We start from the raw sequence: 103,420 nt of genomic DNA, 5'->3' as shown, positions 1-103,420 counted from the left end.
TCGTAGTGGTCCAGCGTGGTGGGAAATAGTCCAAGCTTAGGAAGGTAGTTTACTCCACAGACAATGACTGTGGTTTACACCTTGTGAGATATGCACAAAGCTTCCATTCGAGCCAGCTGGGGTCACTCTTTATGACAAAAACGAAGGAGCGCTGTTGCGCGAGCCACGACTCTATCTCGCTGTATTAAACGTACCGATTTTACGACAGCTCTCGTTCTTTCGTTTATCGTCAGTATAGACTAACCCTACTGGTACTCACGACCCCGCAGAGGATAGACTACAATGAGTTCGTGCTGCAACGCACCCTTACTTCGTTTTTGCTAAGCTGGAGTGGCCCCTGTGCTTCTATTCACGTAACAAAACGCCAACGACATTACAGCAATAGCCACTTTTGAAACGTATTTCACCCGATTGCGGCGGCGATGCGGAAAGGCCCCTACAGAGAGCGAAGTAAAGGTAAGCGTTTAACCTATCGGTATCGTACGTATTTTCATAAATGTATTGAGAAACGGCGCGGGCGGCGCCGGCAATGCCGATGAAGTGGACGCACTTGTGGGAACTTCTATGCAAAGAATACTGATTGTGATACACCCGTTGCGTACGATGGCGAAGGGGAACGCTTAGCCTTAAAAGGAAAGGTTTTGTGTGAGCTAAAGGTTGCATTTTTTTGTACAAGTTAATTACCGGCTTATTGAATTTTTTTAATTCGTATTAAATATTTAAAAAAAAGAATTGCTACATACATTACAGTAATAGTGAGATATATTGTGATCGCAAGATTGCTGATATAAAAAAACGTACTTTTACCACGGAACCCTAAAATATAAGTAGGCAATCTGTAAATAATGGTCAAGCAGCGAGGCGCAAGATGTAATTTGCTATACAATAGTATAAGTGTGACGCGGTGACTAAGATTAATGGCAAACTAATACTTAAATAGTGCTAGTTCTAAATTAAGAAATAATTATTTTGAATGGGAAAGTTCGCTTGTTGCACATACATGCTTGCTGGCAGGTAGTTACGTTTTAAAAGTTTGATTAATTATAAAATACATTAATCATCATAGCACGGAATGGTCTCATAGCATGTACAATTTAGATAGAGGTGTTACTGTTTCATATGGAGTCTGGTAGAGGGGTCAGGTTTCTCTATCCGAATAATTTTGCACGCTTGCAGCGAATTTAATTAAAATGGTATGAGAATAAGTTGCAGTTCTATCCGTGAATAATTTTAATCCTTTGAACTATTAAGATAATAATCAAGTATGTACATAATAGCAGTCGAATAGCATTATCCTAATCCTAATCCTAACTAATATTATAAATGCGAAAGTAACTGTGTCTGTCTGTCTGTCTGTTACTCTTTCACGCCAAAACTATTGAACGGATTTGAATGAAATTTGGTATACATACGGTCTAGACCCTGGGAAAGAACATAGGCTACTTTTTATCCCGGAATTCCCACGGAAAAACTTTTTAAGGCGAAGCGAAGCGCGCGGGAACAGCTAGTTGTACATAAAACACTCAAATATACCTAAAAGTAGTCTTTTCAGAGAATACCATTACTAATTCTTGATTTCACATTCACAACTCAAGCGGGATTAATTTGGTCAGTTGTATTAACCTAATTTCTTTGTAGTAGACAAAATTAAAAAAGCCAGTAACTAACAAAAAATGTAGGTAAGTACTAAGTTTACCAAAATAAAAGCCTTTATTCTTTACAGATGAGTTGAAGTTCAGAGGTGCTAAAGGCGTTCTATATTTTCTGCTAAGCTTTGTTCGTCTTTATTTATTAGCGTCAAGAAAATGTTTCACACCAAAGCCTTATAAATTGATTACATTTGGGTGAGTGCCTGCTAGAGCTGAAGAATTTTATGTACTTTCAATGTAGGTTCTTGCCGTTGAACGCAAACGGTATGCGATGGACATAGCAGCTGGACTGAAAAAGAGGGGTTTTATACGTTTGAAGTTTAGAGTAGAGAGGTAGTGGCCTTTCTATTAAATATATATTTGCTCTTAACAAGTAAATGCATAGAGAAAAAATAAATAATTGTGAAAAGAGTGCCATCTCGAGGAGTTTTTTGTCATACTCGTACTCTATACGTCATACTGATCGTGCGCCATCTCTTTTTATTTCTCAGCCTCATTGTACATACATATAGATATAGCTGTTATCGCGAGCTTCGCATCGCCCTAAATAGTTTTCCCGTGGGAATTCCGGGATAAAAAGTAGCCTATGTTTTTTCCCAGGGTCTAGACCGTATGTATACCAAATTTCTTCATAATAGCCATAGATCATGACAATGTTGACATTCAAATACTACTTATCTGTGTGTCTTGTTATTGTTCTATGGTCTTGTTCATAACGCCATCTTACATCTTTTTTGGTAATAAGAGTAATATAAAGAGATGGCACTACCTTCTACTAAAAGTTCAGCCATTAAGGCACTGACCCCCCCCCTGAGTAAATGCATCTTTTTACATTGGTAACCAGTTGTAAATAAATATGAACAAATAAAACTATCATAACATAAAAACTTTATTAACTACAGGATTAGTTATTATTATCATACAAATACGAATAAATAAATTATCCGAACTAATATTATAAATGCGAAAGTAACTGTGTCTGTCTGTCTGTCTGTCTGTCTGTCTGTCTGTCTGTTACTCTTTCACGCCAAAACTACTGAACGGATTTGAATGAAATTTGGTATACATACGGTCTAGACCCTGGGAAAGAACATAGGCTACTTTTTATCCCGGAATTCCCACGGGAAAACTTTTTAAGGCGAAGCGAAGCGCGCGGGAACAGCTAGTAACCTATATGCTCGTTACTTTCTTAAACCATCTTTGTTAACAGCCAGTCAATAGTTAGACAAGAAGGTAGGCCTGTAACGGAACTCTTTTTAGCTTTCACTTGTAGTTTTAAAACGAAACTTGTCTCTCACTTCGATTGTTAGTGTCCAGTACGAGGTGAGTATACGACAGTACTGCATTGATGTACTGGTGAAATCATAGAGTAACAAAATTTATACTATTAGGGTGACTTGCACCAAACATTTAAACGCAATTAAATATATTGCTGTCTAACTTTGACAGTATAATGTCAAAGCAAGAGAGCAAATGATTTAATTTTGATTAACTTTTTGGTTCAAGTCGCCCTAATAACATAAAGGATGTTGGATATATTTTTTTAACATATGGATACTGTAATTTCAGTTAATTTCTAAGATCAATTTCATTAGTTAGGTATCAATTTATCATTATTACTGATCGAGAAAATTACAAAAGACACTTGTGTCAAATAACAATAAAATAAGGACGTTACTGACAAGGGATAAGGGCCTGTTTTCTCGGAAGGAGCGTAATTCTTCTTGTTCCTATTACGCGATGGCACTTACAAGAAAAACAGTCAACCAGCAAATGTAAAAAAGTTTAGGTCAACCTTTTGTAGTCCGCGTTGCGGGCACGCGTCTACAAAACGTCTGTCTTATACCAAGTGACACATTTGGGTGGATTTCAACAAGTCCTAAAAAATCTTCATTTCCGTGGACTTTTTTATCTTTAGGTTTTTTATATTGTAAAAGCGCTTTTATTAAAGTTTTTGTTAATGTTAGTGTTCTTACTTAATGGTTAGCAGATAAGTTAAAAACTTAACGAGATACAGATGATCAAAAATTTTGTGCCACGGCGATGACACATGCGTTCACGGCAATGAAATAAGCGTCCACGGCAATGAAAAAAACATCCACGGCAATGAAACTAACGTCCACGGCAATGAAAAAACTGTGCTATGGATATGAAAGAATCAATCCACTGCAATAAAAAGAAACTGTGAGGGAAACGCAAACTTATACTTATACAAGATTATGTATGGTAGAAATATTTGGATAGATATTGGAACGACAGTATGTATAAAAAAAAAAAACATGCACTCACGCCTTGTACACACGGCAACGTCAAATGGTTGGCAGACTAGCGCACACTAACGTAGTGTACACAACACATACTACAACAAACCGCACACACAGAAAACCGCACAAACGAGTTTGCGCGTATGCAAACGCCCGCCCGTACACCAGCTGTGACATTAAAATATCAACCGGTCGTGTTAGTTAATAATAAATAGTTATAAAATTGACGTGAAGCAAAATTTCACTACTTGTGTCTATATACTTTGTAGCTCATTGGTAGAATGTTAGACTTATGAAATATAGGTCGTGAGTTCGAGTCCACTGTGGGTATTTTTATTTTACTTAATTCAAATTTTGCGTTAAGTAATTTAAACGCTGTTATGATTTAAAACTGGAAATTGAAAATTTTCCTTATTAATATAAACTAGAACTATGTTTTTTTAAACAAAAATGTAATTATTATATTACGGCAAGAATAAATTTGGTAATTTTAACATTTACTTTCTGTGTTGCTTTTATTCGTATATACTACAATACAATTTTTAACCATCGTAAAAAATAAATAAAATCTATTAAAAAATAAAAAAGGAATAAACGAGGTCCAATGGGATTTGAACTACCGTCACGGATTAAGTCAGACTTGTATCATACCAACTGAGCCATCCAATCTATTACAATGCCTTGCGAAATTTTGCTTCATATCATAAAAAACAATGAATCATTGTCACTGGCACAACTACATGTTTACAATATCCGTGTGTTGGTTGCCGAGAACTAAATAATTACGTCGACGTCTACGTCGCCGACACACACACATACACACTACGTTAGTGTGCCCTGCCAACCATTTGACGTTGCCGTGTGTACTAATGTACTCCCTTGCGGGGTAGGCAGAGGTGCATTGCTGCACCCACTTTTCGCCAGAGTGTTATGTTAGTCCCAATGTAATAGGGGGCGGGCCTATTGCCATTTTACGGGCACATCCAAGACCCGAGAACAAATATCTGTGTTTAAACAAATATCTGCCCCAGCCGGGAATCGAACCCGGGACCATCGGCTCAGTAGTCAGGGTCACTAACCACTACGCCATTCGGTAGTATGTATAAAATAATAAAGAATGTAGTATGGAATTCTTTAAGTAGTATTATGGGGTTCGTATTGCGACTTATAAAAACGAAATGTTTAATTTCACATTAATATCGTTCACAACATATAACCTATACCTTACCTACAACCCCAACATATACCTTACCTATTGAAACATCTATATTTTCATAATGTGTAATAATACATGTTGCCAGTGATGACCTACGGTGCCGAGACGTGGTCTTTAGGCCTCTTAAATAGGCTCGGAGTCACCCAGCGAGCTTTGGAAAGGGCTACGCTCGGCGTATCTCTACGTGATCGAATCAGAAATGAAGAGATCCGTAGAAGAACCAAAGTAACCGACATGGCCTATCGAGTCAGTAAGCTGAAATGGCAGTGGGCCGGACACATTGCTCGAAGGACTGATAGTCGGTGGAGCAGAAGAGTCCTCGAGTGGAGACCAAGTACCGGCAAGCGCAGCGTTGGGCGGCCCCCCGCGAGATGGACGGACGATATAGTCAAGTCCGCGGGGAAGCACTGGATGCGGGCTGCCTCCGATTGGACAAGGTGGAAATCATTGGGGGAGGCCTATGTTCAGCAGTGGACGTCCTATGGCTGAGATGATGATGATGATGATGATGATAATATTATACAGTATACGAACTGTTAATTTTATGTAAAGTTCATAAAATATATTATGATATGACATGATCTGTGCTGAATTACAAATCACCGAACAAACCACCAAAAGCACCAAAACCTAAAGATAGGTGCAGTTAGGTGCACATATTCGTCAACAGCGAAGTGGGGCGCAGCATGTGCACTTAACCGCTTTTCCTCGCTTTCCTCGTCATCGCACCTATCTTAAGGTTTTGGTGCTAGGTGTTTTAATGGTGTTGTGTAATTTTCCACAGATTACGTGATATGATAGAATATTTTATGAGCTCTATGCTAAATGAAAGTATATTTCAATTGATATAATAATATGAAATGTATTTTATCATCATCAGTCTATAATCATCGACTGCTGGACATAGGTCTCTCCCAAGGAGCGCCACAACACTCGGTCCTCGGCCTTCCTAATTCCAGCTTCCAGCTACTACTGGCTATCTGCCTAAGCTTGCACATTTTGACAGCTATGTCGGTAACCTTAGTCCTGTGACGGATAACCTCTTTTCTGATACGATCCATTAGAAAAACCCCAAGCGTAGCTCTCTCCATAGCACGCTGAGTGACTTTAAATCGGTGGACCAGTCCCACTGTCAGTGTCTACGTCTCTGCACTATACGTCATCACTGGCAGAGTGCACTGGTTGAAGACCTTTGTCTTCAGGCTTTGAGGAATGGCCGAGGAGAGTCATATATATGTGACGATGATTCCCAAATGCAGCCCAACCCAGTTAGATGCGCTTTTCAGCCTCCTTGTCGAAATTGCTTCTGCCTAGCCGAATAGTCTGCTTGAGGTAGACATATAGTTGTCTCACCAACAATCACCGGCTCCCGTTTGATGTGAACATTCTACATGACTTTCATCTTGCCCAAGTTCATAGCGAGGCCTACACGTTGACAAGCAGCATTTAGGCCACTTAGCATCCAGCTGAGTTCCTGCGGAGATGTGTTTTCTATGCTATTCTATTATATGCTGGGGGTGTAAGTACCTGCACCTGGCTCTCTCGAATGGAACCTTTGTGCATATACCCAAGGTCTAAACTGCCTTTTTAATCTTGGACCATTTCCGACCACGCTGGTCCACTGCGGGTCGGTGGGTTCGCATATCTAGATGTGCTAAATCTAGATATGCAAATATCCTCACGATGTTTTCCTTCACCGTAAGAGCGATGGTATACACTGTACTTAAATTCAAAGAACTCATTGGTACATGTCAGCGCCGGGATTTGCAACCGCATCTCCGGCGTGAGAAGCGGGCGCTTGAGCTAAAACAGATCTTATTCATACATAACGTTAATTATAATACTTATTTTGTGATTGTTTTTAATGATAAATTATACATTTAGTTTTTATACATCGCTATACGCGCCCGTTTTATCGAACTGCAAAAAGAGGTAATTTGACAAGTCCTGTAGGTAATTTCAGTGATCGGTATTACCTGTATTACAAAAGATGGTAGGTAAATATTTTTATTCGCCTAATCATACATACCATGGCGATGAAAACATATGTCACGGAAATGAATAACCTGGCCACGGAAATTAATAACCAGGCCACGGCAATGAATACATCTTATTTTACAAGACATGGCGATGAAATTTTTTTCATTGCCGTGACTTTTTTTTCATTTCCATAGCAAATTTTGGCCACGGAAACCACGGAAATGAAAGCATGGCGATGAAAATCAAGCCTTTAAATATAAATAACAAAAAAAGTATTAACTATTCGAAGAAACAAACACTTTATAAGATGAATATTTTCAAAATGCTTTCTTTTGAATGCTTACTCAAGAAGACAAACTTAATTTTATAGAAGTTATATCTATCCACGGCGATGAAAGAAAAAATGACCAGTGACCAAAAACAAATATAACTTTCACTATAGCGCGAAAACGTGGGCACCTGTGTACCTCTTTCCACGTCGAGTAGTTAGGCGACACTTGTAAAAAACGATTAGCGCACCGAGGGGGGGACCATAGTTCATAGATAAAACAATATCCTTGATCATGTTTAGGTCACGGCGATGAAATGTAGTTCTGGGACACATAAATTTTCACTTACCGTTCGTTATATTCTTTATTTATTTGAATAAATGTATTTCGTAACAATACTTTAACTATTAATGTATCAAATGAAGCTAAGTTTAAATCTTAACACTCAATATTTTTTCATCAATGAAGAATAATACAAAACGAGATGACCTGGGGACAAACACGGCAATGAAAGATTTGGAGGTTTAATATTTTTTTGTAAAGTATCCATTATTCCTATTGATAAAATATTTAGTGCTTCATATAGATTACTATTCCACATAACCGGAAAAAAATATTAGAAAATTAGAACTTTGTTTTTTAGTAGCGATTTCATTGATGCCACGCAAATTTTGGCCGCGGGAAATTCACCCATTTAAAACAAGACACTTTCGCCCTTTATAGAAACAAAAATCATTGTTTGCTGAAACGACGCGACGACAACACAGTGTGTTGTTTAGAAAATGGAAATTATACCTGGATCTTTAATTCTACGGAATTCTGACATTTCAAAAGTGATGCTTCTTAAAAAGCTCTTAACCGAAAAAAGGAAAAATTTGGATCCATTTCTGGGCAATAAAAAAATAAAATGACAGATAATGTATCGAATTCATATTAATTACTTTATTTTATTCTTTAGCTGGCATCACTTCCTACTAAATTCAGGGATAGTAAACCTTTTTAATCGATTTCACAAAAAGATTCTCTATTCGGTAAATACTCGTATTTTATTTTTTTTTATTAAGATTATTGGAACTGCACAACAAACAAAATAATATACTTGCAAAATTTTATAGATGTACATGTTTATAATGTTTGTCCACGCATATCTCCGAAACGATTGAACCGATTGCCACTATTAATTTTTTTAATGGCTTACATTGAGCAGTCTAAGTTTCATCATGATTAGATATTCTATTCTATTCTCTTTGGGGATGTAAGTACCTGCATCTGGCTCTCTCGAGTGGAACCTTTGTGCATATCCCCAAGGTCTAAACTGCCTTCCTAAGCTATGGTATACATTGTGCTTAAGTTAAAAGAACTCATTGGTACATGTCAGCGCCGGGATTCGAACCCGCATCTCTTGCGTGAGAAGCGGGCTCTTACCCGACTCAGCTACCACCTCTCTTATTATTATTTAATAATCGATTAGATATTTTAATAATCAATTATATTTTTTCTTTATTTATTAATTTATACTTTAATTAAGTATATATTATTTTTGTGATGTAAAGGGACGTAATTATTACTCACCTTAGGTAAATCCCCTTTTAATTTGGAGCGCCGCACTTAATAAAATGGATACATTCACTAACAAATAAAATGTATAGAGTAGTTTAGACTTAGATGTTCAGGGGGTCACTCTCTAAATCGACGAACGAACGAACAAGAATTGTCACGCAATCGGCACGCTTAATACAACGAGATAGAGCCGAGCTCTTGTTCATTCGTTCGTTCGATTTTGGTAGTGGCCCTCCAGACTCGTATTGAAAAAAGGGCTCAGCCAAAAAAGGTTTGTGATCTCTGACATGTCAAAAGTAGATAACTGTCAGAATTCCGCCGAATTAAAGATCAAGGTATAGTTATTTTGAAAAATCGGACCGTGTTTTTTGCGATCGGGTAAAGATTTTGTATTCCGACAACATTCGTTATTATTGTTGTTGTTGTTGTATTACTCTACCTAGCATCGAAATTTATCATGATTGTATTGACGTTTATATACATAGGTATATGATGTAATAAATGTTACTCCTAGTGTTCTTAGCCTTAATATATTTTATCAAAATCGACTCAACCGTTCAAATGTTATGCTATTACTAGTGTTGAATGTCGGAGATTTTGTCGTTGGTTAAATTATCATGTTGTTCGGCTACCATAAGTATAACCGAACACTGAAAACCAATACATAAGTGTGTGTAATATTGTATAAGTAAGTATATGTATATGCCTCCGATTACGCTTGTTTCACAATGTAGTACACAAATACTAAGCGTATTAAGGTAATTGATTTGTGTTAATAATATAATCCATCTGGTTTAATGTCAAGCAAATAATTAACTTGCTGGAGTCGGTAAGATTGATCTGATCGAGCATTGCCATTGGTCTACTCAAGTCACGCAATTCTATCATTATTTGGTCTCCGAGACTCTTCGAGCTACTATAAGCGACTACTGTTACATAGAACAACGCGAACGAACTAACAAACAACTTATAAAACAAATGTTTCTATGAAAGCTCTGGTCTATAATCGGTTCTAAACCAGTACTATCTTTGGTCTACGTTTTATAATGGGAGACTGGCTCCAATGCTCAAGATTAGAGAATAATATTCATACATTATCATAGACTGTATTACGCCGACTTTTCACCATTCCCTTTTAAATAAAAATATGGATAAATGATTGAGGATTGAGTATGTGATTTAAGTTCATTCTTGCGATTTTACAGAATAAAAGAACTTGTTATTTGACTATGTTGTAGGTTCTTTAAGGGAGTGGCCTTCCTTTAAGCGTAGAAACACTTAAAATCGCGTGTTTGTTTTAAAATCTCTACGCACATAATGCTATCGTTCTGAGCTTTCATTTTCCACAGCAAATTGCATAGGATTTTACTCCCCATGGCTGGCGCTGAAACAAAATACAATATTTCCAGCTAATGGCACATAAAAGCTTCCGAAAATAATATGACATCGTAATTTTTGCAGGAATGGAACGGAAGGGTGCGCTGGGGGCCACTCTATATCACCGAAAACGAAGTTTCGGAGCGGTGCTACGGGAGTCCCGACTCTGTCTCGTTGTATTAAAAGTGCCGATTGCATGACAGCTCTAGTTCGTATGTTTTTCGTCAGTATAGAGTAACCCTCTTGGTTATAATACATAAATACGCACCGTGACTTCCATTCTGTTTGCATTAGATTGTTATTTACACCTATTCGTTGGTTTAAGATTATATACGGTATTGTATTTATACAAACCTCTAATAACTGTTTTTTTTTGTTCGCGTAACATAGACAAATGTTCTTTATTTCTATTTCTTTATGTTAAAGGTTGCCTGTAAGAGTCCTCTAGTTTATAAGTATTGTCTGTATGTTTTTGTGGTGACCAATAAAGTGTATTGTATTGTATATAGATTAGGTTTTGTCACCCTTCTCAGCTTCGTGAAATAGAAGTGATTAAAAAGCGCCGTTTATGAATTGATTTTTCATTCCCTACATGAAATGGCCCCATATAATTTCCATGGCTTATGAAATTTATAAAATTGAAATGAGTGATAAGATTATAAAGTAGGTATATAAACAGTGGCTGTCGAGCTTTATGTTAGGTAGAAGTTATAACAGATAGTTTGCGCTTGGTGTAGCTGAAAAAAACTGTACGCGTACAATGGACAACATTTCATTTTCTTTACCCTATATTTTTATTAGCTATTCGGAAAGTTTATAAAAAATTAGAGGACCCGTATTTTTTTATTTTGTATATACATTCATTTTTGCATGTTATTTTATCTTTAAAGTTAATTATTTAAAAACCGGAAGTGACGTCACATATTAGGCTCAATTTTTATTTTTGTCTTTTGCCTTAGTCTCGAAAAAAACATTAATGACACTGACAAGTGACATTTAAACTTTGTTTACATGCCAACCAACAAATGGGTCATTTTCAAAAGACATTGATACTTCTGATGATACAAAGTACTTATCATGTAAAAAAATAAGCAGAAGCATTTTTCAGAAGCATTTTTTCAGCTGTGTTGGCGGTGGCATGCTCTGGGACATATTATATAGAGGTCATCTCTTAATACGTACTAACCATTTTATATGATAAATTAAAAAAATAGTCAGAACGTGTCATAATAGAATTTATGAAAATGACACAAATAAACAACAACGTCACGATAAAACGTCAACGTCAATCAAAAATGAAAGTGACAGTTACTTTGTTTTTAAATCTATAGGCTTTGATCATCAAAATGCATCGCACCTGAAGCATGACGTCATCAGCACTTTTTTACTATTTTATGAATTTCTCGAAAATGATACATTAAAAAAAATACAAAAACATTTTTTTGGGGCTAGAGCTAAATCTTGAAATGGTTCTCGATTTATAGCAGCTTTAGTTTTTTGAAATGTTGTCCATTCTGCTACGTACAATCTAAACTACAGAACTTTATCTCAATTGGAAATTTCTCTTACATGTGCAGTTGCAGTTATAAAGGAGAGACCACACAGAATGTTCACACGTCGAAGTGCCTGAAGCGGGAACAGCAGTTTGTAGAAAAGCATAAAAGTTTATATTTCACTGGGCAGGCGAAGGTTTGTAACAACGCGAAGGTTTAGAAAAAATATGTTACACGTTTTCCCGTAAAAGTGTTAAGTTTTATGATGTTATTTTACACCATTCATATTTAGGGTCTCAGCACATATAAGCGTAACGTAAAGGGATCGCCTTTTTTTCTTCTGTCAACCAGGCATTCGGAGGTTGACAGAAGGAAAAGAGGCGATCCCTTTACGTTAGGTTTATATGTGCGGTGACCTTTAGGGTTAAGAGGCAACCGCAGGTCAATATAATGAATAGTGTTTCTAATAGGCAGACAAGGCATGCATCACTACATCCACAGTTAAGGTACTTAATTTGTTCTAATGCAATAGAGTTCCTTGCAACCCGAAAACAAGTAAGTACTTATTTATCGGGAATCGAACCCGGAGCCTTTAGATCCAGCTACCGTGCCACCACCGACAAATTCACAACTAATCCATAAGGTGGATTGCAAAAAAATATTCGCGCGGTGAAATATTCGCGATGCGGAAATATGGCCTAAGCAGCGTCGCTCGCCTATCAAACATATCAGTCAGATCCATATGATTCTTTATTGGTATTATTCGGGTAACCCAGCAGCAGACCCTATCTTCTTCAGCCTACTGCAAGGTAATGTCTCTGCATGATGCCTACACATTAACCTCGACCCACTCACATAAGGCTATATGAGCCAAAGGGGTTACTCTCTACATCAACAAGCGAATGACATAAACAAACGAATGAACAAAAACTGCTGCGCAATCCGTAAACTTAATACAACGCAATAAAGCCGTGGCTCGTGCAGCGCTTTGAAGCTTAGGAAAAACAAAAGAGTAGCGGTAACCACGACTCTATCTCGTTGTATTAAGCTTGCCGATTGCGTGGAAAATCTCTTTCGTTCGTCAATTGAGAGAGTGACCCCCAGGTTATGTATAGCCCGCTGCTTTTATAGCAGACACGATAGCCTTTCTTAGAAGTGATATATTTGTGTCTCTTACACCCAGTTGCCAATAATAAAATGCATTTACTATTACGTGGTTGAAAGTTGAAACTGAAGAATAAGATCAAGCAAATTAAAAAGATATGTTATTGTAAAACTTTGTGTATGTAGCAATGTGATCTTGCAGTTATAATTTAAAGATATAGAGAACAAATTTATTATTTATACAGTATACAAACTTCATCATAATGCTATACATGTATTATAGTATTAAAAAAAAAAATAATTAAAAACCCTTGCGCCGCCGTGGTATCATAAAACCATGCACTCATTGACTTATATATTACTACCTTTTGAAATCATTGCATGCACTTGTTTATAAGAATCCAATGTACGTGTAAACAGGAACTAAGCTTCCATTAGAATGGGTAAAGCGCCCCCGTGCCGTTCGTGGTGCTTATAAACTGCGCTCCAATTCCTAAATATCCAAAGTCCTAATCATGTGGAGGTATTAAATTAAATTTAGATCAAATTGTCAAAAAAACACGGATTAGCGCTTAATAATTTAACTCCAACGTTACTTTTTATCTCAATATTCCCCCGGATATTATTTAAGGTGACGTGTTTACGGTTTCTGAAAAGTTGTTGTTCTACAGATATTTCCAGCCAGTATTATCTGCCGCATTAAAAATAGAGTTTTATTAACACTGACGGTTGTGTGGGTGGCTTTGTAATTTCCGATAATACAATTATGATCGTGTACGCTTTGTCACAAATGGAATTTACATTAATTAACAACACGAATTTAAAATGTATTTGTGGTAAAACCTTCATTATTTCACACCATTATAAAATAAATAATGCCATTCAATACTGTAGGATATCAACGAAATGACTAAACAATTTGATAAAAAAAATGTTAGCGCCTGTTTTAAGCCAGAGGCAACTTCTCGGTTTAGTAAATCGAGGTAGGTATAAAAACGAATAATTTTTTTTTTGACAACTACGATACGCTCATTACTTACGGATTATAAGTAAGCCAAAATTGATTTCTCAGATTGATTAGTTGTGTAATCCCTTTTTAAAACTGGGCTAAATGATCAAATATCTACATTCTACATAGATTCATATATTCCAGATACCTATTAGCTATTGTTGACTTTATAAATTAAGTATATTCATTTATACTCAAACTTTTGGGATATTGTTTTAAACTTAAAATATACCTGCCCCGATGTAATAATAAATTTAATTAGGGCTCTCAGTGAGAAATCTTTTGTCTGTAATTTCATTATCTCTGAAAATTATTGTTATGTTAACATTTAATTTGCCTTTGCGATTCCAAGGATTGAAATGTTAGTCAAATATTTGCATATTATTAATGAAATAAGACAATAAGTTGTTTGGAGTTCAAGAATGGTGCCTTTAGGGCGCGTTTTTTTCCATATTTAGGTAAATCTATATTTCCCACCAGGAAAATATTATAGATTGTACCTACCTATATAACGATGAAGAAAGTTTTAGCTTACGAATGTTCCGATACCCTAAACGTATCTTTACATCTTTTATATTACACCTAATAATAATAATTTAACAGAATCATGTAGAGATCGGCTTGCTAGATAGTGGCTGCTATTATTTTTTATTGGTATATATTTATATTTTATGATATAAAAAAAAAACACGCACTCACGCCTTGTACTAATGTACTCCCTTGCGGGGTAGGCAGAGGTGCATTGCTGCAACCACTTTTCGCCAGGGTGTTATGTTAGTCCCAATGTAATAGGGGGCGGACCTATTGCCATTTTACGGGCACATCCAAGACCTGAGAACAAATATCTGTGTTTAAACAAATATCTGCCCCAGCCGGGAATCGAACCCGGGACCATCGGCTCAGTAGTCAGGGTCACTAACCACTACGCCATTCGGTATTTTATGATATGTTGTTGCAGTCCTATGGCACCCCAGAGGTGCAGAGGGTCTCCACTAACGTCCGCCACTTCCGCCTATCTTCGGCTGTCCTTTTGGCCTCACTCCAGCTTAGTCCAGCGGCTCGCAACTCGTTTTCGACGCTTCGGCGCCGAATTTTATGATATAGTTGTACTTAATAGTACAGTTATGGAAGCAAATAACAACCTCCGAAAAAGACATGAAATTTTCAGCCTTTTCTTGTAGTCGTATAAAACTCCATAAAAAAGAGCACTGCAATTTAAACTTACCGGGACTTTTACATTTATAATGGCCTTCTTGACCCATACTGTGAAATGGGAAAATGAACACTTTACCATTCGGAATAGGGTCTACGAGGATTTTATTCGGATAAGTGCTAAATATATAACGACTGACATGTGGACAGAATTTATAGCAGGGCTTTTTGTGACAAGAGAAGAGTACCCGACACATACAGCCTATACGTACATTTTACAACCCCCGATTGAAAACAGAGGTGTTATAATATAAGTTTAGGGAACTGTTAATACGTATATCTATCTAATATATATTTGTTTTTCAGGAGGTAACTTGTTATTAACACTGGAGTGTGCTTGCTTATACAGGGTGTTGCAAAATTGGTATACTAAGCCGAAACCTACATGTGCAGCATGGTATATCTAAGCCCAAAACTGAAATCAGAATTTGGAAATTCGCGAAAAAAATAAAAAAAAAACCATAGTAAAAAGTCACGTGACTAACAAAGTTTCTAAGGAAAATGATATTTTTTTTTCAGTTTCAGGCTTAGATATACCATGCTGCACATGTAGGTTTCGGCTTAGTATACCCTTTTTGCAACACCCTGTATAGGTGGCAGGTTTCGTAAAAATCGGATCTGCAGTCTGCGGGGACAAAATTTATCATTTCTAAATCATAATTTCATAAGCAAATTTTACTCCAATCATAATACTTTAAAGCTGTTAAATTTAGTCAAACGTGCACCGCCCGAAATCAAGTTTCAACACAAATATCCGTTGAAATTTCCCAAGGGGAACAAAGCATTATTTCCCTTAAAATGCCTTAAATCATTCAACCCACTGGAGACTGCATCGGCCAGACCAATGAGGGCCGGGTTGAGTCTCCGTTCCCTGTCACCTACGACCTACGGATACATACTCTTGGCGACTTTAAAAAGCGTAGTCAGGGTAAAGCGGAGCTTAGAAAAAAAAACCGACCGCTTGCTGCTTGCCACAGTATTCATAGCCAATAAAATAATAACAATAGATAGGTTGTTTCCTGCACATGATTTTAGTTAAGTACTGTAAACGATATTATTTGTTGGTACAGAAATAATCTCGAATGATGATGACAGAATTAAAATGTGTATACGTGCCTACCATCCCTATAGACCATTATTGCCCGACCAGTAACAATTTCCGTAATGATTTCTTATTCTGTAGGGATATTGGATACTCCATACAGCCCTTCATTTGTTATTCCGCTTTGGGAAAAACTCCCTAATGACTGGTCCAATCAGATGTTTTCAAGAAATGCGGTGCGATTCGTTTCATTTCCGTTAGAAGATATAAAACGTGTTTGAATCATTGTTTTAGTTAACCTTTCAAAAAGACAGTGTCAACTGAACAAAATACCAGGTTTTTGAAAAGGAGTTGTCGTAGGACTCATTAGCTGCTTTCTAGACAACGTCTAACGCAGGTTTAGGTAGTCTGCCTAGTGATACCTGGGAATTTTGTGCTGTTTTTTATATTATTCCGGACTTTACTATAATTTAATCAATTTCCAGGATATTTTCTTACTTAGTAATCTCAGAAGGCAACTAATTTAGTATCAAATTACGAGGAGTATCTAACATAAATTTTTCCACCTCTCCAGCGCACGTCTAATTGAATTGAGCCATCATCGAGTCCACGGCTGCTACCTTATTTCTATCACCTCCTGCGAGTACAATTCAATTCGTTTGTGAACGACGGTTTCAGACAAGAGCAAGGACACGAATACTAAACGAGTGGAGGCTTTCAGGTTTCAGGGGGTGAGTGTAGGGGAGCGCGGGGAGGCGCGGGCCGCAGACTCGAGCGAGAGACCGCGGCGGCCGCACGCCGTCCCCGCCGCCCCCGCGCCGGCTATACCCCCACAACTACTGAAAACAACTGAAAACAGTGCAAAGTCTTGTGTGAAAAAATGATCAATGGTTAGTTCAGTGTGGTGAGTGCACCGCTTCCCCGCCTGTTGCTCGCCTCTCGTCCCGCGACTCGCAAGGCCGCGCCTTTTCGTAGCTTCGTCGATAAATTAGGGTGAGTAACGTTTCCTTTCCATTATAAGATTATTTGCTGGAGGTCCATTGTTTTGTTGAGCGCTGGGCCTTTATTATGTAAGCGCCGCGCACCTCGACGCCCGCTCTGAATGTAACAGAACACAGAACAGACAAACAAGATGAGTTCTTTGTCTGCGCGTAACTGTATTTGGGCGCGAAGCTTGTGGCGGCCGTTTCATTTGAATTTACTTGCCGTAACCACGAACACGGCGGTGGCGTGTCACGGCATGTTGTGATAATTGAACTAAATAATTAATCTAGCTACAAGTAGATTAATGTTGAAGGTGGTGTCACGCAGGTGGCATGCGAGTCGTGAGTGTCGTGAGCGTCGTGACCCATGGCCGGACAGCTATATCGATGGGTCGGGGGGTGGCTCCTGGTCCGCTTCTCCCATTATGCCGCGGCCCCCGAAGCGTCTCTTGAATTATTATTTCCGCGCGACGTGTGCCCCCGAGTGACAAAACTACGTGACATATTTGCGAATAACTAGCGGGTCCGGCCTCGTGTGACGCTTTTAGCTCGTTAAAACTTTTAATGCTCACCAGTTACCGGCCAAATGAAATTTTAACAAACAAAGAAGCATCAAGGGATAATTTATTCGGGGAACGTCTCTGGGCGCCATCGGAGATTTGCTTAATAGAGTTAACTTTCTTTTATTGTGTTGCTCGGAGCCATCGCCGGGCGTAACGGGTGGTTTAATTACACACCAGGATTAGTTTGAATGCCTACTTAATTAATTATTAATTACAATTAGCTGGTCGGCTAAGCGACTGATTGTAATTGAGGCGGAGGTGATACTCGGACGTACACAGACAGATCTGATGCCATTTGGTCCGGTAATAGAAGAGGAAACTATTTTTTGTTAGAAAAACGGCAACTGGATTGAAATCGACGTTCGTCGGAAAACTATTACTGCGTGATGGTTCCATCAGTGATCGGAACAGACGGTGAGAAAACATGAAAAAATCGAATGATACTTTTTATTGCACAAGATTTGACAAAATGTTACACGAAAATCCCATTTTCAGGAGCGAGGTCAACTAACGTATTTTTGTGAAAGCTATTTCATTCCTTCAAATTCGAATTCGATAGAAATATGGATTTGTTTGATCGATATAGAGGAAATATTGGGAAATATACTCAAAAAATATTAAGAGGGAAGAGGAAAACGAGCTCTTTGGTATTGAAAATAATTGGATGAAAAAAGAATAGGTACCTACATGATTTTTAGGAATAATCGGTTACAGACAGTCAAATAGTTAAGTACTACAATCAGACTCGGGGACTTGAGGCGGAGATTTGGGTTTGACACAATTGACATTATTAATAAATCCCATAAAATTTATTGGTACCGGTAAATAAGACACGACTAAGATAAGATAAGATAAGATATTCTTTATTTGCACACAAAAATATTGATAACAATACAAAACTTAATGTAACACATATGTACAAATGGCGGTCTTATCGCTTAAAGCGATTTCTTCCAGACAACCTTTGGGTGGAAGGATATTTAGATGTAAAGGGTAAAGTGTAGCAGGAAGACTATATAATTAATACAATTTAAACGGAATTCATTTATTCTATGTTAACGATATAAACAAAGTATTTGTCCAACATTGGAAAAATAATAAGACTACTAAATACGATATTATTACAGTCACACTTTCTTAAATGAATTGTCGCTTAAATTAAGACACAAAACAAGGAAAATCGTTTACTTACTTACTCAGATTTTCAGAGTTTCTATTATCAAAGCTTCCTTGTTTAGAAAGAAGTTAAAATTCAAATAGCAGATGATTATTATTAACACCTTTTAATAAAAAAATGTAAGAGTAGTAATTTTCTTCTAGCTTTGTTAAACTAACTAACTGTCAATCTTTGAAATAATGAAGTTGTTTGAACTAAACTATGCCACCGGCCACCAATTTACACAATCTATAATAGAGTAATATCAGCAGTATGCTCAAGCTGCTATTGTAGTCATAAATTCTTGGCTATGTCACGTTGAGAAAATTTACAATCTTCCGTATTCTCATTTTCAGAGCAATTTCCTGAAACAAACTGTGCAAGTTCTACCGTTTGTGCTGCAATTTATTTAGATTTTCCTTAAAGAGTCTTTTTAGATCATTTTTTATAGCTAGGTACTTGTTGACTTTTTTACGCTAAGCCATCATTACCTTTTTCTACACTTGATATTCTGGCTGAATTCGTGTGTATCCACAAATAAACATTGTTAAAGTTCCCAAGTGGAAACCACTAACATGCAAGCTCGACTCCGGTTGGCTGGTACGACACCCTTAGATAGGTAGCCGGCAGTAGAGGGATGAGGAAGGCCGAGGACAGACTGTCGTGGCTCTCCTTGGGAGAAACCTGTGAGGTGTGTGAGATTATTATCTGGCGTTAGTTGTATGAATCTGACAGATGTTTGACAGACGTACGACGCTGTTTATGGATCTGTCTAGCAGTGGACGCTCACAGGGTGATGATAAGTATAGTTATTTCACAGAAAGTTTATAACTTATTCAGAAAAGACATAACCTTTTAGTACCAGATACTGAATAAAATATCAGCAATAGTCTGAGTTGAGGCATGCAGTTTGTACCTACCTGTTACAGACCAGCAAGATTCAACCGAAACATCAATGGAAAGTATACATTAAAATTTCAGCTCATTTTGTAATGCTAGAACATGATAATAATTATGATAATTGGCAAAAACCAAATGCTATTAAGTTGCAATCCTGATAGTATTACAACCTATCAAACTAGCGCACGTAGCATTATAGCTAAGTACCTATTTAGGTTAAATTATATAACATAGCTGGTTGCACTGATGATGATGTGGTGAGTTAAAAAAATACATACAGACGACCTGAGAACCTAAACTTTTTTGAAGTCGGTTAAAAAAAGAGTGAGGCACGTGTCGAATCTATGTTATGTTGACATTTATTTTGAAATGGAAAGAAAACAGTTCCATAATCGGCTTCCCATTGAGAGGGAAACAGTCTTTACTTTTAAATTGGCTTCTAGCTACAAAGTGGGATGCGGGGGTGGCTCACGTCACGGGTAAATACTAGTGAAATTATACAGTCTATTCAGAGCATTCAGCTACTGTCTTGCCAAGACGAAACAAATTTCATTCTACAAACACTAGTTGGGAATATTGAAAAACCTCATTAGGTATAATTAAAATTATGAAAAGTTTTTTATCGTCCCTCGTTCTTCGTGGTATTGAGGGCATATCTCAGATTATCTCAGTAAAGTGTACCTAGCTGTTGAACTTTATGGCCACTGGACACCTCTTTCAACCATAAAGCAGGTTTAACTGCAATTTATAAAGTGCTAATTAAACTTGAGCTCATCTTGTGGTACTTATCATTTGCTTCTGACTTTAGGAGAGGGATAAAAATGGGTGGGACGGTGTTCAACTGTTCATCCTAAATGCAATAAGACTTGTATTTTCGCAGCGCAAAAATGTTAGGTCTAAACAACTTGATAGTTCTGAATCATCATCATCATCATCAGCAAATAATCATCCACTGCTGGACATAGGCCTCTCCCAAGGAGCGCCACAACACTCGGTCCTCGGCCTTCCTCATCCAACCACTACCCGCCACCCGCCTAAGGTCGTCAGTCCAGGGGGCAGGAGGGCGTCCCACGCTGCGTTTGCCTGTTCGTGGTCTCCACTCGAGAACTCGTCTACCCCAACGGTTATCGGTTCTTCGGCAGATATGACCAGCCCTCTGCCATTTCAGCTTGCATATTTTGACAGCTATGTCGGTAACCTTAGTCCTCTGACGGATAACCTCATAGTTCTGAAGTTGGCAGCGAATACACTTTTGTACCATATCAAACTAACAAACCAAGTAAAGTGGGTCTATAATAGGGCATGCAATACCGCAATACCGGTATTGAAGTAATACCGGAATTGGACTTTTTTAGGCTATAAAAAAGCGATTAAGATATAGTATTCCTATGTACTGTGAAAGCGCACTTGTTTCCAACCGTTTAATGCAGTTTTCGGCCGTTTGATACTACTGTTGCCCATGCGTAAACGGACACTGGATGTAAAAATATTTTTTTTTTGTAAAATTTAAATTCTAATACTCAATTTTCGTAAAAATCTATTACAAAAAACTGAATTTCATTGCTTTTTCTCGTTTTATTTTGACCTATACGACCTTTAATCACAATATATGCCATTTATTACAAGGAAATCTAATACCGGTATTAATACCGGGATCCCGGTATTGAGTTGCAATACCGGAACTCAATACCGGTATTGAAAATAGTTCCGGTATTGCATGCCCTAGTCTATAATCCACGAAATATAGGTAGATAAAAAAACTACTATTTATAGGAATACTTACTCGTACTTTTTAACCCTTTCTAAATAATATTTAATAATGGATGGTGATAATTCAACGTGAATGAATGATGGGGTGGCGATGTGACTTGCATTACGTGGCATGCCATTGTACCATTCTCCTGGAGTTAATCCATTACAATAACAATGAAAAGTTCCGCCATAATTAATTAATTAAGTATGATGGCGAAAGGACATGAAGGATTGTTATAATACTACAGTTGCCTACAAAATAAGTTAAACATTTAATTAACTTTATTTACATAGGTAATTAGGATAAGTGGCAAGTTTCTTACACAAATTCTCGTCACAAACTTTATTGCCGCCTTTTTAAGTACTCTAATAATTGTATAAAGTGCTTGGGAAATATCACCTAGCACTGTATTGTATACTTGAAAGAAAGAAAGAAAGAAGATTTATTTATTTCTAACACACACAGAAACAACACATACATTTACAAGAAAAGGTTAAAAAGTAATAAAAAATAAGTAAAAAATGAGTATGAATGTTGCTTCTCGGTGCCGAAATGGGTTCTAGCTCAGATTGATGCTATGGCAGGTACACTAAACCACACCATAGAGCTGGTTTACAGCTAGAACCCTTGGGTTGGGTACTTAGGTACTTAAGTAATATTTTTACCTAATATTATGCTTATTAGGGTTCCGTAGCCAAAATGGCAAAAACGGAACCCTTATAGTTTCGTCATGTCCGTCTGTCCGTCTGTCCGTCTGTCCGTCTGTCACAGCCGATTTACTCGGAAACTATAAGTACTACAGTGATGAAATTTGATGGGAATATGTGTTGTATGAACCGCTACAAAAATATGACACTAAATAGTAAAAAAAAGAATTGGGGGTGGGGCCCCCCATACATGTAACTGAGGGATGAATTTTTTTTTTTCGATGTACATACCCGTGTGGAGTATCAATGGAAAGGTCTTTTAAAATGATATAAAGTTTTCTAAAAAACATTTTTCTTAAAGTGAACGGTTTTTGAGATATCAGCTCTCAAAGTCGTAAAAAGTATGTCCCCCCCCCTCTATTTTTATAACTACGGGGTATAAAATTCTAAAAAAAATAGAGGTGATGCATGCTAATTAACTCTTTCAACGATTTTTGGTTTGATCAAAGTATCTCTTATAGTTTTTGAGATAGGTTGATTTAAAGTTTATTATATTTGCTGCTACGGAACCCTTTGTGCGCGAGCCCGACTCGCACTTGGCCGGTTTTTCAAAGTAGGTTTTATGCAAAGTTTGGTAAATAAATTTTGTTTTAGAGTTCTTGTTTATGATCTCCCAAATGTTCGCGTGTATATGAAATTGGAATAGTTACGATCAAAGCCGGGGCGGGAGAGAGCACAAAATATCGATGTTTGATGTTGTTTCAAACTTTACAGCCATTTTTAATTTTAAACCTACTTTATCAATACGCTGGAAGGTATTCGGTTGATGTAGTGTTGGGAAAACTTTTAATATTTTGAGAAGAGGTGAAGGTTTTCATTACAGCCTTACAACTTTTCAAAGAATAATGCTGTCCACAATAATTACCTAGGTATATAGGTACATATTTGTTTTTAGGATTACCGAAATTTAGTCTACAGGGCAAAGAATAAAAATCGGTTAAGTACTGTCAACTCTGATCAATTATTCATTATATTGCCGAGTAAACTTAACTACGGAACTTAAAAACTAAAAACGGATAGCATTTACGTAAGTACCTTTATATGGCTCCCTACATAAATTTTCACTGCATAAAATATCTGTCCATAACTGGCGAAAACATCGGTGGACATAGTTAAAAAAACCATACCGTCGAATTGAGAAACTCCTCCTTTTTTCGAAGTCGGTTAAAAATAGGTTTAATCAAACACACTTCACATTCAACTCTCTGTTTGCGCGTAGTCGGGTAAAAACAAAATACACTGCGCTTTTCGAATCGCTCGAGCATCAATTACCTACTAGCGAACTTGTATGTAGGACCCTTTAAATACCTGTTATTTTAGCTTTTGTTGTTGCAGAATATCTAGGGCAATGCTGAATATACGATGAGTTGCAAACTTGTGTACCCTTTTTGTGGTACCGAGCGTGAGAAGGTACCTATTTATAACCAGGTTTAGCATATTATATGCATTGGAGAGCTGATTTCATTACAGTGGCTAGTTGCCATGCTAGTCCGGATGTGTGGTTCTCGACCGTGAAAACTACACTGCTTGTAATTTCAGTGGTTTGAATCTGGAACATTTTGATAGAACACTTGCATAATATATTATACTTAGTGCCAATTCTCGGTCATCTAACCGACAGGGATTGATTTATAATTTAAACGTCATCTCCATATAAAATTCAAGACAGATGTGTCAAAAATTAACCAATACTCCCTGGTTATGCTCTAACCGAGAATGGTGAAATTGGCACTTACTATTGTATTGTTTATTTCATAAACGGTCACAAATACGAATAAACTGTACCGACACATGACCCACCTATTTTTTCAAATTTAAAGTACATCTCGACATATTATAATTTGTGCACCGTTGAGACAGAAAGACAGACGGATGGTCAACAACGAGATACTATAAAGGGCCAGATAGATGTGCGAGTAAGTACGCATACTTATGGCTCGCCGACCTTTTTGCCCGTTTGTCATTTTAAGTTCGCGTACTTCACAAACAAAAAAGTTCATTGAGGTTTAAGTACACGTACTTACTCGTGCGTCTATCTGGCCCTTAAGAGTTCTGTTTTTACCTTTAGATATATACATATAATTACATACCCACAACAATTACCAAGCTTTTAACAAATTTTAACCAAACTTTGTCGCTAGCTCAACAGTTATATGAAATTAGTTCCATGTCCGCCCAACAATGGTTGTGTCAACGCAGCAACTCACCGGATGTGGCAGACAACCGGAAGCGGATGCGATGGAACGAGTTTTTAAATTTTAATATTGGAAGTGTGGCTGGCGTGCCTAAATTTTCCTGTAAAAAGTTTGTGCATAAAAAAGTTTCTATGTGATTTCTGTAAATGAGATTTATGTTTTGATGGATGCTGGTGGGTAAAGCGGGTCAGATTTAGCCATTATCTTTTAATATGCACTTTTTTTACATTTATAAACGAGTATGGTACGAGAAAACCATAACTTATATCCAAGTTGATTTCAAGATTGAAAATTGTAATGTAAATGTTTATTTTAATGTTGCCATAGATACATTCACTATATACGTCGTGTAATAATAGGGTAAAACAAAATTATAGTTTACGTTACCTACCAGCTTTGTAAATATTATTAATTGTTTAAGCTGCTGGATAACGAATATGGATAAGAGAGTTGTTGTGGTGGTGTAATGGATAATCTGCTGGTACTCTCATTCGAGAGGTCGTGGGTTCAAATCCTGCCCCACACCGTTTTTGGGGGGTTACTCCATATGACGAAAAGTTTCAGAGCGGTGTTGCGCGAGCCACGACTCTATCTCGATGTAGGTATGTCGTGCAATCGGCAATCGGCGTTTAACACAACGAGTCAACTTTTTCGTCATATACAGTAGTGACCCCCCAGGACCGTGGCTTGGAGGCCTATGTCCAGCGACTGCGACAAGGTTACGTAAGAAGTACTTACTTTATTTATTTTACAAATAAATAGCAGCTCTACGATTTATTAATAGTCTTATCAGATTGTTGTTTGTCTCAGAAGGATAATAGTCTCATCAATCCTGATTCCGTTGAGGGTAGCGTGATGAATGTGTTACTGCGATGCTGCCTGTGGCTTCTACTTATTTTTAACTACTATCTCGGAAAAAGGAGGGTGTTATAAGTTTAACTTGTCTGTCTATTAATGTGCCTGTGTATCTCTCTGCACATATGTCAGCGTAGCTCCCGAACGGCTGAACCGATTTATGGTTTTTTTATTACACTCACGGGCAATGAAAAAGTTCCACTCACAAAATGCCGACACCAAACGACCCCAATTTTTTCCAACACTTAATCTAATTTTAATATTTGAAAAAAATATTATCATTTTTAGTTTGTAATATCCTGATGATCTGTTACATGTACTTCAATGTTGCAGAAGGCGTCATTAAGCTAGCCTTTTCCGTTGAGGAGTAATTTGGTAATTTTTCTTAGTGGAACCTTTACATTGCCCGTGAATGTATAATGTTATGTTAGCTGAGTATTCTTAGCTATACATATTTTATCAAAGCCGTTCAAAAGTTATGCGACTTTTGGTGTTGGATGTCAGGGGTTTTTAACGTTGGTTAAGTTATACTGCGATGCTGCTTGTCGCTTCTTCTTTTTCCGAGAGAGTACACAGTTTATTCTCGTTGGGCTTCAAACCACAGACAAATACCTACTTCAACTTAGCTTTTCCCGTGAGCTATCCTTGCAGATTCTCTATAACACAACTCTATTTTCTGGCTACACGACCACATACTGACCGACACAAAAATACCACGTTATATATAACACAACTTTTTCACTCCCATGGTTAAAAAGTTAATAAAAATGAAGCGAGCTGTCAAACTATCCGACAGGTTGGTTTTTATTTGGTTAATTTAGTTACGCGCCGTCCGAGGCTAATTGTCGTTTGTCATTTGATTCGATATTGGATCCGACCGGCCGTGGAACTGGGTCACAATCATTACTCTATCGTAAAATCCAGTGAAATAAACTTCACAAACCCAAAATGAAAGAGCTGATATCAGCACATGCTGAGCTTGTGCCTTTTTGACGCTCTGGATTGTATTATTTTCAGTATTTAGTGGTTGTTGATGTGTCAATCTTTTACCACATAACATGTCTAAGGACACTTGGGGTAACATTACCAACCTAAACTAAAATAACAAAACACACTTTAATCTTAAAACACCCCTTTTCCGTCAGGTAAAAAATTAGACCCAACCGGCAGACGAAACTAATTCCGCTCTCACATAATAAAGGAGAGTCCACACCAAACAGAAATGTGTGCGAAACGAGACGTCTCGCACAAAAGCACCCCGGCAGTCAATTGTGTGGAGCCGCACTAATTACGAACGGAAACCGGAAGTAATGGACCACGGAGCCGGTTCCGGACCCGTACGTTCCGACTGAGACGATCCCGGGGTGTATTGTGCACCTGCCCTAATAGATAGTGAATACGTAATGCATTGCTGCGCGCGAAACCGGATGTTTCTACTCGTAGCTTAAGACTTAAGCGTCGATGTATTGTGTCCTTTAATTTGGAAACGCTGAGTGTTCCTGAAAGGGAATTGGGGGTTATTTTATACTGATGGAAAACGAACGAACGAGACTTGTCGTGCAACCGGCACGTTTAATACAACGAGATAGAGTCCTGGCTCGCGCAGCATCGCTCCGAAACTTAGTTTTTCGTCATAAAGAGCGACCTCTCTTGTACATTTCTAACACACACGTGTAGTCGGGTCGTATATGTATAAACCATGATACCCTCATTTCCAAATGTCTGTTGGCGTAATTGCAATTAGGGAAAACTGTGTAAGTATTCTACCTTCTACATAATTATACTTTACTTGTACACTTTAGTCGATGAGGACTCCTTTCAGGATACCCTAAGGGTCCTCCAAAATCACGAAGATACTATCGTATCGTCGTGCCACGCATTTGTATTAACTCTCATTAATGAAAGACTAATATTTGAACTATACAAATTAGTACAACAAAAGCAAAAATGAAATCAGTTTTTTTGGTCGCGACATAGTTAGCTTCAGCGGCGAGACGTGGCGTAGCGTGGCGTGCTCGCGTGTAGTCACAGATTACATGCGCAGTGTCGCCCTGACACTGACTAATACGTGCTAAATATACGTACAGGGTGTTTAAAAAGTGAATAGAATTATGCTAAAATATAGAGTGTTGCAAAATTTATAAAGCAAGTTGAAACGTGGTGTCTCAGCTCAGTAGGTGATTCATCGAAGGCTGAATCTATTCAATTTCAATGTCAATTATGTATACGAAAAGCTCTTTCAAAGCTCTATAAGATAGAGGATTTTGAGTAAACTACCTACATTTAATATATTTTTCATGTAACCTATCACAATCAGAGCTGCAAATTAAAGTCTTTGTGCTGCAGGGGTGGATGGTTCTATAATAAAAGCTCTTTCGCTGTTAGCACATAAGAAAATTCAAATAATTCTCTTATTTACGCAAACAACGTCAGATGCAAGTAGAATTCTAAATTGTGTGCTCCAGCTGGCCAGATGAAAATTACACAACGTACACTAACGTTCTCTGCTGAGTGCAATATGCTAATGCCAGTAATGTCAACCGAAAAGGAGAAATTCCACCAATCAGAGACGAGCTTTGCCAGCTGCTTCTAGCTAATTGGTTAAAATATATTATGGTAATATTTATTATGTACGTGTGTATGTTTTAGGAACCGTTTGCGAAAGGGACACACACCTACATCGCACCTTAATACTTTACACTTTTGAATTAGTTCGGTTAAAAGATTTAATAATTAAAATTATTGTGACTTTATTCATTCATTGGAGTGCACAATGGCTGTCTTAAACAAAAAATAAGGCTGAACTTAACTAGACTTAACTTTTATAAATGTCGGCGAGATAGTAATCAAAATGCGGATAGTATTTAGCTTTGATTTTGTATGTACATCTAGTTGTATATGTTTTTATATCAGTGGGCCGATTCGACAAATGTACCGGGGCTCTTCAGTTAGCAAATTTGAAGGTCTAACAATTACCTTACCCTACTTTACAACGTTACCCTTACTTTACCCTCCCCTAATTTAAGTTGTTGGCAACTTTAAAATGCGTAGCGCTGTCTATTCATACAAGACTCCGCCTTGTATGAATAGACAGCGCTACGCATTTTAAAGTTGCCAACAACTTAAATTAGGGGAGGGTAAATCGTTTACGTATGCATAAGGGTAGTTTATGAAAGTTGGAACTACACTACTCTAGAGTGAAAATATTAAGACGGGGCTTTATCCGCATGTTCTATGTTAGCTTTAGATAATAATAATAATATGTGGGGACATGTCAAACACGGCCACCTGACCCCATACTAGGCAGAGCCTGTAATATGGGTATCGGACAGCTGATATGTATATCTACATAAGCGTCATTAAGCTAGTCTTTTCCGTTTAGTAGTAATTTGGTGCTATTATCACTAGAACTGTTTCATTGCTCGTGAGTGTGCTAAATGTACTACTTAGTTTGTGGGGCACAAGTATACCTACAACTGAATATCGCAATTTACATGAATAGAATACTTACGCCCGGTTCATTGAAGTAAAGTTGATGTATGAACGAAGTTTTCCGGAAGGAAAGCAGTTTCTTATATAAAGTAAAATAAAATTCTACATACCTGCCTACCTACTTATTGTATCTACCTACATAGGTGAAAAGAAAAAAGCAAAAGGTACAACGTAATTTGTATTATTTTATAACATAATCTACATACTAAATAACAAAGTAACAGATAATAACCTGACACTAATAACTATTTAATCAGTACAATACTTTTGGCGGCGTAAAATATGTTACACTTACGACTGAAACCGTACACCATTTTTTATAACATTCTCTGAACACTAAGGACCAGCGGTTTCACAATTTCGGGATAATTGGCTACCTGTAGGATACAATACATCCTGTCCCTGCCAAAAACATAATTACAGAGAGTGGCAGCATGTCTTTTATCCCACAGGTAGCCATTATCCCGACATTGCGAAACAGGGTCTAAGTTTGTCCAGGATTTTTGTGGAACAGCCTTTTACACACCACGTCTCATAATCATTATGAAGTCTAGAAGGTTCTAGAAGTTGTACTCATCCCCTTCTCCGTAGGTGTACTGTGTCGGCAGCACGTAGTCAGCCTTCTCGTGTCCATACGACTCTTTGCCTCCGTTGCCGTCACTCTCGCCCTCCCTGAAAATGTGAAGTTTGTGTTTAGAAATACTAAAGTACTAACCTACTTGCTAAATTGAAATTTTAGACATTTATAACGAAGTCGCTTGTAAAATAAATACAGTTTATTTAAATTTTAATGAAGGTCAGGATCATAACAGCCAGTCATTTGAAAGTATTAATTATAAGTTTATTACTCATTAACGGCTTGCACTAATTTTTAATTGTTAGTGTAAGTGTTTAATTTAAAATACAATCACGATCATTGTAAAAGGTCCGCAGTGACATATATATAGAACGTCAATGGCTAGTGGAACCTTTTCATTGCCTGTGAGTGCATTTTCTGAATAGAGGCCATACCAAGGGTGAGAGGAATCAAATTTGGAACAAAAATACAGTGTGGATCGATCGGTGCGGTTATATAAAAGTGCCTCACTGGAGTGTTTCAGCGCAATGTCATGTAACATTTAAAACTTGATAAGGTTCAAGGTTCAAAAAGGGTGCAAATTAGTATTTTAAATACAAGAAGGTTAATTTTTACAATACGGGTGTGTATGGCTTGATTTTCCATCTTGATATTATTATGTTACATATAATACCTACCTACTTAATTCAGTAAATATATCAAAATTAAACAGAATCTCGTAAACCCGTAAGAGCATGAATATAAATAAAAGACCAAAATTTTTATGGCCCCAGAAGCCAGATTGAGTTATTATTGTTGAAGAAGGGGAGATGAAAAAGTGTAGGGTCGCTTTCGAAACACCGTTATACTAGTCTTTTTTGCAGTGTAAATTTCATGGTTGCAGCTCTCAAGAAAATATGTAACATGCCGAAAAAATATATCTACACAAAATACCCTAATATTAAGTCAAAACCATTAATCGTTTGTGTCAAAGATACCGACATTGACAACAATACCTTTATAGATTGGCAAGTTGCTTGGCGACCCTCCTTGCGGGGTGAAAGACGCGGAGGGGACGAGGTACCCAAGACGACAGCGGGTAGCGGGAGGGTAGCGGGGAAGGGCAACGCGTGCACTGCATGTCATTGTTACGGCAGTCCACGGCAGTCTCGGCCGCGCAGCCGTGGCGGCCACATGTCTTATATAGTCTGTCATAATTTGAGTGCGACCCACATGAGATCATTGATCCTGAGACCATTAGTCTTAGGATGAGTGTTGAGGCCTGTTTAATATTATCATTATATTATTATTAGGTATCTATAATTCGTCAACAAAATAACGTTAAAAACAACAAATCGTATAATGTCTCAATATAGGGGCTTCTTGTAGAACAGCGTACCGGATCAGTCATGCTACGCGGCTAAAGGTTGGTACTGCGCAGTCAGATACGAAAAAGTAAACAACAAAGACGAAGAGTAAATATGACAGTGCGTCAGTTGTCAGTTCTTGTAACTAGGAAAGCAACCAAAATTTATGTGATTTAATGAAAGTAATTAATGAGCAAAACACAGAGAAAAAATACAAAATTGATGAAATTTTGAAAGAAAATGGTCATATCGTGCTTCGCCTACCCCCATACCACCCGGAATTAAATCCTATTGAACTTGTGTGGCGGTACGTGAAAGGCGAGCTCGCAAGAACGTCGATTGACCCTAACTTAGATAAAGAGATAAAAGACTTAGAGTTGCTTTTCTCTAATTATTCGCCTAAAAAGTGGAGAAATTGTGACGACCATGTCATAAAAAATTAAGACGAATATTATAAATCTGATAGAGTATTTGACGATGTATTGGACAGGTATGTTATTGTTTATTTATAATTTATTGTAAATTAAACATAAATTGGTTTTTGTCTTAGATTTATAATTGAAGTTAATGAAAACGATGATGAAGATGAGGATGACGACGACGATTAACAAGTTCAAACAGAGAGTGAACATGAAAGTGACATGGAAATTGATTTATAAAATAAAACACTTTTACATAAATAAATTCAAATTGGTAGATATTCTGAAGGTAAACATCCAAATTTTAATGCTGTCAAACTATAAATTTTAAGCTAAATACGACATTTACGGGAACAGTCATAGAATAAAATTTTACTTACGTCAGAAATAGTTACAAGCTATCGCGAGATTAATCCGGGCACACTTTTCTACGTGTGTAGCATGTCGTGCTACCTCGCCCCCGCCACTTCTTTCACCCCGCAAGGAGGGTCGCCAAGTAACTTGCCGCATTATAGCCGCGGCCGAAAATAATCTACTAATTCGTAACTAGTTGCGAATGAAGTTTATTTCTACATACACAAATACTCTATTTTCCACAACTATCTACTGCTTACCTCAATTCTGAGTGGTCGTGTTCAGAGCTGGCCCCTTCACCTTCAGCAGAAGAAGCTTCTTCCTCCTCCACCGAGCCTGATGATTCAGCCGTGTACTTCTCAGGGACCGGCTTCTTCTTGTTCTTCTCTGCAACCAGAACATACCACCTTCAAATATCTTCCACACTCACTTCTATTATGATTCTACTTATTATATGGTGGTCTGCGTTAAATGAAACGTCTGTTATTTATGTTAAGTATTTATTGTTAATCAGGCATGCTTAATTTAAGGTTAATTAAAAGAACCATTTGACCAACTTCCTAACAAACTTGAGGCGTCTCCTCCTGGCCCCTCTTTTAGTGCGTTCACCTTTATTCTCGTGTACGTTGCTGTAAGCCCCTTCTTCATCATCCCCGTCTTTCCCGAAGGAGTCTTGTTTCTCGAACTCGTAGTTGTCTCCAGCCTTCTTGTGGTAAGAGTCGAAGTGCTGGTACCCTTTCTTTCCTCCTCCGTTCTTCTTTCTGGAGTATCCTATTTCGCCGTCGCCGTCGTTCTCGTAAGTGTGATGGTAGTCCGGCTGTAACAGTTTGGTTACTTTGATTTTGAACGTAATTACTAGATATCTTGGAATCCCTATGAACGTTGTAAGTATTTGTATACTAAATAAGATCTACAAAAGAATTGGCTTGGTTTATAATGTACCATAAGACACTAAAATGTATTTATAATGCTTATCTCTTCTTCTTAGTATGCCGGTGAATGAAATGAAAAGCTGACTAGAGCTGCTGTTTCAATATTTATCACCCTGGTGAAAGGATTAGGGCTTGTACACAAAACTGCGTTGCGACGTCGCATCGCAAAAACCTGCGACGGTAATCAAGCATTTGCCCTGAAAAACTGTCAAAATAGTCGCAGATTTATGCGATGCGATGTCGCAACGCAGTTTTGTGTACGAGCCCTTAGACAGAAAAGCGTTAGTATCTGACTAAATAGTATGAGCTAAACGTATTGTATACATTTAACTCACTTGTTATACTACAGTTGATACGTCACGTATACGAGTCTCTTACAGATTACTTTTGAGTGAGATAGTTCATAAAACATAACAATACAATTATCTTACCGGTGCCGCTCGAACTTCTCGTATGTAGGACCCTACGGACTGTGCATCATCAGTGAACTCCAGGTCTTCCAGCGTGGTGACCGGGTGGCTGTACGTAAGGTGGGCGAGTCCCAGCAACGCCAGGGAAACCAACCTGAACGCCATGTTGGTGATAATTTCTGAAAAAAGGCATTTTTAGAGATGATGATGGACTTTTTTTTACGGATGTAGAAGATAAAATAACACAGTAGGTATATGACTTTATGTGTGATGAAAATAATAGTTAATGCACTATTTTACTCTGATTTTATCTCATTTTGAGTATGGATTGGTGTTCAAACAAATGCAGGCACAAATTAACAGTCTCTACATCAACTCTATATGCCATCACATGTCTAAAGTTATGGATGGGCATCAGCTTTTTTACTACATCTTATGAATACTCGTTAACACTTACAATACAGCTTTACCACTATTTTATTTAAACTTTTCTACAAAAACAACAACAATAGCACAGTCCGTGGTAGATTTATAACTCGCAGTAAAATATAAACATTCGGTTTTATATCGTTACTATTGCAGTGTAAAGGTTAATCTTTCACAACGCGGTGGTTTGAAACTGTCCCGCGGTCGTTGCATATTCGGTAAAGAAAAAGCAAATTGCGTGGTTAGTTTTTTATTGTCGTTGGCAAAATTAAGTGAGTTAAATAAACTTTCAAGGCCACCGGTCAGTTTTCATTCTTAGCCAATGGGTGTAATGACCGACAGCGACTGTTTTAATGGTTTTTCCGAGATTTGCAAGGAGGAAATTAAATCATAATCTTTCACAGTTTTCTAAAGGATTAAGGCAATGAACCAATGATGAAAACCAATGAGCTAATTATTAAATTTGGAAAAGTAGTAATTGATTACCCTAATAATAAAAAGAACGTAAATGGAACCTGTTTGTAATACTTTATGTATTTCGAATGGATATTCATATTAAGATACACTGTATGATTCAACTAAAGACTTACGTGAAATTTTCGTGCATCTATTCTAAGTACTCTAACCCTGGCCGTATTCATAAAACCAGCTGAATGTTAGTTTTCAAAAGCCTTGCAAAGCGTCAAACATTTCATCTCATGTGTTTTTAGTGATTTTTTTGCTCTTTCATTTCATAATTTTTTGCCTATTTTTTGAAATTATCCTAGTCCTTTCCACCCTTTAACAAATTCTATAAATACGGAGGTAAACCTAAAACAATAACAGAGTATTAATTTATATTTTGATTGATTGTTTCCAAATCATGTAAATTCTGCAGATGTCTAATGGTATTGTAGTGATACAGAGGTCACAGGTGCCACATAGTGGAGTATATTGGCACTTGTACAAAGTGCCGGCAGCCGACATCTGACCACAATTTACGTGCAGGTGAATTTGCGTCGGAATGCCCGTCATGGTCGGTTAATTTTGTTACGTCACTACGTAACATTAAAGTTTGATTTTGCTTGCAGTGTCATCGTCAGCTAAGTTGTAAAATTTTGTAAATACTACTATTTATGCTACCCAAGCTCCAATTTCGCCATAGTCGGTTAGATCGTAACCAGGTATTAGTTGATCAATTATACGTCATCTCAATATTAAATGAAGACAGATGTGTCAAAAGTCAACCAATAATCACTGGTTATGCTCTAATCCACTATGGCGATATTGGGACTTAAGTTGCTAGTAAATATATTTTTATAATTTTTTTGAGTGGCGTTTTCATAACATTAAAATCTTAGTTTATTTTATAGTTAGTTATAAATGTATTTTTTTACTAGCAGACATTACTTTTCTCGTCTTTTTTATTAATTAAAAAAACACATTTGAATACCTATTTAAATACTGGGGTGCATAAGGAAACCTCATCGAGTGAAGTGTCTCTTTTTCCTTATGCTTCAAGCGCACCCTGGGAAAACAGCAACTGAATCTAATCTAACTGGACCATTCTTGCACTAGTAGACATCTAAGAGAACATAAATTTGTGTACAAAGACGTAATTAATGCTTCTAGAATAATCTACAAGTTAAGCTTTGATGTCTTGGAGTGATAGTGGTTAGGGTTGGAGAGATAAATCATTTTGTCTCATAAAATACTCTATGGATACCATTTTATGCATTCTCTTTCACATTAATCTTGTAGTAATTTCTCTCTCCGGTGAATATGTCGCTTACATCGCACGTTGAAGCTGACATTCTGAATAAAGTTAGAAACTTGAGAAAAATGCAGCTGCGGTCCTGCACTCTAGTCTCACTAAGGTAATAGTTTACTAAATAACTAACAGAAAAATATATTATCATCTGAATACTAATCCCTTAGAGATAGTATTTTAGAAGCTGGGAATATTCACGACGGAAATAAGGAAGGAATTCGCTAAGCGTGAATTTTGCTAGAAAAGACTACACTAGAGTAGACTATGTAGGTAAATTTCAAGTCTCACTTTTTGCTCTACAAATACTTGTTCACTATGCACATCGTTTTCAGTTTCCTTAGCATTATGAAGTCAATTAGACAACGTAGCTATAAAATCAACATAGAGATGAATAAAGTGACTAGATCGTCTTAACGATTTCTTCCTGGAAATCTTTAGGTGCATATACGATCATTCCACTGTTGACACAATAAGTGGCAGCCCCGCCAGGCTCGCATGCGACCGCAAAATGCAATTTCCCCAGAATTCCTCACACGGATCCAAAGCTCTGGTGTGAATTTTATAAAAGCTCGTTAAATTCTGTAGTTGGGAGATGGCGGCTCGTACCGGAATATTCCGGTTTATACCGAAAACTAGTTACGTATATGTGGGTGGAAGTACAGTCCGATGAAGAAATATTTCATATCACAAGATTTTAGTGGAAAAATGGGAGTATTGACATTGATTAGATTTTTTTGGCACTAAAACTTTTGTGCCCTGGCAAGTCTTAAATTTGCCTTCTGTAAAAAAAGGTTTCCACAGCCACTCTAAAAGTAGATTTTATGTGTGATAAATTATAATTCCTTTACAATCTTTAAGATTACGTTTTATTTCGTAGTACCTACTGAAGCTTATGAGCCCCTGTATGCATGATCATTCAAATTTCTAAACTGCCGCCTAGGCAACCAAATGCCAAACCTAGCCTGGATACCTGTGTAGAATAACATCCAGACAATCACGTATGTATTAATTGAGCCACCTGTACCTAGAAGGGTAATGTGCATCGGAGCGTACAGGGGTGGCGTCTCGTTTGTCATTTATGCTTAATTTGCCTGTACCTACAGACAGATCTATGACTGGTTTCTCATATATCAACAAAGGAACCCTAGTAATTGTATCAATTACCCTTTCGGTTATGTGAGTCTGGCTTTTGTGCGCTTGCTTCTGCTGTTCCGATTCAGATTGCTTTGTTTGATTTGATTTCTAATTTATGTATCTGGGAATGAGTAAGTTGAAATCATACTCTATTATCATAAAGGAAAGAAAGCAAGAAAGAAAATAGTTTTTTCGAACACACAGAAGTAATAAGAAGTAAAGAAATATTAAAATATCAAATACATAAAAAATTAACAATACAAAAATACATTACTGCCCGGTGTTTAAGAGCTAATATGTATCATCATCATCATCAGCCTTCTATCGCCCACTGTTGGGTATAGGCCTCCTTATTTGTACGCCAATTCTTCCGGTCCTGTGCCGCTCTGATCCACTGCTTCCCTGCAACCTTGCAGATGTCATCGGACCATCTAGCAGGTGGTCTGCCAACCGCTCTTCGTCCATCTCTAGGCCACCATTCTGTGACCGCCTTTGTCCACCTTCCGTCCTCCCGACGAGCCAAGTGTCCCGCTCACTCCCATTTCAGTTCGGCGACCCGCATACCGAAGTCGAACACTTTGGTCCTTTTGCGGATCACCACGTTGCCACGTTGGGAATACGGTCTCTAAGCGAAATGCCTAACATGGCTCGCTCCATAGCTCTCTGTGCAACTCTGATTCGGTGCACAGTTTCCTTGGTCAGCGTCCATGTTTCGGCACCGTATGTTAGTGTGGGCAAGACACATTGGTTAAACACCTTGGTCTTCAGGCATTGTGGGATCTTAGACTTCAGGACATCATCTAGTTTTGAAAATAATAATAAAGATAATATGTATCATCTTCAAGGAATAACTAACAACCAATTCTTATTTTTAATTGGGAACAACCGGCCGGCCTTAAAACTCGGTGATCTCATCAAAATCTCTGGCAAAGTCTACGTATAGGTGATGAGCCTAAAATGATACTTTCACGTAGCAGCTAATCGCTGAAATCGTATTCCATAGAGTTCCCATCGACACTCAGGCCGTAGTGTGGCTCCTCGCCTCCTCGCTACAATCAGAGTGTGGTAATGGAGGGGGGCACGGGGCGGGGAGGGGAGGGAGGGGTAGTTTAGCAAATAACCTGTTCGTTTTACACAGTATATTCACATTTGCATGTAGCGCGATAAATCACCTCGGGGAACCTCAGCTTTCTGAGGTGCTGTAATGTACACAGTGGGAGAAACTTAAGGTAATAGCTTGGCAGATTTACATGGAAAAGGCTGTAGTTGGATTAATTCGTAGTTGCTGTGTTCGGATATCGTCAGAGCAACGATAACGGTATCGTAAGTTGATATTTTAATACGTTACTATTCTGACTTCAGACTGACAACAATCGTATGAATTACTTAAAAAGAGCATGAAGCTTTTCCATCTTCTAAAAGAGAATGGAATTCAAGTCGAATACGTAAAGTTTCAAATGATTCGCCTGTCAGTTCATATTATCTGCACATTTTCCATGCTCTATGCGGGATAGGGTAGAGCGCACTGGAGCGGGCCCGAGGGGTTATTCTAGATTGACAAAAAAATTACGTTACGAGCGTTGTCATGGTATTGGTACGTTTAAATGATTGATTTTTTTTTAATTAACTTAAATTGGTTACTTTATATTGAAAATTTCAATTTGAAATGAACAAGAAATCATAAATACTTAATTATTGTTTCCACATTCTGAAAAATACCAAACAACTTACAAACGTGGTGTACCGTATAAGGCAGAGAAATCTGACCCCTCTCAGAAGCATATTGTTGCTATGAGACGGGGGTCAGGTTTCTCTGCACATGACCGTACAATTACAATAACCTAACAAAAGTTAAAAACTTCCGTCATTCAATACTAGTCGCATAACTTTTAATGGCTGAGACGATTTGATAAAATATACCTAAGAACACTCGGGGTAATATTACCTATGGCTTAAAAAAACGAACACAGGCAGTGATCCGAAACTTTTTCCGTAAGCTAGATCGACCCCGGGGTGCGGTGATGGCGACGACGTTCAATTTAGCTAACCTCCAGCCGGTGACGTGTTTTCATGATACACGTAAGAGTTAACTGCCCCTTCAGTGCTCTGGTTTCTCTGCGGTTATGATGCATTTAGATGTACAGGGTGTCGCAAAAGGGGAATGTTCAAAAACTGTAGAACAAAAGTTGTACAGAATGATCACCAGAGTCACACATCGCACATTTAGCACATCTAGATATATTATGTCAACCCACCAACCCGCAGTGTGGGAAATGGTCCAAGCTTAGGAAGGCAGTTTAGACCTTGGGGATATGCACAAAGAGCCAGGTGCAGCAGGGCGATCACGAAAAACACAGCTAACGTATAGAATCGAATGCGAGTGCGACAACTGTCAATTCGATAGGTAAAAAGTGTTCGAAAGTGCTGTCAAGTTGACACTAGTCACCAGAGTCATGAGAGTTGCTATATGTATGTAGGTATAGTGCCACAAACTTATCTGTTCCGGTGAGAGCGAACTAAATTGGTCCATATAATCTATGTCAATATGAAATTCATTTAGTAAGTAATGAGGTATGGACCAATTTAGTTCGCTCTCACCGGAACAGATAAGTTTGTGGCACTATATACCACTTTTTCAATACCCTGCTAATATTCGCTCACGAGCTTCGTGTTATAGGTGAAATGTTTTCGCATGGATATTAATGAATAAAATGCAGTGTTTTTTTAACACTTTTCTACATATACATGCCGAGATTATCTGTGCTACCACAAATACTTTAAACACTGTTTAAATAGTGTTTAAAACGAAATTTGACAGATTTTGTAGGCGTTTGACAGCGCTAAACACCTGTTAAATAGTGTCTAAGTTTTTGTGGTAAGGCCCTATAAATTTAATATCAGTTTGATTTGATGAGTAATGCTGTTTTGAATTTCTGCATGTTTCTTATGTCTCGTGAGAGCGTTCAAGTTACATTAAAACTCTAAAGTCAAGCCTAAAGTACCTCACTTTTTATACTTAGATAACCCCTACACTGGAAGAAACCGGTCTCAACAATAAGACCGACAGTTGTACTGTATCGCATTCATACTGTAAAAAATGTAAGTATTTTCCTGTCGTTCAAGCAATATTGAACACTTTTAATGAATACTAACCACTCTCAGCTTAATGTATTTTCCCGTGCAATTTCCGCGCGCAATAACGTACAGTCAGACTCGGGATTTTTTATACCATAATGAGATTATAAAGAAGGATAATACAGAGAGAACTGGGATGGCAATATTCGGAGCACGTAGGGAGAACATTTTCTCGCCTCGACTCGTGTGGAAATACTTGGGGTCACAGCGGGGTTGGAAAAAATAAAATGGTACTTAGTAGTTATATACTTGTGTTGGAGAACGTTGAAAAAACTAAAAGTACTTAAGTATAAATACCTACATAAAATAGTTTTTGGTAAGATGATATTTGTAGGCCATTATTATTCATCAATTAAAACTGAAAAGTAGGTAATAGTTTGTTTTTTCAATTTAATGTATGACTTTATAAAATCTCATAGTGTTTAGTTGGTAGTTTTTAATTAAAAATGAATATTTTTGTTATATAAGTACATATAGTACTTAGGTACCTAAAACTGATAATCAGTAACTTCTAAGTCCAAGGAAAAACGTAAAACTTATAACTCCCCTCTTTTGTTTGAGGTTAAAAAGTTCTAGCATGTGAAGGCTCATGTAAATTCAGGCAAGAAAGCTTTCAGTGCTTTAGCGAGCACTTTCAAAAGCGTTCGCGTGACCCTTAAAGCTGTTATGGAAATGAAGATTGTTATGCAATTTTTTTAAATGGTATTGCTGGCTTGATTTTTCCTTTACAATTTGCTCATAATAATATTGAATTGAACTCATTAGTGATGGGTTTGTATTTACTTTACCTTAACCTATTTAATCAGCAGCTCATTTTTCACAACACAATTATTATTACCTACTAGTTTTCCTGTACCTCACGTAGGTTCACTGTTAGAAAATGCTTTTAGTAGAATCTATTTTCAGGCTAATTCGAATTTACACCAGTCTCAAAGACAAGATCGATATTCCTCTAGCTTGCTGCTGGTCTGGTTCGGCGACTAATTCTGACATCATTCGCGATGACTTTATTTGCACTTGAACGATTTTTTACTTGTCATTCACGTGAACAATAAATATTAAACACATTCATTATTTTACAAGTTCTTCCTCTATCTGCGACCGGCATCAATGAGCGTTGTGTGTGCGTTACGTTCTTTACCATTCACACACATGACTCTGAAAAATATATGAAAAACAATGCGGCGTTGCGGTGACTCACCGCAGCAATGTATCCTCAATGTTTTAACCCTGTCAACGAAATCCATACACAACACCCGTGTAAAGAGAGAAAGAAGAAAGAAATAAAACATTTATTTGACACAATGAACAACAAAAACAGAAAAAAAGAAAATAAAAAGAATACAACAAAAAAAATACAATACAGGAATACATAATAACAATACAACATACTTAGTACAAACAAACAAACTAGGTTACTGTCCAGAGAGTCAAATCGGCACCAGCTCTGCATGTGCTGTGGCTAAAGAGGTCACAGCGCTGGTTTTCAGCTGGCCCTTAGTATTGGTGACCTCAGTCACGAACGCGTGTAACATCGCTCTTACAGACGCCAAAGACCAGCCAATAATCTTCCCTTTTATGAGAAACTTATAACACTCTCCTTTATCGCTCAAAAGTTAAAATACTAGAATACGTCCCGGAATCGCAGTGTATTCTCGTAGGCGGCTAAACCTCATGACGTGTGACATGACTGCGTATAATGTACTTAGGCCTCGTTTGTTCCCGCTAATGTATTAGGTTTCGCTGTAGTGTCGGCGTGTGCTGATGAGCCGACAATCGGACTGTGTTTGACACTGTCGGAAACTCTTCACTAAAGCATCGTATCTGTACCTAACTAAAGCCCTTATTCTTCTTGTATTTGTTAGCGTGTGACTAAAACTAGTGATGGATTAAGGTTTAATAGATTAGCCGGGCGTATTTACCATCAGTCGCTGACTGCCTAGAGTGTGGACGTAGTTATTGTAAAGATTATATGCCTGGATAAGGCTGCTGCACTTGCTTAATTAAGTACCTCATCAAAGTACAAAGAAACTTCAACAAGAAAAAGAAATAAGCTCGTTACTTTGATAAATAAACCTCTAAATGGTCTTTGAAAACCATCCGTAAAAAATAATAAGATATGAATGGGGTTTCAATATTTCTGATACATAAAGTCACAATCTGTTTGAACTACACATAAAAATTGGGCATCTAAAACGGGATTGATTTTGAGGTTATATTTGTACACAATAATATATCACCCGGGCTAGGTCAGTTTGTGGCACCATAAACCACTGAAGCCGCACGCTAAGAAACATAAATAAATCCGCATAGACGGGTCGATACCAGGTCTCCGGTGGACTAATCTGGCCAATTACCGGCCAGAACTGGGCTGACATAACTGGGGCCAACTGTCAAGGGTTGTGAGGTAAATTGCTCAATTAATACATTACACGTACGTTGTTGTACACCTTTGTCCATGTGGATTGATTAGCTAGATATACCTATGTAGCTTTTTAGCCGATGTCTCTAGCACAGTAAGGGTACTTTTATCATTATTGTTTGAGTTCATTATTTTATATATTTTATTATGTATCAATAGCTACATTTAAAAGTATATGGGTGACTGGCAACATTATTAAAGAATACCATAGAAAATAACTAAAAACAGAACCAAATGGGTTGCACTTTTTATAGGAACCTTGTCTAACTAGCAATACTAGCCACCGTGAATGTTTTCAATGAATCAACGGCGATTCGTCAGTCAACTGTACCTCTGTTTCAGCATGAAATACCTAAGTAATTCAGCAATTGTAGCCACACAACCCAGTTCCGGAGTACAACGAAGTTATAATGCGAAACTTGCTGGAGCGATTCTAACTTCTGTAACATTACTTTCAGGTTTCAGCGCTAGCTTGTAAATTTTACAGTTGCAGTTTCCACCCTTAGCAGCTTGTTCTTTTTGCATCGTTGTGTAAATAGGAAAAATGCTATTAAGAAAGCAAAGAACTTTATTCAATTGAATGAGAGGAAGAGCAATTAAATCTGTTGAAGCGTATTAATATTATAAGCGAAGAATCTTTTTGATTCTTCCTTCTTTATAAAATGTAAAATATATGGTTATACAACTTTCGCAACATCATGTATACATAAGGAAGCAAACTAAGAACTTGGTGCAGTAACTACCTTTATTTAAGAATACAACACACCTCGCTCTAGCGCGTTGAGGGTTCACTCTAACTTACGGAAAACAAAGTTTCAGAGCGCTGCTGCGGCAACTACCATTCTATCTCGTTGTACACGTACCGCTTGCATAGCACCTCTATTCTATTCTCTGGAGCGGTGTCAGTACCTGCACCTGGCTCTCTCGAATGGACCCTTTGTGCATATATCTAAGGTTCTACGCTGGTCTACTGCGGCTTGGTGGGTTCTCATTATATGGATGTGCTATACCTAGATGTGCAGGTTTCCTCACGATTTATTCCTTCGCCGTAAGAGCGATGGTATACTAGTGTACTGAAATACCAAAGAACTCATTGGTGCATGTCAGCACCGTCGCATTTCTTGCGTGAGAAGTAGGCACTTACCTGACTGAGCTACCGCCGCTTTACATAGCAGTAGCACCTATCTTTCGCCAGTTTTTTGTGAATCTAAAGTAACCCGTGTTCCAGTAATGAGCCGTCAGCCGACCCGACAGAAGAATAAAACGCCACCCTAAGACTTTCGCAACACATTGTCTTTCGAACGTGCGAGCATCTTCCGCAAACTTTGTATAGTTTGCTCGACACCGACTCGAAAGCGTAAATAAATATTAGACGAGCCGTGTGTGGCTTTCTTGTGTTTACTGTGTTGTGTGCTGGGAAATATCCGTTTACGTTGCGTTGTTGCGTAGGGGAAGCAAAATTGCTGATGGGCTGATCTTGGAATATTTGTGGATACATAAGAAAAAGCTTTTACCTATGTATATTTTTCTTATTTATAAAGTGAAATAAGCTCAGTGAAGATAAGTAAATGTTCAGTTACAAAAGAGCATCTTAAAACCCGCCTGTAAAATGCAGAAATACGGAAACAAATGCAAAAAATTAGAACGAAAATACTCGTAATATTCCACAGTAGCAGCATTCTGCTTTCGCCAACAGAGCTACTTCAATTTCCATTCAAATATTGATCCCTTGTGGGTGAGATTAATCCAGCCCAAGGTAAACGTAGCCATTTTGTAAGAAAACTGCCTGGCTTTATTAGATTACAGGCCATTTCTAGCGAAAGCTGTGCCTTATCACGGGTTTTATCTATACGGTACCCGGCTTCTTCGACTGTTGTTTTGAAATGTATTCAGTTAATCTTCATATTTGGTTTCGCAGCTACTGTTTTGGGTATACTTACAGATTATAAAAAAATATATTCTTAATGCAAGTAACTGAATCATATTTTAAAGTAATAAAATAAATACCTATTTGGAGTTAAACTAAACATAAGGTTAGGTTAGTAGATAAATTTTAACAATCAATTACTGAAAAGGCATAAATAATTATGTTAATTATGAAAAAATCTGATAAATAGAGAAATAAAGATTTCAGGATGACTATGCTTTTAAAAAACCTAATAGCTATTCTCATAACATAAGATTTTAATGCTAAAACTCATTTATTTGTATTACCTTGTCGGTACCCTCTGAATATAACAGGGGTGCGGAGGCCAAACTATTAAAATTTATGGCGTTCATCGCTGACCCTCGAACCTGCCCTGACTAAAATATATAAAAGCCGGTACCTAGTTAATCTCTTTTATATTTTTCATCCATACAAATTGAGGTTTTTAATAAAAAAAAACAGATTTCTTTCGCAACGATAACGAAGACGTGGGTAAGGTACGTAGATTTATTTGAAATTCTGCTAGCCACTGATTTACTGAGCACAATGCATTGAATTTCAACAATACCTCATGATTTATTGAAATTCCCTGAATTTATTGCATAGTTATTTAAACCAGACGAGAACCGTATAGGTCATTACTATAGGTCTGTTCTCCGTAGTGACCATTGCTTTTCATTTACAAAGCTTTTTGGTACACTATGGAGTTTATTGCGAGAACATTTTGGACCGTCCCAGCTCGAGACGACTTCTAATTTGTATGGTGAAGTGTGTAGTGCATGATAAAACTGTACAAACTTACACGTGCGGTCAGCAAAAGATATATCTTTTGCTCTCTGAATGTGTAAATACAGTCGCCATTTAGAATTATTTTGCATGCGACTTATTATAATTTATTCAAGTATAATTACGGAAAATGAGCATACCTATACATTACCGAGTAATACCTAACACAGAGGAAAGATCTGGAAGGAATGTTAATACCCTTTTGTGGTTTTGCTAAGAGAAGCAATACGAGGTTAACGTGGAAAGTTCTGGATTCTTCCAGGAACTCGCTGCGCAAACCGAGTTTCTAACTTAAACCTGTAATTTCAGAGGAAATTGAAATCTTATACACACGTAGGTACTAGATTTATTTAAGTGAAATTTATTTAAATTGAACTGGAAATACTGCTATAAAAAATACCTACTAAGATAAATGTATAACTCCAGAAAGGAAAAACCGATTTTGATGATGACTTCGAACAATTTCTATTATGTCTTAACAATATTGGCTTTTTCATTTCTGAGTTACGTCTAGTTTATACGCACGCATGTCACTGTATAGAAAATCATCTTTCTCCTTTGAGAAGTATGTTTCATTTGTTATTCCCAGTGCAAATAGCTTTATATCTGTTTCATATTACGCAAGTCTCGGTGTCACAAACAAACGTTCAACCGACTAGATCAAACAATCCTCGTTGAGAGACTTCGTGCAGCCATGCAGCCTCCCAGAGGTAATATACTTGCAAGGAGAATTGCATTATCTATCATCTTCAGGCAACATTGCCAGCAAGTTTTTACTGGGGAACTTTTATGATTTCGTGCCAGCAAACTATGTTGACTTTGCTGGTTTTAATTAATTGGGTAACAAATTATCAAGCTTAGTTCGTGTATCATGAATTAGTTAGGTCGCGATTCTTTTCCTAGTAGTCAAACTACATATTACACTTCCTACAAGGCGAGCGTACGTTGCAAATTAACTTATCATTGACACTAGGAATACTAAACCGATACGTTGCTAACACACTGACCACACAGCATTATTGTGAAAAAAAAAACTGTACACAGTATGCATCAGACATTGTGAGAGGTGCACGAAATAAGGTCAAAAACAGAATTCTTGTAAGTACAGTTTCTATACCCTTTCTTATTGTACAGATACCGTGAAAATTCCGTTTCACTGTAAGACTCAAAGTGCAATATTAGCCGTTGCTCGGCTCTATATTAGCTGGCAGTGAATGGGCCCGGTCCGTCACGAAACGGCCCGACGGGTGCACTCTTTATCCTGAATCCTGAATGCTTCAGCGCACTCGGCGATATCCAGTGCCTGACCTCTAGGGATTCTTCGGCAGGGCGGTCACTCCGATGAACATGTGGAACTGATGGCTCTAAACTTTCCAAACTATAGAAGTGCCGTTAGATGAAAAATGCTTTATATTCTTGCGGTTGAACTTTTATATGGCTATTTTATTTTTATATATCAGTTACTAAATAGTATTTTAATGGGAATTTGGCTGGTTAATTAAATAGTGAGCCTCTACTGCACAGCAATAGTAGTCAAGTGCAGTCAAAACACAGCTCTATCTCATCGTATTAAACCATAGAACAACGCGGACTTGGGTGCACAACATACCTCTGGTTCGATATTTTTTTGTTAATCTAAAGTATCTCCAGATACAGTCACCTGCATAAGTAGATATAAACTTTTGTAATTTGTCAATCTAAACTCTGATTCGTCAGTTTGACAAGGTACAGAAGTGTATAGCTACTTATGCAGCTGACCGTAGGTACATTGTAGTCGTAGAACCGTAGTAAACCTCCCGAAGTGTGCATGGCTTAGTCCGGGGCAGGCCGGGGCAGCCCGGCGCAGTCCAGCCCCGGACCCCGAGGTGTGTGCTCGCCCGGTACGTATTGTGGCCTGCGCTTTGTCGGATTAGCCTACGCTGGCGCTGAGCGGATCGCTTTTGTAATGCCGACGGTGAAGGATTGTTTTCGAACCTCTTAGGGATTGTTTTGATTGGACTTTGGGATTTAAATAATCGTTGCGTGGGCAAGATGGATTGGGGATTAGGGCGCCAAATGACGGTGTTTGTGTAGTGATTGTTTAGATTTATTTTTTTCTTTCAAATCTTTTAAATCATTAACTAATGTCATGAATTTACACAGTACACAGTCTCAAGGAAAATAAGCATTCATTCTAAAAAATAATTATTATGTAGGTAGTTGGCAGAGTTTTCAAAGAAACAATAACCGATTTCATTACTATAATCAGGAGCAAACTTTCAGGCTAGTTCAGCGTAGGATGAGACTGAAATCAACTGTAATTATAGACTAAGTACTTATCCAAATTATCTAATTCATAAAACAACGTCGGCAATAGAATAAATATAGTTGCATAGTCTGACAGCAGTTATTTTCCTCGATGTCCATGATAACAAATTCCGTCCCGGGACGTGACTGTGGCGATTTAATTTCCCGCGCTCCGATCACCGCTCGGTGAATCAATAAATAGTGCTGTGCTACTTCGCTATTCAATCACATAACGAAGTTTATCCAACAAAGACAAGTTGAGTTCAAAAGCGAGTTCAGAGTAAATGAATAATCTATTTAGCGATCGTCGGCCGCCGAGTGGCGAGGCACTAGCTGTAGCTGTGACGTCATCGCGTCGAAACTATTAAAGCTACAGAATTGCAGATCTAGGTGTTCAGAGAATGGCCAGATAATAACTTGGAGGAGCAACTTTGTGGCGTTGTGTTGTGCCATCTGATAGCACGTTTACGAGGTCGATCGAAAAAGTTTTCATCTCTGTCTGCTTTTGTAAAGAATATGCTGTTTCATTTCCGGTGGGCGGTCCGGGGTATTTCGGGGAAATTTTACTGTTGTACTCCTATTCAATTTAGTAAAGCTAAATTTACCTGTAATTTTATTACGCCATCTTTAGAGGCTTATCGTACTTTAATGATGTACCTAAATTTAATTAGTTTACTAAACCAATCACAATCATTCATAGGCCAAATGACTTATACAATGATTTATACACGTGCGGCAAGCGAAATCGGACCCCTATATTAGAACAACAAACATTTTGGATACAATTAAAAGTTTTATAATCAAGACAAGAAGTTTAATAAAGAAATGTAATACGCCTACGCAACGATTAATGGCGCTAATGAAAGAAGGTATTCGGAAACATTCCTAATAACTTTCTGCAAAAGGTACAAATTACAATAACGTTCTTTGTTCACGTTCCAAAGAAATCTTAGAAAAAGAAAGTCCTAGGTAGTTAGTGAAGTTTGTGAATCCAAGTTCTAGATTAGATACGTGCGGTACAGATGGTGCTAACTAGCGGTATTGGGACGTTTTACTGTCGTGTAAACACGTGTTTTAATAATAGTCTAGCTTTGCAACAATTTTGTTTTATAATACACTCACGGGCAATGAAAAAGTTCCACTCACAATATGCCGACACCAAACGAATCCAATTTTTTACACTTAATTTAAAATTTGTACAAAATATTGCCCGTGAGTGTATTACAAGACCCTTCTACCTATTAAGTTCGGTGATTATGTAATTTAATCTGTACGTACCTAACTATATAATGATTATGTATAAGGATTCTGAATGTAGGATATGCCCCGAATATAGCATCTGTTCTTGGGGTCACAATTTAAATACCTTGCCAGCTCAGACTTCCGAAATACTTAAATACAATTTTATCTTTCTTCTTTCTCTCTACGTGTTAAATATATTTATTTTGGTTGTAGCTGGTGAAATATTGACTTATTATTATTATTTCAGGTAAGAATACGTCTGGCGTTATGGCGTCTACGTTATAATTTGAAAGTATGTAAGTTTCTTGAGTTTCTTCTAAGTACTGTGACAGTGAGAGCATGATGACCACGCAACATAAAAAAATGCAATATGGAATTTCGTACCGGTTTCAATATTTCGAAAACTATCGACTTTTTACTAAGGTCATATTGCAATATTCTTGTCACACTTAAGCTGGCCTATCAGACCTCTAAGGTGTATGACGTGAACTTTTGGGACCGCCTGTATAATAACATGATGTTTTAGTCCAAAAATCCACTGCACATAAAACTGAAATTCACACCGTATTTTTCCAGATTACCCTAACGAAATATTTCCTTTGCTGAAACTGAAATTATTTGAAATAGAGTGCTCTATCTCGATCAGAGAATAAGCTGCAGATTTCCATCGCGATACCAACACCCTGCAGCGCCCGGCTCGGGGCTACTCTATCTTGAAAAAACGGACCAATAAGACCTGCTATAATGCAATTGGTAGTTTAATGAAACGAGATAAGGTCGTGGTTCTTTCGTACTTCGTAACGTTTAATAAGAGTGACCCCAGCAAGGCAACATCCATTTTCGTTCAGACGTTTTTTAGGTATGTTGTAGCTAAAAACTTTCTCCCGATTACTTTTAATAGAGAACAACAATGGACCGCTAACAATGTCACAAGCAAACTACGTTCCCATAAAGAGTATTTTGGTACATTTTGTAATATCTTTTCAAGACACTCTCCGGTTTTAATCATTCAAAAAATAATCTACAAGTTCTTAACTACGTACTCAAATTTGGCTTAAACTTTAGTCTTAGACCTGTAGGAATCGTCCCGTCTCAAGTGGGAGCTATCGGATATTGATCGTGTCGAAATTGGTTTCTCAAGACTCGCGCCTCAGGGGGCCACTCTATCTTGCAAAGAACGAAGTTTCTTTCGTCGTTGAGCTAACCACGACTCTATTTCGCAAAATGTACCGATTGTATGACAGCTCTCGACTGTTCGTATTTTGTGAAGATAGATTAACCCCACAGAGCGGATTACCGTGGCGCGAGAAATTACAGGAAAGCGCCCACGATGCAAAACGTGAACCATTTAATGTACACCCTGAGCGAACTGGTAACGTGAGTTCTTTATATGACAGGTTACTGTTTGCTATTGGGATTCAACTTACCTTTACCATTTATAGTATATACTCTGAACAAAAATATTCTTATGTATCAATTACCCTGGGCGAAAACGGGAGACGTTATCATTTTAACAGGTTCATGGTGACATACGAGTAGGTCCCATATCATATTGATGTATAAAGCATTTATATAATATTTAAGTGGGCACATAAAATAGGTGGAGTGAGCGGTTTGAAAATGGTAGCTCTGTTCAACCATCGTCGAATATTTTCCACCTAGTGAATAATTGACTGAAGAGATATTCATCTAAGATATACTCATTGTAGTCATTATTAATTAATTATAAGCTATTTAGTTATTACTGAACACCGAGACTGTAAATGTAATGTTAGCATTTCAATGGAGCGCTTCACAAACGATTTTAGTTAATTACAATGCACTTGATTAATCTAAACCAATTTGTGCTGTAGTCGTCGGATTATCCGTCATTTACAAATTAGCAGGCAAGCTTCTAAAATTATAGGTTAGATTCTGTATAAGCCCCGTAAAATGATATTGCGCCTGAAGCTCTGTTATGTAACTTATGGCTGTATAATGTTCTGTTAAGATAAGACATTATACATAGCGATCCTTGTTTATACGTAACGATATTATATAATTTGCCAAGGAGAATAGCCAGATGTTACCCGCTTTGTGTTAATTATCGGCCACTGAAGAAACCTTTTTTTTAATTCATTTAAAATCTTACTACTTTTTAGGGGAAAAAAATAATTTAGACCCTCTAAATGTGTTATTTCAAAAAAAGTTTACTTACTGAAATAATATTTTGATGTTTTTTACCAAATCTCTTTTTTATATAATGATACGAGTATCGCGAATATGAGCTCAAGTGAAAATAAAGAAATTGCGGGATAGTTCTTCGCTTCTCTCCCAGGCTGCAGCCTGTCTTGTCCCCTTGTCTCAGGTTGTTTGTTCCGTACCATCGGAGACATATTGACTCAGGCTCAGCAAACAGCCTCCACTATTAGTTTACTAGGCTCACCTGTGCTCTTGTAGTGTACACTGTTACAGAGATTATTTGTTTAAGACTTGGAGCGCATCAGCAAGCGTCTTAAAGTAGGTACTAATGTATGTCTTTTGAGAAGATTAGCTTTTATTTGAGTAGATATAACTTTTATAAGCTATTATCATATTTTTATAAGCCGAAGCAAAGCACAGATACCTACAATACTTATAATTTTAATTATGTTTGATTTCTCGGCACACAAGCGTAAGCGTATACGCCTACAAAATAATTATTACGAAAATTAATTGTTACGTATTACTCATTTCGATATTATTTGTATTTTTTATATCTCGCTTACTTATCAATTGGCATCACTATTTACGAGTTATAAAGATGCGACTTAAGTTAGTGTGGTCGAGATTGTAACTGAATAATGTTCGTTCTTTGTAAACTATTGAAAAGTTCTTACAAGTTCTCCTTATCGGTGAAGCAAGCAAGAAAAAGAGGTTTGAAATTGTGGAACATACCTTCGCAGGTATTATGCAGCAGGGTATTATGTCATAACTCCTGCTGCATTTTTTTGGTGAAACTGATTTTTATTTAATGTTTCTGTGGTTCTATTAAATGAATATATTGCATTATCCAAACATTGCGTTGTGACATAGAAAAAAACTTTAGCTTTCAACGATCATTTTAGCTTGTTTAACCATAATGTATATAGGTACCATTCTATTCTATTCTATTCTATTCTATTCTATTCTATTCTATTCTATTCTCTGTGGGGCTGTAAGTACCTGCACCTGGCTCTCTCGAATGGAACCTTTGTGCATATCCCCAAGGTCTAAACTGCCTTCCTAAGCTTGGACCATTTCCCCACCACGCTGGTCCACTGCGGGTTGGTGGGTTCACATATCTAGATGTGCTAGATCTAGATATGCAGGTTTCCTCACGATGTTTTCCTTTACCGTAAGAGCGATGGTATACATTGTACTTAAGTTAAAAGAACTCATTGGTACATGTCAGCGCCGGGATCGAACCCGCATCTCTGGCGTGAGAAGCGGGCGCTTACCCGACTGAGCTACTACCGCTCTTACAATTACATATGTTACTTCCCTAACATCACATTTTACATACTTACTCCTCATAAAATAAATACTAGACACCGCAAGCACTTTACACAAAACCGACAAAACGAAACAATAAAATCACAATCGGATCAAGACATACGCTTGTCCCCGCGTATAGGAAAATGGAGGTCGGTAAATTATTCAACGTAATCGGGCCTGCGTAAACGTGCGTCAGTCAAACGCCAGCGCCTGTCCGCCATAATGGATGGCGTGTGAGGGGATTGCAACTCGGCTCCCGGATTGATAAATCTAATATCCTCATTATTGTGGACATCATCATCGGCCCCTAATCGTTCTCGACTGGACATAGGCCATGAGCGAGCGCCACAACATTTTGACCTGGGCCTTTCTTATGCAGCCCCGTCTAGTGTGATCGGTAGCTACTACCGACCAGCTGTCTATGTTTTATTATGTCTAAATTCGGTCTGGCACTTCAGTTTGCAGATAATAAGAGCTAGAGCAAGAGAACACAAGTAACCGACATCGGTTGCTTGTGTTCTCTTACGAATTACCTGCGTTATTTCTGAATGTACATATACATATACATTTACATAATATGCATTCACTATTTCTGAATGTTATCCTCGGCAAGAGGTTACAATCATCCAAGGCGTGTTTTGAATCCTCTACCTAGGGGTTGGCGACACCGCACCCTGTAGAATTCTATGCTATTCACAATAATAAAAAAGTAGTTGTGCGATGAATAAAACTTTTGAATTTGAAATTCAATCTTATGTTTACATTTTTATCTTTAAAATTTACTAATTCGTCTTTTACTTTTATTTGTCAGGCTGCATGTATTACGTATAAATTGAACCTATAAATCAGATTGTATTTCGTAATTCCGAACTACCCATCAAAAGCTCACGTATCGTCACCACTGTGATGTGGTTATTATCATTAAATAGAGTTGTTAAACTCCAGCCGAAAAATTTCAATGAAAGGAAGAAATAAATTTCAGTGAGTAAACCTGTAATTAAAGTTAATATAAAAGGTAATTATGTTATGGAAGGAAATTACAGTATTTTTATAATTGCAGTCTTGAGTAGAAAATTAGGGTAGTTAGAAGTTTCAACCATTATGAAATAAGACCATGTAATTATACTGTGTAGGCTTTAATTTGCGTTTTTTAACCCCAACGATAAAATGAACTTGTTAAATTTTACATCTGCGGCTTTGTATGCCTGTGCTATGATTATTGTAGTAGTTACAGTGACAGTCAGGTGACCAACAAAATTTTAATAGACTTCAATAATTTTACTTGAAAATTTTCAAAAGTTGCGGTACAAATTTTCAAAAGTTATTTATAGAATGACCCTTAGTGTCGGTTTTTTTCGGCTTACTCTAGTTTTTGCAACACACCCTAGATATTTACTAGCACATCGCAAGATACCCAGGCTGCGCTGAAACTGTAAAACTACTAACGATATTTGCTCCCATTACGCGACGGAAACCAAACTTGTGCGTAAAGTGCTCAAGTTACTTGCTTGTAGCCATACATCTTTGCCCATGCTGATTAGTTACTAATTCTTCTCTCTACAACACCACAGATACTTAAGTTTAGAAATATTATATATTTAATAATTATTTATGAAAAGTCATCTCCCACCAATGTTCCTTGAAAACGTAGGGCCTTACCACAAAAACTAAGACACTATTTAACAGATGTTTAGCGCTGTCAAACGCCTACCAAATCTGTCAAATTTCGTTTTAAACGCTTGTTAAACAGTGTCTAAAGTTTTTTTTTGGTAGTACAGGTATTGTTTAATTATTGTAGTGTGCCCAGCAATAACAGTATAATGTTCAGTAATGGTCTCGCTACATTTTAATAAGCTCGCCTCCTATAACAGGGTGTTGCAAAAATAGACTTTTGACACAAAAGCCACTTAAATGCACGAATGTTTATTTAAATAAATACAACCCGTCCCGAAGCCTGGTGCTTAAATAAATGATCGACAGTGGATGCCAACTAGCAATAAAATCCCCGGAATCCCAGCTATTTGTGATACCATGTACTGTACACGCACAGTACAGTACAAGTTGTACAACATGATATTTATTTTAATTGGATTCGTGGGAAACCCCGGATGTGCCCGGATATTCCCGGCTGTAGAATTAACGATGTTTATTGGAATTTAAATCAAACAAATTGCCACGACTATTTCAATGTCATTATTTTCGTTTCACGGCTTTATTCATTCATCCATGTTTGTATTATTTAATACCGACTATACAAAATTTAAAAAAGACCGACTATACAAAAAGACACACTTGTCCAAGGGAAACTAGTGAACTACGTCCAAAACTATGTCTACCTGGGTCAAAATATTGCTATGGAAAACTGGGGCATCAAAGAAGTGGAGAGAAGAGTAGCGAAAGCGTGGAACAAATACTGGTCGTTGAAAGATGTCTTCAAATCCAAATTGCCATTAGGACTAAAAAAGAAAGCCTTCGACTCTGTAGTACTGCCGACGCTGCTCTACGGCTGCAGACCTGGCCTCTTACAAAAACAATAACCAACAAATTACAAGTTTTCCAAAGATCGGCAGAAAGAAGTATGTTAGGCTTAAAACTAACAGACAGAGTGAAGGCGTTGGACATCAGACATAAAACAAAACTCATAGACGCAGTAGAGATGGCATGTAGCTTAAAATGGAGATGGGCTGGCCATATATCACGAGTGACAGATGGACGATGGAGCGAAAGGGTGCTGCACTGGCAGGTACGGGACACTCGGCGCGGGCGAGGCAGGCCGCGGCGGCGCTGGGTGGACGACATCGTGCAGCTGGCCGGCAGGACCTGGACGCGGCTCGCGGCAGACAGGGACCACTGGAGACGGATGGAGGAGGCCTACGTCCAACAATGGACATCCCAAACCACAGAATTGTAAATATCTAACTATATAACTATATATTTAATAGATAGAAAAATACATAGTCATAATATTTAAGGAATGAAATATATATAAATTATTAATTATTAATTGAAGTTATTATTGTTAGGTATATGAATGAAATGTAATTATGAATAAGTAGATATAATTAAGAACTAAGGTATTTATAATGAATACTGATATAATGTTGAAATTTATAATGATTAATTTATTATTTATTAATGAAATGTTATTTAAATATTTAAATGATTTGAAATTATTATTAAGATGCATGAAATGTCTATATATAATTATGTCATGTTTATGTAAACGTTTATTTCAATTTGGGAAATAAAGGCTATAATAATAATAAATAATAATACAAAATTTATGGAAGTAAAAAAATCTGTAAATGATTAAAACTGCACTGGAACGGCTAAAGCAATTTTGATAAAGCAATACAGGGAATCTCACAATATAAAACGCATTCAAAACGATTCACCCATTTCACAGTATTCTTACGTGGCCACTGCATACACAAATAACAAAGTTGCATTGCACCTATCCACATTATTCAGTTGTTGTATTAATAAAATTATTGTAGGTAGTATTTAATCGTAAAGTTTATACTTATTCAAAAAGTACCTATAAACTCTACCATTACTAGAAGCCTTACCTGAAGAAAAACATCAAACGAATTAGTTTAGTTTAGTTAGAATTATGCTTTAATCTTTTCCAGAACTTTTACAACAATTCATTACAAGGTTTCCTTTAGGCATTAAAATAGCAGAATACTCAGTAAAGCAGCCGCCGGGTCCTAATACTAAATGGGTGGAATATTATCAGTGTTATTCCAGTCGCGTCGGCTTATTATACCACTTTGGCAACAACATGTATAATTGTATATCTTCCTATTTTCAAATCTTCTTCACTCGTTATAACCCACCACAAAGTTTAACTTTTTTATACCTACTTAAAATTTTCCCGTTGCGTTAATACACACAACGAAAAATGCTCGTACATTTCAATAAAAACCAGTCCGTTTATTTATGCTGGCGGTACCTCGGTACGGACAAAGCCGAAAAATAAAAGCAAAAAAGGTTGTATGAATGTGCCTTTCTCAATCTTAATAACAGAACGGCTGAGCCCGGCTTTATGCTAAATATCTGGAGCGGATACTAATATTCATCTTAATCTGCACGAACTTTTGAGAAAATATTAACTTAAGTGTATCTCCGGCTGGGTAAGGGCGTATCTTGGTTTCGAAATCCGTGTAGTTTTTGTAGCTTGTTCGCATGGTTCGTGAGTTTAGTCAAGCGCTCTGATAGGCTCTCAATTTCAACTTTGGTTTACTTCTGAGGTTCTAGGTGCTAGAAAAATGGTAGTAATTCTGAAAAGACTCTAATTTTAGCTTTGTTTTTATGGGGATGGAATCCCATAATTTTAAGTTTTGGCGGGACTAAAATTAATATCAGTTACAATGCTACGATAAGCTTGATTGCGTTTACTATAACCTACCTATTTAAACAGTATGTTTCTTCTGTATAATTCGATTTTCTTTTTATACGCTTGAAAATTAATTAGTTTCGTAATCCAGTAAATTGAAAAAAAATATGTTTTTAAACTAAAACTTAAAAGGAACCCTAAGCTGTTGGCTCCATTATGTAAAAGTTGGCAAGCTCCTCCTCCTCTTTCAAATGTGAAATGTCACTTGTTGCTCATAACCCTAATGCTGAACTTTCAGGCAAAGTAGGTCCTACTTAGACGTACTAAGGGGAACGTGAAAGTATATTTGGTATTAAGAGTGGCCATACTTTAGGTGGAGAAATGTGCTTCAGGGATTTTCTATTAATAAGGATTTTGTGACTAACAAGGCACCAACTTAAAATAAAGAAAAACTTAATAAGACGTAGAAGGCAAAATAAAGAGCTATATACATTCTGGGAGCTCTCCCAGAAAAAAAAACTAGAAATGTATAATGTTGATGGGTTTTTTTTTTAAAAGATCACTTCTGTATAATACTTCTGCCCACAACTGAATTCAGAGTATTTTATACCGCGAGAAAAGGGTTCCATAGCTTTCACGGGGGCTGTCGGCTGTCAGACAAGAATGGTTGAAAAATTATCACCTGTTGCAAACATGTTGCAAATGATACCCCCTGAGTGAGTTCAAGCGGTACGTTTGAATATGTACGGGAAAAGAGTGTTCTTAAACTGAAAACCCCTTGTTTATCTAGTCAAGATAGTTATGAACCCTCAACCCCTTAGAGAAATCCAGGTACGTGCCTAGGCTTGCATGCCTTGCACTTTCGTGGTGGTCTGTTAGCAGTAAGTTAGAGTAAGAAAATTATTATCTTGTTTAGTCCGTAAGTTATTTTGGTCATTGAATATATAAGATCAATTCATCATGCGCTTCTGCTAAGACGTGTCTCGTTTTAATTAATAATTAGTTTTTAAAAACCTTCCGATCGCTCCCGCAATCTTGACTAGATTGAAAAGTAGATACACTCTCGAGCAAAGAAACAGTTTCAGTGACATAGCAGCCTACTCAGCTTTTATAATAAAACATTCTATAAAGGTAAAAGTATGTGAGTGTATGAGCATTCAAAAACCATTAAATCAATTTAGATGAAACTTGTAAGCAGTACCTATCTATTTATAGCTATCACAACAACACATCGGCTCTATTTTTTGTCTCAGAGTTCCCACGGGAAATATAATTCCTATAAATAGCAAAGGCACAGGACCATCAAATTTTCATACCGTTTTAGCAACATGTTAGATTGAAGGTTTAAAAAAAAATTGAATTGATCTCTCGGAGGAGTGAGCGCCACAACACTACTACTCTAACTGAAAAATATATTTTTTTAAAGAAATTACATCTGAGTTTTTTTTTATAAAAAAACTCCGACTGTCTGGCGTGAGTATTAGAATTTACGACCTAACCTGAAGATTTACGATCCTCTCTAAGCTATGTAAAAGGGTAAATACGTTTTTCAGGACCAAAGTTAGGTACAGAAACCTTTTATAAATCCTCGTTTTGGCCTTGGTTTGGAGGTGTTATATATTACGACACGTGCTCAAGCATTGAAATATTTCCACTTTCAAAATGACAATAACGAAAGGCCACATTTTTTTACTTTTAATTTAAAACTTGAACAGAAAATTTATGTTTTAGTTGAATGTACGTAAATATTGCAGATAATATATTATAATATTCATTAAGCTAGTATTTTGCATTTAGGAGTAATTTGGTGCTATGTCACTGGAACCTTTTCATTGGCCGCGAGTGTAGTATTGTAATACGTACTTAAAATTGTATACAAAAATGTCTTCTAACTTCCTATTTGAGAAAGCTCAAATTGTATTAAGTTAGTGCCCGTCACAATCAATTAAAAAGTCAAGCCGAAAGTTTAAAATAAAACTTTTTAATACCTAAACTTTTACTTTTTAGTAGTTAGTTTAGGGCCAACGTTCTTCAGGCCTTTGGGAAATTTGAAATTTACTCGTTAACCATTTGATTATTTTATTAAGAATTTACGATTTGTTTGTAAGAATTGGGGATACAAAATAGTAATAACAATATGGTTTATAGATTCATTTATTTTTACTTTAACGATAAGTATCGGATATAAATGAAATATAGCTTAAGACCCATTGCAATAAAGCTGCATATTTTAATAATTCAGCAATAAAAAAAATGTGAATATGTTTCTTAAAGTAGGCACTAGAGCGTAAGTACATGTTATTTGTATATCTGGGGTCAGTGGTATGGTATCCTAAATAGTTTTTTTTTTAAAACCTGTAGTAAGGACTGCCGGTAAAGTACAAAAAACTATTACATTGCCTATGGAATCAGCTTTCAGTTGAGGACCTTAAAAACATATTTTGATACACCGTCTGGGGTGCACGAAAAAAACGTCCACGCGTGATAAACATATTACAGCAATACTCCTTATAATTATATTATTATAAAGGGTGAGTCTTTCGTAGCTGCATATCCGGAAGTATGTTACAGAGCTCTTCATTCTGACCAACTTTTGTTATACTGACCTTAGGATATTCTCGAAAAAAATATCTACTGTGTATGGGGAACACAGTGTCACGTAAACAACCAATTTTTGTATGGGGAATATATTTTTTTCCGTTATATCCCAAGTTCATTATAACAAAAGTTGTGAAGAATGAAGAGCTCTGTAACATACTTCCGGATATGCACCTACGAAAGAATCACTCTGTATATACGTTCAGTCTTCGTCCGGCACACCCTGGGTAGTCAGCGACAGGCATTAATCTTCGCCAATCCTTTCACTACCCTGCAAAATCATAAGCTAGTGTTTGCCACCGACTAGCTAAGAGGAAGAATAAATCGTCAGCAACAATATATTATGTGACAAAGGTATACACATTGTCTGCACATAATGGCGGACGCTGGCGTTGTCTCTACAGTGCAGGATCACAGAAGTGTTTTAACGAGTACCAGTAACTTGTTGCTTTAGAAACACTCCGCGCTGTTATAGAGTATGCACGTTTCGAAGAAAACAATGTTGGGTATGTTTTATACGATATATTTTATATGTCACTGGAAAAGCTCAAACTTCGGTAAATCCTAAGATTTACCAGTAAGTTTTAGGATTTACCAACATGAGTTGGTAAATGTAAGGATTTATGCAAATGGGTCATTTTTTTCGGCTTTTACCATTAGAATTTAGTAGATACACATGCTAGATTTTACCACTGACAGCTAGTAAGAGTTGGTTTTGGGAATAAAACAAAGATTGATTATTATTCATTTAGTATTACAATCAAAAACTTAAATTATTTTCTTTTGGAATTTATATTTTTTTATGAACTAGTCATTTTATAACCTTTAAATCAATATATTTTAACAATGTGTAATACTATTCTTTAAATCGGTGGACCAGTTCTACCTGTTCCTACCTACCTACCTATTCTATTCTCTGTGGGGGTGTAAGTACCTGCACCTGGCTCTCTCGAGTCTCGAGTGGAACCTTTGTGCATATCCCCAAGGTCTAAACTGCCTTCCTAGGCTTGGACCATTTCCCACCACGCTGGTCCACTGCGGGTTGGTGGGTTCACATACCTAGATGTGCTAAATCTAGATATGCAGGTTTCCTCACGATGTTTTCCTTCACCGTAAGAGCAATGGTATATATTGTACTTAAGTTAAAAGAACTCATTGGTACATGTCAGCGCCGGGATTCGAACCCGCATCTCTGGCGTGAGAAGCGGGCGCTTACCCGACTGAGCTACCCCCGCTCCAATGAGTAATACTGAGTCATACATTTTTTTAATGTAAATATTAAGATTAACCAAGTGAATGTTGGTAAAAGTGCGAATCGCTAAATCTTTCGGGCTTTTAACATTAAAAGTTGGTAAATCTTAGGTTTTACCTTTAAATCTTTGGATTTACCGTAGTTCGAGCTTTTACAGTAACATATACATGACTCATGCTAAATTAACTTTTAAAATGCGACTTCGAAGGGCGGATTTAGGAACAAATATCTATAAAAAACTATATGTTATTATAACATGTCGCTAACAAAACTAAGAGCCGAACTAAGGATTGCTATGTGGTGAAAGGAGGGGCCAGTCAGATCATTTTGTATCTTCAGTAAAGTCACAGGGAAGGCTCATTTCTGGAACTACAATCATCGTTTCTTTAATAATATCATATCAAAACCTGTTCATTATTCGTAACTCCGGCTTTAGTAATTTTATCAAGATTCTGAGTTCGCAACATGTTACTTCGAATAGTTACAAAGTAAATTAAGCATTTCGAGTACTTAGCTATCTTGAGCAAAGTTAGTTGTTTAACTGATACGAGGTATGGAATTACGTGCAAGTTACCTGTGGGGACTTAAACTTGTAAGTTTATGGTTAAGTTGTATGTAAAGTTTCAATGTTCTGGTTTTCTTCGTTTGCATATCAAAGGTATCGAGAATAGATATCTATGATAAGTGATACTTTTCAAAGTCGAGTAGTAAAGTCTAGATTTGCGCACAAGATGTTACTAAAATGGTTCTTTTCCTAAGTAATTTAATGTAATTATACTTAATTTCTTAACAACCATTTTCCTGCAGTTTTGTAAATATGTATGTACGTACACATTGCTGTTAATGTATTAAATTAAATAATATATTCTATTCTATTGGCGTCATTACCACATAATTAGTACCTAACTTAAAAGCATAACCAACTAGAGATAAATAATACAGTAAACAGAAGCAAAAACTATAACCATGTCTCATATTTCACACTTTTCGTTTTCTCTTTCATAACTTAGTCTCATTAAGATAACAAGTTACTTTGAGAAGGTTCTTCCGAGTAGGAAACTCCCACGTAAATCGTACCTTTTCCAAGTGACATTATTTATTGCCGACGTCACAAAACCAGGCTAATGCTAGCAGGTAGGTACTTGGAATATCAAACGCAAATTTTCATGATATTGGTACTTTGCTTAACGTTTGAGAAATTACACATTATAAAAATATCTTTTGAAAGTAGAAAATTGATGTTCGGCTTATGAATTTCACATTGAAGAGAAATATTATAGCTCTATATGTTTTTTTTGTGGAATAGAAGACATTCTCTTTTTGTCATTCTCTACGGCAACAAAATGTTCTGATAACAAATGCGTACAATACCTGTTCGTATCAACTCGGGTTCACTATAAATGCAATTATGTATCAATAATATTTACATTCATATGATCATGCCGTTATATATAAGTAGGTAAACAAAAGTGCTGCTGTATTGATCCCGATAGCTTTTTAAATTTGCCTGTATTTATTGCTGTACGCAGGCGGTGGCGGAGTCGAGTCGTGATAGAAAATCGCGCGCAGAAAAATAATACTGGCCGTTTTTCAATAGGAACTTTTTGTTATTAGAGAAGTTTCAATAAAAAAGAAAACAACCGGTGGGGCTTCAGCTTCAGCGGGTAAACTGAAAGTGCTCTGTTAGCTCGTACTCGTTAGGTGTAGCTGCGTTGGGAGGGTTTATATTTTGATCTGTGTTTTGTATTTGTTTAGCCTGCAGTTTGCAGGATGCAGTTTTATGTAAGTATGTAATTAAGTTCGGTCTTGGACTTATTCCACGGAGCAATAGCTGTCCTTTAAAAATAGCTGAGTCAGGACCTGGAATAAATAACTCTATGTCTGTAGATGTGGAGCAGAGGCGTACGTGGTACATTAGGCCGGCGGGTATGTAAAGATTGTAATTTACACACCCAGACATAAACTTACGCATGGCATTTTATTATAATTTGTTTCGTAGTCAGTTTTGAATAGCACCGTGCGTCATTATGCAGCAGTTTAAAAAAAAAAAAAAAATATCTAAATTGGCTTACAACCACAAAAATCGCAAGCTAAAGTACTTATTTAAAAAACCATAGCCATTTGATGCCCTCATATCAGGCAAAAGTTAAACAAAACAGAACACAATATGGGCTCTCGCTCAGTACATAATTAGTCGCCGCTACAATAGGTAAACAGCGGAGCCACTTCGGGCGGACACCAATGTGTATTGTGCTCAGTTCTCTATGCCCCGCTCTATAATGAAGACACAGTCAACTACACCCCTTCATAATGCGTGAGAGAATGGCTAGTCAGTAGTCATTGTTCCGAGAATGAAACGGAAATAACCATTTTTTGCGCCGTGAATTTTGAGCGCGAATTTTTGTGTTACGTCGTGTGTTGTTTTTACATTTAGGCTGTGCTTGTTGCGAATTTGGAACACGGGATTATGCAAATTCATAAAAAAATAAAATGTACTAAATTCACATTCATGCGGAATTCAATTTGTGAATTAGATGAAAAATTGACTTCGTACTTCTATCTAATTTTTTTTTAATAGAGATTGGGGTCGAACTTCTACCAAACTTATTTATTTTATTGTTCTGTATTTTACTTTAATCTACTTAAGATACAAACTGAGCTTTACACAAACAAACTTGCAACATCCCTATTTTTGTCCACGGAAACCTTTAAGGTACCTGTTAGGTACAAATGATACAGAGCTTCTCTGTACAAAGAGGGTAAAGCGTCCCGGGCCGGTACACAGCATTGTTGACACGAAAACCGCCTTCAAAGCGACACTTGACACACCGACCACGCCCTTAGCACCCTTTAATAGCGATCAATTTCACTTGAGCCAAGCTTGAGCCTACCGCACAGTTTACTTTGCTGCTCTCTCAAAGCTGCGGGATCGGAAAGTGCTACATTGGTTCTTATCACTTTGTAATAACGTTTATTTATGCATACAGCTCTGAACTTATCTGTCATGTAGTTACAAATTTTCCGGTATTATGGGTCCCTTTTGATATTTCACTGGCTGTTTCTCGATCTAAATGACTTTGATAATTTTATGTGTTTAATTTAAGGGCTTATTTTTCCATAGTGAATTAAACCGTGGTGGTTAAATATTATTTGGGGAACCGATTTTTTGATGTCACTCTCTAATAAATACTTTCGTCAAAAACACCAATAAAATTATTCACTAAAGACAGTATATTGCTACATACCGTTTATTTGTTTGAATAGGCCAAATTCTAGCCTTTATTTTTGCACCTTCTGATACTACCATACTATATTAATGTCTTTGTCCGTGTGTTTTTTTCGTAATCTATGATTAACCCGATTAATAATTTATATTTTAATTTCCTACTCCTATAGGTTAAGTGGATCAACCACGGTTAATGGATTTTATCCAGAAATCTCATTAATTATTACGCTAAGAAATGGAATATTAACTTAAACCAAGTAAAAATTCTCGCCAGTAAACTTTTAACCACCAGAACATTTAGTACCTGAATCCACCTCACATCACATAATAAATATACAGCAGGCTTTATTAAAATATAAAAAAGAGCTTTTTTATAAAAATCACCAACTACACCAGTAATGAGATACTCACACGGCTAGCTCGCACCTACAACAAGCTTTTTACGGATATAGATATATTCTGTGTCCTTATAAGTCTTCTTTTAAAAACGTCATTCGTAACGCTGTTGGTTATCTATAAATAAAACGTATGCTAATTTAAAAGGTTCATAAATAAGTACACAAACATATGCCCCGCAGTATGTGCTCCCACCTGCTGACCCAATTCGTTCGGCGGGAAACTTCCCAAACTTGGTTAAGGAATCCAGCACTTTTATACACAGTTCCATGAATAAAATATCATTCTCCATCGCAGAGATGGGAAATACGGAAGGAAATGAAAATAAAATGGTGTAAGCACAGTGAAACAGTGAAATGAATTCGCAAATAGAGTTGCAATTCTGGATGGCACACATTTGTGCGACTAATTGTAGTTAATAGTTGGGTTAGCATATAAAGTTAGATAACCTGAGATGAAATTAAATGATTCTTCTTATTAGCGTGTCGGCGACAAACACTACAGTTGATCTAGGATTTTATGAAAAGACTTCATTAAAACTGTCCGATTCTGAAAAACGGCAATTTGATACTTCCCTAATATGTCATTCGTAGCTGCCACGATTTGCTACGCGCTACGAAACTGCTACGAATACACTAAAGGCAATATTAGGAATATTTTCTGCCTGTCAGTACACTGCCCTGAGAGTGACTTTACCGCTCCTGGCTGAATTTAGTGTAATTAATTTTAAGGAATCTTTATTCTGATTTTTTTGCAGTAAGTGTACACATAATGTACTGTAATACAAAATAATGAGTATACGAATATTAATAAACAAGATTTATTTTCAAATAGGTATCAACAGTGATAGGTCAACTCCATTAGCAAAGCTTTTCAAAATACACAGGAAGCAACCCGATCGCAGCGTATAACAAAAATTCTATGAACTTTGACTCTAACAAAGTAATTTATAGTGAAGCTGTTAGCTTTTCACTATTAAAAGGTTCCGTTCCAACAAAGTAACTTCGCAAAGTCACTAAAATGTACAGTGATACGTAAAATTAGTTTATTGTAGCTATAGAAACCGGAATTCCTTTTATATGAGACTAACATTTATTTTTGTACCCATCCGATACCCATGATGATGATGATGTCTTGCTTTGATGCGCATGGAAATAGCTTATAATATAGCCAATCTTTTTGGAAAATGGTCGACCATATAACATGTAAGTTCACGTAGTAGTATGCTGGTAACAATATGTACGAGATTTTAAGCGGTCCGTATTTTTTGCTACAAAGTCCTAAGATCGATCGACACTATCAGATAACTACTTCTATGCAATTCTTTTGGCATTTCGCCCATTCTTGCTTGTCAGGCCATTTATTTACCTACGGTATCATAATAAAAGCCTAGCTTTAACCCTTCGGCTTAAAAGATTTCAAAAGATCCACCGCGGCTATTTCATGAAACTTTAACTAAACCCAAAAGGGTTCACTAACATCTGAGGGTAACTTAAAGTTGTAATTTTCCGCTTATATGTTTCTACCGCTTTCATCAAATAATTTAAAGTAATTATTAAACAAAATTCAGATGTTAAAAACATACATTATAATATGCCCACGACTGTAATCCCTTAAGGGGTAGTCAAAGGTGTCCCGCTTTTCGCTGTACATAAAATTTGTATTCACGTGAGTACAATGCACGTGAGGTACAAATCTAGAATGTAGATGTGCAGGTTTCTTAACGATGTTTTCCTTCACCGTAAGAGCGATGGTATAAATTGTACTTACCTACTTAAATTCCAAATTCATTGGTACATTTAGGCGCCGGGATTCGAACCCGCGTCTCTGGCGTGAGATGCGGGCGCTTACCCGACTGAGCTACCAGCACCGCACATGCCTGTTTGTAGTCTCAGTCCCTTCGAAGTAAACAGAGGTGGATTGCTGTACTTAATTTTTCCAGCTTGCGCGCTAGTCACAATGCTCAAAGGCACAGGTCTCATTGCTATGCGTTATCATCTACACAATTAAATAATTATATTGCTGAATTGATTTCGTTTATGAAGGCACAAATTCTAATTCTAGAGCTGTCGAAACCTATTTTTTTATCGCAACTCTTTTTTTTCTTTTTTTTTGGTTTCGGCTTAGTATATCTTTTCTGCAACATCCTGTATTTTGACATCGCTATTTAATTTTGTGTCTTCATTATCGTCATCATTAATCGATGAAATAACGCAAATGTTTAAAATTTTATGGTCTCCTTAAATAACAAAACTTACACAAACTTCTGTGAATAATGATGATCGAATAGCATACATCCATCTGGCAAGTAACATACCAACTTTGGCATTAATAATTATTAGTAAAGTGACTGATGTGATGAGAAAACAATAACCTAGAGATTTTCCTTTGTTGGTGTACATTGTACCTACTAGACGACCGAATGGCGTAGTGGTTAGTGACCCTGACTACTGAGCCGAAGGTCCCGGGTTCGATTCTCGGCTGGGACAGATATTTGTTTAAACACAGATATTTGTCCTCGGGTCTTGGGTGTTGATATTTATATTTAGTATCTATCTATCTATGTATTTGTGTAGATATATCAGCTGTCCGACACCCATAACACAGGTTCTGCCTAGCTTGGGGTCGGATGGCGGTGTGTGAGATGTCCCCACATATTTATTTATTTTTATTTTATTTTATTTATTTTACCTACAGTTAACAAAAGAGATAAAATATACACAAGATGCGCAATCAGTAGGATCTTGAAAGTCATATGTAAAAGATTGAAACAGTACATATTAATTTAAAAAAAATTACGCTTTCTTAATAAAATATTCCAAACAAACTAAATAGCTTTCGTCATAATAATTATATTATACTAGCTGTTCCCGCGAGCTTCGCTTCGCCTTAAAAAGTTTTCCCGTGGGAATTCCGGGATAAAAAGTAGCCTATGTTCTTTCCCAGGGTCTAGACCGTATGTATATCAAATTTCATTCAAATCCGTTTTGTAGTTTTGGCGTGAAAGAGTAACAGACAGACAGACACAGTTACTTTCGCATTTATAATATTAGTTAGGATTAGTTAGGATTCAGACAGTCATAAAAATACACGTTACTCGTGAATTCAACTAATCCATTTTGCATCCGCCAGAAGTTAAAAACTAAAGATAAAGTAAATCTTCTAAACGTATGTATCTCCGTTTTGTATAAATAGACTTTCAGTAAGTAGGTATTATGATCGCTACCCATATAATGTTATTGATGTTATTCCATAAAACCAAGGTTCTGGATTGACGTCAAACTACAAATTACTTGAACGAGTATTCTCGACAGCAATTCTAAAGCAAACTCGATTTATAACAGATGTAGCTCCCTTCATCATCAGGGATCGCTATTTTAAAAATTCCGCCTGTATACTTTTAGGCGCAGGCCACCTCCTCCGTAACTGTTCACTTATTGAACCTATTGGATCAAAAACATTTTATTAGGCAGCATTTTTAACAAATAAACAAATACATATTTGCATATTTGAAATGACATTTCAATATATAGCTTGATTCTGGACCCCATACATGTTTTAAAATTCGACTAGGTATTGTTTGGACGAATAGTCTTCTTTAAGTAGTCCCTGGGAACCGTGTCTGTAGTTCGTGCCTCACCCCTATTACGGTTCAATAAGGTCGATACATCTTTGATTTGAGCAAAAAAACCTCGCTCCACCCGCTAGCGTCGTGAAACCCTACTACTGTACAAAGTTACATGACGTCAAAATTTGCAAAAATAATTTCATGAAAATAATCTATTCAAAAAACGAAAAGGTTCTTCCGAGTGAAATGATACTTAAAAAAGTTGAATACGAGGATTGAATAATATTGATATTGAGGTTCAGACGTTTCAGTCCTTTGAGTAACTTTAATTTAAACTTCGACTGCAATGAGTTTCAATTAAAGCAAATACGCTTTGAAGTTCTAAAATATTTTAAAGCATGTCTGTGCAGCTCTCTAGCTTGTAGTTTTTTTTAGTATATGCTAAGATTAAGTACTAATGTAACAAGGTTTTACCGAGAAAAAAATAAATCAAATATCCTAGCCGAATACCTAACCAAACAATATAGCGTAATCTCTACAGTTATCAAGTAAAAACACCGAAAAAAATAACAAGAAAATCCCTAAATTATTTGTTTCGTTTTATTTTCAACTGTATCAATTTACTTTTATATGCAAAGATTTGGTGGAAGGTAAAGCGATGAGATTGAAAGCAGCTATCATGTAGCGAGGATTTTCTCAGAAATCCTGACAATCCCGTATAGAGAGGTCGATCGGTTGTCAATTCCTCAATATTTTTCCGGCGAAATACACATTTTTGTACAAAAAGGGTGTTGAAAACTGAAAAGGTGGGTGGATTAATCATTCAAATTATAAAGGTTATGGAACTGGCTGACATGAAGATCAAAAAGGGATCATCATTTATTTAAAGGACGCTCTTCAATGGACACATTTGGATATTTTACACGTGGAAAATATCCAAAGCCATTGAAGATTATTTACGTATTTACATTTTAAAAGTTAACCTAAATAAAGGTGATAGGGTTGTCTTTATCACTGTATTTAATTGTAGTAATTTATTAGGCCCATTAATTAGCGTTTATTATATAAGGGCGTTACCAGGGCTAAATTGGCTAATAGACTAGAAATTATAACTTCTGTTAAAACAGTTGTCCAGAACAGCTAGATTTTGTCGCAATACATTTTTTTATAGGAGCTATATACTCTATTATAAGTTAATGTTAAAAATGCTAAAACTGGCCGCTTCTAGCGAAATGGATATTAACTTTTTTTGCTTTAGGGTATATTTGAGTTTTCGCTATAACAAGTCGTAAATATTTCAAAAATAAACTAGGTTAGTAAATGACAATCGTTACACTCCTTCACATTATACCAGCAGTAGGTAGGTATAATTATGTACGACCTTGTGCCTCCAAGGGCACGTGTAAAGTGTGACGTCACTCACCCCTGCCTCGGTGGCTAATGATTTGCTACACCTCATTATGTTGTTTTTACAGCTTTTGTATTTTTTTATATTTTATGTATGTTTTGTCTTTTCGACTTCTTCAATAGTTATAGTTATGTCAGGGGTAAAAAAAGAAGTGTGGGCTAGTTTAAAAGGAATTACTGTAAAAATAAGCGAGAATTAGTTTCCCGTTTTAAGCCTGCTATGTTTCTATCTGTAAGATATATATTTCATTGTATGTCGTTCAGAAATCAAAATGAAACACATTTTGAGTTGGCAAAACTTTATAAGGCGACGGAGATTTGAAGTTTGCAGGTTACAGCTAGTTATGAAACAAGTTGGTTTTTGTTTGTTTCAGGTGTTTCATTTACTGAAATAGTATCAGCATTTTTTAGCGAACCCACCAGAATAAAAGAAAGAATCGGGTTCTCTGTATCTACCCGTACCGGTAACATGATTAGGTATGCGATACTGAGAGATTTAAAACCGGGAAACGCTCTAGCGAACTCGAAGAAAGATAACCACCAGGTTACCGTTAAGGGTGGATACAGGGAACCTAGTCTCTCTATGTAAGTACCCTTACATTGTATATATGTCGCAGGCATCTGGTTTAATCTCCTGTTTGATTGAACCACTAGCCCGTTCATTGGATGGCGCTATTCAGTTGTATGACTAAAGGACAACTCGTCAAGTCGTTGATTGTAACGTTCGACGTCTTGACTGAAGGTCATTCAGCGGAGTCGTTGAATGGGATATAGTATAGCAACTTTGTAATGTCTGGTTAGGGTGAACATGACCAGACAGAGTCAACAAAAAGACTATGTTACAAAGCTCTTATCTCACAAATTAATCAAACAATAACAATAAACGTACCCTCATATTGTTGTTTATACGTAAGTATTCAGTTACGTCACAATTTTTTCTTTGAAACTACCCGCCGGCGGCGTAATAATAGGTAAATCCATGTTGTCACACTATTTTAACACAAATAACGCACTTTAAAGCTAATTTATTTGCAAAAAACTAACAATATAGGTGCTTTTTGTGTCAGCTGTTAGCTGTTAGACGCCATATTTGTTTTGTTCACCACCTGACTGATTTTAAGTCAGCTAACTAGTTGGACGTTTTGTGACGCTTGTGCAATCAACGTTCGGCCTAGTCATACAACTAAGCAGCGTCATCCAATGAACGGGCTAGCGGTTCAATCAAACAGGAGATTAAACCAGATGCCTGCGACATATATATGACGTGGTCTTTCACTCGAGTATTCGTTTACCCCTACGTTATGGATCGTGTTCAAGCACCACTCACGATCAAGATTAAAGTGAAACTTTTTAATTCACAAAACGACCCTCCTTTCGGACAGTAGACTTGAATGGTATCCCTTATCGATTCTTTAAAGGTTTTAAGGCAGATATGACCGCCCCACTGGCACTTAAGATTTTAAGAGATATGCCGGTCGGTAACCTGCTTAGTTCATTGCTGACTTACTTACCTCCTAGCAATGAACTAAGCAGGTTACCGACCGGCATATATCTTAAAATCTTAAGTGCCAGTGGGGCGGTAATATCAGCCTTAAAACCTTTAAAGAACCGATAAGGGACTGCTTGTTACCTTATGTGTTACAAGATTACACAGAAAAATCCTGAAAAAAGCATAGATAGCATTAAAATAATCTATCATTTTGAAAATGTTATCAAAGGTTATTCCTCGAAAGCCATTCAGCGCTGGTATATTACTGCAGTTTTTAAAGTACTCTCAACAATTATATCATCACCGTGGTGATACCCTTTATACAAAGATCTCACCAAAAGCTACTTAAAAACATCGGATGCAATGCGCCCAGAATAATTACCCACATTTCCTCTTCGACTCAACTTTACCTCACACCGCTTGCTACTATCTTGTTAGAGCTTGCCTCCCTGTTATCAAACAGGGCTGTCACTAGCGAAGGCATTAAAAATCAATTTCCTTTGGCTTCCGCATTCAGGAGGGTTACTCTAGGTTTACAAAATACGTACAAGAGAACTAAAATTGACATGCAATCGGTTAATTTGTTAAAGTGCCAATTTCTCCATAGTCGGTTAGAGCATAACCAGGTATTAGTGGTTGATTTTTGACACATCTGTCAACAATTTCATATGGAGATGTATGTTGATGAACCAATCCTTGGTCGGTTAGGTAACCGACAATGGAGAAATTGGCACTCAATAAGATAGAGTCGGGGTTAACGCAGCGCTTTGAAATAAAAATTTTCGTAAGCTAAAGTGACCCCCTCGGCAGCGGGGCGTGCCTCGACGGAACCCTCCAGTAAACTCGACCCGGCTGAGGCTGACTCGACCTGACAATTTGACGACCTTTTATTAAATTACCGAACCCTAAAAATAGAGGGAGATTGGGGATAGTGAAAAGGTTTTACTACAAAGTATTATAAAGGAGTTTTGTAATAAAATTAACCGATATTACAAATGAATAAAACATTTGGCGCGGTGAGTGATTAAGCTCTTGCCATCGACCTGAATTGAAAAGGGCTCGTGGGGTATCTGAGCTACGTATCCTTGTTAACCTATTTACCTTCATAAGTATGTATCATTTTATTGCGAACTCTACCAAAGTAACAATTCACAATATCAGTTAATCAGACATTATTTTTTCATCACGTTAAACTTTCCCGCCAACACATTTAAAAATACCTACAAATAAAATGGTTATTTTACCTCTATCGCTAGTCAAGTGGAGCTCAAAGACCTGTTTTTGTAGTGCACTTTAATTTCCATTGCAAACAAACTAAATCGAACAGAGCACTGGTTTAAAAATTCCAGGTTCTTTTTACAAAGAGGATTAAGTGAAGCCTGGAATTCTGAAGTTTGAGTGAAAATTTTATTAGTTCGTGCCTTGTCGCTGTCTACCGTCTGCTTGTATGGAATAAAAGGAGATAATCTTTAAAGATTCTTTTATTCTTCTTGTCCCCACATATTTATTTATATTTATAGTCGGAATCCAAAACCAAGACCTGCGCTACTGAATTACGAAGTACGAAATTTCGCTGTTTGTTATTTATAAAGTTTATGATTCCGATGTACGTTAGTTCCAAAGTATAGAATTCCTCTGTTTGTGAGGCATATTGTATCCAATTATATTGACTTTCTTTTCATAATATGCATAGTCATGCTAGATCAATACTTCATACTATTACTTTTTATTATTAGCAAAGTTCAAAACGAAAATATTTATAGTTATTTGTATTAATATTTTACGCATCCCTACTGAATTTCCAGAAATAACAAACTGCCACAAACCCACGTAAGTAATAGACAAATATTTGTATAGCTCTTCAGCAAATTATCGACATAAATACCTACGTGTGTAGGTAGATATATATTACGACGTATAATTGTAAACGGTAACGAAAGCCACCTACGCTTTGATACTATTTCCATACACCCACAGAGTTAAGTGAAATATCACTGAATAGTAATAAAAAAAACTCGAGCAACCACTATACGATTTATAATGTAGCTCAGGTTCTATGCGAAATAAAAAAAATAAAAAAAACACGCACTCACGCCTTGTACTAATGTACTCCCTTGCGGGGTAGGCAGAGGTGCATTGCTGCACCCACTTTTCGCCAGAGTGTTATGTTAGTCCCAATGTAATAGGGGGCGGGCCTATTGCCATTTTACGGGCACATCCAAGACCCGAGAACAAATATCTGTGTTTAAACAAATATCTGCCCCAGCCGGGAATCGAACCCGGGACCATCGGCTCAGTAGTCAGGTCACTAACCACTACGCCATTCGGTCGTCTATGCGAAATAGTTCAAAATAAAAGCTCAGTGTTAGAAGTGGGGGTTTATTTATCAATACGTTTTTTTTGCACTCACACTCCATCTTTAACACTATATTTTTTGGTTGTGATCTGAACCGTAAATGCTGTATTTTATTAAATTCGTAAGCGAATGATAAAATACTTTTTGAAATTTATATGAATTTATAGAATACGATTAAAGAGTGGACCGGTGTAAAAACCGTGGAAGAATTATTTAAAACAGCCAGGAATAGAGAGCGCTGCAAAGAGCTGACTGCCAACCTTCAATGATGGAGAGGCACTATAAGAAGAAGAAGAATACGATTATGTTTTCTAGGGCAAATTATTTATTACCGTTTGATTTACAAAATAAACCCTTTGGAAGTAGATAATTATTAATTTATCAGCTAAATGTACAATTTATTAAATAAATTGAAAAGGATAATTTAATTTCCCAAAAATTCCTCTCATTAAATAGGCCGCCTTTATTAAAATGAATAATGAAGTAAAATGTTCAGTGAATTGCCTATTTGGCACTGCTCTGTCGCCCACTCAGCTGCTGGCAAAGAATGTTAGCTCTCAAACGACTGTTCTCACAGAAAAAAATTAAAAGCCTTCAAAAAAATTTTTCAAATATTTTTTTATTATTATAGAAAGACATACCTTTAATGTTAATGCTGTAGTGAGGTACCTAAAGCCGGGTCCAGACGAGTGTAACATGTAATGTAATTGAACGTGTAATGTAACGTAATGTTCGTGTGGACGTCTCTACGAGCATTACATGTAACGCTCGCGGTTGATCCATCGGCTGTCGGTTTTCGCGCGAACACAAACGCGCTCGCAATGCTCGTTTGGTTGAGTTCATGTGCCATCCACACTGTTGTGGCTAAATTACTTACACGTAATTTTACATTACACGTTACACTCATCTGGACCCGGCTTTAGTCACCGTGGTGAAAGCATTAGCCAGACAGGCTAGCTTTCAGTCGCTGGACTGCCTGACTGAAATTTCGCGGTATTGTTAAAATGCCAAGAGTTCTGGAAAAATCCGGACGGTAAAAATATATTTCCACGGGAAAATACTTAATGTATTTATGTACTCATACATCATAATGGATATCCTACTCCTAACTAATATTATAAATGCGAAAGTAACTGTGTCCGTCTGTCTGTCTGTCTGGCTGTTACTCTTTCGCGCCAAAACTACTAAACGGATTCGAATGAAATATGGTATACATATGGTCTTGACCCTGAGAAAGAACATAGGCTACTTTTTATCCCGGAATTCCCACGGGAAACTTTTTAAGGCGAAGCTAAGCTCGCGGGAACAGCTATATTTTATAATATTATAATCGAAGTTAGAGGAAAATGCTCCATCAATGTATTACCCTAATAAACCCTTGAGGTGGCTATATATATCGATCGCAGGTAGGTTCGACGTGTGTCGAGGTCATAGAGAACCATCCTTGACACTGCTTTACACTTCAAGGTAGGTAATAATAATATGAAGAAGTGTAAACTCTCGTTTTATGTTGGTTTCAGTGTTGCTCTAGAAACCTAAGGGATAATATACAGCTGTCAATACTCAAAACCCGTATTACATTCAGATGTTTTACTAAGTGATACGTAACGAATACGAAAATAGCTCTCATCTAATAACTATAATATTATAGACTGACCACAAAGTGATCCTATAACTTGTGAATAAATTTTTAAATATCAGGTACAGATCCCTAAAAATACAGGTTACTAAGTTATCACTATATCCATTTACGAACCTGGATAGCATAGTCTAGTCTTTGTTTACGAGTCTCATTTAACCACACACGTTCCTTAGTCCCTAAACAAACATCAGTAACCTAAGCTAATACTTGCGATCCTGAATTAGGATTTATAGGTCCAACTGTGGTAAAGGTTAATCTGTGGTTATTTAGAATTCTCTCGCACCACAGAGCAAGCGTATTAATGAAGTTCTAAGGCAAAATAATCTGTCTGTTTGGATACACTATATAAATATACATTACATGAATAAGATCAAAAGGAGAATGAGATTAACTTCCGTAAATAAAGTGTAACTACGAAAAATCATAATATAGAGGTAAGTATTATTGTCACTTTGGCGTCTTTGGACCTGTCAAATAGCTTACCGACCTACATGAGCATACAAAGTTAGGGCGAATAGAATATCTTAGGTATTTATCTAATAATGATACCTACTTATGTTAAATCTATTAATACACACGATGGACTTTTTCCAGCAGTAGAAGACTGCGTGCTGATGATTGTAATTAATGATTATAAATAACGATAATACGGTATTAATACAGATATACTGTTTAAGGTATATGTAGAGGTACACCTAAAAACTAGCTAAACTGCGGCATTCATATAACTTTACAAACATATTGAAGTTCATTGACATAACTCGTTCACTATATCACCTCGAGTACGTATGTAGGTACTCACAAAACGATCCATCCAACAATGATCTCTCAGTCAACCGACGTAAACGGAGGTGGCCTATCAAATGGATAATGATCGAACCAAAGGGGCCGGGCATATCGCCACTGGCGTAGAATATCTTGCACGTTAAATAAAAACTCCTTGATAAAAATACTTTCTGAAAGGGGAACTTCGTCTTAGTTTTTTTTTCTAAACGTGAGTGTATTCAGCCAGTGAGGCAGTGCGGCTGACGGGCAGGAAGGAGGTTACGGACTGTTGTATTGAATAGTGGAAGGAGACTTTGTGCTGACGCTGGCTTGTGGCGTAAATGCTGGATTTATTGTCGCGAGGACTGCCAGCTCCTTGATTGTGTGCGTTTCTGGAGAGGAATTCGATTGTTAGAAAAAGGTTAGTTTATCCTGAAGATATATTTAAGTAAGAATAACACTTGAAAAATTGTTTGAATCTCAATAAAAACCTTTTAAGTGAGTGTTGGTCGGGATTTTTCTTAAAGAGATTGGCTCGCTTACCAGTCACTTCTGACTAAAACCTTTTCAGTAATGCTGATATAAACCATAATTTTGTGTTTAAGTGGACGAGACATAATTTATTGTAAGTACATAAAATTAGGTATTTTTTTCGACGGCAGTTAACTAGTTGTTATTACTAAGTAAAATATTAATGTCCAATTTCCAAAAGCCATAGAACGAAAGTTGTTAATAAATTATTTTATAATGAGTCAACCCCACATCATACTTTTTATGCCTCATAGTCATCCCTTATCGACTAACAGCACCGTTTTCGTAACATCCTGTAGACAGGAGCCAGATATCCTTCCATAGCTAATGGAATTGGATGAAGTCCTACGGGACATATTACGGTGGGTTATGGATTTCATAAGGAAATGTGACGGTAGGCCCCAATGTTGGAACACCCTTTCCCAATTCATGGCGCTAGTATCCATTCAAAATATAAAGTTGTATTGTTTTTTTTTGTGTTAAACATGTTCGAAAATTTTTATTTTTTGAATAACATTTTCCACTCTTAAGACCACTTATCATGTTTTTCTTTAGCGCAGAGTAAAACTTGATAAAAAAGTTCAACGGTTGCAAGTGATTTTCTAGTCAACTAAAACTGAAATTTAAATAATTATTCACTTACATCAAGGGTGTAGTGGAGCTGAACTCTCGTTTTAAAATTACAAAGGGTTTTTAACCTACTTGACCTCACTTCATCTAGACCACTGTAAGCCTTTAAGTAGATACTTATACTTCTTTCTTTGTATTTTGGTGAAGCGTTTTGTTCAAAAGATTATAAAAGCCGATTTGGTGACAAAGGATTGTGACTGAGCTTTGAACATTATTTAACCAGTAAAAAAAGGGATGAAGTTCATTAACTTGCTGACCGACCTTGACTGTTTACCACCAAAATGTAGTGAAACCAGGTTTAATTGGAGTTATAAGCATTTGGCATGTTAATGGTACTTATTTGAAAAACCTAAACATCTGTTAGATTGTTTTTGTGGTAAGATGAATATGTTTTTGTTCTATCTATTTTCACATTAATGGAGGTGTGTGTATTAGTTTAATAGCAACACAATAGCTACATGATTTTCAGTGAATTGAATATGTGCATTTTTATGCCGTTTTAACTAAAGAAGCAAGCAAATTATATAAAATATACATATGCACTCACGACTGTAACCCGAAGGGTTAGTCAGAGGTGGCTCACAAGCGAGCCACCCACTTTTCGCAGCACATTTGTACTCACGTGATAGGTTGCGAACCATATTGCCGTTTTATATATCACAAAATTATATAAGTATAGGCTATTTTTCATACCAAATATTCCTCAGAATATTTCGGCGCAACGAAGCTCCCGGGAAAAAGCTCTAATATTTCGTCTACCGATGATGTGATGTGATGTGAGCTTTCATTTCCTAGCAATTTTGAGATTGTTTACTATGCATTATCTTTTAGATTTCATGTCTATTTCAATGTTCATGATATAAGTTGCAGATTCTGATATTTCTATAACACAATGGCAGCAGTTCCAATGTGCGTAGACCGATCAGCAATCGAGTCAGTATAAACCTGTTTATATTAACAAGATACAACAAGAACCAACTGAAATGGGATTGGTAAAACTGCTAACAGTAATAAAAAGAAAAAAAATACCCTGTGATGAAACAAACAAGTGTACCAATATTGTAAAAATTATAATTTTCGTAGAGTCAAAAAAATGTTCAAACAATAATCCTTTTTATCCTTCGCCGTACCCACCTATTTAAGGATACATACATATATTTACGATGTACATCTCCAAACATTATTCGAAGAGAATACAAAATGCAGTCCCTAAAAGGGTCGACAGCGTCCGGCCTTATCATTTAACCCGACGTGAACGAAATACTTTTTCCTTTTTTTTTCTACAAGAATACTCCCACTAATTGGCACCCTTAGCCCTCGGGGCGTTGACCTCTTTCGTCATATTCGCACTATCTTTACACGGTCTGAGAGAGACACGAAATTGCAAAGACAAAAACACTCTGGCAATTTTTTGGTTACCTAAAAGCTGGTTACTGAACGGTAAAGATATTGACTTATTTTTTTTTAAAAAGAGCATTACAGAAATGTCTTGCTTTTTCTTAAATCATGCAATAATATAAATGCTTTTGTATACCACATGTCATGGTTTCCGTAACTTATATCTGTTGGAAGCTGTTCATCTTCGTAATAAAGTTGGGAAGAGTGAAGTTTTGAAACAAACATTTGCGATTACAGCTGCCGCTCGCTCTTGGCATCATCCTGTAGTTTGCTTAAGAGCGTCTCATATTAAGATACGGCCATGCCTTACATATTTATATGTATATAGATGGTCCGTTAAAGCATAATTTTTTGATAAATCGTGAAAAAAATGTACTTCCCATAGGTACTAAAAAATCACGTTGCAAAGTTTTCATTCACAAAACATTTAGCGAATTTTCCAAAGTCACAAAACCAAAGTTCTTTTTTGCTATTTCGTTTTATCCGTGCGATCACGGACATGTCAAAGGGTTATGCCATTCAAGGAGACTCATCTAGTGCCCCTGTACAATAATATATGTTTATTACAATGGTAGTTAGCAGTTTATTATCAGTTTTCCTCTTACTACAAGGTTTTAAAAAAACTTATTTAGGAATCCAAAGATCCAAGTTTAGTGCATACTTACCATCATCTGAAATGTTGTTCTTGAAACTGAAACTTTGACTGTGAGCCTTTGTGAAATGGTGGCAGATTCATAATCTTGTCAATCAACAAATCATTGTAAAACTTTACGTTGAAACAATAATATTCTATTCTATTCTTCCTCAGGGTGGCAGCGGCAGTGGCTGGTGATCATGACATAGAGCCCCATGTCCCGCGCGGCGCACCCTGAGCCTCCATCCACAACACTACTCACCTGATACATATACTCTACCGTAAGTTATGTAACTACTTTCTTTTCTATTCTATTCGCTGATAGGCCGTAAGTAGGTACCTGCTCCTGGCTCTCTCGAATGGAACCCTTATGCATATCCCTAAGGTCTAAACTGTCTTTCCAAGTTGCTTTCAATTATAACTGTTTTTTTTCCACGACCTCAGGTTTGCCGCGAAAGGTTTTCCTGTAGGAATTCATATGTACAAAGTAGCCATTGACTTTTAAACTTTACTTGGAAATTAACTGACTAATCGTTTCAACACGGTTACAAAACCTAGTCTAGCGTCTCTAGCATCTCTGGTTTTTGCCATCGACACGATAACAGGAATAATTTCATACATTAATCCGCTCAAGCAATATCCAATAGTCACTGTAGCGTGTTGTTTTATTTCCTAAAAAGAAAAGCATTCGATTCTCGTGCAAGTTTTATTTTAGTTCTCATTTTCAAAGCTCAGGTTTTAAACTTTCGTTCATTTACTTAGTTAGGAAATTCAAGCTATTAGAAATGGCAGTGCGACTGACAGTAGCAATTTGTAAAATACTGCCAACTTAAGTTTTTGCGGTTTGTAGAGTTGTTACGATTTAATTAGTCCCCAATAGGTTTGTACGTCTATAGATTGGTTACGAACACCGATGCAGACAAAGTTGGGAATTGTAATACTTAAATTCAAGGTATAGAAGGTCCAATGCTGGTATAACGCGACCAGCATCAGCAGTTTAGCAATATCATTTTTTTTTTCAATAGCATGGACCACCTGCACGCCACGCTGTCTTTAGCAGCTTCATAAGTAACTTTACGTTAGCATGCAGCTAAAAGTTTATGTTTATGTTTTGTTGTATGCTTTGTAATTGGTTAATTCAAACGATTGCACTCCTAATCTAATCTACGGCGTTCCGTTCGCAAAGGATCCAGCTGAAAACCAGCGCTATAGTCCCCGGGATTATAGCACATGCTGAGTCTGGAGTCCTTTTCGACACTGAGCAGCAACTAGCACCTAGTGTACCCTACCTACTAATTTATTAATATTTATTTTTCTAGTAATTAAGTTTTTTTGTTACCTGTTTTACTGTCCATGTTGTTGTTTTTGTGTCGAATAAAGTTTTTCTATTAAATTCTATTCTAAAACCGAGACACGTGTGATGTTTTTTTCCTTGTCTACCAGTTGATATTCCATTTCGTAGTTTTCATAGGTTCGTAGCCTGATAGGTTTGTTCTCAATACCTACAAGACACAGAATCGTGAACCGCGGCGGGCCACGAAAAGCAGCGATTTAGTCTGCAGGCTGCAGGAAAAGGGGTCATTAACGGCTTAGCAAGGAGCACAAGACGCGCACGCCAAGACGTGCCATTTTTTGTGTCGCGCTCACTTGCATCGCGTGGCCTCGAGAGCTAGCACGACGGGGAACTTTTGTCACGTCTTGACGTGCGCTTCTGCGCCACGTGCTAGCTCTTCAATATGACTCCTGAGTCACCCCCTTTCTGCTAACCATACCATTTGGCAACAAATACAGGATGTCTTTCAACACACTCTCTCTCCCTCAGGAACCGAGCATGCTCCCTCGCTGGCTGCTCGCGGCGGCGGTGGTGCTGTGCGCGCGGCCCGCCCACCCGCAGGGCGCGCAGCAGTGCCCGCCGCCCAACACCATCACGCCCTGTAGCTGCTCCGTCAAGAAGAACGGGCTCGATATACTGTGCGAGTTCACTGAGCAACAGCATATACAGAAGGTATTTGACTTATATATTACTAGCGTTAGGACAGGCCTAACCGCTCAAGAAAATGGCACCGTCGTGTTGGCCCTAAAATCTCTATGTCATAATTTGTTTAAATTAGGGCCGCGGGTGACATTTTCTTTAGGCAAAATGTTCTGATGGGCGCATCCATAGAACAACCCGGACTCTGGTGTAACCTACACAAACATGGGCGCATCCTTGCTTTGGAAATAAAAGATAAAAAGATAAAGATAAAAAATCGTTGCAGAAGGTATTGTGCTTCTTATGGTTAAACTCAAAAAACAAAAAGAGGGGTGTTTTATGTAGGTACACTCACGAGCAATGAAAAAGTACCTGTCACATTATGTATCGTCAATGGTAGATATTTTTTTTTATTTAATATTATTAGTTTAACGTATCTGTGTGTTTGTGTATCTGTCTAAGGTAGCGTAGTTCATAAACGGCTAAACCGTTTTTCGTTTTAATTTTTTAGCTTTTTCATATGTGTAAACGTGTAAGTATAATAAGAATAGGTAGGTCCTTTGGTGGACAATTGTATTGTATTGACTCATGATGATGTTGATGATACTCTATGTACTTCGTTTGAGTTTCTCATAGCAAGATAAAGAATACCAAGGATCCTCATTATTTTATTCCTTAAATGCGGTGATGCTATATTTCCAGCTTCAGGCTATTTAAAGAAAAAGCTCGCAAAGAGTAAATAAATGAAGTAAATCATTTAAATCGCTATCACATCAAAATAAACAGACTTAATATTAATGCTCACATTACCGCACGCTTCTTTGCCTCGGGGCCGACATTTTTCTTTCTCATTTTTAATATTCACATCTGGCGAGCGCTCAGATAATATCTTTCGTGGCTAACGAAGTGTGGAAAGGAGAAATTATGTTTTAGGCGCTAACGAAATTAAACTGAACACAAGTTAAACGTAAGCTTTTGCATTCATTAAATGAAATAATGAGTGTTAGCCTACGTTTTAGTTTTGCTAGAGCGGAAGTGGGATACCCACAAAAACAGTTTGCTAGTAAAAATATATAAGTACTATAAAACTGTTCTATAGTATATATTTTTTTATTTCACTTACTTGCCGAGTTGCTGCCCGTAGTTAAGAGGAGAGTATAGCACTTGCTCGTCCATACAAAAAGAGAAAACGTTTTACTACTTCTAAATATTATCCTATTTCCATGATTTTTTAGTATGTTATTTACACAAGGAATAACTAGGTTTATAGCTTTTTCTTATTTCGAAATTTTTTATTGGTTCAAAGTTATAGGCACCTCAAATAACGTAATTTTTGTGTGTTGAATCAAGCCGTTGGTTGAACAATAACGATGTATTTTTAAAAAAAAAAGCGAAACCTATAAACCTAGAATATATTATGCTGAAGCGATTGACACCAAAATCTAAAAGATTGGTTGATATTTAGTTAGTGTAAAACGTTTTCTCCCGAAACTAGAATTTCATTATGAAAAGTACCTATTGTCAGTCGCGTGTTGCAGTGCATCTCTATCGCACCCGTTCCCGGGGCATGAGAGCGCAAGTGATAACAAATATTTTCCTATAAATACCTATTTCGCTAGAATCGCGAAGGTATACTCTCCTCTTAAGTCCAGTGCAGTACATGGGCTACTTCAAGCTTCTGTGTATGCTTACTAATGTAGAGCAGTAAGTTTGATTGCATCGTTATCAGTGCATGACATTTTACAACTAGTGCTACAATACACTATCCTTTGTTTTTCCTGTCCTATACTACCGCTTCCGGCTACCTGGCTAAAGTTGTCAGTCCATCAGTTTGAAGGGACACCCACGCTTCGTTAGCCTGTGTGTCGTAATCAGGAACATTTTATTTTGATTTACAGGGCATTCAAAATCGTTGTTACAATGCACCTAACTCCGAATTTGATATCTGAGTAAATTAAACTAAAATAATTTTCCACTGAGCTAATTTGAAATAAAGTTATACATTATGAGAACTCTATTTGACGCTCACTGGGCTCACCTGAATTATGGTGGAACTGCTCGAGAGTTCACAGAAAGCTTTTACCATTTTAAAGTTTCGTGAAACTCGCACAGAATAGAGCTAGCTATAAACTGCACAAATTATCCTGTAACTTTAGACGCAGCTGACTCGACGAACGTTTTCTTTCAGGAGGAAATCGCCCAACTTAGTTCAAGTTAAGACTATTATGATGTCAAGTCTGCTCTTTTGTGCACACGCTGAGCTGGTACCTTTGTGATGCTCCCGGTAGCTACCTTTTCTTATCTGTTTTCTATACCATACTGTTGTTATCAGTATGTCGAATATTATTATACACCGATCCCTAAAAGTGGTTAAATTAACGCTGAAATGGGTGCGTTAATCCAGTATATTTTTTTGTTCTCTAATGTTTATTTTTTTGTCATCATTATTTTCTTGGTTAGTGTTACTTTTGTACAACAGAATTGCGGCCTTGCTCTAATGTAGCTTTTTCTTTTATAAGACTAGACGTAACGAGCTAGACAGTGGAAATTGTTAACGTAATTGGGTGGCTATTGTCAGTTGTAAATATAGAAGAGAAAACTAATATAGAGCTTTAGCATAATAATAAATTATTATGTAACTTTAATAATTGGATTTGTTTTCAAAGCTACAAACGTTTCAATTGAAACATACCGTATTTACAAAGGTTCTATTCATAATGAATTATAATAATCTCTTTATAATCGGTATAATATTTACCATCCACATACTGTATTGTGTTCTTAGAGACCCAAAATCAACGAAAACCAATTACTCAACACAAATGTTCCCTATATACATGGATGCTTAGATCATAATATCATTCTATTAGAGATGAGGCTGTCGGTTGCATTATATAAATGTACATAACGTACATTGTGCACACATTATTGCTATGTTGTAGAATATACTGACTAAACCACTACGTAAATTCCACTGCCGACCTGGTCAGACCTTTAAAAATGAGCCCTACAACCTAAAACTCATTAGTAGAAGCCTGTGTGTCCATTGCTCAGGGGGTCTAACACGAAAAATTAAGTTTAAGAGCGTTTAAGAGCTCGCGCAACGTTGTATCTAAAATTCCGACTGCACGACAGCTCTCGTTCGTTCGTTTATCGAGTACGAATGAGCCACGAGTTCGTATAGAGTAAAGAGTAACCCTTCGGCACTCTTTCTTACCATCCGATGGATCGATAAAACAACTCCATTCTTTACAGGCAATGAACACCCTGCGCTCGAAGCCGATGATCATCTTCTACCTGAAGCTGCGACACAACAACCTGGCCAAGCTGCCGTCCTACATCTTCCTGGGGCTGGACATCCGCCACCTCACCGTCCACAACAGCAGTCTGGCCGTCATTGAGGACTCCTCTTTGAGCTCCATTGGTAAGAATACAGAGTGATGCAAAAAGGGTATACTGAGCCGAAACCTATATGTGTATTTTCGGCCTTAGATATAACATGCTGCACACGTAGGTTTCGGCTTAGTATATCCTTTTTGCAGCACTCTGTATAAGAGTTGAATTGGCATAAACGTGATAGAGGTTAAGGTTGATTCCGATTTTCCGAAGCCGGTATAAGGTATATGTAGTTGTTTTTCTCCGAGAATATTATCTAAAATAAAATAATTAGGAAAGGATGATTCCCTAAATATGGTCCCTGAAATCGGATGCCTTCGGGTCATGTTTGTGACCTTCAAGTTTGGAATCATGTAATTTACAATACAACTTGTTATATCAAACTCTCACTGAGCGTGGACCACGTTACATTTCATGGGAAACTAACTTAGGTAATATTTTGTAAGTAATACCCAATTAAGGAATTGTAAGTTTTATAATTTTGAAGTTCTACTGACACTACACTTAAAAGAATATGTATTCGCATATGTTGCTATAACAGACTTAAGCAGCCTCTAAGGCTGTGTTAAAAGTTTTTTTAACACAGCCTAAAGTTCAGACCTTTCGCTTATCTTTACGAAGAAGGAGCGAAGAATCATTGCAACCTTTTTCGACCCAATAATCCCCGCAGAAAATAAAAGTTTATCTCGAGGTTAAACGGATTACGTTGCAAGCTGAGTAACTTATTAAACCGGCGGGAAGAAACACACGTGAAAACAATTTCACAATTTTCCCACCTTTACTGAGGCGCCATTTTGAAAAAAGTGCTTTGTCTAGCTCTAACAAGACGGGCAAAGAATGACAAAGGATTAAATGAGGCTTGAAATGACTCGGTACGGCAAGGTAGGTAGCAATTTGAAACTTATGGCTAAGAAGAGATAAGCTATTAAACAAGCATCCCTAAGCGCGATTAGAATTGATTATTTTAAGTTCCTGGAAGATTAAGGAAAAGCCAATAACGGAGTTTCCTTGATCTTACAATATCAGGAGTGAAGGGTAAATGGACCATTTTAAGTATTTACCAACTAAATTGTTAACTTTTTGTGACTTCGACAGAGGTATATTTGCAAACCTTTTTAACTGTCAGGTAAAGTTTGTATCTTGACTCTTGATAAGTTTAAATATGTCCTTCATATATTTTTTATTTAAACATTCTATTATATTTGGGTAAGTAAGAAACGTGATGTTAAAAGCGAATAAATAATTAAAATACCTTATTTTAAAGGTGCTGTGACGATTTCGAATACCTCTTTTCGGCTTATACTTAAATTTATTTTAGAACCCTTCTACTACTCTTGTTATACTTAAGTTTATTTTTATTGAAATAAAACTAAGTTTTCTTTTCAGGTAACAAGTTGACACAGCTGGACGTATCCCAAAACAGTTTGGCGACAATACCGACATCTTCGTTCACCCACCTGAACCATCTACTCATACTGAACATGAACCATAATAGGGTAATTATTATTGCGTTAACGACCTACTTGGTTATACAGGGTGCGGCTGTAAGAGGCTTCTAATGCAAATTGGGTTTATGGTTGGTTTTGTGTGGGAATTTATATCACCCTAGAAACGGGCATGGAATGGTATTATAGGCGACCTATTTACAGTAACGGTATGTTAATGTACGGATATTATTATTCCGTTTCTCTTATACATACCTACCTACGTTGATAATGTAGTAGTAGGTAGTTCTAAAATTAAATATCGATCTATGCAATTGGTGAAGTAACCTTTGTCGATCTTCAATCAATCATATTTTATGTTAACGCCTCCAAATTGAAGCTGTTTTATTAGGGGTATTAATAGGCTTGATTACCGGGAATCGGGAAGGAATTGAGTTCCAGGAACTCATATGATAAAATACCACCCTATACATATACAACAAAAAACATTTGAATACTTATAGCTGAAGGCTAAGCACGAGGCGCAAGACGCGCACATCAAGACGTGACAAAAGTTTTTCGTCGCACTAGCTTTCAAAGCCGCGCGATGTGAGTGACCGCGACGGAAAACTTTTGTCACGTCATGACGTACGCGTCTTACGTTCCGTGCTAGGGCTTCTGAATACTTTCTGAACGTCTGAATGAATTGTATAATTGATATTTTTATTTGCCTAGGTGGCAGCGGTGCACAACCGCGCGTTTGTGGGCCTGGACACGCTGGAGATACTCACCCTGTACGAGAACAAAATCTCCGTCGTTGATGGCGAAGCCTTCAAGGGACTGGAGAAGTAAGTCGTAGGATATATGTACGTGGCCCTGACAAATATTGTTGTCATAGGTACTTACACTCGCGAGCAATGGAGAAGTTGCACCCACAAAATGCCGACACCAAATGGCCCCAATAACAAAAAAAAAAACATTTACTGACACAATTTACGATTTTAGTTTATAATATTCGATGTGCTGTTGTAATGTACTCCAATATTGCAGACGGTACCGTTTAGGAGTAATTTGGTGATTTTCTCACTGGAACATCTTCATTTCGTGAGTGTAAATAACTTTATAATTATGTGAAAGCTACCCTAGCTAGCTAATTAGCTAAAAATCGACCAATGGATGCACGGTCGCGGATCATAATTTCTAGTTTAGGTGTTAATACTACTCGGATGATATATTTTCCTGTATAGTATTATAAAATTCGTTGGATTCGTTATTTACAGAGATCTATACATGGAGAGTAATTTAATTCAGGTTGGGTACAACGCCTGCGACCTGTTTCAAAATTAATTTGGGCGCCAAAAAATAAAAAGAAAATTTCGCATCGCATACAGTAATTCATTTTGTATTTTGATCTTTTTGTAAAAATGTGTACGTAGGTACTGTTGATCTGAGGGGTGCTAAACTGATAAAAAATATTTATTACTTTTTAGGCCCCGATAAAAAAGGGTGGTTAATTGGTTATCAGTGTGATAAAGGTCGACGCCATTGATTTGTAGCATGTTTCGTCTGTGTCCTAAAATACCAAACATAGTGTTACCCATTTTTTTATTTTGTGTCTCTTGTAATTTTTATCGCTATGGTTTATATTTATTATTAGATGAAGTATAACTGCTGATCTGGAATGATTACAGTATTATTGTATGGTGTGCTTATCTGCTTATGCCTTTCTATACAAAATATGGCAAAACAGAATATATTCTTATATAGAGTTGGTATAGATTGGATAAAAAATCGTTGGTAATAACTGCCCGATCCGACAATTTGCGATCAAACGACAATTCAAATGTTAAACTCCGCTCATGTAAAACTGAGTGCACTTTAAAAGGGAGTAAAGCTGAAAATCGTAAAAATAGACGACAAAGTTCATTGGCAATTTTATTCACGCTACGTTGTTTTAGGGTTCCATAAATAAACTTTATAAAGCTTTAATCAATATAATTATACAGGTACCTATATACAATACTTGTATTAGCTATACGAGATTCGTGTTGCACGTAAAATTATAAAATTAATATAACAGTATCTATAGACACCTACGTATCTTTTAAAATGGTATTATTGTAGTATTCTTGAACATACCTGGAAAACCGTTTGTGAGGAAGTTCGGTTACAATAACGTACTTAATTGAATTTTTCCCTACACATCATCATCGGTTCCGTCCAAATAGGCATTATAAAACAATCCCAGATTATCATTAATCATACGAATTGACCGTTTATAAATAGTTACAATAAATTACATTCATTTGTAACTTATTTTGTGAACATACAGATGAAATGAGTGTAACCTTTGTTTTGGGTCATGTAGAGTAGCTATTTTTAAATCGAATCGCAGTGTACCTACTCTCATAAAGAGGATGCAATGTCAGAGATTCGTCACCAACGTATTTTAAGTTGAATAAATACATCCATTTGGAGAAATTAAGTACCGGTGCTTTGCTCGATTCCATTCCGATAGCATTCAATTGGAATTTACTGTGTACACATTTAATATATTTTATTTATTTAGAATATATTTGTTCATAAAAGAGAAGAGATCCTTGCTGAAGTTTTCAGCATAAAGTGTTCTTCATTTCCATATTAAAATATTTATTTCCATTTCTAAGTACTCTTTTGTGGTATTCTCTGTATTTCTTCAGTAAACTGGATTATCGGAAAACTGTTTAACCGAAAATATGGTCGTCGTTTCTCTGAAAGGTTAAACAAATAAGTTTTGATCCTCTTGTAACTAGTTCACAGAATTTATTGATTCGTTCCATTATATTTTAGGTAAGTTTATAGGTTGATAGATATGTGGTAGGTGGGAGATACATTAAATGAATTTGATTTGTGCCATTGGTCAAAAATATGAGTAGGGTGCACTACACTACTTTATAGAATAATATTTTTTTCTTAATTGATGAAAAGCTTTAAGCTTTGCGTTTTAAAAACTACTGATGTGATAAAGTAAAGGATACAATAATATCAAACGGCAAGAGAAACATCCTTCAGATTAGACCGTCTCTCAGCTACGGAATCTTCATTAATCAATCATTTCGTATCGTGTCGATGACAAACAAACATAAACAAAAAGTTTACCCAGTCAGAATAGCGTCAATCGCTTATTGCCAAAAGAGGGTACACCCGAGTCCGCGTTATTCTATGGCCAAGAGTGGTTAACTCACTCGAGAAGGCCCTTTCTTGAACCACATTTTATTTTATTTTATTTATTGATAACTATCATTACAGGCTTGATTAACTTTAAGTACTTTATTTATGTTGTAACATACGGTGTACAATGCTGTTCTTGTGAATTCACTCAGAGAACAGGAAAACAGATCAATGTGTCTAGCTATAATACTGTGCGTGTGAAAGGCGCCTGGCTCAGGAGGTAGTTACACACATCAATGACCGTTTCCTCCGCCCGCAGGAAGCTGAAGCGACTGAATCTGGGCGGCAACGAGCTCACCGCGGTGCCGCAGAAGGCGCTGGCGCTCCTCGAGAACCTGAAGAAGCTGGAGATGCAGGAGAACAGGATCTCCACCATCACGGAGGGGGACTTCGCTGGTGAGTAGTCAGCTCTGCTCTATTACTCATTCTATTCTATTCTGAGGGGCGCGAGTGAAGCTCTCTCGAGTGGAACCTTTGTACATAACCCCCCAATTTCAGCTCAGCCAGCCTAAGTCCCGTTTTACACATTGTATCATTAAGCTTATGTTGTACACCAACCAAATTTTAAGTTCAATTTTGAAAAGACGGCTCATGAGTTTCTTTCCTCCGTTCTTCTCCAAAAAAGAAGAGTTAGAGTAGCTTGTAATATAATTGATAATTGTAATTGATAATTGTACAATGAATTTAGTGCGTTTGAGTTTATGACATAAACTTACACAATATTATGTATTGACAAAAAATGTGGTAACTATAAGGTGGAGCATGAAGGCTATTTTAGTACGGTAAATTATTGGAGTTGCCATGACTACGTGGAATACGCCCACACAGGGTGAATAACTAAGAACTACCTATATGATAATCATGATGTCTAACACTGTATTGAAGATTTAGTGAAAGCCAAACTGAGTCCTATAAGTCCTAAAAAAACAGCGAGAACAAAGAAAAACACGTTTAAAAAAATCTATTACGTTTCAAGTAGTCAAGAAAAATATCAAAATTATCCTAATTGACAAGTGACGGCAATTTTATTACTCTGTATTCCGGGTAAAATAACACCGAAAAACATTTCCGAAAGAAATTGAAAGAATCTTGTGTTTAAGCATCACGTAGGCTTCTTTTTACTCGATCCTAGTAAATATTTAGAAAAGCTCCATTGGGAAATTACCTTTCAGTCTCACGCCTGAAGGTTGAAGATGGCAGTAATAGTATCGTTAACCGTGATCTAAGGTCCGGGAATTCAGGGATAATATATTACAATAGCACCCTAGAGATATTTGGCAAACGGTAGTCAATATTGGCCTGGCTATTGAAATGTTTTGTGCAAATTGGTCATCAGGCAAATGTTTACTTGTTTTGTTGAGTTTGTGCCGTAATGCATCAAAGTTAGTTAAACCTGGTTATGTTGTATTGTCACAGTATGTTGGTTTATTCAAAGTGAAGTTTAATTTCATAAAATCGTTTCATTAACACAATGTATTGTACGCATTCAATGTAAATACCTAGTACTTAATAGGTTAAATCTATACACTGCTCATGTCATTAGGAAATTGCTTACCTAATTTAATTTCCTGCCGATGAAGATAGCTGGGATAGAATTAACAAGATATTGGAAACGGCAGTTCGTTAATGAGCAAATGCCGCCTCTACCACCCCGAGACTGTATTTCCTATGTCATTAGGGAGGTACACAGCTACATACAGGCTACACAATCGGTAGTAAATTGAACAGTACAAGCACAAAGTCTACGTAAGCACATGGTTCGATAGCTAAACATGTATAATGTAAATATGATTGGAATAAATATAGTAGGTATATCCAAACTAAAGTTAGAATCACCTTAGAAATATAAGCAATACACGAGCTTTTGAATCGACTAATCCATTTTCAGTACATAGCCACTAGAAACGCAGTTTCTTTTAAGTCAAGTTTAAAATGGATTTGCGCATTATTTTGTTGAATGCATCGATTACCTATTAATTTTAATAACCATACATTATTTTAACAAGTTTTTATTCAGTCAAGTATTATTTTCTGTAAACTTCCATTTTTCGCCAAATTCTTTATTCGTGCAACTTATTTAAATTATTTGCAGCGATCGATAAACTAAAAAAACTGTTAAACCTAAACATGTTTTACTCTACATATGTGGAGTGTCTTACTAGGCTAGTAAATCATGTTCTATGGTAGGTACTAAATAAATGGATTTAGGTGTGTCCTCAATATTCATGTTAACAAACGGCCTTGATTCGGCATAACGCCCCAAAACGCCGATATTCCGACAGAGCCGTATGTCTACATTGATGTCGAATTCTACTTACCATTCAGATCCAGTGATACCATTTACTTAGTGCAAATAGTTGATTATTTCCATTGGGTCGTGAAACAAAAGTGGTTCAGAGTGACCCACTGTCACCCTTATTAGGCTTGCTATATCACTTTTGCATCGGCTGAAAATTTGCAACGAGTTTTTGTTTCTCATAAAAGTTGGTATTCCGTTGAGCAGTGCCCGCCTCAGTTTTAGGCCTTAGGCACACGCCGCAACCACAAAAGGCCGCCACTGGCGTATTTAATGTGATTTTCGAACATTTTATATCGGATCGCCGCATACCGTTGTCTCTGGTGGCGTCCACACGCTACAAATCGTTTCTCTACAAAAGATTCTCGAGGCGGCCGGCGTTTGTGGCTGTGGCCGGTGGCATTTGGCGGCACTTACATCGTGCGACCCACTAATACTGTTGCTTTCCCGCAGGTCTCCGCAGCCTGGACTCGCTCGGACTAGCTCACAACCAGCTGCGCGAGGTGCCGGCGCAGGTGTTCTCGCACCTCGCCTTCCTCAACTCACTGGAGCTGGAGGGGAACCTCATACAGAGGATCGATGACAAAGCCTTCTTTGGACTTGAAGGTAGGCGAGAAGAAGAATTGATGTTGTTTTGTGAGTGTTAGAAGAGAGAGACCAAAAAGACGTGGCTTGATTGCGTAAAAAAAATATATGGGAGAGTGTGCAATGCATGAGGATATGACGGAGGATAGGGTAAACAGCCTAGGCGTGATTATGACGCAAAAAGCGGAATAAAGGCTTCATCAAACGGAACGTGTTAGTAGCGTCAGAGCGCTTACCTGACGCCGCACTATGACGCTAAAATGTGTTGCAGTACACTCATAGGGCGGTGTCAAGTTAGCGCTCTGACGCGCGCTAGTAACGCGGTCTGTTTGACAAAGCTTTAAGGAAAAGGCTAGGAAGAAGCGCCTGGACTCGCTCGGGTTAGCTCACAACCAGCTGCGCGAGGTGCCGGCGCAGGTGTTCTCGCACCTCGGCTTCCTCAACTCGCTGGAGCTGGAGGGGAACCTCATACAGAGGATTGATGACAAAGCCTTCTTTGGACTTGAAGGTAGGATAAAGATTTTGGTGTTGGAAATGAGAAAGGAAGGAGAGAAAGATCAAGAAAGTCGTGGCTTGATTGCGTGAAAGAAAATATGAGAGAGTGTGGAGTGAATGAGGATATGACAGAGGATAGGGTAAAATGGAGTGACTTCTGACCTTCTGAGGGACTACCTGTTCCCCTCAGCTTCAAATCTTTTCTAATAGCCATCCGTTTCCCAAGTAAATTATATACCTATTTTTCTTATATATTTATGTACTTTTTCCCTTGTAATAGAGTTGTTAGTATAACTTAAGATTGATTTGAGAACTTTTTTGATTAAAGCTTCTAATCCAAGTAACATATATACTTAGGTAATATATACAATAATATAATATCTTTACCTTTATTAAGTAAACCATATCTTTATTACAATATAATGTTTATAAGGCTAAGTACTTACTTAGCCTATACTTATGTATATTTATTTATTAGAACAGAAATTTTATCCTAACTGGCTAAGACCAAAGTCAAACACTCTCACTTACTTCTCAACCCTCCCTATCCAGAAAACCTACAATACCTCCGCCTCGGCGACAACCGGCTGCACGAGATCCCCTCCGAGGCGCTGCGGCCGCTGCACCGGCTGCGGCACCTGGACCTGCGCTCCAACAACATCACCTACATCAGCGAGGACGCCTTCACCGGCTACGGGGACTCCATCACCTTCCTCAACCTGCAGAAGAATATGTGAGTTGGGGTTCTGTAGCTAAGGGACAAGTTTTCTTTTGACTACGGCCAGCTTCATAAATAGGTTTAAGTATTCTTTTCGCAACCTTGTCAAGGATGGAATGGCCTGGTGTCAGCCCCAGACTCCTCGGAGGAGTAGCTGGAATGGAGAAGAAGAACCTTGTCAAACTGATGAACAGTATTTTTTTATGAATAAAAGGCGGACACTGCATTTGACGACATGCAAAAGTCTATGTATAGCTTCTTCTGAAGATGTGTGGCACATCTACCAAAGCGATATTATCGCTTTACTTGACTTTCTCAGTTGTTAAACCGACATCGACATTGCTTTTATTTTGTTTTGTCTAAGAACTTATTAGATTCTAAAGTGATGATCTACTTATGTTGGTGTTAACTCGTAACCGATGATATAAAACGATGATATAAAATCTATACAATGATCTCTTACCATCTAGTTAAAATCCTTGGAGTAGCGTAGATACAGAAATTTAAAATGTATGAGAACCATTATTAGATTTACAAAACTGCTTAGACAGTATATCATTAAATATGAAACGCTACTTTACACTTCAAAATTAAATTGCTCTGAGCTACTTACATTACGAGTATAACTTATTCAATGTCTGAGCGGTGAGAGTTCTTTAACCCGAGAATGGAAAATTTTATTCTCACATTAAATTTGATCTACAATATAACAAGATTGTATTTTAATCTCGCAAATATCAGTTTTTTTTTTCGTTTTAAGCATTCTGTTCATACATTTCAATTAAAGGATTTGATAAAAATGTGAATTCACGAATGGATTCAAACAATAGATTGGTAAAATCGAAGTTCAATTGAAAATTGTTTGTATAACCACACAATGAACACCACATATAATATTATTTAGTTTAGTTATATACACAATTGTTATATAATACATGTAATATACACATATTTCAACCTCAAGGATAAATCCACGAATTTTGACGTTATAAATTTAATATCTTACCGACATCTAAATTAATTTGCAGACAGTATTTCTTGTTAAGTTTCTGTTTTGATTAATTTCGGACTGTGTTAGTATTGTATTCAAGATCTTTAGAGAAAGCAACCACACCATAACTTGGTTAATTAAAGCTGAAGTTGCCTAGTGAATACCTGGCGTGTTGGGAAATTTGGAAGCCACCTGCCTTTGTTTTTGAGCTAATAAAATGCAATATTTTTACATTATAATTTATTTATTTAGGAATTTTATAAGTAGAAGATAATATAGGTAAGACAAACTAGTAATATTGGTCTCTAAATCTCTGTCTTTTGTATTGAACAATGTAGGTACCGTCTGGTTAAAAGAAATCTCTCACGTAGCATTGTAAACTACTATTTATTATAATTTTTCAATTATCCATCGAAGCCCTTAGTTATTTCTACCGATACGGAGTGAATAATATTCCATAATTGAGTTATGATGATAAGTCTTTGTTATCAGTAGACCATAAAGTATTTATTGTATTGAAGGGACGTCTTTAAAAAATCCTATAATATAACTACTTATTATTTAACTAAACTATCTATATATTTTACAAATAAAAATGATAATAATATAAAATACTTATAACTGACGTCTTTAAAAAATCCTATAATATAACTACTTATTATTTAACTAAACTATCTATATATTTTACAAATAAAAATGATAATAATATAAAATACTTACTACTTATACTTATACTTATAAGTCTTTTAAATCTCAAACTTCAAAAAAGCCATTTAAACCTACATTACCAATTCCATGAAAACCTGCGACCCAGCATTGAATGAAAAGGCTTGCGTCTACCCTCCCTTGGGGGAACCCGCTCTCGCGCCCCTTATCTCGATGTGACATAAATTACATGGAACCCTTTCTTCCCTAGGGTGCACCAACTGCCGACAATGGGCTTTGATAACCTCAACTCCCTGGAGACACTGAACCTTCAGAACAACAAGTTGCAGCACATCCCTGAAGAAATCATGGAGCCTATACTCGACACGCTGAGAGTGGTCGATATTATGGGTAAGTTTGCGAAGTAGAGTCTGAGTAATTAAGCTAAGTTGGTTTTTTCATATTATTTTTCAATAAGAATCAAAATAAAAGTAATTTTTTTACAGTTTGTGTGTATAGTAAAATGCACGATTTTAGCCATCCAATATTCTACTGTTCGATATTTTTATAAAGTTATTTCATCTAGACTCTTTTGATTGCCGCCTGTTTGAATAAAATTTCAACAATACCAAACTTTCCACGATTAAGTGGGAAATTCAACATGCAAATATCGTGAGGACTTGCAATTCCAGAGGCCGCTTAGTGGCGTAGTGTAGTCTACACGGGTTCGTTATCAACGTCAATGAATTCAGTTAATGCGCGTTTCACCAATCACAGCGCGTCGATAACGAACCCATGTAGCGGCAGCAGTTAGGTTAAACCACAATCAAACCTGGCTCCATCTCATCATCACGACCCATGACCCCAGTTCTGGGGCACGGGTCTCCTTCCAATGAAGAAAGTCTATTTTTAGGTGCTCCATCTCATCCTTGCAATGAAAGGAGATTTTTTTGATGCTCCAAATTCTCATCCGCGTAATGTCCCTCAGACAACCCTCTGATCTGCGACTGCGAGCTGGCGTGGTACGAGGCGTGGCTGGCGGGGCTGCGCGACCGCGACGACGAGATGATGCAGAAGAAGCGCACCGTCTGCACCATGGTCAGCGAGCACCGCGAGTACTCCGTCGCCAAGATGCCGCTGGAGAAGATGAACTGCAAGAGGAAGCCGGCGTATGGACGCACCTCATTGGCCAGCAAATTCAAGGCTAATTTTGCTACCACGGTGGTGATACTCGCCGTCGCGTGGGTGTAAGTGCATAAGCGGGTTTTGTCTTTTATTTGTTAGTTTTTTTATTGTCCCTGTGTTTAGTTAGAAGAGGCACCCTCAGGCCAGCTGTGGCCGGGTGGCCTGACCGCGCCTCTTCGAATGTTTTCCAATAATTTCAACGTAACAACGTATTGCGATAAATATACGATACATATCAATTTTGGGCTGAGTATTAGTAAAATTAGAATCTTTCGGAGTTTGTGATATCTAAAAAGGAGGTTTTGTAAGATTTGTAGGCGTGTTTTGATAATGGAGTGGTTTTAGGGATGCTCTTAAGGTTTGCCTTACTAATGATGAGTAAATGTGACAACCGGATGTAGTGTTCTACGTGAAATCTTAAAGTAAAATTCAAAACCTTATAGAAATTTGTACTATGTGGAACTAAAAAAATAAAAAGGTAATTTATGGAAGCCTTTAAAATTTTAATGCTATAAACGGATAGCAAGAACCATTTGTTTTATTCTTTATGGCCTTTTAAAATATGAAACATTAAATATTTTGTATCGGTTTACCCTTGGCCTTCGTGAAGTAATAATGTACACCTATTAGTCAAGCTTTTGTGCATTTAAGATGTTGACTATTAAAATATCCTTAGATATAGGTAAAAAAAATATTGGGGCTCTTTATTTTCAAGACACAACATTTCTTATAGTCTCATATTTCCATACCATTAACTGTATGAATTATATACGTATTTACAGGTTAATTACATAATATTTGAATAAATCAGCTACAGTCTACAAGATAATATTGTTATGATCAAAATATAATTTTCATTTTCTCAGTAAGTAGTTTTTGTTTTAATTTAGTATTATTATCACAATACTTGTTTTACAAGAGTCAATACTCTCAATACATATATTTACATCGTAATTATGTTAAAATGATTGATCACTCACACATTTAAGAGCTCCGTCGTTCGATTTTGGGTAGTTTACGGTAAGTGTTAGTAAAAAGTAAAAAATATATTATGCTGTTATTATTACAATTTTATTTACAATTAATTATGTCATAAAGTTAATTGTATCGATAAGTAATTTCAATTTGCCAAATAAAAATGAATAAAATCATTAATGAATTTCAGCTTTGATGTTGATAATTGAAATAGGTTTATTAAAAAAGTTAGTTACTTTGTACTAGATTGCTTTTATCATATTATTTAATTAAAAATACATTACCTACCTACAATTATAGCGTTAATTCTTCATGCTTAGACACTTTGTTGTAAAAGATTTATTAATGATAAAGTAATCTAATAATAATAATAAATGTGACTTTAGGCTTCGTTTGCATTACCTACTTTCTTCTTGTGCATAAAAAAGTAATAGATAAAACTATTTCTAAAAAGAGATACTGATTTAAGTATTTCCATTAAAAGTGTATAGTGTTTATAAGAGTGATAAACTCTTACTGAATTCTTTTTTTCTGTTTAATCAGGGTACAGATTACATGGTCTTTTGTAATGTTATACTACCTGTCTCAATATACGTATATCTACATAAATTACACAAATATTAAAGGTAGAGGTATGACTACAGAAGTTTTTTGATTGCTATAATTATACCTACATTTAAATAAACTATTCATATTTTAATTCTGACTTCTTGATATTTTTAAACATGAAAATATGTTAAAATGTAGACGCGAGATTTAATACCAAATGTATTGAATTACATCAAAACATATTTTCGGAAACATTGTACTTGTACACTTAGTAAATAAATTATTCATTATATCGCTAAGTGATGTTATAATATTATTTAAATCACTGAATTAGGCTTCTAAAGATATCAAATATAAATCTTCAAAACTGTAACTCATTTTGTGTAGAGCTCTGTTTAATCAAGTTAGATATCTATTCGATGTTAAACATATTTACCTACATTTTATATAATAATATACATTGTATTTACAACTGCACAACTCGTAGTGAATTTTATAAATCAGCACGTACCAATTATCGTAATTTTATCATAATACATTTCAATGTACACCTAGGATATGTAATATTAATATTAAGGAGAAATAAAATGATAAAGCAGAGTCAAAGCAACCTGATATTTAAGAGAATTTTAGAAGTGTCACTTGTCGTATTTATTCAATATTTTAGCTAAGCGTCTACCTATCGGCATCGTATGTATTGAACAAACGGGTAGGCATACATCTACGGAGAAATTGTCAGCTATGCCGATGAACTGGCGTACTTGTGAGAATTGTCAGCTATGCCGATGAACTGGCTTACTTGTGAGAATTGTCAGCTATGCCGATGAACTGGCGTACTTGTGAGAATTGTCAGCTATGCCGATGAACTGGCTTACTTGTGAGAATTGTCAGCTATGCCGATGAACTGGCGTACTTGTGAGAATTGTCAGCTATGCCGATGAACTGGCTTACTTGTGAGAATTGTCAGCTATGCCGATGAACTGGCGTACTTGTGAGAATTGTCAGCTATGCCGATGAACTGGCTTACTGGTGAGAATTCTATGAGTACAAAGAATAATTAATGCGATGGTTCCCTTGCGTATGAATACATCGCATGCCGAAAGGTAGACGCTTACCTTTACTTGTCAATCTCTCTCATATATTTAATGTCGTGAGTGTTTCTGGATCTTTCTTATCGATGTTTATTGTGATTTCGTAATTCTTTAAATACTCATTGTAGTGAAATATTATGTGTATTGATCCGACGCAAGGATCATTTTCATTAACTAACCTTTGTATTTTCTGTTGTGTACACAACAACATAATTATTTATAGAAGGTAAAGATTCTCATTCATTGTATCGAATCATCATAAAGATGAGATTGCTAGAACCCTCTTCATTTTAAACATCTAAATTACAAACAAATTATACACATGAACAAAATAGATGTTCCACGTAGGTGGAAAAACATTCAAAATATTTGTAGGAAAATTAACATTTAAAGTCTGGGTATACAATTTCAAAATACGATATCTATCACAGTCAAAGTCACAGAGTTATTGTCAATAAACGTGAAGTTAAAACACCAGGTATATTATAAAACATGTAATGAAAGTACCTATACGTATATACATATAAAATATAAAAAATACCCAGTATCAAACATATCGGCAAGTTAGGGGAAGAGAAGTGGACCCAAGGTTGAGAACCACTAAACCATTACCATACATATCAATTTAGAATTTATATCTCGTAAGTTTCAAATATAATGTAATTTTATATATACCTATATCGCTGTTGTGTGTTTACTAATGGACGTATATAACCATTAAGTATATAATATTATCCGTTTATCACTGTTACTCCATTTACATATTAGTGTTTAAGATAAAATTGTAGCTAATGTATGTATTTCAAATATTTGACAGCAATAATAGTGCAAGCAGCCATGTCCACACTTTTTGGACATTAATTACTATAGCAACTTGTGAGAACTTGATGTGAATCAAAAACATACTTTGATGGACTTTTCACCTTTTAACTTTACTGTAATCTTTCATATTACATTTCCTGGACATTAATTTTTCATGTGAGTTAATGTTTCTTGGCCGTTCATATTAACTACTGGGCATTCAATGGAGTTCACAGCGAGTTTACAGTCACATTTGTTATTTAACCATAAATTTAATGTAGTTTACAGAATTTTGCAGTAAGGGTGTATTTATTTAATTTAAGTTTATTTAAAATAAAGTTATGTATGGATACGTGTGTGTTGTTTTATTTATCACCCGTTTGTCAATTGAATATAAGATATAGGCATTAATATAATGATCAAATTCATAATACAGTGCTTTAGGTCATTACCCCATTTACGCACTCGATCGATACTTGATTCCAACGAACGACGGAAACGTGGTCGTTATAAATAAATAAATATAATTTAACGCAGGCCGGATTCTGTAATAATTTATGAAAGCTCCATCGCGACGGGTAATTACGGGGATTTTCCGTAAAATATTCGTGTATGAAAAGCGTTCATTATTATTATTGTGAAATCACCTTTATTTGTATTTGTTACTCGTTGAGTACGAACAAGCAAACTCGGAAAACTCAGCTTTCATGGATACGCTACTGCAGTACATTTTGAATTCAGGTATTTTTGTTAGCAAGTAACTTATTTTTGCAACCATTTCCATGGCACAATATCATAAATCATACGAGGCATAGTATATCGCGTGACAAGACCTTTCGCTACTGTTGTACCTCGTTAATAAACTTGGTATTATTAGTGATAATAATCATTAAAGTAACTAACTTTATAAATTATAGTAGGTAGCTATATTATGCTATGCTATATTATATTATGTCACGTGTTAAAAAGTTAGCTTCTAAAAACACAGCATTCTAATTTCGGTAATTAATACCATAGAACAACAATTACAGTAGTTGTAGTAGTAGTATTTGTTATTCTATGTTAATACTTAAAGTAAAGAAACTAAAAGTTGAAGCGTATCGCCCACAATAAATAGCTAAACTTCTGTATAATTAATAATTCGTAGGGTAGGTTTGCTATAATACAACAATATTTGTATAGTATGATAATACAGGTTTTGTAAAAGTGGTACTAAGCTGAAAGGGAGTGACTCAGGGGGTTATTCTGAACAAAATCCCACTTTTACAACAAACATAGTCTACGTATGTACATCACACACTACGCGCAAAAGCTTACAACATAAGCACAGGGAAGGGAGCCATTTACTTAAGAACGTGGAATCATTTATAATGTTGGAGACAAGTAAAGTAACCTCACTTTTCTGAGTGCAGACATTAGGCGAATAAAATATATAGCATACATATTTTTTATTAGTTTTGCAATAACACATCATTATGAACACAAACTGCTTGTGTTCGGTTCGCTTAATATCGGTAAAGTTTAAAATAAGTGATGTAGAGTCATCGTGTCATAATAGAAAAAAACTCAGCTCTTCAAAATTGGAGACTGGAACTTTTTCATTGATCGTGAGCGTATTATTTATGTTAAACTAGCTGTTCCCGCGAGCTTCGCTTCGCCTTAAAAAGTTTTCCCGTGGGAATTCCGCGATAAAAAGTAGCCTATGTTCTTTCTCAGAGTCTAGACGATCTGTATACTAAATTCAATTTCATTTGACGTGAAAGAGTAACAGACAGACAAACAGACAGGCACAGTAACTTTCACATTTATTATATTAGTAAGGATGAATAGGTAATTGAAATGGTTTCGTTTGCTTTATTTGCTGGTTTTTCGTATCATGTTAATATCTCAATTTAAAAAAGTTACCATTATCGTGATAAAGCAATAAAGTGAAGCATGCGGCACACGCGAGCTCTTACTAATGAAAATGGAAAGCCCTTCTGTATCAATGGAATTGTATTGTATGCCGTACGGTTCGCCTGACAAAGCAGGAAATCGGTTTTCAATGGGTAGGTATTGATTAATTACGCACATGCCTTTAAATTATACATGTTATTATTAATGTTATTTGTTTACAAGTAGTAAGTATATAGGAGCGGTGGTCAATTTATAAGGAGGCCTTTTCCCACCAGTGGGACACTATACAGGCTACATAAAAAAGTATATAGGATGGACAAGGCGGCTAGATAAATAAACCTGATCTCTTTATGGTGAATAATAGAGTTTTTATGATTACTGTGTTTTTATTAGCAATGTTTGATTGATGAATTCTGATTAGGCGCCCTTGCCCATGAAATGTAGCGCTCTATCGTACAGTATTTACATTCGGACAACATATCTCTAGGCTCGTCACTAATGGAGAGATTATATCCGAACACAATATCGCAATATCACGGATTGTTCCAATTTGATACAGTAAAGACCACTTCCTTTAAACTTAACGAGTTTAGTTGTTTGACCGTTAAGGGATCACTCTTCAGTCCTACGCCCTTAGTTATCATTCAAATTCCTCAAATGTGATTTTTGCCCGAAGATCCAGAGTGAAATTAAACATGTATTATTTGTTTTCCTCATGAGCTAGCTTTGCAGCGAAGAAAAGCACATTGCCAGGGCATAGAAATGTCAAAAAAATGCTTACTATGCCGCAATATGAATGATAATTTCTAGTGAAAGATTTCTTAGATATGTCTTTATTGATTTGATAAAGACTATGGGCCTTACCCTACCTATATTGTTTTATAAGTTACTACAGGCAGGCATCAATAAATAAATAAATAAATGGGCCTTACCACAAAAACTTAGGCAGTATTGAACAAATGTCTGCAGTATTTAAAACATGCGCTGTCAAACGCCTACAAATTTCGTTTTAAACACTAGTTAAACAGTGTTTAAAGTTTTTTGTGGTAGCACAGAATAAGTTTATTTTCATAACTGATACACATTGACTACAAGTTTAATTACTTATTCCTGCATTAAAATATAAACTCAATAAAACTGAAACCATAACGGAATCAGCCACAGAACTAATAGGCCGATTATTATTGTCAATCGATGTTATCTTTCTCATATGCTATTACGTGCGAACAACTGAACGGAATCACAAATACCGATCTCAGTTCTGTTATCCGTGTACCACACCATGTTGCAGCGAGCGAGTGAGCTTTAGCTTCGTAAAGTGCGTGCTTTTGTGAGTATTGTGAGCTTTCTAGCGGGCTTTTTAAAGCTCATCTAAACTACCCAATAAATTTTGATTCTTGGCATTTGAAAGAAAGAAAGAAAGCAACAAGTAAAAGAAACAATTCGTTTTATTAATTTCAGGACAATAAATTGTTGGATATGAGCATGCTTGACAATAATAGGTTGATACGGAAAACTACTGCGGCTTTCAGTTCAGCTAAGAAGTAAGTATAACTATTGTAATATTAGTATTAACATATCTATCTATCTACTGGAATATCCGGCGCATTCTACAAAATTTTACAGCCACCTTTACGGTTCGGGCAATGGACAACATTTCATTTTCTCTACCCTATATTTTTATTAGCTATTCGGAAAGGTTATAAAAAATTAGAGGACCCGTATTTTTTTATTTTGTATATACATGAATTTTTGCATGTTATTTTTAACTTTAAAGTTAATTATTTAAAAACCGGAAGTGACATCACATATTAGGCTCAATTTTTATTTTTGTCTATTGCCTTAGTCTCGAAAAAAAACATAAATGACACTGACAAGTGACATTTAAACTTTGTTTACATGTCAACCAACAAATGGGTCATTTTCAAATGACATTGATATTTCTGATGATACAAAGTAGGTACTTATCATGTAAAAAAATAAGCAGAAGCATTTTTTCAGCTATGTAGGCGGTGGCATGCTCTGGGACATATTAAATAGAGGTCATCTCTTAATAAGTACTAACCATTTTATATGATAAATTTAAAAAATAGTCAGAAAGTGTCAGAACAGAATTTATGAAAATGACCCAAATAAACAACAACGACTCGATAAAACGTCAACGTCAATCAAAAATTAAAGTGACAGTTAACCTGATGTATGACGTCATCAGCACTTTTTTACTATTTTATGATTTTCTCGAAAATGATACATCCAAAAAATACAAAAACATTTTTTTTGTGGCCTTGAGAGCTAAATCTCGAAATGGTTTTCGATTTATAGCAGCTTTAGTTTTTTGAAATGTTGTCCATTGAGCTGTGGAACTCTCTGCCACTTAATGTGCGTAGCGCTAAATCACCGCAAACTTTTAAAACACTGGTAAAAAATCATTATCTATCATTGTAAGTAGTCCGTGTCTGTATTATATGTCATTTATAATTTGTATAGTATAATAATGTTATTTAATTAACTAAGTATATATATATGTTTGTATAATATGTATGTATATAATTATGTATAGTATGTATTGTTTATGGTATGTATTACAGTATTATAGGTTTATATTAGGCTATTATAAGTAGGTACATAGTTAGTTATATTATTATTTTGTTATTGTTGGTACACCGCCCTCTAAATTGTCACTTTGTTTCCGCTATATATAAGGTTGCCTGTAAGAGATCGCCCTCAGCGATAAGGCCGCCTATTGTACATTAGTTCTAGTCTATAAGTATGTTTTTTTTTTGTATGTCTGATTTATGTGGTGTTCAATAAAGCAATATTCTATTCTATTCTATTCTATATATCACTAGTATTATTAGTATTAACATATACTTATAGAATTAATATGCTATTAGCAGCATCACTTTCCAGTCAAACATCTGCCAGATCCATAGAAGTTTAGACACATTTGAGTGAGCGACACTGCTTGAGTATTGTTTATTGCTAATGTTAGATGGTCGTCCACCAGGCCGCACTAGGCCAGCGGGGTAGAGTAGGTCTAAAACAAAACCCCTTCATTCATTGGAAGGAGACCCGTGCAGTGAGGACGTGGTGGGTCGTGAACCTTGACGCAGATGGTGGTAACTGATGATTATGTTGTTGTTGATGATGATGATGACTATTCCCAGGAACACGTCATGCAGCCGCGGCTGGCTGCGCGTGGCGGTGCAGGGCACCTTCTGCGTCATCACCGTCGCCAGCTTCATCCTCGTGCTCATCATGGCCATACAGAGGTACGCACATCATAGAGCAGGCTGTTTGTTGGCTGTTCTAGGTACGAGCCCGTGCCACCCACAGAGTACTTTGTTAATACTCAAAAGTGCCACCCGTGGAGTTCTGGCTCGCCTTAACCCGAACGCGTGACGGGGGATCACTTGATGGATCACGCAAATTTTGACAATCAGCACCGTCTACGCCTCGACTCTAGCAGTTCGCGGGGCGGAGCGCCTTAAATGTTTAACGCTGAGTTGCAGAAAGGAACTTTAAGCTAATGCTGACCTT

At 36.7% G+C, this 103,420-nt stretch overlaps 3 protein-coding genes across 5 annotated transcripts in view; 2 read left to right on the top strand and 1 right to left on the bottom strand.

The window, feature by feature from the left end:
• The first annotated feature begins 16,928 nt into the window (after positions 1-16,928).
• LOC105380240 (insulin-like growth factor-binding protein complex acid labile subunit) lies at positions 16,929-98,336 on the top strand. 3 transcript variants are annotated; one of them, XM_038118108.2, is made up of 12 exons: positions 16,929-17,168; positions 77,826-77,932; positions 79,474-79,656; positions 82,879-83,047; positions 84,406-84,515; positions 85,179-85,291; positions 87,913-88,049; positions 90,403-90,411; positions 90,899-91,042; positions 91,582-91,762; positions 93,655-93,794; positions 94,372-98,336. In XM_038118108.2, the coding sequence occupies exons 3-12, from the start codon at positions 79,483-79,485 to the stop codon at positions 94,632-94,634; spliced, it is 1,440 nt and encodes a 479-aa protein (XP_037974036.2). In that variant the 5' UTR covers positions 16,929-17,168; positions 77,826-77,932; positions 79,474-79,482; the 3' UTR covers positions 94,635-98,336. The 3 variants fall into 3 exon arrangements, with proteins under 3 accessions (XP_037974036.2, XP_037974038.1, XP_048479315.1); XM_038118110.2 differs by lacking the exon at positions 90,899-91,042 and having other exon boundaries at positions 90,403-90,555; XM_048623358.1 differs by lacking the exons at positions 16,929-17,168; positions 90,899-91,042 and adding an exon at positions 74,539-74,879 and having other exon boundaries at positions 90,403-90,555.
• LOC119693733 lies at positions 29,284-32,982 on the bottom strand. The gene is made up of 4 exons (XM_038118039.2): positions 32,839-32,982; positions 32,085-32,292; positions 31,736-31,862; positions 29,284-29,451 (listed from the first exon to the last, which is right to left on the bottom strand). The coding sequence occupies exons 1-4, from the start codon at positions 32,980-32,982 to the stop codon at positions 29,340-29,342; spliced, it is 591 nt and encodes a 196-aa protein (XP_037973967.2). The 3' UTR covers positions 29,284-29,339.
• Positions 98,337-101,085: 2,749 nt separating the features above from the next.
• The window catches only part of LOC105386670, a 5,368-nt gene continuing 3,033 nt past the window's right edge, over positions 101,086-103,420 (top strand). Inside the window, exons 1-3 of the mRNA XM_048623357.1 lie at positions 101,086-101,210; positions 101,342-101,424; positions 103,048-103,152. Coding sequence (XP_048479314.1) covers positions 101,360-101,424; positions 103,048-103,152 — 170 coding nt within the window. The 5' untranslated portion in view covers positions 101,086-101,210; positions 101,342-101,359. The remainder of the gene's footprint in view (positions 101,211-101,341; positions 101,425-103,047; positions 103,153-103,420) is intronic.

The sequence above is a fragment of the Plutella xylostella genome, chromosome 10 (genome assembly GCF_932276165.1).
Source record: "Plutella xylostella chromosome 10, ilPluXylo3.1, whole genome shotgun sequence".
Taxonomy (NCBI): Eukaryota; Metazoa; Arthropoda; class Insecta; order Lepidoptera; family Plutellidae; genus Plutella; species Plutella xylostella.
The sequence above is the reverse complement of the archived record's forward strand: the minus strand, read 5'-3'. Positions and strand labels throughout refer to the sequence as shown.

Excerpts from the sequence above, each read along its gene's own strand:
- LOC105380240 (XM_038118108.2), top strand. The coding sequence starts at position 79,483 with ATGCTCCCTCGCTGGCTGCTCGCGGCGGCGGTGGTGCTGTGCGCGCGG. Across the intron at positions 79,657-82,878 it reads AGCAACAGCATATACAGAAG|GCAATGAACACCCTGCGCTC; the intron begins GTATTTGACTTA and ends CATTCTTTACAG. Across the intron at positions 83,048-84,405 it reads CTCCTCTTTGAGCTCCATTG|GTAACAAGTTGACACAGCTG; the intron begins GTAAGAATACAG and ends TTTTCTTTTCAG.
- LOC119693733 (XM_038118039.2), bottom strand. The coding sequence starts at position 32,982 with ATGGCGTTCAGGTTGGTTTCCCTGGCGTTGCTGGGACTCGCCCACCTT. Across the intron at positions 32,293-32,838 it reads GAGAAGTTCGAGCGGCACCG|CCGGACTACCATCACACTTA; the intron begins GTAAGATAATTG and ends AAACTGTTACAG. Across the intron at positions 31,863-32,084 it reads CAACGTACACGAGAATAAAG|AGAAGAACAAGAAGAAGCCG; the intron begins GTGAACGCACTA and ends TTCTGGTTGCAG.